At 46.1% G+C, this 144179-nt stretch overlaps 1 protein-coding gene across 1 annotated transcript; it reads right to left on the minus strand.

The window, feature by feature from the left end:
- Positions 1-24995: 24995 nt before the first annotated feature.
- On the minus strand, positions 24996-89186 carry LOC141273230 (WD repeat-containing protein 18-like). The gene is made up of 10 exons (XM_073684804.1): positions 88853-89186; positions 88665-88775; positions 82493-82626; positions 65978-66119; positions 58949-59092; positions 55655-55713; positions 42397-42521; positions 42135-42301; positions 37654-37722; positions 24996-27714 (listed from the first exon to the last, which is right to left on the minus strand). Exons 1-10 carry the CDS (start codon positions 89060-89062, stop codon positions 27589-27591), a joined length of 1287 nt encoding a protein of 428 aa, XP_073540905.1. The 5' UTR covers positions 89063-89186; the 3' UTR covers positions 24996-27588.
- Between the last annotated feature and the right edge of the window lie 54993 nt (positions 89187-144179).

Here is a 144179-nt window from a genome sequence, read left to right on the forward strand (position 1 = left end):
ACACCTCCTAGCAGAAATTGTAGCAGAGCAAAGACAAACAAACAAACAAACAGAAGTACTAGTGGTCAAAAGACCAAGCAAACTACAGAGAAAGGTACAAAGTACCTGGCTAGCTTAAGAGTAAATGTAACACTGAAGTCCAGCAAGGCCAGGAGGGCGGAGCTGGATTATATAGGCAAAAAGTCATGTGACCAGCAAAAATAGAAAAAAATAACAGGAGGGTTCTAACACTATGTGCACTGCAGTCTGCTATATACCCTGCCTGCCTGCCTATATACACTGCCTGCCTGATATCTCTGCAGATGGATTAGTTAGTCCTCAAAAGGACTGTTTGTTAAGATGGATATGTGTAATGTACGGTTTTTCTCCCTACACTACCTAATACACAAGCAAATCTTTCCCTAGCTCAGCAGCAGCTCTCCCTATACTGCCTGATTCTGGAGTGACTGTGGCGAGCATGGCGGCGCCAGGTCTGATATAGACCTGATGACGCTGTGTGGCCAGCCAATCACTGTAATGCCCACAACCAACATGGCTACGGCATTACAGTGAGTGGCAGGCAATCCCTGCATGTTCATTGGCTCTCTAAAGAGCGCCAAACATGCAGGGAGGGGGCCCGAGCTCCCGCCGAGCAACCCCGGAAATACTCGGCGAGCACCGAGCATCTCGAGCAGTGAGATGCTCGGGCGAGCACCGAGCAGTAACGAGCATACTCGCTGATCACTAGTGTTAAATAAGACGTGTATAGCACATCATGAAATCACGGAACTGAGAAAGTGCCAGAGTTGCCTAGGATGCCAGGCCGAGGATGATGGGATCAGAAGTGAAGACTGGCTGCCGCAAAAGACAAGACTGGCAACGGGTCAGCGGGAATTGAATTACTGAATTACCTGACTCATTTCCATTGATTTGTTCTTTTGTTAAATATTCAGATGTGTAGGAAAAATATTGTCCATTTTAAGAGATTAGGATGGATTACAAAGGAAAAGGTGAAGTTGGGGGTGAATTAAAAACTGATCAATAGTCATGTGAATGTGGCCTAAAGGTAATATTTATGTGTTCCGGTAGGGACTACAGCTGAAAGTCACAACTACTACACTACAACATATGCAAGAATGTAAATGTTGAACCTATGTCACACAATTTAAAGGGAAGATATCTCCTAGATTTTATTTGTATAACGTAAAACCTTTAATTTATTTCTAAGGAAACATTCTCTTTAAAGAAGTTGTTAGCAGTTCCCCTTTCTGGTGCAACAACGACACTGAGGGGTGTCACTCTATTGTGCATGGTAACTAAAGCAGGCAGGCACATCAATTGTTATTCTGGCTTCTTGCCCCCTAATAATATAATAATTCTGAGAGGAGAGGAATCAAAGTTATTAAACTAAAAGCTTCTCCCAAGGCTCTGCCAGCAGAATCTCTCCTAGAAATTCAATCATCCTCCTGAGAAAGATGGGGGTGGGGAGATGACTTGTTCTGTGAATGATGGCTTTTGGGGAAGTGGAGCAGATTAACGCATTAACTCTTTGTATAAATGCAGCAATTGTATCCTGATATTACGGTTTTATATTTGAAGATTTACAATGAATATGTTCACAAGAAGCAGCAGTCAAAATGCTGCACCATTATATCAAAAGAAATTCTAATATTAATATATACTGTACAGCTTTCACTGCACTTTAGATCTGAATGGTTTACTCAGATTGTCCCGGTGTTAAATTATATTTTGTTCAATAAAATGAAAGGAGTTGTATTAAAAAGAGCGCCATCCTTGTCCATGAGCAGTGCTGGTTCTACAGCTAAGTTGTCACGGCTTTACCGCAACAGTGAGGAGCCAGAACACTGCGCCGTCTGATTTCTCCTACTCCTTCATGGATTGGAAGAACTTCTCCTTCATATTAAATGGTGCAGGTTTTGTCTAGCAGTGCAGGGGTTAACCTGCTCCGTTGAGAGTGCCTGGAAGTTTACCTGCAGTATAGGGGTTGTCCCTCGAACAAAAGTTGATTTTAATAAATAATAATAAGTTCCACAATTGGATGTGTTTAACCCCTTAAGCCCCGCGGGTGGTTTGCACGTTAATGACCGAGCCAATTTTTACAATTCTGACCACTGTCATTTTATGAGGTAATTACTCTGGAACGCTTCAACGAATCCCCCTGATTCTGAGATTGTTTTTTCGTGACATATTGTACTTCATGATTGTGGAAAAATTTCTTCGATATCACTTGCGTTTATTTGTGAAAAAAATGGAAATTTGGCGAAAATTTTGAAAATTTTGCAATTTTCAAAATTTGAATTTTTAAGCCCTGAAATCAGAGAGATATGTTACACAAAAGAGTTAATAAATAACATTTCCCACATGTCTACTTTACATTAGCACAATTTTGGAACCAAAATTTTTTTTGTTAGGGAGCTATAAGGGTTAAAAGTTGACCAGCGATTTCTCATTTTTCCAACAAAATTTACAAAACCATTTTTTTAGGGACCACATCACATTTGAAGTCACTTTGAGAGGTCTTTATGACAGAAAATACCCAAAAGTGACACCATTCTAAAAACTGCACCCCTCAAGGTGCTCAAAACCACATTCAAGAACTTTATTAACCCTTCAGGTGCTTCACAGGAATTTTTTGAATGTGGAAGAAAAAAAATGAACATTTAACTTTTTTCACAAAAATGTTACTTTAGACCCAATTTTTTTTATTTTCACAGGGGTAACAAGAAAAAATGGACCCCAAAGTTTGTTGTGCAATTTCCCCTGGGCACGCAGATACCCAATATTTGGGGAAAAAACACTGTTTGGGCGCACGGCAGGGCTCGGAAGGGAAGGAGCGCCATTTGACTTTTTGATCGTAAAATTTGCTTGAATAATTAGCGGACGCCATGTTGCGTTTGGAGAGCCCCTGTGTGCCCAAACTTTGGAGCTCCCCCACAAGTGACCCCATTTTGGAAACTAGACCCCCCAAGGCACCTATCTAGATTCATAGTGAGCACTTGGAACCCCAGGTGCTTCACAAATTGATTCATAAAAATGAAAAAGTGTTTTTTTTTTCACTTTTTCATTTTTACGAATCAATTTGTGAAGCACCTGGGGGTTCCAAGTGCTCACTATGCATCTAGATAGGTGCCTTGGGGGGTCTAGTTTCCAAAATGGGGTCACTTGTGGGGGAGCTCCAAAGTTTGGGCACACAGGGGCTCTCCAAACGCAACATGGCGTCCGCTAACAATTAGAGCAGATTTTCCATTCAATTCGTTAGCGGACACCATGTCGCGTTTGGAGAGCCCGTGATGTGGGGGAGCTCCACTGTTTAGGCACAAGTGTCCCCATTTTGGAAACTATAACCCTCAAGGATTTTATTAAGGTGTATAGTGAACATTTTGAACCCAGAGGTACGGCACAGAATTTGTTTACATTAGGTCATCATATTGAATAAGTTGTCATTAGTCTTGAGCGCAAGTGCTCGCTACTTAAGTTTGCATCGGGTACTCAGGTATGCACCATGTACAGCGTGTACTTGAGTGACATGCTCGAGTCCCTGCTTCGCATGTTTCACGGTTATTAGACACCCAAAAAAAAACATGCGGGGATCGCTCGTGCATGGCAGGCAATCCCCGTAAAGTTTTTTTGGCCGCGAAGCATATGGGGCAGAGACTCGAGCATGTCACTCAAATACCCACGATACTCAATGCATACCAGAGCACCCGATGCAAACTCAAGTAGCGAGCACTTGCGCTCAACACTAGTCGCCATATAGTCATCTTTTTTTCTTACTTTTGAAAAAAATCCCAACCCCAGCCCTAACCCTAGCACAACCCTAACCCTAGCACAACCCTAACCATAGCACAACCCTAGCCCTAGCACAACCCTAGCCCCAGCACAACCCTAACCCTAGCCCAATCCTAACCCAAGAGTTTATTTTTGACGCCGTTCCTTGTGCGGTATAAGTGATTAGACGACTTTATTCTTCAGGTCGGTGTGATTACAGCAATGCCAGAATCATATGGGGTTTTTATGACTGACAGCTGTCACACACTAAAAGACGCATTTTTTGTAAAATCTAGTTTTTGCATCGCCATATTTTGAGAGCTATAATTTTTCCAGATTTTGGCAGACAGTCATGTGACGGCTCGTTTTTTGCGGGATGACTTGACGTTGTTATTGGTGCCATTTTCAGGCACGTGACATTTTTTGATCGCTTTCTATTCCGATTTTTGGGAGGCAGAATAAACAAAAACCAACAATTCAGGAATTGTTTTTTTTTTTTTTTTTTATTCTGTTCCGCGTGTGGTAAAATTGATGAGGTAGCTTTATTCTTCGGGTCAGTACGTTTACAGCGGTACCACATTTGTATCATTTTTCTATGTTTTGGCGCTTATACACAATAAAAGCTATATTATAGAAAAAAATATTTTTTAGCATCGCTTTATTCTGAGAGCTATAACTTTTTTATTTTTCGGCTGATGGAGCTGTATGGCGGCTTGTTTTTTTGCGGGACGAGATGACGTTTTCAGCGGTACCATTTTTATTTATATGCGTCTTTTTGATCGCGTGTTATTCCACTTTTTGTTTGGCGGTATGGTGATAAAGCATTGTTTTTTGCTTCGTTTTTTTTTTTTTTTTTTTTTTACCGTGTTCACTGAAGGGGTTAACTAGTGGGACAGTTTTATAGGTCAGGTTGTTCCGGACGCGGCGATACCAAATATGTGTACTTTTATTGTTTTTTTTTTTTATAATAATATTTATTGATGGGTACATTATATTTTTATTTTTGGTGGATTATTTTTTTTTTTTTTTTTTTTATATTTTTGCAATTTTTTTTTTTTTTTTTTTTCCACTTTCAGACAGTTTATACACTTTATTACTTTGTCCCACTCTGGGACTTTCACTTTTTTTTCTCTGATCGCCTGCATGGCATAGGAATGGAGCACCATCCCTATGCCATGCAGGCTGTCAGCGGTGCACAGTGTGAAGATTGTTTGGAGATGCACTGCGCATGTCCAAACAATCTTCCTGCTGTCTGGTGACCCGGATGTTGTCATGACGACATCGGGTCGTCATGGCAACACCCGGGAAGCCTTTGCAGACTGCGCTGGAAGCCGGAAGAGGAGGTTAGTATCGGCGATCACCTCCCCTTGCCCCCGCAATGCCGCGATCGACTTCGATCGCAGCATCGCAGGGGTTAATGTGCTGGGAGCGGTGCAGGACCGCTCCCTGCACATTGTCACAGCTGACACCCGGTACTATCAGCTGACACCCGGCGGCGATCGCGCCCGCACAGCCTGTGTGCGCGCGCGATCGCGATGACGTACTAATACGGGTCTGGCTCTTAAGTCCCAGGGCACAGACGCGTATTAGTACGTCAGATGTTGTTAAGGGGTTAAATAAAATGTTCTCCTGTGTAACGGCTGTTTATGACTGTGTACAGGAACATGGTCTGATCATACCACAGCTCCTGGGCAGGGGAGGAAGCAAAAGAGAGTATACAGACAGGACAGCAGGGGATCACAGCTGATTCTTTGTGTGAGGTAAAACATTTCCCTGCCTGTTTTTAAACAATGTTTTACTTCAAAGAAAGAATCAGCTGTGATCCCCTGCTGAAGTGTCTGTATTGTCTTTTGCTTCCTCCCCTGCCCAAGAGATGTGGTATGTTCCATACACGGTCAGACACAGCCATTGAATAAAATGAACTTTAGTTCATGGGAAAACCCTTTCAAGGCTCTCATCTGTTCACTGTTGGCCACTTCCCACTCTATATATATACCGGACTTTGGCTAGCAGGCATTGCCAGAGCTAGTTTCATGCCACATGGTTTCAGGAGTTGGTGGAGAGTTATTGTTTGAAAAGGCGTTTGGTGGATTCATCTAAGACTGTTGCTTGGTTTTGGTTGTGTGTTAATCCTCTCCTCCTACTTTGTTTTTCCCCATTCTCCACTCCCCAGTCTTTCCCTCTGTTGTTTGTGAGAGCATATTTGTATCATCTGTATTTTCCTTTATCCCTGTTCGTATTACCTTGTTAGTCTGGTTGGTGTATTGCCATACACTACTATACCCGTATTCCCAGGGTGGGGGGAGGGAACAGACTGAGGGTGGATTCAGTAGCTTCAGTAGCTCAGCAAGGGACGTGGCCCCGATGTCTTCACCTTCAGAAGTAATCCGGGCAACAGGGATAGCTAGGGCACAGGGCATTAGGGACAGGGAAGGAGCCCCTGGTCCCGGGATACCAGACAACAGAGTCATAACATAAGCTCTGTCTACTGCAATACCACCAAGCAGGCAACGTAGTAGAATGTTTACTCTGTTGCAGTTTGTTGCTATGGTCTGTCTACTCAGGCAAGGCCATCATCCTGGAATCCATAGAAGCAGAAGAGGTCAGCTGCCATCAAGTGACATGCAGCCTCAGACTAGAGCCTTTCTAAACACTGAAAAGGGCTCTTGTCTGGGCTGACAAACTGCTTTGAGTTTAATCCAAGTAAAGACAATTTGGATAGCATACAGACATATCCTTTTGTAGATGTCACATGAGGCTAGCCAAAGATACATGGAGGTCTGGAAACTGAGACAATTTATATTCAACAGTCTTTGGGGTTTTTCTTGGTCCTCTAAACCCAGTTACACCCCGATCTCAAACTGGAAATATTCAGAATACCTTTTATGTCTTTGGAAAAAATCTATAGAAGATGGTTAACTCTTATGAACTCAATGTTTTCTCTAGCCTTTTACTATGTGGTATTATTACGTGAGTAAAAGTCCAATCTATCAAAAGTCTCAAATTCATTAGTTCCACTATAGCTAGGCATTGTCTGGCAAATACTGCTCCCTTAATACAAGAGGTGGAGAGCTGTTGAATAACACTATTCTAATGGAAAAAGGGTTTATATCAAAAGGGGGACTACTGCTAAATTTGGGAAACAGTGGGGGGATTGCATTAAATGTGAAGTCGATCGCAGCATTGTGGGGCAAGGGGAGGTGAGTATTGCGATCTCCCGGCCTCCAGCACTGTCTGCCGCGACTTCCCGGATGTTGCCATGACGACCCAATGTCGTCATGACAACATCCGGGTCACCAGACAGCAGGAAGATATTTTGGTCATGCGCAGTGCATGACCAAAGTATCTTCTGTCCCTGCAGCGCTGACAGCCTGTATAGCACAGGGATGGATCCCTATGCTATACAGGCGATCAGAATAAAAAAAAGTGAAAGTCCCATAGTGGGACACAGAATAAAAGTCCAAAAAGTGTTAAAAAAATGAAAAAAAATTGTAAAAATATTAAAAAAAAAAAAAAAAAAATCCAACAAAAATGAAAAGATAATGTACCCATCAATAAATATTATTCTGAAAAAAACAAAAAAAAACAATAAACGTACACATATTTGGTATTGCCGCGTCCAGAACAACCTGACCTATAAAACTGTCCCACTGGTTAACCCCTTTACAGAACATGGTAAAAAATAAAAAAAGAAGCAAAAACAATGCTTTATCATCATACCGCCAAACAAAAAATGGAATAACATGCGATCAAAAAGATGAATATAAAAAAATGGTACCGCTGAAAACGTCATCTTGTCACGCCAAAAACAAGCCACCATACAGCTCCATCAGCCGAAAAATAAAAGTTATAGCTCTCAGAATAAAATAGCTTTTATTGTGTAAAAGCGCCAAAACATAGAAAAACGATATAAATGTGGTAAACGTACTGACCCAAAGAATAAAGCTGCCTTATCAATTTTACCACACGCGGAACAGCATAAAAAAAAACATAAAAACAATTCCAGAATTGCTGTTTTTTGTTTATTCTGCTTCCCAAAAATCAGAATAAAAAGCGATCAAAAAATGTCAAGTGCCTGAAAATGGTACCAATAAAAACGTCAACTCATTCCGCAAAAAGCAAGCGGTCACGTGACTCTGTCAGCCAAAATATGGAAAAATCATAGCTCTAAAAATATGGCGATGCAAAAACTAGATTTTACAAAAAAATGTGTCATTTGTGTGTGACAGCTGTCAATCATAAAAACCCGATATGATTCTGGTATCGCTGTAATCGCACTGACCTGAAGAATAAAGTCGTCTAATCACTTATACCGCACGATGAACGGCGTAAAAAATAAACTCTAGGGTTAGGGTTGGGCTAGGGTTGGGAAAGGGTTAGGGTTGGGGTTGTATTAGGGTTGGGATTTTTTTCAAAAGTAAAAAAAAAAAAAAAGATGACATGGCGACTCGAGCATGTCACTTGAGCACCCGCGATCCTTGGTGCATACCCGAGTACCCAATGCAAACTCAAATAGCGAGCACTTGCGCTCAAGACTAATGACAACTTATTCAATATGATGACCTAATGTTATCAAATTCGGTGTCGTACCTCTGGGTTCAAAATGTTCACTATACCCCTTGATAAAATCCTTGAGGGGTGCAGTTTCCAAAATGGGGTCACTTGTGGGGGGTTTCCACTATTTAGACACATCAGTGGCTCTCCAAACGCGACATGGCGTCCGCTCAAAATTCCAGCCAATTTTGCGTTCAAAAAGTCACACAGTGCTCCTTCCCTTCTGAACTCTGTCGTGTGCCCAAACACTGTATTTTCCCCACATATGGGGTATTGGCGTACTCAGGAGAAATTGCACAACAGTTTTTGGGGTCCATTTTCTCCTCTTAACCTTATGAAAATAAAAAAATTGGGGCTAAAACATCATTTTTGTGGAAGAAGTTTGATTTTTTTATTTTCATGGCTCCATGTTATAAACTTCTGTAAAGCACTTGGGGGTTCAGGGTGCTCAGTACACATCTAGACAAGTTCCCTGAGGGGTCTAGTTTCCAAAATGGTGTCACTTGTGGGGGTTTTCCACTGTTTAGGCACATCAGGGTCACATCCGCTAATTATTCAAGCAAATTTTACATTCAAAAAGTCAAATGGTGCTCCTTCCCTTCCAAACCCTGCCGTGCACCCAAACAGTGGTTTTCCCCCACATATGGGGTATCTGCGTGCTCAGGAGGAATTGCACAACAAATTGCATGGTGCAATTTCTCTTGTTATCCTCATGAAAATGCAAAATTGGAGGCTGAAAAACATTTTTGTTGCAAAAATGTGAAAATTTTATTTTTACGGCTCAATGTTCTAAACTTCTGTGAAGCACCTGGGGGTTCAAGGTGCTCACCACACATCTAGATAAGTTCCCTGAGGGATCTAGTTTCCAAAATAGTGTCACTTGTGGGGGGTTTCCACTGTTTAGGCACATCAGGGGCTCTCCAAACGCAACATGGCGTCCGCTAATTATTCAAGCAAATTTTACATTCAAAAAGTCAAATGGCATTCCTTGTCTTCCGAGCCCTGCCGTGCGCCCAAACAGTGGTTTTCCCCCACATATGGGGTATCTGCGTGCTCAGGAGGAATTGCACAACAAATTGCATGGTGCAATTTCTCTAGTTACCCTCATGAAAATGCAAAATTGGGGGCTAAAATACATTTTTGTTGCAAAAATGTGAAAATTTTATTTTTACGGCTCAGTGTTCTAAACTTCTGTGAAGCACCTGGGGGTTCAAGGTGCTCACCACACATCTAGATAGGTTCCCTGAGGGGTCTAGTTTCCAAAATGGTGTCACTTGTGGGGGGTTTCCACTGTTGAGGCACATCAGGGCCTCTCCAAACGCAACATGGCGTCCGCTAATTATTCAAGCAAATTTTACATTCAAAAAGTCAAATGGCATTCCTTGTCTTCCAAGCCCTGCCGTGCGCCCAAACAGTGTTTTTTCCCCACATATGGGGTATCTGCGTGCTCTGTGGAAATTGCACAACAAATTTTGGGGTCCATTTTTTCCTGTTACCCCAGCAAAAATCAAAAAAATTGGGTCTAAAGTAACATTTTTGTGAAAAAAGTTAAATGTTCATTTTTTTCTTCCACGTGCCAAAAATTCCTGTGAAGCACCTGAAGGGTTAATAAAGTTCTTGAATGTGGTTTTAAAGCACCTTGAGGGGTGCAGTTTTTAGAATTCTGTCACTTTTGGGTATTTTTTGTCACAAAGACCCCTGAAAGTGACTTCAAATGTGATGTGGTCCCTAAAAAAATGGTTTTGTAAATTTTGTTGGAAAAATGAGAAATCGCTGGTCAACTTTTTAACCCTTATAGCTCCCTAATAAAAAAAAAATTTGATTCCAAAATTGTGCTGATGTAAAGTAGTCATGTGGGAAATGTTATTTATTAACTCTTTTGTGTGACATATCTCTCTGATTTAAGGGCATAAAAATTCAAATTTTGAAAATTGCAAAATTTTCAAAATTTTCCATTTTTTTTCACAAATAAACGCAAGTGATATCGAAGAAATTTTACCACAATCATGAAGAACAATATGTCACGATAAAACAGTCTCAGAATCAGGGGGATCCATTGAAGCGTTCCAGAGTAATTACCTCATAAAGTGATAGTGGTCAGAATTGTAAAAATTGGCTCGGTCATTAACGTGCAAACCACCCTCGGGGGTAAAGGGGTTAATAGTAGTATACTATGTCATATGAAAGATATTTGACTGTTTCGCTGTTTTTGATATGTATGTGGTCCATGTACTATAGTAGTAACATAATTTTATGCAAAGTTAGATGGGCAAGGGAGGCGTGCTGGGAGTTGGGGTTAAAAAAAAAGGACATACGAAAATCCTGGAATCCTGTAATTGTTATTGTTAGACTTATTAATTTGTTGTAATTTCTGTATCAACTAATCTGTAAAAAAAAAAAAAAGTTTCTGTTCAATAAAAACGCTTTGATTAAAAATGATTAGCCCTATTGGTAAACGGCATGAGAAAAAAAGTCCGGTTTGCGTTTAGCTGGAGCATCATTTATTTTTCAACAGGACAATGACCCCAAACACACCTCCAGGCTGTGTAAGGGCTATTTGACCAAGGAGGAGAGTGATGGGGTGCTACGCCAGATGACCTGGCCACAGTCACCAGACCTGAACCCAATCGATATGGTTTGGGGTAAGCTGGAGCGCAGAGTGAAGGCAAAAGGGCCAACAAGTGCTAAGCATCTCTGGGAACTCCTTCAAGATTGTTGGAAGACCATTTCCGGTGATTACCTCTTGAAACTCATCAAGAGAATGCCAAGGGTGTGCAAAGCAGTCATCAAAGCAAAAGGTGGCTACTTTGAAGAACCTAGAATATAAGACATATTTTCAGTTGTTTCACACTTTTTTGTTAAGTATATAATTCCACATGTGTTAATTCATAGTTTTGATGCATTCAGTGTGAATGTACAATTTTCATAGTCAAGAAAATACAGAAAAATCTTTAAATGAGGTGAGTCCAAACTTTTGATCTGTACTGGGTATATATATAAAAAAATTAAAAAAAAAAACAATTCTTCAATTGCATTTTTTCCGCAATTTCACCACACTTGGAATTTTTTTTGCCATTTTATAGTACATCACATAATTACATGAATGGGGTCATTCAAAAGTACAACTCATCCTGCACAAAAAAAAAGCCCTCATATTGCTACACATGTGGTCAAAATTGTTGGTACCCCTTGTTTAATGAAAGAAAAACCCACAATGGTCACAAAAATAACTTGAATCTGACAAAGATAATAAATGAAAAATCTATGAAAATGAACAAATGAAAGTCAAACATTGCTTTTCTGCTTCCACAGAATTTAAAAAAAAAATCAAATTCATGAAATAGGCCTGGACAGAAATGATAGTACCCCTGAAAATGTTTTGACAAAAGGGACGTGGTAAATCAAGTTGTCTCCACTAATTAGCATCACACGTGTCTACAATCTTGCAATCAGTCTGTGGGCCTGTATATAGGGCTACAGATACTCACTGTGCTGTTCGGTAAAATAGTGTGTACCACACTCAACATGGACCAGAGGAAGTAAAGGAAAGAGTTGTCTCAGGAGATTAGAAAGAAAATTATAGGCAAGCATGTTAAAGGTAAAGGTTATAAGACCATCTCCAAGCAGCTTGATGTTCCTGTGACTACAGTTGCACATATTATTCAGAAATTTAAGATCTATGGGACTGTAGCCAACCTCCCTGGACGTGGCCGCAGGAGGAAAATTGATGACAAATCAAAGAGACGGATAATACGAATGGTAACAAAAGAGTCCATTTAAAAGGTGTACTTCAAGCTCAAGGAACATCAGTGTCAGATCGCACCATCCGTCGTTGTTTGATCCAAAATTGACTTCATGGGAGACGACCAAGGAGAACACCATTGTTGAAAAAAAATCATAAAAAAGCTAGACTGGAATTTGCCAAACTACATGCTGACAAGCCACAAAGCTTCTGTTAGAATGTCCTATGGACAGATGAGACAAAAATGGAAGTTTTTGGCAAGGCACATCAGCTCTATGTTCACAGATGGAAAAATGAAGCATATCAAGAAAAGAACACTGTCCCTACTGTGAAACATGGAATAGGCTCTGTTATGTTCTGGGGCTGCTTTGCTGCATCTGGCACCGGGTGTCTTGAATCTGTACTGGGTATAATTAAACCTCAAGACTATCAAGGGATTCTAGAGAGAAATGTGCTGCCCAGTGTCAGAAAGCTTGGTCTCAGTCGTCATGGGTCTTGCAGGATAATGACCCAAAACACACAGCTAAACACACCCAAGAATGGCTAAGAGGAAAACATTCTGAAGTGGCCTTCTATGAGCCAGACCTAAATCCTATTGAGCATCTTTGGAAAGAGCTGAAACATACCGTTTGGAAAAGGCAATCTTCAAACACGAGACAACTGGAGCAGTTTGCTCATGAGAAGTGGGCCAAAATACCTGTCGAGAGGTGCAGAAGTCTCATTGACAGTTACAGGAATAGTTTGATTGCACTGATTGCCTCAAAAGGTTGTTCAACAAAATATTAAGTTAAGAAGAACCATCATTTCTGTCCAGGCCTATTTCATGAGGTTAATTTTTTTAAAAATTTTGTGTAAGCAGGGTTGAAAAGCAATGTCTGACTTTCATTTGTTCATTTTCATAGATTTTTCATTTATTATTACTTTTGTCAGATTCAAGTTATTTCTGTGACCATTGTGGGTTTTCCTTTCATTAAACGAGGGGTACCAACAATTTTGACCACGTGTGTATGTTGACTGAGCAATTAAAAAAGTTATGGCTCTTGGATGAAGAGCAAAAAACAAAAATGCAAAAAAAAGCTTAAAATAGCCATGTCAGGAATAAGTTAATTCCCTATATCCCTATTTTTTGCGAATAATGTAAACAGTAATAACATGATTATTATAATAGTAATGTGAAAATAAAGATGTAAACTTTCAATATTGTTGTAACCTTGATCAGTTGTTCCATTCTCAGAGTAATCTCAGTGCAAAATAGAGGACCAATGGTCAGCCATCTTTAAAAGGAATGTGTAATAAGAAATTTAACTTTTGTTTAAATCAGGTTTTTGCTGTATATTTTTCAATTTTTTTGACAGTGTTTTTTTCATATCACCATCTTTAAAAAATAATAGACTTGCAGTTTTTCTCACTTGTCACTGGGGCTTTTTTAGAATAACTTCCTGATACATCAGGAAATCCACATGTACATTAGCAGTAAAAGAATTATTCAGGCCCTATCTTTTTTGTTGAAGCATTTAATGAGCGGGTACAAAGATCACTGTGATGGGAGGGGGAGCTATGACATCACTTATTGTAGATGGTAAATCTGTTTTATTAGCTGTGTATAGAAATGTTACCTTTCATTGTGATCTTGACTCTGATGATAAATAGCCTGCTGTAGACTCTTCTTGAATGTCAGCAAGTGTAAGTCTAAAATATCCCCTGTGGCCAAATTTTGTTTTGGTTTTTAACTGCTTCTGGCCTGCCCATTGATAAGAGTGGACTGCTGGGACTTTTAAAATCTATGTACTAAAGTTCTAAAACATCAAACATCTAAGTAGCTTTTACAAGATCATGAAAGTGTAGAGAGGGAAGCCGTTTGTCACACTCAGCCAGACTTCCGAGAGGAACATACTTTATTACCATGTTTACCTTTTCAATCTCTGTATACAACTAGCACTAAACTAGCACTATGCAGATTAGGAAACACTTACCCTGCTTCCCCCTCCAGACCCAGTGAACATGTGGTCACTGGGTGTACAGAGGGAAACTAGAGCTCCTGGGCCCTACAAAACCAAACCAGCTCTGCTATGCTCTCCCCAACCACCTCATATGTCTTTTAAAACCTTATGAGAGGCACAGTGTGTCAAATAAGTTAAAAAATATATAATTTCTCAAGAAAGGGGAACGCAATTTAAAATATTTTTAGCAGTTCTTTCGGATCATTAAAAAATAAAAGAAAAGTGAAAAATAGACATGTATTTCCTTATTTTTCTTTACATTTTTCCAGATATCAGCAAAAAAAAGGAATATAAAAATGACATCAAAATTAAAATGTGCTATTCAATTCAATTATTTGAATATCTGAATGAGAAAAAATTATAGAGATGTTAAAAGCGCATGTATGATAAAACCAGAAAATATCCCTGGTTAGGAATGGGGGTAAATGGCCAGTCATGAACTGGATAATAAAGATCGTGATATGAAATATAAAATTAAATAATAAATGTAACAGAAATTACATTTAAACAATAGGCAATTTTCCGGTGACATATTCCCTTTAAAGCCTTCTTTACTGGAATGTAAGATATATGACTCATGATATACTTCTATAGTTCCGTTGCAGGACCTCATGGGCCTCATTTATCAAAACTATCTTAAAGAAAAACTGTTATTGTTTCCAATAGCAACCAAGCACAGTGCAGCTTTTATTTTACCAGAACTATTTAAAAAATGAAAGCAGAGCGCTAACTGGTTACTATGGACAGAAGACTGGTTTTCTTTTAAACACTTAAAGGGGTGTTCCCATCTCCAAGATCCTATCCCAATATGTAGTAGGTGTAATAATAATAATAATAGCAAATAACGCCAATTAGAAATGTAAATACCCAAATAGTGACCAATAATCAATAGGGATGCTTCCAAAAGAATACAATATATCCAAGAAAAGGAAAGCAAAACAAACCCAAATAAAATCAATAAATCTTTATTATACTCAACAAAAAAAATTCATAAAACAATAGTAATAAAGTGGAACAAGAGCAGTGTAAAGCCTGGGCAGGTACAATACTCGTACTTATAAATGCATAATGTAAATCACAGGTAAGTATAAATGCTTAATACAGAGGACCTGTACGCTGATTCACTAACAAGATACGTATATATGTATAAAGATAGACACATTGGTGTCCAATGGCGCCATCTAGTGGGCAAGTCTTTGAATGTTCAATATAGTGATCAGAGTGACAAAGTAAAAGACAATACAAAACATTATTGCACAAATATCAAGAGAGATGTGGCCATATACTTGTAAAGGGTTATCACAATGGTCATTGAGTCAGTAAGTTATATGCTGTTTGCATGTAAACAATAATACCACTGCAACTAAAGTGCCAAAGTGCAATATAGTAAGCCTGCAAGGGCAGGGGCCTCTATCTACCCTCTGTACCAGTCTATCATTGTTTGTTTGTTACTGTAAGGCCCACGATGCGGATTTAATGAGTTTCCTTGGCGGCATTTCCACCGCGAAAATGCATTAAAAATGATTGTTAAGTTGACTGCCATGTTTCCGCAATGATAATCTGCATGTGCTGTGCACATGCTGCGAAAATTTCCACTGCGGATTATCATTGCGGAAAAATCTGCAACACAATCATTTATTGTGCGTAATCACGGCGAAATCTCCACCATTGACTTGCACTGAACCACATAACATGCAGAGGTTATGAGGTTCAATGCACGGATGGTACCCGAGTCTGGAAAAGAGGAGACTCACCTCCAGAGCCGGGTACCATTAGTTAAAAAAAAAAAAAAGAAAAAGAAAAAAGAATTAAAGTGTAAAAAATAAAAAAAAAATTATACTTACCTCTCCGGTGGCGTCCTTTGCCCTCGGCGTCCCGCGGTGTTCTGAAAGGACCTGCGGTGACGTCATTTAGTCATGTGATGGTCACGCGTCCGCTGACGTCAGCTGACTATGACATCACCACAGGTCCTTTCAGAACACCGCGGGACGCCGAGGGCAAAGGACGCCACCGGAGAGGCAAGTATAATTATTATTTTTTTTTATGTTTTAATTCTTTTTTTTTTTTTTTTAAACTCTCAGGAAAAATCCGTATCAATTCAGCATCGTGGGCACATAGACTAAGTGATATCTTTATTTTGTATGCAACCCCTTCTCATGTACACCACCATGGAATCAATGGTGCTATATAAATAAATAATAATAATATATGGCATGTGCAAAACAAGGTATGAAAAAACACAAAAATGTGTCTTGCTAAAGTGCAAATGCAGAAGAAAGGGAAACCAAAAATATGCAAATAATGTCAAGAGAAAGGTTAGAAAAAGGTAGAATGTACTCTGATGGCAGATGCTACTGCCTCAATCAAATGTATAGACATTCTATGAAAATGGAGAGTGAGATATTAGACCCTGATAACATCTTCACCCGCCCCCTAATTTATTATGATGCTATCAGGGGCTTATAGTGAATGGGGGGCACAGAACAGGGACTAAGGCTATGTGCACACTTTCAGGGTTTGCAGCAGAAAATTCTGTTGGCAGGAAAAAGCTGCCTAAAATGTGTTTTTGCCGTCTTTATCTACATGCGCTTTTGTTGCGTATTTTTGTCCTCATTATTATGCGTGAAAAACACTGCTAGGAAAAAATAAGCAATGTGTGCATGAGACTTCAGAAATCTCATTCACTTTGATTGTATTGTAAAACGCTGCATATTTTCCACAACAAATTTGTGCGGAAAAAAGGCAGCAAAAGCGCAACGTGTGTATATAGCCATAAAATTAAGAGAGTCACAGAGACTGATTAATTTATATTTATTGAGCAGCGGAGGGAAGACATATCTGTTACCTTCCAGCCAGCCGATAGTCAGCGTCTGGGACGTCTGATGATCGTTCTCGATTATCGGCCTGCAAAGAAGGATTCGGGATCTTCAAGACAGGTATCAAACAAGATCTTCCCAGGCTAATCCGTGGCAGTTAAGAAAGTAAAAAGACCTGTTTGCAGATTGGGAATTTCTCCTATCCCTTCCGCTACTTAGTTCCCCATCCTCCTTAACCAGCTGCAGCCTTTACGCTTCCCTGGTTCTCGTCGGTGGCCTTGCTTTTAAATTCATAAAGCCCCTGGCAGCTCGGCCAATTGCACACTTCGGCTCTGCCCCGTCCCTCCAACCACCGCTGTTAGCCTATCAGGGTGTGCCTCTCATTTAGATGCACGAGAACTCTGTGCACTTTCTGACACCGCCTCTTCCTCTTCTTCTTTGTGGCGCCATCTTATAGCTGTCAGCTCATCCATAACCGCTGCAGGATCTCCAGCTCCCATGAACCCAGCAGCTCACTGCTGGTCCACCATTTTCTCCAGATTCGCGAGGGCACAGGATCCAGGACCTGAGTAAGCTCTGCCACCGGGCAGCAGCCCTCTATCCCCAGCAACGCTCTCTGGCACATTTTTTTCACCTGTATCCCTAAACTCAGGGACCCCCCTTTCTGATGGGGTCTCACTGAAGGATCCTTCTGACTGGTACAACGAGGCTCTGGCAAAGTCTGGCCTCAAGGCCGTGGGTTCGGCCCTTTGCCCGTCCTTGGCCGCAACATGGGTATCCAAGTCGGTTTCAGCCTGGGAAAAAGTACTTTAGCAAGGTATTCTGTCGAGCAATCCCGCTACTGAATTAGTGGATCTAGTGCATGAGATTGGACATATAGTATTACCTCCTTTCAGCTTCTCTCGACACAGTAGCCTGTTCAGCCCTTGCAGCTGGCAACATGGAACATGGAACATGGACGCAGCCTCCAGGGTGGTGAAGAGTTGGACAAAATCATTTTGGATGGCACGGGGGAAAGAGTATTTTGCTTCTGCAACAGAACAAATGTCCACCTCCCAAGAGACGCATGATCCAGTTTCGTTCCTTTCGGAAATTTTCAGTCCATAACAGAAACGCCAAGTCAAATCTCTGGTCTGCCAGGAAAAGAGAGGACCCTACTTCAAGTCAGCCCCCTCCTGGCGTTTACAAACCCACCAGGGCCGGTCCTCCAGGCCCGGATCCAACAAATTCTCTTCAGCATGACGGGGTGCCCTCCACCTGGGGAGTCTCTCAGGGTGGACAGCCATCTTCTTCGGTTCTGGGACGGGTGGCTCTCAGTAGTCGATTATGCTTGGGTCTGGGACGTAGTCTTCTACTGCTATAAGACAGAATTTCCACCCTCCCACAATTTCATTTTTTAGAGTTCTACCCTCCAAAGAACCCCCTTCTCATTACCGGCTTCTTTAAGGCTATCGATTCGCTCTACAAGGCAGACGTTATCATTCCTGTTCACTCACAGGAACGTTTTTCGGGTTTTTATTCAAGCCTGTGTATGGTCCAAAAGAAGGATGGCTCTGTTTGCCCCAGCCTGAATCTAAAATTATTGTACACACACGTTCGTCTGCCTCACTTCAGGATGGAGTCCCTTTGGACGGTGAAAGCTTTAATGGAGCTTGAGGATTTCCTATGCTCGATAGACATTCAGGATGTCTATCTGCACATTCACATTTTCCCACCTCACCAGAGGTGCCTCCATTTCGCAGTCCAGGAAGCTCACTTTCAATTCACAGCACTGCGTTTTGGCCTAGCCACAGCACCCAGTGTTTTCTCGAAGGCGTTCTTGTCATCCCTTATTTGGACGACATTATGATCAAGGCTTTACCCCCCTCAGCATGTTGCAAGAGGCTGCAGATCACTCTGGACACCCTTTCTTGCCTCGGCTGGATCATCAACAGTTCGAAGTCATCTCTGATGCCGGCCCAATGCATAGTTTTCCTGGGAATGCTGTTTGACATCGCAAGGGCAGGTGTTTTTTTGCTCGAAGAAAAGTACTCGGCCCTACTACATGGAATTTGTTCTCTCAGATATCCCTCCCCATGCTCTCCAGATCTGCATGAGCATGCTGGGCAAGATGGTAGCATCAATTGAAACCGTTTCAGTCGCTCAGTTCCATACATGTCCTCTACAGCTCTTTCTTCTATCAAGATGGGACAAGTCCACTCACTTTTTGGACCTGCTTGTCACACTTCCTTCCTCCAGATTAAGAAGTCCCTGGAATGATGGAGACGCTCACCTCCTCATCCGTCATGGAAGATAGTTTCTGGCAATGTGTTGGAAGGTCGTAACAACGGATGCCAGTCTGCTCGGTTGGTGAGCAGTTTTTCATGACCTAACAGTCCAGGGCTGATAAAAAGTTCAGGAATCATCCCTTCCCATCAACATTTTGGAACTCAAAGCAATCCTCCTTGCTCTTCTTCTGGCAGAACATTATCACATGCCATTCTATACGAGTCCAATCCAACAAAGCCACGGAGGTGGCATACATCAACCACAAAGGAGGAAATCGAAGTCGAGCAGTGATGTCAGAGGTGGCTTAGATCCGGTCATGGGCTGAACAGAACGTACTGGTAATCTCAGCAATGCACACCCCAGGAGTGGACAACTGGGCCGCTGACTTTCTCAGCCAAGAGGGCCTCATCAGGCGAATGGTCCCCAAACCAGTCAGTTTTCGACGATCTGCCTCAGATGGGGAACTCACAAAGTCGATCTGTTGGTGTCCAGACTGAACCACAAGGTTCCCCAATTTGTATCCCCTAGTGGTCGCTGCCGATGCGCTGGCGATCTCCAGGTCCCAGTTCTTCCTCCCATATGTAACACTATGTCCGGCACCCCTGCACACACTCCCCTTCTCCCTCAGTGCTGGGACACCGGTTTACTCACCGAGCCGGCCCTTGGTGCAGCCCCCGGCACGTTCCATGCCCCAAACTCTCCAGCGTGCTTCCGGGTCCTCTGCTGTGCACGCAGCACTGTGTTGTACACATGGCAAAATGTTCCCAGCTGACAGAAATTTTGATAATGTGTTCACCTGCAAGGTGTCTCCCAGCCAATAGTTGTTGGGTGGTGCCTGAGCAACCACTATAGTTATGTAGGTGGGAGTGTGAGCAATGATATGTTGCCAGGTCCCCCGTCCCTAGCCTGCTATAGTTATCCTGTGTCCCTTATCCGGAGTCCCACGGTCCAGTCTAGTTGCCCGTCCCGTTGACATAGCCAGAACCTGTCCCTGAGGCCGTCCTGTCGACACTGCCTGAACCTGTCCCAATGGCCGTCCTGTCTGCACAGTGTAAACTTGTCCCAAGTGGCCTTCCTGCCCTATTGAAAATCTGAAGTGCATCTCCACCCTTTGGGGGCTGTTTATGGAACCATTCACATATCCTTGAAAATCACAGATATGAAAATTAGATCTGCGAGACTCAGAGCATGTCTATTTCTGATCCGATGAGGATTACAATAGGACATACTCAATGGGTCTGTGTGCTGTCCAAGAAAAAAATAATCAGGCAGCAAACCGACACTTCAAACGGATACCTGATTAAGTATATAGTGTACTTTCTTGTTATATATTGTGCCATCCTTAATTACATAGTTTTCTCTTACCATGCCTTATTACATATCATCATGGCGCCATCCTTATTATATAGCATCCTGTTATGTACAGTGCTGTCCCATTATTACACAGTATCATCTCTTGTTATGTAAAGCATCGTCCCTTCCCTTATAAAATAAATACATAAGTACTATGAATGTCAAAACGATGCCACTGAGAAATATAACTCATGCAAAAAAAAAAAAAAAAAAAAAAAAAAATGGGACTCCTGGAACGTGACAATAGAAAAGTGAAAAAAAAAAAAAAAAAAAGTGTCATAAAGGCCTATAAAGAGTTAAGATGGAGTCACAGTGTGCTCTATCATGCATTATTTTCGCCTGCCTGCCTCCAATAGGCATATACAGCCAAAAATGATACACAACCGAGCACACTGTGACTCCATCTTATCATTTTCGGCCGTATATGCCTATTGGAGGCAGCCAGCCAGATGTAGTTGATTGGAGTACGCTTTGAAAACCCGCCTCAGCTAAGCATATACAGCCGAAAATAATGCATGATAGAGCACACTGTGACTCCATCTTAACTCTTTATTGCCATTGCCAGTTTTGGTTTTTATGAAAGACTTTTTTTTTCTTTTTTTTTAAGGAGGAGTTATATTTCTCTGTGGCATCACTTTGACGTTCATAGTAGTGTTGAGCGAGTATGTTCTGTCCGAGTATGCTCGGGCCGAGCTCCAAGTATTTACAGCTGCTCGGTGATATGGTTGAATCGCGCCCGTGTGCATGATTTGCGACTGTTTGACAGCTTTATTACATGTGAGGAATGTCTATTTCTTACACATTGTGATCGCTGTGAACAACGTTGTCAGAGGATTACACCACTTTTATGGACAAACAATAAAACTTACAAAAACAAAGCCAAAATGGATTTTCCTGTAAAAAATGCATTACTCTACATTAAACCTCATCTGCCAAGTTTTGCTCATTCGGTCATTTAGTCCAAATCATTCTGCAATATTGTAATGTCAAGATCAGGTTTTAATATGGTAGTTTGGTGTCAACAAAGTGACACTTTACTCTCAATCCCATCCCCAAGGTGTGGGAAAGACTAAGTGCAACACAAAGGGAAGAGGGGAAGGAAGCCCAAACACCAGGGAAAGGGGGAGTGGATACTCCAAGGCAGACCTAATAAACACCCAGCCTACCCTACCATCCCTATATAGGTTCCACACCCATCGCCAACCTAAGCCCGGATGTGGCTTGGCCCTAGCTAGGGAGGGGTGAGTACTGGTCAGGCCCCACTACAAACTAAAGGCAACAAGGTAGACAAACAAAGGGGGGTAAACTTATCTTGAGCAAACACCAGAGGATTAACGCCAACTGTCCTCCAAGGGCACCAGAGAAGAAGCTAACCGACTGCTAGTGCTCCAAGCCTGCACAAAAGTACATAGAAGTATCACCGGCGATTCCCTGGAGCAAACTGAGTATTTTTAACTCTTAGGCTAGGGTGCGTCAATCAGCAGGAGGGAGGTCACCGCTGGGTCCTAAAGGAATAAGGATTAAGGCGTCTGTAATGCCTGGAGAAGAGAATCTCCAATCCTTGAAATCTGAAACTCCAAATTACCATCAACCATGATTGGGGGCGACAGTACGGAAGAGGACTCAAGAGGTTCTACATATTTCTTGAGCAGAGACCTGCGAAAGACATTGTGGATCTTAAGGGCCTGAGGTAGCTCAAGACGAAACGCTGCTGGGTTAATGACGGCGGTTATTTTATAGGGATCAATAAATCTAGGTTCCACCTTCCAGAAAGGAACCTTCAACTTGATATTCCTGGCAGACAACCACACAAAGTCATTCACACACAGGTCCGGACCTGGCAAGCGTTTCCTGTCGGCCATACTTTTGTATCTGTCACCCATGATCTTCAAATTACTCAAAACCCCCAGCCACACAGAGGAGAGCGCCGAAGCAAAACATTCCAGCTCCGGAACTCCCAAAGCCCCTCTCCCACTAAAAGTACCAAACTGTGGATGAAAACTGTATGCACCAAAGAACAGTGACATGCTGGTAGATTCTTGGCAATTACTAATAGACAGTTCTGCCAGCGGTAAGATGCCCAATCCTCCTGGTTTTCAGAGACAAAACACGAGGTAAGTCTCCAGCTTCTGCTTAATGTGCTCTGTCTGCCCATTCGACTGAGGCTGAAAGGCAGAGGAAAAGGACAGTTGCAGCCCCAGTTGAGAACAGAACGCTTTCCAGAACTTGATAACAAATTGGGTCTCCCGATCTGACACCACATCAGAGGGAACCCCGTGAAGCTTCACAATCTCATTTATAAACACCTGAACAAGAGTCTTGGCATGTGGAAGTGCCAGTAATGCGACAAAGTTGAATCATTTTACTTAACCAATCTACAACCACCAAAACCACAGTTTTGCCTGCTGATACCGGTAGTTATCTCTTGGGACGTACCCAGAAATGGTGAAATCCTTGGATGGATAATGTGGGTCGTAATACAATTCCCTGATTCCTAAAAAGTGGCAATAAAGGATTAGGAGGTAGGCAGTGCAGTGTATGATCTCTAAAATAGACACTGGTAATGTCAGAAAGAGATGGAACATGTATTGGCACCTTGGGATGAGAATTCCATGTTCTAAGATGGCGACCGCAATATCAATGTGCGGAGTATGGATGCGCGGCCGTGATGTCATTGGCAGCTCTCTAATCTAATTGTTTCTTTTAAGAAGACTGTTCCTGCGTCAGAGCGGACATGCACAGCGAGATGCATAGGATGCCGAGAACAGTGTGGTGCAGCATGTCTGTGTACTGTGGATATGATTGTTGCTGGGTGAGTCGCCCTCTCATGATTATGAAATGCACCTGGACTTGAATTTAATTATTTAGAATAAAGTGCTTAGTGCATTAAATTATGTTTGCACTATGATTTTGATTTTTGCACATGTATTCAATTAATGGAACTTGTCCATATGATGACTTACTTATATTTGTATTATGAAAATTTAGAATATGATTGCACTTAATGAAATGTGATTATGTTGATTGTACTCTAAGACTATATATACACACCTCACTAGTAGCACTTTTACTTTGCTTGAGAAAGGTTCTATGAACCCAAACATTGCCATGTGGGCGGAATAAAAATCCATTTTTTCAAAAGAAATTTTCCTATGGGAGTGCTGCCTTTTTTTTTTTTTTTTTTTTTTACCTATATTGTGGAACAACCTGGACATTTGTATGGAGGTGTAGCACCCATCGTAATTTAATGGTGCTGTTCTTTAAAGCCTTTTTGTATTGATATCTATCTACAGTGACGAGCAATATATCAATGTTAAGAACTTTTAACTACCAGGCTCCATATCTTACCATGCACTACTGCTTTGAACGTGAGGCTACCATCATTTTATACACAGTCATCTTGGCTATCTCATACATAAATTTGACTAGCAACTACTTAGCATATGATTAGTTATGCAGATTCTTGTCATCTCACTGCATTGTTACGGTTTTGCTACTAGTGGTAGAAAAATCTTTTTCTTCTTGTATACTACAAATTACAACCTGTTCTCATATTCCCTAATAGCTCAGTGTGAAATTGTGTTTATTTCAAAGCAAAAGGTTACTAGTTCGAATTGAAAAGCAGCCATGAAGACTTCCGAAGTAAAGAGAAACAGCATCATCCAGCTCATTGATTGCGGTCTTTGGCCAAGAAAATTGCCAAACTGCATCATGGGGGTGACATAACAATTGGAACAATATGAAATGAAGTCTGTCCATCCATTCAAAAGTCAAGAGGTGGATGTCCAGGCAAAATATCAGAGCCAACAAGTCAGCTCATCACAAGATCTATCAGTTCTGTCGCTACAAACATGGCTGTGGAGGTGGTTCGTATGCTTTATAATAGTGAGATCACAGATATCTGTGCAAATGCACATCACACAAGTCTGGAATGGTGGTTTGAAAAAAAAAAAAAAAAAAAGGTGAAGAAGCCTCAACTTCAATATCATCATAAGAAGCGTTGGCTCGAGTTTGCAAAAAAGTGGATCGTAGAAGATCGAAAACAGGTGATTTGGAGCAATGAGACAAGCCAATAGACTAGGCTCTGATGGGTGCAAATGGGTCTGGAAGAAACAAAGGAAAAGGGGCTAATTGATCAAGAAATCAAAGGAATTGTCAAGTTCGGTGGAGGAAGGATAATGATATGGGGTTGTTTCACAGCCAAAGGCATTGGATATTTGACCAGGATCGATTGTGGTCTCAATGCTGAGCTATATGTGAGTATCCTACAACATGAGTTACTTGGTACATTCGAGTACTATGGGTTTGAAAAGGACAACAGGGTTTCAGCAGGACAATGACCCGAAACATGCGTCAAGATTGGTGCAGAAATAGTTCAATCAAGTTTAAGTGCTGGATTTGTTGAGGGAGGGCACAAACGTCCCTTCACGGTTGACCAAGTGAGTGTCAAATTATGTTGATTGCAATCCAATAGAAAACCAGACGGAGGCAAAGTTCTGTATGGGGGGATTCAAGAATCTCTCTAACCCCGTTTATTTCTACTTAGCATTTTACATTGTTTTGATTTCATTAATGTCCAATCACCTTCAGCCATACTACAAGCTTGAACCAATGTTAGTACAATTATTTCGGAAATACACATATGGTCATATTATCGTTAGTTCGGTACATGGTGGAAAGTTACAAAGTCGTACATCCCGGCTGAGAGTAGCTAGATAACAGGAGCAGGGTGTCTCATAGAATGTTCCTGAGAGAAAAGGTTAGTGTGGGAAAGTTGCTTGTGAATCAAGAGGAAAGAAGGAAACAATGTATGTTATGCAAAGAGTATAATAACATGATTTTGAAGCAAGCAGACAAAATGGAGTTGCCATAGCATGAATATCAATATGTCCTTTACAGATTGACCCCTACAGTCCCTAGACCTCAACCCAATGGTGGCGAAAACGCAGCGCTTCCGCAAAATAATTGGTATAATAATTTTTTCGCAATGATAATCTGCATGTGCTGTGCACATGCTGCGGAAATTTCCGCTGCGGGTTATCATTGGGGAACATGGCAGACCTTCTACCAAGCGTTTAATCCGCAGCAGAAACGCTTAAAAAACGCAGCCTTATAGACAGAATACTATTTCAATTTATTTAGGAAATTATAAATATGTGATTGTGCTGGTTTATAAATTATAAACCAGCACATACACACTCACTTTGTTTGAAGAAGTACAAACTCCTCTCAAAGGAAAGAACCATAAAACACAATCACCATGGATTTCTGAGGTATTGGTCTTGATCAGGAGGCAAGGTCTAAAGTGGATCATCACTGCTTTGAATGTGTAGAACTAGATTTTCTTCAATTACATTTCACACCATACAAGCTCTGAGATTTCAGTCCTCAATGTGGTTGTCATGCCACCAAAAAAGGAGGAAAGTTTTGTGTAGTTTGAATTACAAAAGTAGGCTTATTGTATTGCTTCAGAAGTATAAATAAGTGTGTGGTCAGGAGTCCAGCTTGTGTAGAATTAGCTGAGCAGTAGTAGCTTTTGTAAAGTTCACATGTCTGACTATATTCCAATAGGATGCATCACAGTGAATCTTTAAGTTAGTAAATATTGGCACAATTCACTTAAAAAGTTTATTTGACAATAAGTAGAGAAAAAACAATTCATGTTGTGAAGTACATTTTTTGTATTTTATATTGTACCCAAAATGTTTCACACATCCCTACTTTTCCCATGAACTACCCTAATGAAAAAGATCATAAATAGGGAATTTATGAAAAAAAAAAAAGTTAAAGGAAGTATGCCATAGATTTTTGGTCACACTATGCTACATATTCTTTGGACATGTACTTAGACATTGTTTAAGTGGTGTCAAATGGTACATTTACACTGTTGTATTTTTAGACCATATATTTCTTGCCAAAATGGTGACGAATCTCAGAGGAAATCTATATTTTTTAACACCTGAGATTTTTATTTAACTATAGATCTATTACAGAAAATATAAAGCTGTGTGAGAGCATGTGTCCACTTTTTTTTAATCTGTAAGGCTGTGTGCCCACAATCAGGGGCTGTGTCCAAAATGCTGCGTTCTACAGTACAAGGACAGTGGATGGGATTTATAGAAATCCCATGCTCCTTGTGCTCGTTTTTTGACGGTGTTTAAAAACCCACCCGCAGCGCAGGTTTACGAGCTGTAGCATGTATATTTCTGTAGCAGAAACACCAGTCTCTGCTGCAGATTTCGACAAATTGAATGTCATTACACGTACTGACAAAACAAGTGCGACATTAGAAAGCAGCGAAAATCTGCTGCGTCCAAAGGGCTGCTGGTTCATGATTGTGGGGACATAGCCCAATATAAAAATGATTGATCTAGTGAATCTCAATTAGAATTTTTTTTTTATTAATATGAATGCCACTCACATAATTCATGGTTTTAAAATATGCCTGTAACTAGCCTGCTATCTTCACATCTGCATTACAAAATTTGTAATGGTCTGTCATAGGAACAAAAAAACGTTAGTCAAGTCAGGGATGGATCCATCACATGATGGACAAACTGCTTTTGAAGAATTCCATTTACTATAATGAGATTCTTCAGGTTTCATTATAAAAGATAACTCCTAGCATAACCGCTTTTATTTTAGCAAGTAAATGATCCAGCAACTGATCCCCTTCTTTGCAATTTATTCCATATATGACATGACAAAGGTTTTCATCCCTTTTGACATGGCTACAGTTGGCCATTTTATTTTTCATATTTGAGAAATTAGGTGTGATTGAATTAAATACTACAATATAAAAACCCACTAGCCCTGTGCCAATCTGCATTTGCAGGAGAAATTTAAAAAGTGGTACCACTGAGCAATATTCTGTGAACATCAGATACCATAGAGAAAGTTCAACATTAAGTCAACAAAATCCTTGAACTAATAGACAAAAACAACTAAAATACATAAGGACTTCAATACTACGATACTCCTAGAAGGCGAAGCGGGGAGGGGAGGGATATTAAAAACCAAAATTCATGAAGATATACTTGCTGGAAAGAAGCACAAAAAAGGTAATAATTACAACCCATTAAACACTTCAAGTTTTTGTAATGATGTTAGCCGAGAAGTCAAACAGATCTTTATTTATCTTGCGCACCATATTTAGCTCATCCTCGAGTTCTGAGGTCCTAGATCGAAGCTGTTCTACAATGCCAGAGAGGTTCTGGAGGGAAAAAATAAAAATAGTAGCATGACAATGGAATACAAATGACAAAATATCCATTTTATAGGGAATTAGTCATCAGAAAGTAACCTATTCTTTAAAATCAGGTTCTATTTTAAATGTAATTTTTTTTATCAATTTTCCATATACTGTATTTTACAGACTTTAAATGAAATGGTGGTGTGTCTTACAGTCCAATTTTACAGTAGCTTACGGGTGGTGGGGGTGGTTGAGGGGGAACGGGGTCACAATAGGCAGGGACGTTGCTGCGGGCAACATGCTGGGAGGCTGCAGGCCCTGGCCTCTCATTAAATGTTAGCTCTAAAATCTCAATCTGCGCATGCGTCGCCTCCGGCGGCTATTTTGCCCAAAGCCCACCACAGGGAAATCTACTCCACTCACCGGCCAGCTTTTTATGAAAGCTCATGGCCCGCAGCCTCACACTGCCTGGACACACCCACCTTCCAGCACAAGGCCACAGAATCCCCCCACTCCTGCCACCACCGCCGGCCTCCTATGACCCCTGCTCCACTGCAGTAGGTAAGCTACATTTGAATTATAAAACACACTCCCATTTTCCTCTCAAATTTGGGGGGAAAAAAGGGAGTCTTATAATCTGAAAAACATGGCATCTACAGTGGATATAAAAAACAACACACTCTTGCTAAACTGTCAAATTTACCATCATATAAAAAAAACATCAGGAAGAATCATTTCAGTACTTTTTTCCGCCTTTAACCCCTTAACGACCTTGGACGCTGTCATCGTCCTTTGTTCTCTAAAGAACAGAAAAGATGACGATTGAGACTGCTGGCAAGTGTTCTTTAGAGACAGTTTTTCCTGCAGTCGTTGTCGTCAGCCTTTCTGTTCCCTATAATTTCGTCGTTTCTGTGCTCTAAAGAACACTTCCCAGCAGTTGCCGTTGTCACAGTCGTCACCCTTTCTGAGTCTCATTTTGACTTGTTTTAAGGACATTACATCAAAGATGAATCAGCCTGTAGTGTGTTTTTCCACTTTAATTTTGGGGGTGACTCCAAATCCAGGCCTCCATTAGTTAATAAATTTGATTTCCATTGATGATTTTTGTGTGATTTTGTTGTCAGCACATTCAACTTTGTACAGAACAAAGTATTCAATGAGAATATTTCATTCATTCAGATCTAGGATGTGTTATTTGAGTGTGCCCTTTATTTTTTTGAGCAGTGTACATCATTCACATTAGTGATCCTACAACTCCAATCCCCTCATAACTGTCTTGGCTGATTGAGGAGGCCATGTACACATGTTGAGCATTTGGTGAGCTTTTTTACATCAGTATTTGTAAGTAAAAACCAAGAGTTAAACAGTCAGAAGTATAATAGAAAGATGTGCACCACTTCTGCATTTTTTACCCACTGCTGGTTTTGGCTTACAAATACTGTGGTAAAAAAAACTCACCAAATACTCAATGTGTGCACATGGCCTTAAAAGGGAACCTGTCACATGAAAAAATGCTATTAACCTGCAGATATGGGGGTTATAGTGCTCTGAACCTGCCCGGCACTTCCACTTAGAGCCCCAATGCCGAGAGGAAATGAACTTTATTCCTCCCGGCAGCATTCGGTGTTCAATCCTGGTTGGGTGGTGCAAATTCAGTCACAACTCTGTGTATGGAAACCGGTCAAAGTAATCACACCCCCTGCCAAGCTACTGTCAGTAAGTCCTGGGGGTGCGGTTACAGCAGCCACCCCCGTGCCTGAAAGTCGAATCCCTGTCCAGCCGCAAATATATACATTTAAAAAAGTCTGGTATATACACCAGTAAATTATAACTGTGGGTTTGCTGTTCCACGGTAAAAAATCTCTATTATCCTGCTTTTCGCTTTTTTGGCCTTAAAGAAAAACAGTAGCGTCTCCTGATTGTTCTGACACAAAAATATATCTGTTGAAAATAGTCTGTTGTAGGCCCGACAAATCCCAGTGTGGTTTTGCATTTCCACGGGTCAAATCTCTGTACTATCCAGTTGTGGGCCTTTTGTATCTAAAAAAAAACAGTTTGAGTGTGTCGCTCACTGTTTTTCCGCAAATATATATATTTAAAATTTTATGGTATACCCCAGTAAACAATAACTGTGGTTTTGCCATTCCACGGTAAAAAATCTCTATTATTCAGGTTTTGGTATTTTTTCCGTAAAGAAAAACAGTAATAGTTTATCCCTGATTGTTCTGATTGTTTAAAAGAGTCGGGTGTAGGCCAGAGAAATAGAACTGTGGTTTTCCTCTTCCACGGTTCTAATCTACTTTTTATTACCCTTTTTCCATTGATAGTGTGAGTGTAAGCTATTTTACTTCCTTTACAATGGGCAAGGCGCGTGGCAAGGGACGTGGAAGTGGACGTTCTGGTGATGGTGTGTGCAGAGGACGGGGCCGTGGCCAAGGTGAAAATGTGCCATAACCAACAGCCACATCTTCTCGCTCCCACTTCTTGATCGAATTACTAGGGAAGCACACAACAACAAGACCACTATTGCGAACTGATCAGTGTGAACAGGTTATTAATTGGATAGCAGATAATACTTCCAGTTACCTGGGCACCACCACCTCCGGTCTGACTTCCACACGGTCAACTCTTAGTAGCCGTGAGTCTCGACCGCATACTCCTCCTCACCCTGATGCTCCTTCCTCCCACCATGCCGAGTGTCGTCAGAAAGCAACTGATCCCACACTTGGACACTCTGAAGAGCTGTTCACTGGTCCATTTCCAGATTTGTGCCCCTCACCTGCTACGCTTGAAGTGGTGGAAGAGGAGATTCCATGTAGCGATGCCCAAATATTTGAACAGCCACAGCCACAGGAAGTAGACGCTGGCAATTTGTCACAAGAGGAGGACGATGACGAGACACAATTGCCAGGAAGTGAGGAGGAGGATCGTGGTGCGCAAGTGGAAGAGGAGGAGGTGGTGGATGATCTAGTAACTGACCCAACGTGGCAGGAGGACATGCAGAGTGAGGGCAGCAGCACACAGAGGGAGGGAGGCAGAGTACCCCAACAGGCAGGAAGAAGCAGTATGGTGGCCGCAGACAGAAAGCGGGCAACCGTTCCCCGTAACACCAACATGAGGGACGTTGCCAGTACAAGCGGTAGGTCTTCCAGAGTCTGGAATTTTTTAAAGACTCAGCTGATAACCCCAAAAAGGCCATTTGTACCACCTGCCATGCCAGCATCAGCAGGGGTGACAAAACTACTAGCCTGACCACCACCAGCATGATCAGGCACATGGCAGCAATGCACCCGACTTTGTGAGGCGAACCCCAGGGTCCAAAACCAGTGTCAGCGCGTGTCACCACTGCTTCTTCCGCTGTTGTGCGTGCAATAGAACCCCCTGTTGTGTGTGCAAGGCAATCCCCTGTCCATACTGCATGCAAAGATGCCCCATCCTCTCAGTTTTCATTTGTTATGGCAGTTTCTCAAGAAACAGCATCAACGTCCACGTCCCACCACAGCGTTCAATTGTCCATATCCCAGAGCTTTGAACGAAAGCGGAAATTCGCAGCCAACGCCCCACAGTCCTAAATTCGCACATTTCACGACTGCTTGCGCTGGAAATGCTGCCTTTTAGACTGGTGGAGATTGAATCCTTCTGCAACCTTATGGCGGTGGCCGTCCCTCGGTACTCGGTCCCCAGCCAACACTATTTTGCCCGGTGTGCCATCCCCGCACTACACAAGCACGTGTCCAATAACATTTGCCGTGCCCTCAACAACGCAGTTACTGGGAGAGTCCACCTGACAACAGACACGTGGACAAGTGCTTGTGGCCAGATACGGTACATCTCCTTGACGGCACACTGGGTAAACATAGTGGAAGCCGGGACCCAGTCGGACCTTGAGACGGAACACATCCTCCCCACACCGAGGATTGCGGGCCCTATGTCAGTCAGAGTTGCCCCCACAGTGTACAGCTCCTGCGCATCATCCTCCTCCTCCTCCTCCTCAGCCTCCATCTCAGATATCACCACATCAGTTACAAGCTGGAAGCACCGCAGTACTGCCTCCGCCAAGTGGCAACAGGCTGTGCTGAAACTCATAAGCTTAGGTGATAAACTTCACATTGCTTGTGAGTTGTGGACAGCTGTGAAAGAGCAGGCAGATCTGTGGCCGAGACCACTGAACCTCCATCCAGGCATGGTCGTGTGTGACAATGGCCGTAACCTGGTGGCGGCTCTGAGGCGAGATCACACACGTACCATGCCTGGCTCATGTGCTTAACCTCGTGGTTCAGCGGTTTCTTAAATCGTACCCAGAGTTGCCAGATCTGCTTGTGAAAGTACGCCGCCTGTCAGCTCATTTTTGCAAGTCGGCTACAGTTTCCGCCCTTGCTGTGTTGCAGCAGCGTTTGCAGCTTCCGGCACACCAACTGGTGTGTGATGTCCCCACACGTTGGAACTCTACCCTCCACATTTTGCAAAGGATTTGTGAGCAGAAGAGAGCAGTTGTGGAGTACCAGCTGCAACAAGGCCGTCGATATTCAGGTCAGACTCCACACAAGACCTCAGGAGTGGACCTGGATGTCTGACATATGTACCATCCTGACAAACTTTGAGGAGGCCACCAAGATGGTGAGTAGCGATGACGCCATCATTAGTGTCAGCATCCCAATTGTCTGTCTTTTGCAACGCTCTCTGCAGAGAATTAAAGAGGAGGCATTGCAGCCAGAGTATGAGGAGATGGATCAAGAAGCAGTAATGGGCGATTACACACAGCTCAGCCTCATCTCATCCCAACGTGCATTGAGGGACAATGAGGGAGAGGAGGAGGAAGAACAGGAGCTGGTATCATGCGCTGTAGACGGTAGTACCTCTACAACTGTCATACCGTCGGTTCAGTGTGGGTGGCCTGAGGCCGGGGGGGCGGGGAGGAGGAGGAGAGCATGGTCAGTCGTCATCTTGGTGAGGACACGGAAATCTCGCCCGTTACCTGTCTGGCACGCATGGTTGACTTTATGCTACGCTGCCTTAACCGTGACCCTCGCGTTGTCAAAATGTTGGGTGACAGTCATTACTGGTTGGTGACATTTGTAGACCCCCCGCTACAAGGAGAACTTTCACTCTCTTATTCCTGAGGTGGAGAGGTCTACAACAATGGGGCAGTACCAGAAGGCCCTTGCTGCATAACTGTTAAAAAAAAATTCCCATCTGAACACGCTAGCGGCAGAGGTCACAGTTCAAGGCGTACATGCGAGAGAGACGCAACTCCAATCCAGCAGAGGCAGGGGAACACTGTCAACGTTCTGGGACAGTTTTCTCAGACCCTCCCTTTGGACAGACCCTGAGGCGCGGCGTACTCTCACAAGGAGTGGAAAGTTTCAAAATATGGTGAGGGAGTACCTTGCCGACCGTACCAGGGTCCTCCGTGATTCCTCTGTGCCTTGTAATTATTGGGTATCCAAGCTGGACACTTGGAATGAACTCGCTCTGTAAGCCTTGGAGGTCCTGGCCTGCCCTGCCGCTAGCGTGTTATCGTAGAGTGTTGTTAGTGCGGCTGGGGGAATTATAACTGATAAGCGCACTCGCCTGTCAACTGACAATGCTGACCCTTATCAAAATGAACAAGGGCTGGATTGGGCCAGACTTCTCATCACCACCAAATGACAGCAGAGTAACAAAGTCAAATCCACTGTCATTTCGGGAGGTGTATTCACATGCACCGCTTCACACCTACACACGGATATACGCTTCCTCATTTTGGCTGTTTTATGTTCTTCTCCTTATCCTCAGCCTCCACCACCACTCTACCACCAGGGTGACCGTGGTCCGTGTTGCCATTATTGAATGTTCCTCCATCCTGATTTTTGTCAGCTTTTGCTTGGAAGGCATAAGCAAAGACTGTGGGAGACCCACTCCCCAATAATGGGAATAATATTCTTAAGATGCTTTACTGTATGGCTCTTCCAAGGGGCATTAAAAGCGTCTTGTTATAACACTCTGAGCTCCACGTCTCTTCCGAGGAGCATTAAAAGCGTCTTGTTATACCACTCTGACCTCCACGTCTCTTGTAAGGGGCATTAAAAGAGAGTCTTGTTAAGCTACTGGGACCTCCACGACTCTTCGAAGGGGCATTGCATTTCCTCAAAATTTTTGGAAGCTTTTGCTTGGAAGGCATAAGCAAATACTATGAGAGACCCACTCCCCAATAATGGGACTAATGTTTGTAATATGCTGTACTGCATGGCTCTTGTAAGAGGCATTGCAAGTTGCTCAGCCCTAATTTTTGGAAGCTTTTGCTTGGAACGCATTAGCAAATACTATGGGAGACTCACTCCCCAATAATGGGACTAATGTTTGTAATATGCTGTACTGCATGGCTCTTGTAAGGGGCATTAAAACAGTCTTGTTAAGCTACTGTGACCTCCACGACTCTTCCAACGGGCATTGCATTTCCTCCTAATTTTAGTCAGCTTTTGCTTTTCAACGCAAAGTTGAAAACTAAGGGAGACCCACTCCCCAATAATGGGTAGAAGGTTTTTAGTACGCTGTAATCCACTTCTGTTTCAGGGGCATTGCAGTTCCTCATAATTTTTTGGAAAGCCTTCCATTCACTGCTTAGGCCAACAGTGCACAGGAGACCCAGTTGCTATAAATGGAAAAAAAGGTTTAGTTAAGGCCCTCTGACCTCCATGTCATTTCCAAGGGGCATTGGAGTGCCTCAAAATTTTTGGTAGGCATTGCACTCACTGTATGCCCCATAACTGTGTAGCCGAACCGCTCCTTTTGTTACAGAAACATATCCTACAAGACATATGTGGTCGACTGGCCTGATATTGATGTGAATGGTCCCTGTTCCTCCTGCTCGTTCTCCTTTGCCACTACCTCATCCATCATTTATCACCTGAAGCTTTGTTTTAACGGGAGTCAGAACTTGGATAGTAGCAGGAAAACATCCAGCAATCCTCGGAGGAGGTAGGATATGCGCCAAAACGCTGACCACCTCAGGCCTAGCCGCTACTACATACATGCGCTTGCATTCCTTGAAAACAAAGCAGATGCTAACTTCTATCATCCTTATCATGCTCCTCACCTTGGCACTCAACTCCCCTGATGGAGAAGCCAGGGCCCACCGGAGGAGTCGGGTTCTCTGGTGGGCTCGTCCAATGCTGCCCTAAAGCAGGTCAGTCTAAGAAAAGTCTGTGTGGGGATGTTCCGCGGAGAAATCGGGGCGGCTGGAGACCGTTTATCGACACCCGGCCGCCCCCAGGTGGCTGGGGACCGTGTGTGGACACCCGGCCGCCGGGGACTGAGTATGGATACCTCGCTGCCGAAGCAGCCATTAGGTAGTGGCCAGCTTCGGCCTCCTCAAAACTAAAAGGCCCCATTTCAAGTGCAAGCTAGCAGTATGGTATTGCAGCCTGGGGGTGGGTGGGTGGCAGGTTGCACATTTACGCTTGCATTCCAAGAAAACAAAGCAGATGCTAACTTCTATCATCATCATCATGCTCCTCACCTTGGCCCAAACAACTCCCCTGATGGAGAAGCCAGGGCCCACCAGAAGTCGGGTTCTCTGGTGGGCTCGTCCAATGCTGCCCTAAAGCAGGCCAGTCTAAGAAATGTCTGTGGATGTTCTGCGGAGAAATCGGGGCGGCTGGGGACTGTTTATGGACACCCGGCCGCCCCCAGGGGGCTGGGGACCGTGTGTGGACACCAGGCCGCGGGGCGGCTGGGGACCGAGCGTGGACAGCCGGCCGCCGGGGACTGAGTATGGATACCTCACTGTCGAAGCAGCCATGAGGTAGTGGCCAGCTTCGGCCTCCTCAAAACTAAAAGGCCCCATTTCAAGTGCAAGCTAGCAGTATGGTATTGCAGCCTGGGGGTGGCTGCATATTTGCGCTTGCATTGCAAGGAATGGGGGAGGTACAATTGAACACTGCCCTGGGACAAGGACTTGCACGGGGATAGTTGCAAGTCTGCATCGTCTGATGCGGCAAGGATCACTTCTGATGGGCACACTTTTAGGCAGTGACCTGGGAGTCAGATGCTTCCAGGGGTCTTCCCCATGCTATTCCCATGTCTTTTCAGCACTGTATGCATGTGTCACACAGCACATGGCCAGATAAGGTTGTAAAATGTTAAAATTACATTTTCCCGGTGAATGCTTCCTGGGGTGATCCCCATGCTGTCCCCATGTCATTTGAGCACTGCCACTATGGTTTTGGGCACTTTTTAGGCTTTCTACAGACTGCCGGGGGTGCTGCTGCAAAAATGCTCGGGTCTCCCATAGACTATCATTGGGCGAGCTCGGGCCGAGCTTTGAGCACCTGAGCATTTTAGTGCTCGCTCAACACTAATAATGACAGATCAATTCTGGCAGAGAAAGAACCAGATTTCTCTGATAAGAAATTACAAAAGTTTCTTATTTTTACGTGTACTATTGATTTATGACATAAAAATTAAGATGATGGTTCCACTTAAGGTGCTCTTAAACAAAAATAAATGAAAATCAGTTTTAGTAATAAAAAAAAAAAATAAAAAAAAAAAACCCTCCCACTAAGTCATATTCGGTACCACTTTATTCATAATGATCCATATCAATTAATACCATATGGCGAATACTGAAAAAAAAAAAAAAAAAAAAATTCATAGGTATTCCAAAATGGTACCAATAAAAACTACAGCTTGTTACACAAAAAAATCCCTCATTTAGCTCTTTAAACAGAAAAATGCCAAAGTTAAGGATCTTCACAATTCAAGATTTAATGTGATGAAAAAGTTTATATACCAAAAACTGGTACCAGTAAAAAATACAGCTTGTCCTGTAAAAAAAAAAAAAGCCCTCATACAGTCATCTACAGAGAAATAAAAGTTATGAGTGTTAGAAGAGGATTAAAAACACTTTCTCAGGTAATTTTTTGTGTAAAAGTAGAAAAAAATACATTCAAATTTTGCTATTGGCGTGATTGTATCCAATGGCAGAATAATGATTAAATGTTCTTCATCTCCCTAAGAGTTAATAGAAAGTTACATGCACCACAACCCCCACCCCCCATATCCCTCAAGGTACTGGTTTATAGGCTGTGCCTCTAGTATACCCAGCAGATGCAAGCTGTGTTATACAGACATTATCAGCCACTCGCTCCGTTCGCTGTTTAACCCTTTAAATGCAGTTGACAAATTCTCAACGCCATTAAACCCCTTCACCAAGAAGCATGTTTTCAACTTCCTGAGGCCAATTTTTTTCAATTCTGACGAGTGACACTTTATGAGGTAATAACTCGAACTCTTCAATGGATCCCACCGATTTGGAGACTGTTTTTTCATGATAGTGGTAAAATTTCTTTGATATGATTTGCATTTATTTGTGGTAAAAAATGGGAAATTTAGCAAAAATTTTACAGATTTAGCAATTTAAAACTTAACATTTGGTTTAAGGGCATAAAGGGGGGGGGGCAACCCAGCCTACCGGGTGAGGGAGGGAGGGAGGGGGGCACGACCAGCCTACCGGGGGGAAGCTGCCAGGGTGGGGATCAAGGGGTGCCATGCATATCAGGATGGGGATGGGGGCCAAATATACCAGGATGGGCCATATTAACAGAGCTGGGGGACATTACCCCTGTAACAGTGTCAGCAGCAGACCGCCTCCCCCATAATAGTGCATCATGACCACATTTTTTGCTTACTATTTTTTTTTTTTTTACAATTTTCCTCCTCTAAAACTTAGGTGCTTCTTATGGTCCGGTGCGTCTTATAGTCCGAAAAATACAGTAACTCTCTGGTTTACGGGAATAAAAATGTAAAGTTTGAAAATTGCAAAATTTTAAAATTGTCAAATATTTGATATTTTCATAAATAAAAACAAGACATAGCAACCAAATTTACCACCATCATGAAGTACAATACGTCACGGGAAAATCTCAGAATCACTGGGATCCTTTAAGGTGAAAGAAAAAAAAAAAAAAAAAACTAGCTTACCTTGCCCTCAGTTTCACCTATTAAAAGGTGCAACTGTTCTCCACGCTGCAAATAAGTATCTTCCGAGCCCTACAAAAAAAAACAAAAAACACAGCACTAAAATAAAGTATTATGAATTGTGTAAAAATCCACTACAGATGCATCTCACTAAGCTAGAATATCATGAAAAAGTTATTTTATTTCAGTTCAATACAAAAAGTGAAACTCCTATATTATATAGAGTCATTACAGAGTGATCTATTTCAAGTGTTTATTTCTGTTAATGTTGATGATTATGGCTTACAGCCAATGAAAACACAAAAGTCATTATCTCAGTAAATTAGAATAATTAACAAAAAAACACCTGAAAAGGCTTCCAAAGCGTTTAAAAAGGTCCCTTAGTCTGTTTCAGTAGGCTCCGCAATCATAGGGAAGACTGCTGACTTGACAGATGTCCAGAAGGCAGTCATTGACACACTCCACAAGGTCATAGAATTCCAATTTTCATTTGGAAATCAAGGTCCCAGAGTCTGGAGGAAGAGTGGAGCGGCCACAATCCAAGCTGCTTGAGGTCTAGTGTGTAGTTTCCACAATCAGGGATGGTTTGGGGAGCCATGTCATCTGCTTGTGTAGGTCCACTGTGTTTTATCAAGACCAAAGTCAGCGCAGCCGTCTACCAGGAAATTTTGTAGCACTTCATGCTTCCCTCTGCCGACAAGCTTTTTGGAGATGGAAATGTCATTCTCCAGCAGGACTTGGCCCCTGTCCACACTGCCAAAAGTACCAATACCTGGTTTACACACAACAGTATCACTGTGCTTGCTTGACCAGCAAACTCACCTGACCTTAACCCCATAGAGAATCTATGGGGTATTGTCAGGAGGAAGAGGAGACACCAGACCCAACAATGCAGAAGAGCTGAAGGCTGCTATCAAAGCAACCTGGGCTTCCATAACACCTCAGCAGTGCCACAGGCTGATCGCCTCCATGCCACGCCGCATTGATGCAGTAATTGATGCAAAAGGAGCCCCGACCAAGTATTGAGTGCATTTACTGAACATACATTTCAGTAGGCCAACATTTCAGATTTTAAAAACATTTTTCAAGCTGTTATAAAGTATTCTAATTTACTGAGATAATGACTTTTGTGTTTTCATTGGCTGTAAGCCACAATCATCAACATTAACAGAAATAAACACTTGAAATAGATCACTCTGTTCGTAATGACTCTATATAATATATGAGTTTCACTTTTTGTATTGAAGAACTGAAATAAATTAACTTTTTGATATTCTAATTTTGCGAGATGCACCTGTACAGTGTGTACAGTTACCACATAATTCTTAGTGCTACTGGCTATTAAAGAAGTTGTCCACTACTTTATATGAACCCCCCCCCCCAATGTATTCCCCTGGGGCCCAGAAGTGTTTTTGTAAATACCTTGCAGTGCCTTTCCTGCCTCTGAGTGGCGCTATCGCTGGCCGCTCAGAGGCATCATGTGACCCGTCACTGATGTCACGCCTCACTTGACGTGACATCAGTGACGTGCTCCCCACGGTGGACCCTGGGCTGTGGGCGGGGTTACCCCGTGCGTGACACCCAGTATCTACCGTGCATTTTTCCAGTGAATGAGGAGAGGGAGAGCGCGCGGTGGATGCCGGGTGTGAGTAACCCCACACACAACCCAGCAGCCACCGGTGGAACACTGAAGAGGGACCCTTGGCTGCAGCCTGGACTTGTGACGTCAGCGGATGTCAGAGCCGGCTGCAGCCAGGGGTCAGGTGATGCCAGTGAGCGGCCAGTGATAGCGCCGCTCACAGGCAGAAAAGGCACCACAAGGTATTTAGAGAAACACATATGGGCCCTGGGGGGAATACATTGGGGGATCATATAAAGTAGTGGACAACCCCTTTAGGACAGGCTTACATTGAACTCTGTTATTCAAGTATGAAACTAACCCATTTTTGATCATATGACATATACCGTATTTTTTGAGACTAGAAGACGCACTAATTTTCTCCAAAAGTTTGGAGGAAAGCGGGGGTGGGGGTGCGTCTTATAGTCCGAATATATATATATATATACATATACATACTGCTCAAAAAAAATAAAGGGAACACTTAAACAATATAACTCCAAGTAAATTAAACTACTGCGAAACCAAACTGTCCAGTTAAGAAGCAACACTGATTGACAATCAATTTCACATGCTGTTGTGCAAATGGAATAGACAATAGATGGAAATTATTGGCAATTATAAGACACACTCAATAAAGGAGTGGTTCTGCTGGTGGGGACCACAGACCACATCTCAGTACCAATGCTTTCTGGCTGATGTTTTGGTCACTTTTGAATGTTGGTTGTGCTTTCACACTCGTGGTAGCATGAGACGGACTCTACAACCCACAGAAGTTGCTCAGGTAGCGCAGCTCATCTAGGATGGCACATCAATGCGAACTGTAACAAGAAGGTTTGCTGTGTCTGTCAGCGTAGTGTCCAGAGACTGGAGGCGCTACCAGGAGACAAGCCAGTACACCAGGAGATGTGGAGTGGGCCGTAGGAGGGCAACAACCCAGCAGCAGGACCGCTACCTCCACCTTTGTGCAAGGAGGAACAGAAGGAGCACTGCCAGAACTCTGCAAAATGACCTCCAGCAGGCCACAAAAGTGCATGTATCTGCACAAATGGTCAGAAACCGACTCCGTGAGGGTGGTATGAGGGCCCAACGTCCACAGATGGGGGTTGTGCTCACAACCCAACACTGTGCAGGACGCTTGGCATTTGCCACAGAACACCAGGATTGGCAAAGTCGCCACTGGCGCTCTGTGCTCTTCACAGAATAAAGCAGGTTCACATTGAGCACATGTGACAGACGTGACAGTCTGGAGATGCCGTGGAGAGCGATCTGCTGCCTGCAACATCCTTCAGCATGACCGGTTTGGCAGTGGGTCAGTAATGGTGTGGGGTGGCATTTCTTTGGAGGGCCGCACAGCCTCCAAGTGCTCGCCAGAGGTAGCCTGACTGCCATTAGGTACCGAGATGAGATCCTCAGACCCCTTGTGAGACCATATGCTGGTGCGGTTGGCCCTGGGTTCCTCCTAATGCAGGACAATGCCAGACCTCATGTGGCTGGAGTGTGTCAGCAGTTCCTGCAAGATGAAGGTATTGAAGCTATGGACTGGCCCGCCCGTTCCCCAGACCTGAATCCGATTGAGCACATCTAGGACATGTCTCGCTCCATCCACCAATGTCACGTTGCACCACAGACTTTCCAGGAGTTGGCGGATGCTTTAGTCCAGGTCTGGGAGGAGATCCCACAGGAGGCCATCCACAACCTCATCAGGAGCATGCCCAGGCGTTGTAGGGAGGTCATACAGGCACGTGGAGGCCACACACAATACTGAGCCTTATTTTAAGGACATTACATCAAAGTTGATTCAGCCTCTAGTGTGTTTTTCCACTTTAATTTTGGGGGCGACTCCAAATCCAGGCCTCCATTGGTTAATAAATTTGATTTCCATTGATGATTTTTGTGTGATTTTGTTGTCAGCACATTCAACTTTGTACAGAACAAAGTATTCAATGAGAATATTTCATTCATTCAGATATAGGATGTGTTATTTGAGTGTTTCCTTTATTTTTTTGAGGTATGTATGTATGTATGTATGTATGTATGTATGTATGTACATATACATATACATATACACACATGCACTGTGGCTGGTGGGGAGAGCGGCAGCAGAGCAGGGCACAGGAGGCAGTAGCCCGCTGCTGCATCCTACACGGTGCCCGCTGCTAAAGAAAATAAATATTCACCGCTCCCCACGCCCATGTGCGTGGGGAGCAGTGACTATTCATTTTCCTTAATAGCGCGCACACTGTACCTGCAGCGCGGCTCCTGGTATGTATGGCACCCTTCATCCCTTTTCCTGGTATTTTTAGCACCCCTCATTCCCATCATGCTGCACAAAAAAAACAAAAAAACAATTATACTCACTTCCTCTCTCCTCCAGCGCTGCGTCCTGCTCTGCTGCCAACAGGGATCTCACGGTGTGAGCCGTGCATGGTGTAACTGCCATGCACCCTCACACAGATGCTGTGCCGGAATTGTCACTGTTCCCAACGCCGGGACTATGGACTTGGAGACCAGTGACTATTCATTCTCCTTAATAGCATGCACACTGTGTGCAGCATGATGGGGATCAGGGGGTGCCACACATACCGGGATGAAGGGTGCCATACATACCGGGATGAGGATGAAGGGTGCCATACATACCAGGATGAGGATGAAGGGTGCCATACATACCAGGATGAGGATGAGGGCCATATATACCAAGATGGGGGATATTAACAGAATTGGGGGACATTACCCCTATAACAGTGTATCATGACCACATTCTTTGCTTTATTTTTTTTTCTATTTTCCTCCTCTAAAACCTAGGTGCGTCTTATTGTCCGGTGAGTCTTATAGTCCGAAAAATACGGTAATTAATAAAACTCACCTGCTGCCGTTTCCCAAGCCGCAATACAATGCCATCACTTTCGGGCCCCTCGCAGCCTTCAGCACCTTGAAAATGTTTATTAAAGCGAGGCAGCGGAAAGCTAGGTTTACTGTCTGCTCTTAACATGTTTCCGGGTGCAGGTATGATGATCGCATTGGTCACTGGACCTAGAAAGAAAGATGAAAATGCAGATAACATGTTATACTTTTGGATATGATAAAATATTATACTGTAAAAGAAAAATGAATAAGAAAGTTAGTACCTCTATGGTTTACAGTTCGAAGGCATTGCTTGCTTTGGATGTCCCAAACACATACAGTTTCATCATGGGAACCCGAAACCAGCATACTTCCATCTAATGATACGGAAAGACAAGTCACCTGGTCTCTAAAAAGTCAAAGAACAGTTAATACAATTAAATTACCTAATATTTTAGGACAATTAAAGCAGATCTGTTGTAAGATTTCACAAAAGAAAAATTATTAAATAGACCTTAGGGATGATTAAGCTAGTATACTTTGATAAGTGATGTCATAAAATGTTAGAAAATGTTTTTATACCAAGCCGGAAAACTTTTTTTTTTTTTTAAAACAAGATTATACAGCTATTTTAGCAATGATTTTTACAGTCTGTAATTGCAGCGCCACCTCTGAATCACAAGTAGACAAATCACCGGGTCTGAACAGCATACACCCTTTAAGTACTGCAAGATTTAAGTATCGTGATACACCATATTTTGAATATTCAAGGATCCAATATTAATGGTCTGTAATGGCGCATAGCAAACGTGGTACCAATTTTCAAAAAATGGGGTCAAACAGAGTCTGGAAGCTATAGGTCTGGAAGTGGCCTCTGTGATAGCAAAATCTTTTAGTTTTTTTTTTTGACAGATGTAATCCTGGAGTATCTCAATAAAAATATCCTCATGACCAAAACAGCAACATGGTTTAGAAGGGATCAGTCCTGTCAGACTAATCTTATCACCTTCTATGAGGAGGTAAGTTCCAGACTGGACCAGGGAAATGCAGTGGATGCTGTCTATATGGACTTTTTAGAGCAGTTTAATATAGTCTGACATAGATGGCTGGTACATGAAATGAGAACAAAAGGTGGTTATTAATGAACCACACTCTGATTTGGTCACAGTTAGCAAAAGGTTACCACAAAGGTTAGCATTGGGCCCTCTTTTAAACACATTTATGAAAGACCCAGTTGAGGGCATACAGAGTAAAATGTCAATATTATCTAAACTCTGCAAGGTAATCAACACAGAAAAGGATAGTTTAATCTTACTGATGGATTTAGTTAAGTGTGCTTTCACATTGCGTTGTGTCCCCGTCGTGGCATACGTCCAAAATTCCCTGCAAAAAGGGGTCAGGGCGCATACGCCGATGAGTCCGTAGACTGTAATGATGCCGACGGAGCAAACATGTGCTCTGAAATGTATCATTTTCTGGAGCGTACGTCTACTGGAGGCGGACACCCAGAAGTAGTACACTCCCGTAAACGATGTACGTTAGAGAGCACGTTCTCTCGGTCTGCAACATAACAGTCTATGGACCCGTCGGCGTATAAGTCCGGACCCAGTCTTGTGGGGGATTTCAGATGTATGCCCTGATGGGGACACAGAACACAATGTGAAACCACCCTAAGCCGGAGGCTTGGGCGGGTATGTGGCAACTGAGTTTTAATGTACATGAATTTAAGGCCATGCAGCTGGAAAAAAAAAAAAAAAAGTACAGTCATGTACAAAATGGTAAAATGGGTAAAACGGTCACTAGAAAAAAAAAAAAAAAAAAAGACTTCTTTTGCAGCAACTTCCCGAAATTGGACGTATCAGTACGTACTGGTGATCGTACAAGGAACAGGAGCGGTGCCCGTGCCATCGCCACCAGGAGCTTGGTTTAAGTGATAGCCGAGACCCGGATATTACAGCCATGAGTGGTTGGTGTGGTTTGTCCTACTCAGGATTATTTTAAAGTAATCAATAAATGAAGATCTAATTTTTTTTTTTTAATTTTATTTCATTTCATCGCTGGACATTTTCTCTTTTTTGCTGTACATTTGCCCGACCCGTGCGTCTCCGTGCGATATTCTCAACAAAGGACTGCTTTATTCACTGATGAGCGGACTTTCCTTTTTCCCTTTCCTATGCTTGGTATATTTCATGGTTTTTGTCGTGCTCCCATATGAATTTTGCTTAAAAGATATTTATTATCCTATCTGATAATGGACACCACGATACCTACCAGTTTCCTTGATCTGGTACTGAATACAAAAAGATTGGACAGATTTGCTTCTATCTTTAATGAAACATGTGTTTCTAAAACTAATGCCACTAACACAGCAGCTGAGGAGAATTTAAAATCCCTAATGAAACAACTAGATAATAAAAAGACGAAAGAATTGAAGCTATGGTGGGACTCTACTTCCTTGCAATCTTATATCTCAAAAGAGATGATCCCGAGGGGACTGAGATTGAGAAAAAGTGCAACCTCCACATATGCAGATTCCTTTCAATGTGAATGGAACCAATACTGTCTGCTTGCGCTCTTAAAGGGGTTGTCCACTACTATTCAAAATAGCCCAATGTGTTTTTCTGATGAAAAGAAGCTTCTTTCTAATTACCTCCCTTCTGCCTTTTCTGCCTGTGAGCGGCGCTATCACTGGCTGCTCACAAGCATCACGTGACCCCCGGCTGCAGCCAGCTCTGACATCCGCTCATGTCGCGTCATGATTCCGAATGCAGCCGGGGGTCTCCCTCATCTATGTTCCACGGTGGCTGCTGGGTTGTGGGCTGGGGTTACAGCCCGCGTCACACCCAGCTTCCACCGTGCGCTCTCCCTCTCCCCATTCATTGGGAAAGCGCGGTGGATGCTGGGTGTAACCCTGCCCACAACCCAACAGCCACAGTGGGGGCCCCAGCGCTGAGTCACGCCTCACTTGACGTGACGTCAACGGGGGTTGGGGGGGGGGGGTCACGTGATGCCTGTGAGCAGCCAGTGATAGCGCCGCTCACAGGCAGAAACCGCAGAGGGAGGTAATTAGAAAGAAGCTTCTTTTCATCAGAAAAACACATTGGGCTATTTTGAATAGTAGTGGACAACCCCTTTAAACTCATGGAGCTAATTGTGAGATTTGAGGTTCAAGAGATGACAGCTGTAAAAGAAGATATTAATAACTTACAAACCTCTTGGAAAACATTAACTCAGATTGAATATTAAAATGACAAAAAAAATCTTCAGAAATTAGAGGATATTATATCTGAAATAAAAGAAGGCAAAGTTTGAAAGGGATCCTATGGATTATAAAATGAACCAAGTTTATACTTGGAGTACATCCCGTTTCAATAAATCCATTTTGAAAAATGGGTCTTTTTTCAAATCCTCCAAATCCAAGCAGGGATCAGGTCAGTTTCTCTAACTTAAGCTTTAATTCTTCAGCAGAATCCTCTAGCCTTTGCTCCTCAGGCGATCAATCTGACATCTCTGCACCAACATCTAAAAGTAACTTTCAGCAGAAAAAGTCAACAAGTACCTTATCTACATCGTCAAAAACCGCAGCAGGAGGGCAGGACGGAAACACAGACGAAGGAAGATGTGCACTAAGGGGGATAACTAATAACCATGACATGTTAAAAAATAAAGCAGACAAAGGTGGAGGGGGATTGTTGTTTTAAATGCTTCACTATTTTTGAGAGAAAACGTGAAAGCCTTAAATGATGAGAACATTTGCATCAAGTTGAAAAGTGATCCTACATATCACTATCAAAAGATGTCCAAATTATTACAAGATTGAGTTCTCTTGGGAGCTTTAGATTCTAAATTAGCAGAATATCTTTATGTTGAGAACCCAATTATCCCAATTTATCATGCACTTCCCAAAGAAATCCCCCCCCTCCCTTCAGGCACATAATATCAGGAATTGGGTCCTTATCTGAGAAACTGGGTGAATGGGTTGACCACGATCTCCAGCCGCTTATCAGAGCAATTCCAGGTTACATCAGGGACACTAAAGCGATCACTAATGCTGTGGCAGGTCAGCTCTGGCAGTCAGACTATGTCTGGTTAAGCTGTGATATAGAGAGCTTATACCCCTCTATTCCACACGATATAGCATTCAAATGTTTAACAACTTCTCTAAAAAAAAATATATAGCACCTATTCTATAATGTTGCAAGAATTCCTCGCAACAGCAGTCTCATTTCTACTCAGTCATAACTTTTTTTCTTTTAATGATTTATTTTATTTACAGAGACAAGGTGTGAGCATGGGAGGTAAATTCTCCCCATCCCTTGCCAATATAGTGGTAGGAATGTGGGAAGAGCATATCTTTACAGATGGTAACCTTTCCTTAGAACTGATTACATTCTATGGCCGCTCTATTGATATGATACTTATTTCGAAGGGGGGTGAGAAATATACTCCATTTTATTTCCTATATCAATAACAAATCATTATGATCTGAAATTTTTTCTTCACCAGTATCCATAAATTTTCTTGATATAACTTTGGGAGGGAATATAGAAACAATCAGCTGCAAAACGTATAGAAAGTCGACAGTTTAATTCCATCCTACAGGCACATTCCTGTCATGCTGCACAGACTATCAGGAATGTTCCTGTGGGAGAACTAGTTAGAATGAAAAGGAATTCATCAACAATTGAAGCTTATAAAGCAGAATTAAAACTGGTTAAGGATAGATTGAGACAGAAGAAACGCAGAATGGGTGTTACAAAGGGCTGAGTCCATAGTGGACAATATTGACAGAAGAATTGTTACTCAAATCAAAAACAATATAGAAATAAACCAAAAGAACAATAATAGTTGTATTACCTTTTCGACCCAGTATAGTCCTGAATATAACAATTATATCCATCATCAAAAAACATCTCCCAATGTTACACCAGGATGCTAAACTAGTTAACATTTTACAAAACTCTACCATCGGATATGTGGCAAAAAAAAAGCCTGTACCTTAGGTAATCTTACTTCTCCCAGTCTTTTTCATGACAGAACCAACAATACAAGGACATTAACTGGCTGGCTTGTAAAGGTTTTTTCAAATGTGGACACAATGTATGTAAATCCTGCAAACATGCAAATGTTTCTGCTGGTTTCACCTCTATGGCAAACATTTTAATGTCAATACAGTCGGAGTCATCCATCGGGCCGTGGGGTACTCTCTGCCGGGCCGGTCGTTGCCAGGCGAGATATCACCGTGGCGGTGACCCGGTCTGTGACCCAGGGCGGTCAATCAAAAGGGGATTATTTATTTACAGGGGATTTATAGTTTTTATGTATATACAGTTTGTGACGCCACCTGTGGTATGCGGCTATGTGGAACCGCCGCTGCGGAGCAGATCCTCCGGAGCTGATGTAAATGCAGCAGGGTTGGTTTAGCTCTCCACAGGTAGAGCTTAGCTTCAGGGCAGTGTAGATGTTTTAGATGTTGCTGGGCGTTGTAGTGCAGTGTAGTGCAGGGAGTGATGGCGCAGCAGTAATTCACAGAGACAGTGGGGTGCAGTCTTCAGAGTTTACTCACAGTTAAGTTCCTCAGGTTGCACTGTACACATTACAGCCTCCCACGTCGCGCTGCGCTCACCAGGCAGGGGTTCAGCAATCCCTCAGGTAATTCAAGAGAGCCTGACAGGACTCCGTTCTGTGTGCCTTCTTCAGTAGTCTTCCTGCGCTGGCTCTCGCCCTCCTGCCCTGCGCCTCACAATCAGTGTCCCAATCCGGTAGCCTGGGGTCTTGTCGGGCGACCTGCAGTCCCCTGGACCCTCTGTGGCCACCTTTTCGGCGATATAATTGTGGTTGTGGCCACTGCACCTTGCAAGTACAGCAGCCTCCAGTTTCTAGCTGAGCCTTGTAGTTCTCCACTAGTTTAGGGGCCGGTCCCCTCCGCGGCTCGATCCCTCTACCGCCTGGCAGATTCGGGCGTAAGGGTGGCCTCCAGCACTTCCCGTACCCCTGGGATCCCTTCTGTTCCTGGAGCCTTTCTCCTGCTCCCTCTCCTCAGGCCCGCTCTGGAGCAGAGCTCCTACAGAGCCTCTGCTCTTTTCACTTCTCCTCCTCTGACAGTTCTGACTGAGCTCAATTCCCAAGATGGTTCCCCTTTTTATACAGCTTCCTTTCATGCTCCCCTAATCTTCTTCCTCCACCCACACCCACTACATGGTTCCCCTCCACTCCAGCCAGGGACTGTGCTCTCCCTTAGAAGCAATCTCGCTTGGCCCTACTGAAGTGGATGTGTTGGATGCAGGTGATCGGGTCCTGGGCAGCACACTATCCTTACCTGAGAGTGGGATACCACACCTCTGGGTGAGATGCAGTACCTCTGTGGCGACTGAACCCACAGGGGCGCCATACATACATACAGTACAGACCAAAAGTTTGGACACACCTTCTCATTTAAAGATTTTAAACCCCATTTATAAGGCAAGAAATCCCACTTATTAAACCTGACAGGGCACACCTGTGAAGTGAAAACCATTTCCGGTGACTACCTCTTGAAGCTGATCAAGAGTGCAAAGCAGTCATCAAAGCAAAAGGTGGCTACTTTGAAGAACCTAGAATACAAGACATATTTTCAGTTGTTTCACACTTTTTTGTTAAGTATATAATTCCACATGTGTTAATTCATAGTTTTGATGCCTTCAGTGTGAATGTACAATTTTCAGTCATGAAAATACAGAAAAATCTTAAAATGAGGTGTGTCCAAACTTTTGGTCTAATATGAATATATCTATCTCTATATACACACAAAAAATTGTTGTTTTAGCCCCAATTTTTTTTATTTTCACAAGGACAGAAGGAGAAAATGGACCCCAAAATTAATTGTGCAATGTCTCCTGAGAACGCAGATACCTAATATGTGGTCGAAAACTACTTTTAGGGCACAGTGCAAAGCTCAGAAGAGAAGGAGCGTCATTATTGGTGTTCAGATTTTGCTGGACTGGTTTGAGGATGCCATGTCCCATTGGCAGACCCCGAGGTGCTTGAACATCAGAACCCCCTATAAGAGACCCCATTTTTACCAACTACACCTCTCAATGAATTCATCTAGGGGTGCAGTGATCATATTGACACCACAGGTGGGTCACAGAATTTTATAGCATTATGCAGTGAAGAAAAAAAAAATTACCACTAAAATTTTGCTTTAGTCCCAAATTTTACATTTTAACAATGGGAAAGGAGTAAAAATTGCACCAAAATTTGTCCCCCAATTTCTGCTAAATGTAGAAATACCCCATATGTGGCTGTACAGTATTGCTTTACCATACAGTGAAACTCTGGAGGGACGGAGCGCTATTTGCCTCCTGGAGCACAGTTTTTTCTAGAATAATTTGCAGACTCCATATACAAAGCCCCTAAGTGCTAGAAGAGCCGAATCCCCCTCAAGTGACCTCACTTTGGAAATTATACCCATTTGGGAATTTATCTACAGATGTAGAAACAATTGACTCCATGGGTGTTTTCCAGAAACAAGCAGCAGTGGATGCTGCTGAGTGAAAATTGCAAACTGCCGTTGTAACAACCAGTACGTTGTAGTCCCCAGCTTGTGCTTCTGGAGACACGCGCCCGTAAATTAGGTGGGCACTTATCGCTACAGAAATGCCAAACATGCAGACGCTGACTGCGGTTTAGGCACACAAACTCATAAGGGAAGATTTTAAACCCCTGAAAGATCCATTCACTATAATGAGGCAGACGAGTTACTCTGCACTTCTGAAAAAGGCAACGCCGAACAGAGGCCAGACTGAGTGCACAAAACTCTAGCCAACGGCACGTTTATGCACGCCTAAAATGAATGGACACCGCCGGATCACAGGACAGACTGCGTCCACAGTGCCTCCATCTGTCTTATTATAGGGAATCTTCTGCCAGGGGTTGTGTCTGAATCACGTATTTCAGAGATTTACATGGAAACCCCTGTGTAAGCGCAGAGCGCAGGATAAATGTGAGCCAAGCCTTACTGTGATCTTTGGGAGGCAGAATGAAAAAAAGGAAAAAATAAATAAATAAATCAAACAGCAGGTGAAGAATTAGCTTTATTTATTTTTTATGCTGTTCCTCGTGCGGTTAGATTACAGCAATACCATATTTATAATGTTTTTTTCTGTTTGGCTGCTTTCACACACTAAAAGATGCAAAAACACGTTTTTCGCGTCGCTGTATATTGAGAGCTATAATCTTTCCATATTTCTGGTGACAAAGTCATGTGAGGGCTTGTTTTTTCGCAGGACGAGTTGATGTTTTTATCGGTACCATTTTCGGTCACAACCTTTTTTGAATGCTTTCTATTTCAACTTTTGGGAGGCAGAGTGAACAAAAACCAGCAATTCAGGAATTAGTTAAATCAGCAGAATGCATGGGGAGTTTGTCAACCACCCTAACCCACTTTTTGTTTTTGCCATAAATGAAGGATGGAAAATGGCCCAAAAGAACCCCATATACCTCTCCAGCCAAGTTTCAGGTTGTATTCTACCTTTCTGCTTCACTTCCTGTCTCCTGGTATCAGCTATGTGGTCAGAGCCATAGCTTACTTTTAGAATCCCTTGAATGTGCTGCAAGCTGGCAGTGACAACACCCCTAACTCCACCTAGACCCCTCCCATTATTCCCCAGCTTCACACACAGCCTCAACATAACATCCCGTTTAGTAAACAGCTGCAGGAAAGTCACCGATACAGTGCATAGGTGTAAAGCAAAGCACCAGGACACCAGCCCTGGCAATAAAGATTATCCCTTGCTCCCCCTCGGTGACTAAACATGTTCTACTGTAACGGGATAAATAGATGGGGAGAGATCCATCAATGTTTATTTCACCTAGTATTCCCTTTGTGGGTGAGCATTCACGTGACTGCGTGCATGCGATTTGCATTGTGGTGGTCACGTGCCGACCAGACTATTGCGCTTCTCTTAATTCTGTTCTAATAAGAGAAGCCAGATGAGACTAGTAAACACATCACGCACGGTCATAATTTGGCTGTCTACAGTCACAGTGCCTGCAGATTTTTCTCATGAGACTGGACAACGACTTTAATGACGCAGCCAATTTGGGGCATTAGAACATAGCTTCATTTTTAAAATATGGCAGATTTCAAATTTACATTGCAATAACTGATCTTGAGAATATATATTTTTATTATAGTGTACTTAACCTTTTCACTCCCAAGCCTGTTCCCACCTTCCTGACCAGCCCAAGTTTTTCAATTCTGACCAGTGTCACTTTATGTGGTAACTCTTAAACACTTCAATATATCCCAGTGATTCTGACATTGTACGTCATGATAGTAGTACATTTAGGTTGATATGATCTGCATTTATTTATGAAAATATCTTTAAAAAAAAAATTGAAAATTTTCGCAATTTTTACATTTTTATGCCCTTAAACCAGATAGTCATCTCACACAAAATAGTTAATGAATAACATATGCAATATATCTACTTTACATCAGCATCAATTTTGAAACAAATTTTCTTTGCTAGGAAGTTAGAAGGGTTAAAAGTGTCAGTGATTTTTTTCAACAAAATTTACAAAAGCTATATTTTTTTTTCTTAGGGACATCACCTTTGAAGTGACTGAGGGGCCTATATTACTGAAAATACCCAAAAGTGACAAAATTCTATGAACTGCACCCGTCAAAGTCCTCAAAACCACATTCAAGAAGTTTATTAACCCTTTAGGTGCTTCACAGGAATTAAAGCAATGTGGAAGGAGAAAATGGAAATTTTACTTTTTCCCCACAAAAATGTTTCCTTTTCACAAGGTTAACAGGAGGAAATGTAGCATACAATTTGTTGTGCAATTTCAACAATAAAGCATATGTGGTGGAAAACTACTGTTTGGGCGCACGGCAGGGCTCGGAAGAAAAGAAATACCATTTGACTTTTGAAGTGAAGAATTGGCTGGAATAGATAGTGGATGCCATGCCACATTTGCAGAACCCCTGATGTGCCTATACAATGGAAATGCCCCACATGACACCATTTTTTAAACTACTCCCCTCAAGGAATTTATCTAGAGATCTGGTGAGCACCTTAAAGCCACATATGCTTCACAGAATTTTATAACATTTAGTCGTGAAAATAAACTACATTTTTCCAAGAAAAATGTTGCTTTAGCCCCAAATTTTCAATGGTATTCGGAGAAAACAGACCTCCAAATTTGTTGTACAATTTCTCCTGAGTACATCGATACCCAATATGTGGTGGGAAACTACTGTTTGGGCACATGGCAGGGCTCAGAAGGGATATAGAGCTATTTGCATTTTAGAGGACCATTTGAAGAGCCCCTGACATGCTAAAACAGAAAACCACACACAAGTGACCCCATTTTGGAAACTACACCTCCTCTCAAGCAATTCCGCTAGGAGTGTAGTGGGCATTTTTAACCCTCAGGCTATTCATAGAATTGTTTAACACTGGTCTGAGTCAATAGAAAAAAATAAATCAACAATTTGACACTAAAATATTGCTTTGGCTCCAAGTTTTTAATTTTCAAAAGGGATAATAGGAGTAAAATAAATGGTAAAATGATACACAATTTCTTCCTAGTTTGCCAAAACTCCACGTGTGGTCAAAAACTACTTTTGATGCACAGTGCAAAGCTCAGAAGGGAAGAAGCGCCATACTGGATCGGAGATTTTGCCAGAATGGCTTGAGGGTGCCATGTCACATTGGCAGAGGCCCTGAAGTGCCAACAGACACCTCCCATAAGTGAACCCACTTTACAAACTACACCCCCCAATGAATTTATCTATGGGAAGAGTAAGCATGTTGACACCACATGTGCCTCACAGACTTTTATACCATTGAGTGGTTATGGACCTTTCAGTTTGTTGTGCATTTCCTGCTTAGTAGGCCAATACCCTACAAGTAAATTGGGAACTACTTTTCAGGCACAGTGAAAAGCTGAGAAGGGAAGGAGCGCCATATAGTGCAGATTTTGCGGTTATGATTTGTGTGAGCCATGTCACATTGGCAGAGCCCCTGAGGTGCCAGATCAGCAGAACATCCCATAAGTAACCCTATTTTACAAACTACACCTCTCAATGAATTCATCTAAGGGTGCAGTGATCATATTAAAAGCATAGTTGCCTCTCAGAATTTTATACCATTGGGAAGTGAAGAAAAAATAATTACATTTTTAACCACAAAAACTTTGCTTTGCTTTATCCCCAGATTTTACATCTTCACAGGTGAAAAAAATGGGTAAAAATGGTACCAAAATGTGTCACAATTTCTGCTTTTGTGGCAATACCCCATATGTGAGTGTACCGTACTCTTTATCCATAGAGCAAGACTTGGCAAGGAAGGAGCACTATTTGACTCTTGAGCGCACAAATTTTCGCAGAATAGTTTGCAGAGTCCATATAAAGAGCCTCTTAATGCCAGAAAGTCGAATCATCCCTAAAGTGACCCCATTTTGTAAATTACACCCATATGGGAATTTATCTATAGATTTAGTGACAATTTTGACTCCATTGGTGTTTTCCAGAAACAAACAGCAATGGATGTTGTTGAGTGAAAATTGCAAATCTGCCTGTGTGTCCGTACATTGCAGTACCCAATTCGTGTTTCTGGAGATACGCACCCTGTAAATTAAGTGGTCTCTCATTGCTACAGACATGCGAAACATGTGGACGCTAAATGTGGTTTAGGCACACTGTGGGGCTCAGAGGTGGGTTGTAGCATTTAGATTTAGGTAGCGTAGATTTTGCTGGATTACTTTTTTGCCCTCACATCTCATATGCCAAGAACTGAAAACATTACAGATCTCGAAAAATTGTGACAAGCTAATTTTTTTTTTAAATAAAAAAAATATGCATAATAGTTCTGACCTGGATAATCTTATTGCCAGGTCAGTTATACCGTATAGTGAACATGGAAAATAAAACTCAATTGTGTAATTGCACTTTTTTTTTGCAATTTCAACGCACTTGAGCTTTTTTTCTTGCTTTCCCAAACATCACTTGATAAAATGAAGGTTGTGTTGCAACAGTACATCTGGTCCTTCAAGAAACAAGCCCTCATATGGCTATGTGTAAGGAAAAATAATAAAAAGTTATGGCTCTTGGAAGACTGGGAGGCAAAAAAACAAAATGGCCTTGTCAGGAAAAAAAAAAAAAAAGTTACATTTTTGAGAATAGAGCTGGAAGTGAATTAAAAAAATATTACAGTAAGATCACTTGCAGAGCCCCTAAATATCAGGATAGATGAAAGTGACTCCATAATGTAAACTACAATCGCAACCCCCCCCCCCAAGGAATTCATCTAGGGTGTAGTGAGTATTGTAAATGCACAGGCGTTGTCCAGAAATTAGTGCGCAATCGATGCAGTGAAAATCTGTAATCTTTCCACAAATAAAACTTCAGCGCCCAGTTTTCACTACAGTGATAGGACAGTTCTCCATTATGCCTTACTTCTTGGTTTTTATAAACACCCTACGTGTGGCCTTCATCTTTTGGCAGGATATATGACTGACTTTTCAAAGTGTTCTTTTTGCAACTTTTCTGGCAAAAACACTGGTGTAAACTGGAACAAACATTCCCTTTATTACTTTTGTGAAATAAAAACACAGTTTTAAAAAAAATAGTTTGTATAGCAATATTCTAAGAGTTATAAAAAATTTCTATCTACAGGGATGTGGAATTGCATCTTTCAGGCCGAGATGTAAATTTATTGGTACAATTTTTGGACGCTTGTCAGTTTTTGATCGCTTTTTAATCACACCAAAACTGGCTTTTTACTTTTAGTGTTCACTGTTTGGAGAGAGGTGAAGGGACCTTAAATTTTACTTCGATTTTAGATTACTTTTTTTTTTTACAATAAAATATGCATATCCATTTTGTGACATCACTTTATCTTCAATTTTTCACAGCCTTCACTTGTGTGATAAATGACACTCTAGTACAAGTCGTGACGAACAAGGCAAAATTACATTTATTTTTTATAATAAATATGAGAGGAAAATCACAATTTTGCACATTTTGTTTTACTTTGTTCCATTGTGGACTGTTTATGCGGGACTTGAGCATCTAAGTTTCTGATTGCTGGTATATTACACTACCATACTTCAGTATCACAGAGCATTTATTAAACATGTCCATTTTCCAATGACAAAGCACATTAGACCCAACGGCTGGCAAGGCCCACCTGACTCCTGTATATGTCAAGTGGTGAGGCCATTTTTAGCCATCTACACCCAGCGACTACATAGCATTGAGTGGAGGATGGGGTACAAAGGAAGCCCCATCCCTCTGTCAACCCACTAAATGCCATGGAATCACAGAGCCCAGTCATTGAGGAAAAGTGATCTCTATGCAACATGTCACAGGTGGACCCAAATGCACCATAATAGCAGGTCATTGACTGCAAAAACATTAATATCAGCAGCATATAGAGTACAAACAGGAAGGAAGGTTAAGATTTTAAGATTAAGACAGATTATGTCAAATCGTCAGTACAAAGGAAGAACTTAAATTGAATCAGAATATTCTAAACTCATTTTTACCTGTGCCCTTTAAACACCTTCTCATGTTCAGTATTAAATGTTCTATCTCGCTGCACAGGCTAAAAAGAGAAGAGAAAATGGCTTTTAGGGATTTAGGAGACCTTAAAAGGGAACTTGTCATTTTAATTTTTTAAATATTTTTTCTAAATTTGCAATGTTGCAATTTTTACACTTTACATAATTACTAGACTCACATTTCTTGCTCTGTAGAGAAGACTATTCACTATAGGTGAGGTTACACCTCCCCTTTCACAATCACCTTTGTCCATACAGAGCATGGCTAGTTATAGTTCTATACAAATAAGGTCTGAGTCAGTCTATTACAGCTAATGTATATGTGAAAACAGGGAATAAGCGTTAAATATTAGTCCTAATGGCTAAGTGTTAAAATTGCAAACATATTTAATACACATACACACAGTCATGGCCGAAAGTCTGGGCACCCATGAAATTGTTACAGAAAATGAACCATTTCTCCCAGAAACTTATTGCAATTAGGCTGAGTTCACACGATGCGTATTTCATGCGTTTCCGCGGCGTTTTTGCAGTTGCGTAAACACCGCGGAAACGCATGAAAAACGCATGGTAGAAGGGAAGCAATGTTCCCCAATGAAAATCCGCATGGGCTGTGCCCATGATGCGGATTTTTCCGCAGCGTAAACGCTGCGCTCAAAAATCTGCAGCATGTCAATTAATTTTGCGGAAACGCGGCGATTTCGCCGCCATTGACTTGCATTAGAACGCGCCAATTCCGCAAGACTGCATCTGTACTTGCGTTATTGGTGCGTTCTAATGTGCGGATGGTACCCGGGTGTAGAGGAGAGGAGAGTCTCATCCACACCCAGGTACCATTAAAAAAGCTGTAAAAAAAGAATAAAATAAAAAATAAATGTATTCTTACCTTCTGTCGGCCCGCGCAGCGCTCCCGCTTGGTTCCCGGCACTTGCAGTGAGTTGTAGGACCTGATCTGACGTCAGAGTCATGTGACGGGTCACGTGACGCTGACGTCGGCAGGTCTTTCAATTCAAAGTTGCCGGCGAGGGAGAACAGATTGAGCAGGACAGCGCGGGCCATCGGAGGTAAGTATATACACTCTCTCGGGTCACACTATATAAATCATTGCTGTTTGCATGGATTTATATAGTGTGACCTAGTTGTCAAGCACTTTCCAGGTGATGCTAACATCGCCTGGAAAGCGCTTGTCAATCTGCATGCGGAAACGCATGTGAATCTGCATGTGGATCCGCATGTATTCTGCAGGAAAAACGCATGCACAATCTGCATGCGTTTTTTCTGCCAGGGAGATGCAGAAATGATGCAGAAATTTTCTGCTTCATTTCTGCATCGTGTGCACATACCCTTACACTTGTTTTTTATATACATGTTTATTTCCTTCGTGGTGTATTAAAGCACCACAAAAGAAAGAAAATAAAAGCAAAACTTGACAATTTCACACTAAGGCTGTGTGCCCACGATGCGTTTCTGGCGCGTATTTTGGTGCGTATTTGCAGCAAGTAAACGCTCCAGAAACGCATTGCATACCTTATCCCATGACTTCCTATGACATTTTGCAAGTTCTGTGCACATGGTCCGTATTTTTTCTGCACAGATTTTACTTGCAGAAAAAATAAGGACATGACCAATTCTTGTGCGTTTCCGCATGTGTATTTGCCTATACAATGCATTGGAAAAACGCATGGCAAATACGCGTCAAATACGCATGTAAAAACCGAATGCGTTTTTCTGCCAAGGAGATGCAGAAATGCTCAGGAAAATTTCTGCTTCATTTCTGCATCGTGGGCACTAAGCCTTAACCCCAAAAATGGGCCTTTTCAAATATGTTGGTAAACAACTTTGTTTCAAGCATGTGATGCTCATTTAAACTCACCTGTGGCAAGTAACAGGTGTATGCAATATGAAAATCACACCTAAAACCAGATAAAAAGGGGGAAAAGTTGAGTCAATCTTTGAATTGTGTGTCAGTATGTGCCACACAAAGCATGGATAACTGAAAGAGAAGAGAACTGTCTGAGAACTTAAGAACCAAAATTGTTGAGAGAAAAAAAAACAAAAAAAAAACAACAATCTCCAGAGATCTTGATGTTCCTTTGTCTAACGTGCGCAACATAATCAAGAAGTTTACCACCCATGGCACTGTAGCTAATGACCCTGAATGTGGACGGCAGAGAAAAATAAATGAAAGGTTGCAACACAGGATAGTTCGGATGGTGGATAAGCAGCCCCAATCAAGTTCCAAAGAAATTCAAGCTGTCCTGCAGGCTCAGGGTGCATCAGTGTCAGCGTGAACTCTGTCGACATTTGAATGAACCGCTATGACAGGAGACCCGGGAGGAAAACACAGCTAACAGACATAAAAAAGCTAGACTGCAGTTAGCCAAAATGTACGCGAGTACGCAAAAATCCTTCTAGGAAAGTATCTTGTGGACAGATGAGATTAAGATAGAGCCCTTTGGTAAAGCAGATCATTCTAATGTTTACCAAAACAGAATGAGGCCTACAAAGAAAAGAAACCAGTACCTACAGTCAAATCTGGTGGAGATTCAAAGCTGTTTTGGGGTTGTTCTGCCGCATCTGCCACTGGTTGCCTTGACTGTGCGAAAGGAGTCAAGAAATTTGAAGATTGCTAAAGGATTTTGGGTCGCAATGTAGTGCCCAGTGTCAGAAAGCTGGGTTTGTGTCCTAGGTCATGATTCTTTCAGAAGGACAAGGACCCCAAACATACTTCAAGAAGCACCCAGAAATGTATGGAAACAAAGCGTTAGAGAGTTCTGAAGTGGCCAGCAATGAGTCTGGATCTAAATTCCATTGAACACCTGTGGAGAGGTCATAAAATTGCTGTTGGGAGAAGGTACCCTTCAAATCTGAGAGACCTGGAGCAGTTTTCAAAAGAAGAGTGGTCCAAAATTACAGTTGAGAGGTGTAAGAAGTTTGTTGATGGTTACAGGAAGTGATTGATTGCAGTTATTTATTCTAGAGGGTGTGCAACCAAATAAGTTGAGGGTGGCAACAATTTTGTCCAGACCATTTTTTGGGGTGGTGTGTTAAATTATGTCCAATTTGCCTTTTATTCAGTTTTTTTGTGTTATTCCAATACACACAAAGTAAAACGTGTGTATAGCAAAACATGTGTAACTGCACTCATTTTCTGGAAGACATCATTTTCTGAAACAATTTCAATGGTTCGAACACTTTCGGCCATGACATACATATCAAAAACACATTGCCATTAAGTTCACAAGCAGACATGTCCTGTTTTGAGCCAATGAATCTTACCCATTCACAAAGATCCACCTGAAATATTGTTCCATCACTTCCCCCACAGAATAAATGATATTCCGCAGGGTCAAAGGTTACTGACATGATTCGAACATCAAAGAGGATAGACACAAGAAGCTCCCCAGATGCAATATCCCAAAGCTATAGGAGAAAAAAAAAAATGATAATCAACTACCAGATTGTTGAAAGGGTTGCCACAACTTTTACATTGATGACCTATCCTTAAGGAATCTGACAGTGGATACATGCTGCCCAAACCTCAAGCAGCATGTATCTAGCTGTATGATTTCAGCCAGCAATTCCAAGAAAATTAAAAAAAAAACAAAAAAAACAAACAACATACTTTAAAGGGCGGCCGGGTGACCATGTTAAAAAGGCTGGTCCTAGGCGCTTCCTCTCGGTAAGGGACGGAGGTCTCCCTGCGTGTGTGTACAGGATGAGACCTGTCAGTCATTGGGAGTGGGAGGATAGAGGCCATTGAGGACCAGCCTTTTTCAACTAGTTGCCCATGCAGTTCGGTCCCCGTTGGCTTTTAAATAGTTTTTCTCTGAAACTCTGCAATGTTCAAAGAAGACATACATGACTGAAATCATACAGCCAGTGCCTGATACATGCTGCTTGAACCATGGGCAGCATGTATCTGCTGTCAGGTCACCTTTAAATTGTGGTGACCACTACTATCTGTTATAGGCTGATGAATGTTCCTATCCAGGACTGAAAACACGTTTGCTACGAAACATATGAATAGTTTTACCAAATAAACTATTGGAGAAGCATACAGTGGGGAAAGTATTTGATACACTGCCTATTCTGCAGGTTTTCCCAGTGAAAGAATGGAGAGGTCTGTAATTTTTATCATAGGTACACTTCACCTATGAGAGACAATCAAAAAATAAAAAAATCATATACAATGTGATTTTCTGTTTAAATAATTACATTGCATGAAGTATTTGATCACCTACCAACCAGAAAGATTTTGTCTCTCTCAGATGAAGTGTACCCAAGATAAAAATTAGACCTTTCCATTATTTGTAGGTGGAAAAACTTGCGCGTGTGAGTATATGATTACACTAATATTCTCATAGGAACATTCAGTGAAGGACAAATGCATAGCTCATAAAATGAGCAAGTGCAATCCAGTCAAGAATAACCAAAAATACTTCATTAAGGTTACGCATCTTCTTTTCTTGGCATGAAATAGCTAAACTTCGGCTAAGTCATCAGTATAAGATCAGTGGGAGTGGGGGGAGTGGGGTCAAAAACCAGCACTCCCACAGATCAGCAGTTATCACTTCATATTAATTTACTTTTACTTTATATAGTGTACATGGTACGGATTAATACGTTTTGCAGTTTAAGTAGATCAAGATATGCTCGATTTTTCTGACTCAGGCCAAGTCCCCACTATCAAAATTTGGTCAGTATTTTTTCTCAGGAGTGGGAGCCAAAACCAGGAATGGGTGATAGAGACAAGTGCACCAATTCTGCTTTTATTATACCTTTTCTCTGATTGTTCCTCACCTGGTTTTGGCTCCCACGCCTGAGAAAAAATACTGACCAAATACTGATAGTGCTACTCTGAAGCTTATGCCACAGCCCCACTAAGATGGGGACAAATGCCTGCAGTAGGAACAGGCTGCCAATGTAAGTCTAAACAATGCAGTTATTAGATTAAAAGCAATATCTAAATGGTCAAACAGCAGTGATCAGAGCTAGCTCCAGTGGCTGCTGTTAGAAGCAGGTGACAAATATATGACACTTCCAGCACCTGCTACTGAGCTCATTCCATATACCCGACCTGTGACCTACACAGAAAATATTTATGTGTAATACATGTGTGTAATTTATGCATTTCTCTCCCTCTGAAGACAGACACACACAGACACACAATATCGTGAACGTTTTAGGCAGCTGTGAGAAAAATGCGTTTTAATAGTTTACTTTCAGCAGTTAAGATGCAAAATTAATAAAAAACAGAAATCTAAATTAGATCAATATTTGGTGTGACCACCCTTTGCCTTCAAAACAGCATCAACTCCTCTCGGTACACTTGCGTAAAGTTTTTTGAAGTTACTTGGCAGGGAGATTGAGCCCAACATCTTAGAGAATTAACCACAAATCTTCTATGGATGAAGGCTTCTGCAAATACTTCTGTGTCTTCATATAATCCCACAGAGAATATAGGACATTAAGATCAGGGTTCTGTGGTGGCCATATCCTCACTTCCAAGACTCCTTGTTCATCAAAGATAAGATATACAGTACAGACCAAAAGTTTGGACACACCTTCTCATTTAAAGATTTTTCTGTATTTTCATGACTATGAAAATAGTACATTCACACTGAAGGCATCAAAACTATGAATTAACACATGTGAAATTATATACTTAACAAAAAAGTGTGAAACAACTGAAAATATGTCTTATATTCTAGGTTCTTCAAAGTAGCCACCTTTTGCTTTGATGACTGCTTTGCACACTCTTGGCATTCTCATGATGAGCTTTAAGAGATAGTCACCGGAAATGGTCTTCCAACAATCTTGAAGGAGTTCCCATAGATGCTTAGCACTTGTTGGCCCTTTTGCCTTCACTCTGCGGTCCAGCTCACCCCAAACCATCTCGATTGGGTTCAGGTCTGGTGACTGTGGAGGCCAGGTCATCTGGTGTAGCACCCCATCACTCTCCTTCTTGGTCAAATAGCCCTTACACAGCCTGGAGGTGTGTTTGGGGTCATTGTCCTGTTGAAAAATAAATGATGGTCCAACTAAACGCAAACCGGATGGAATAGCATGCCGCTTCAAGATGCTGTGGTAGCCATGCTGGTTCAGTATGCCTTCAATTTTGAATAAATCCCCAACAGTGTCACCAGCAATGCACCCCCACACCATCACACCTCCTCCTCCATGCTTCACAGTGGGAACCAGGCATGTAGAGTCCATCCGTTCCCCTTTTCTGCGTCGCACAAAGACACGGTGGTTGGAACCAAAGATCACAAATTTGGACTCATCAGACCAAATCACAGATTTCCACTGGTCTAACGTCCATTCCTTGTGTTCTTTAGCCCAAACAAGTCTCTTCTGCTTGTTGCCTGTCCTTAACAATGGTTTCCTAGCAGCTATTTTACCATGAAGGCCTGCTGTACAAAGTCTCCTCTTAACAGTTGTTGAAGAGATGTGTCTGCTGCTAGAACTCTGTGTGGCATTGACCTGGTCTCTAATCTGAGCTGTGGTTAACCTGCGATTTCTGAGGCTGGTGACTCGGATAAACTTATCCTCAGAAGCAGAGGTAACTCTTGGTCTTCCTTTCCTGGGGCGGTCCTCATGTGAGCCAGTTTCTTTGTAGCGCTTGATGATTTTTGCAACTGCACTTGGGGACACTTTCAAAGTTTGCCCAATTTTTCAGACTGACTGACCTTAATTTCTTAAAGTAATGATGGGCACTCGTTTTTCTTTACTTAGCTGCTTTTTTCTTGCATTAATACAAATTCTAACAGTCTATTCAGTAGGACTATCAGCTGTGTATCCACCAGACTTCTGCACAACACAACTGATGGTCCCAACCCAATTTATAAGGCAAGAAATCCCACTTATTAGACCGGACAGGGCACACCTGTGAAGTGAAAACCATTTCCAGTGACTACCTCTTGATGCTCATCAAGAGAATGCCAAGAGTGTGCAAAGCAGTCATCAAAGCAAAAGGTGGCTACTTTGAAGAACCTAGAATATAAGACATATTTTCAGTTGTTTCACAGTTTTTTGTTAAGTATATAATTCCACATGTGTTAATTCATAGCTTTGATGCCTTCAGTGTGTATGTACAATTTTCATAGTCATGAAAATACAGAAAAATCTTTAAATGAGAAGGTGTGTCCAAACTTTTCGTCTGTACTGTATATTAATGGCATTGGTTATATGTTCAGGGTTGTGCTGCTGCAGAATAAATTTGAACGATATCAATGTCTTTCTGATGGTGTAACATGATTGATCAGCATTGAGGACAGAAAGAAAAGGGCAATTTTGTGGACTTTAGACAGTGGTTGGCCAAGGAAACTTAATGCAGCAGATAATAGACATATCAAGTTTAATTCTCTTCTAAATCGGAAGATATCCAGCAGTGTAATCAGCTTAAAACTAACAAGCTGTGGGACCCAGATGCACCCATCAACTGTTCAGAGAAGTCTATCCAGTCTTTTTAGAAGAATTGCAGCCAAAAAAAAACCAAAAACAGACCGTCCACATGTGCTCTGGACAGATTAGTCAAGATTAGTGATCGGGCGAGCACCAAGTATTTACAGCTGCTCGGTGATATGGTTAAATCGCTCACGTGTGGTTGATTTGCAACTGTTTGACAACTTTAATACATGTGAGGAATGTGTATGAAATTGACAGCTTTAGTACATGTAAGGAATGTCTAACAGTCGCAAATCATGCACACGGGAGTGATTCAAACATAACACCGAGCAGCTGTAACTACTTGGTGCTCGCCCGAGCATACTCACTGAAAGGGTTAACAGAATGTACTCGCTCAACACTAGTCAAGATGTGAAATATCTAGCAGTAACAGAAGTAGTTTGCTCACCGAAGGGCGGCAGTACAGTACAATAATGAGTCTGCAGGGAACAGTGAAGCATGCTGAAGGTTCCTTGTAAGAGTGGGGCTACATTTCAGAAAATGAAGTTGAGGATTTAGGTTGTGTGCCCACTATGCGTTTAATCTTTTCCGCAGCGGCAATTCCGCAGCGAAACAGCTTGGTAGAAGGTCGGCAATGTTCCCCAATGATAATCCACATGTGCTGTGCACATGCTGTGGAAAATTCCGCTGCAGATCATTGCGGAAAAATACGCAGCATGTCCATTCATTTTGCGGACACGCAGCGTAATCGCCACCATTGACTTGCATTGAATCACTTAATATCCGCATGACTACATGTGCACAAGCGGATATTAAGCGATTAAATGTGTGGATGGTACCCGGGTCTGGAGAAGAGGAGACTCTCATCCAGACCCGGGTACCATAGTACCTGTAAAAAAAAAAAATTAAAATAAAAAAAAAAAAAACTCACCCTCTGATGACAGTGCCGTCCAGGCTCGCGATGGTGTAAAAGGACCTTCAATGACGTCATTTAGTCATGTGACAGGTCATGCGACCGCTGACGTCGCCAAATGACGTCATGGAAGGTCCTTTTAAACCACCGCGAGCCACTGGGGAGATCGGAGGAGACCGAGGGCCATCGGAAGGCGAGTATAATGTTTTTGTTTTACCATTTTATACTTTTTTTTTAAACTATTACTGGGTCACACTATATAAATCCATACCGGTTGCATGGATTTATATAGTGTGACCAAGTTGTCAAGCACTTTCCAAGTGATGCTAAAATTGCTTGGAAAGCGCTTGTAAGCCCGCATGCGAAATCGCATGTGCAAAACGCGTGACAAACGCTTGTCCCTGGCTGAAAAAATGCATGTACAATCCGCATGCGTTTTTTTCTGCCAGGGAGATGCAGAAACGCTCAGGAAAAATCCGGAGCATTTCTGCATCGTCGGCAAATAGCCTTAGTCTGGATTAATGGTGTTCTCAATGCTGAGAAAAACAAGAAGATACTTAGCCATCATGTAATACCATCAGGGAGGCGTCGGATTGGCTCCAAATTTATTCTGAATCAGGATAATGACATTCCATTTCATTAACAATTATTTTAGGAATTGTGCAACCCTACAGCCACAGACAATCTGCGGTTAGTTTTCCAAGCTGTCCGAAACCATCTCCGTGCCGATTTCCTTCAAATACCTGTGTGCTTAGAAAAATTGATGCTTTGATATCAATAGGTCATCACACCAAATTTTGATTTAATTTAGATTTCACATTTGTTCACTTTGAATGTTGATCTTTAAAAAAAAAAAAAAAAATGAATAACTATATTAGCATTTCTATTTTTGAAAGCATTCTTAGGCTATGTGCCCACGATGCAGAAATGCTCCGGATTTTTCCTGAGCGTTTCTGCATCTGCCTGTCAGAAAAAACGCATGCGGACTGCGCATGCGTTTTTCCTGCCAGGGACAAGCGGAACTGAAGCGTTCTTCCCATGCATTTCTGCATGCGGGTTATCAAGCGATTTTAGCATCACTTGGAAAGTGCTTGACAACTTGGTCACACTATATAAATCCATGCAACCGGTATGGATTTATATAGTGTGACTGTAAAGAATGGTAAAAATTAAAAAAATAAATATTATACTTACCTTCTGATGGCCCCCCAATGTCCTCGTCTCGGCTTGCCGGCAGCTCGCGGTAGATTTAAGGACCTGCCGACGTCAGCGGTCACGTGACCCGTCACATGACTAAATGACATAAGGGCAGGTTCTTTAGTCTACAGCGAGCTGCCGGCAAGCAGAGACGAGGACATTGGGGGGCCATCAGAAGTTAAGTATAATGTATATTTTTTATTTTATTTATTTATTTTTTTTACAGGTACTATGGTACCCGGGTCCGGAGGAGAGTCTCCTCTTCTCCAAACCTGGGTACCATCTGTACATTGAAATGCATGGAATCCTTATCTGTAGTTGCAGTGATGCGGAATCCAAGCGTTCCAATGCAGGTCAATGGCGGCGAAAACACCACGTTTACGCAAAATTGGTAGTGCTGCGTATTTTTCCGCAATGAGAATGCGCAGCAGAAATTTCCGCAGCATGTGCACAGCACATGAGGATTATCATTGGGGAACATGGCAGACCTTCTACCAAGTGTTTCAGCAGCGGAATTGCCATGCAGAAATGCCTAAAAAACGCATAGTGGGCACACAGCCATACTTGGCAGTAATTTTTCCCTACCTGCCTTAAACTTATGCACAGAACTGTAAATACAGGCACCCTTACGAGTCTTAAAATCCATATACAGACAGTAGTGACTTCTCAATCTGTATGTAGAATTTTGGGCCAAAGTTGCCATAGAGAACTATATTAATAGTTATTATATAACAAAGAAAACTGCAAGCTACAGAAACAATTAAACTTAATTTACAGGGTTTAATTACCTTAACTGTCTGGTCCAAAGACGAAGTAATTGCTCGGGATTGGGGCCCTCCAGTGCCACACTGCACATCAGTGATCGGAAGCGAATGTTGGGTCCACATGTGACGAGGTTCAGAACCTCGAGAACCTTCAGTCTGCAAAACACTGATACTAGAGACTGTTAGACATTTGTTACACCTTACAGTACTGACCTTTTAAAGAAGCAACAAAAATGTACTTTATTGAAAAAATAATGGTACTAAAATGAACATCAGCAAAATGTCATTAAAGGGGTGTTCCCATCTCCAAGATCCTATCCCAATATGTAGTAGGTGTAATAATAATAATAGCAAATAACGCCAATTAGAAATGTAGTATAGTTTTCTGATTCACTACGTCTCTTTCCTTATATGCAGGGCCTCAGGTATCCATGGATACGACCACTAGCAACTAGCTGACTGTCATTATATCAGTGGCTGTAACCATGGATACCCAAGGTCCTGCGATGACTGCACATGAGGAAAGAACTAGCAAATCAAAAAAACTATACTACATTTCTAATTGGAGGTATTTGCTAATGTTATTACACCTACTATATATTGGGATAGGATCTTGGAGATAAGAATACCCCTTTAAGTTTTGCATGCTGTTTGCTTTCTCACATTTTCCCTCTGAAGAGCATGCCAACATAAGAAAGATTGGATGTACATCAGCTCACGACTCGGATAAGCTTATTTCTGTTGAAAGATATACTAGCTCTTCCACTACCTTCTCAGTTTCTAGAACTTAAAGCTAACAATACTGAAAGGTGTTACACTATTCAGAAGTAGATCCCATTTTATATAAATGATGTAGTGTCATGTTCGGCTTTATCGAATAGTGTAAAATGCGACGCCATAGGACAATTGTCACCTTGTCTTTTCAGATTCACAGAAAAATATATCCACTTTGCTGACATATACAGAGAGTTATAATTGCAACCATAATAGCAGTAATTGTATGGACAGTGACTCAGTTCTTTGAATCTTACAAAATAAAACAGTATAAAATCTGCAGTAATCAATCTGGATCCAAGTTATTAATTCTTTACTGAACAAAAAATAAATAAATAAATCGCACAAACAAGAAAAAAAAACACTAAAAGTGGACCTACGCAGATGACAAAAAAAATGGGCAAGCCATACTTCTACAATGATTTCAAGTGTAGAAAAGTCTCAAAAATATACAAAAAAAGGAGTTACTAATATGTAGAACATAAAAAATGCATGTATATTAACCCCTTTACACCCGAAGGTGGTTTGCACGTTAATGACCAGGCCCATTTTTACAATTCTGACCACTGTCACTTTATGAGGTAATTACTCTGGAACGCTTCAACGAATCCACCTGATTCTGAGATTGGTTTTTTGTGACATATTGTTCTTCATGATGGTAGTAAAATTTCTTCAATATCACTTGCGTTTGTGGGGGGAAAAAAAAAAAAAAAAAAAAATATATATATATATATATATATACATACATATACATATATATACATATACACATATATATACACATATATATATATATATATATATATATATATATATATATATATATATATATATATATATATATATATATATATCATTGCAATTTTCCATATATATATTTTTTGTTAGGGAGCTATAAAGGGTTAAAAGTTGACCAGCGATTTCTAATTTTTCCAACAAAATTTACAAAACCATATTTTTTAGGGACCTTATCACATTTGAAGTGACTTTGAGGGGCCTTTATGACAGAAAATACCCAAAAGTGACACCATTATAAAAACTGCACCCCTCAAGGTGCTCAAAACCACATTCAAGAACTTTATTCACCCCCTCAGGTGCTTCACAGGAATTTTTGGAACATGGAAGAATAAAAAAAATGAACATTTAGCTTTTTCACAAAAATGTTACTTTAGACCCAATCATAAAGGAAGAGGAGAAAATGGACCCCAAAAACTTGTGCAATTTCTCCTGAGTACCCCGATACCCCATAAGTGGGAAAATACAGTGTTTGGGCGCACGGCAGAGTTCAGAAAGGAAGGAGCACGGTGTGACTTTTTGAATGCAAAATTGGCTGGAACTGAGAGCTGACGCCATGTCGCGTTTGGAGAGCCCCTGATGTGCCTAAATAGTGGAAACCCCCCACAAGTGACCCCATTTTGAAAACTAGACCCCTCAAGGTTTTTATCAAGGGGTATAGTGAACATTTTGAACTCAGAAGTACAACACAGGATTTGATAACATTAGGTCATCATATTGAATAAGTTGTCATTAGTCTTGAGCGCAAGTGCTCGCTACTTGAGTTTGCATCGGGTACTCAGGTATGCACCATGTATTGCGGCTGCTCAAGTGACCTGCTCAAGTCCCCACCCCGCATGTTTCACGATTATTAGATACAAAAAAAAACATGCAGGGATTGCTCGTGCATGGCAGGCAATACACGAAAGTTTTTTTTTTGGCTGTATAACAGCCGCGAAATATGCGGGGCCTCGAGCATGTTACTCGAGCACTTGAGTTTAACCAATAGTCGCCATATAAGTTGTAACGGGTCTGGGAGGCGGAACCTCTGAGCAACTTATACAAGGGGGCGGTCCTGGTAAGGAAGCGGGTGGCGACCAGGGAAGACAGGCAGGTAGTCACAGCAGGTGACCGGGACAGTCTCTGGGTGAACGGGCAGGAGGTCACAGCAAGTGACCGGGACAGTCTCTGGGTGAACGGGCAGGAGGTCACGGCAAGTGACCGGGACAGTCTCTGGGTAAAGGGTAGGTACGACCTGTGACGGGTGAGCCTCCAGGTAGGCTAGCAGGCAGATGGCAGATGTGTGCTCCCAGGTGAGCAGGCGAGAGTCTCTGGATAAGCAGGTGGTCACAGCATGTGACGGCGGAGCCTCCAGGTAGGCTAACAGGCAGGTAGCAGATGAGCGCTCCCAGGTGAGCGGGCAAGAGTCTCTGGACTGGCAGGTGGTCACAGCACGTGACGGTGGAGCCTCCAAGTAGGCTAGCAGACAGGTAGCAGATGAGCGCTCCCAGGTGAGCGGGCAAGAGTCTCTGGACTGGCAGGTGGTCACAGCACATGACGGCGGAGCCTCCAGGTAGGCTAGCAGACAGGTAGCAGATGAGCGCTCCCCGGTGAGCGGGCAAGAGTCTCTGGACTGGCAGGTGGTCACAGCACGTGACGGCGGAACCTCCAGGTAGGCTAGCAGGCGGGTAGCAGGTGGGCGCTCGCAGGTGAGCGGGCAAGCTGGTCCATAGACAGACTGACAGGTGTCGGAAGGCAGACCGTCGGACCTCAGGCTAGCAAGCAGGTAACTGGCAGGTAACTGGCAGGTAACTGGCAGGTAACTGGCAGGTAACTGGCAGGTAACTGGCAGGTAACTGGCAGGTAACTGGCAGGTAACTGGCAGGTAACTGGCAGGTAACTGGCAGGTAACTGGAAACGGGACCTGAGGGCTGAAGCAGAGTAGTGAACAGTGCAACAACATTGCTCGGGCACCTCCATTTTGGAGGAGGTGCCTATATATGGTGAAGTCCTCCGGCCATTGGCCGGGGACTCCTTAGGACGACGCGCGCGGCCCCTTTAAGAGGGGGGGATCGCGCGCGCCCTAAGCACCGTGGCCGGGAAGGAGCGCGCGCTGCCAGCAGAGCGGGAGGAGGACGCCGGGCTCGGAGCGGAGAGGTGAGGGGAACAGCATCCCTGCCTAGCAGAGGGCAGGGACGCCGACGCTACAGTACCCCCCCCTTTAGGCCCCCCCTTTTTTAGGCCAGACAGAAATTTAGCAAGGATGAGAGGGGCATGGATGTTCTCCCGGGGCTCCCACGTTCTCTCTTCAGGACCAAACCCCTTCCAATCTACTAGAAAAAAGGTCTTTCCTCTTACCCTTTTTGTGGCCAGAATGTTCTCTACCTCAAACTCATTTTCAGTGGAAACCGGAGCAGGAGGCGTACCTGTAGACTTGGAAAAAGAGTTAAGTACCACGGGTTTGAGGAGAGATACATGGAAGGAGTTAGGGATCCGCAAGTTGGCCGGGAGTTTCAATTTATAGGCCACCGGGTTGATCTGACTGATGACCTCCAGAGGACCGATGAACCGAGGCCCTAACTTATAGGAAGGAATCTTGAGCCGGACATACTTGGACGAGAGCCAGACCTTATCCCCTGGACGGAATTGAGGAGAATCCAGACGTTTTTTGTCAGCATGTCTTTTCATACGCTCGGACGACTGAGGGAGTGCGGACCGGGTACTCAACCACAAGGAGGAAAATTTGTTAACAAGAGATTCCGCAGCCGGATTATCCACCGAGGTGGAGACGGGAAATGGGATCCGAGGATGCTGACCGAAGACTACAAAAAAACGGGGATTTGGAGGAAGATTCGCTCTCGTGATTGTTGTAAGAGAATTCGGCCCATGGCAGGAGATCCACCCAGTCAGAATGGTGGGCATTAACGAAGTGCCGGAGGTAACTGGTCAGGATCTGATTGATCCGCTCCACTTGACCATTAGACTGTGGGTGGTAAGCGGAGGAGAAGTCCAGGGTGACGTCTAGCAATTTACAAGTGGCTCTCCAGAAACGTGAGGTGAACTGTACCCCACGATCCGACACGATGTGGAGGGGCAGGCCATGAAGACGGAAGATGTGGCGGATAAAGTCTTTAGCCAGCTCGGGTGCAGACGGGAGGCCTGGCAGGGGAATAAAGTGAGCCATCTTGGAAAAGCGGTCAGCGACCACCCAAATGACCGTACAACCAGCAGAGACGGGGAGATCAGTTATGAAGTCCATAGCAATATGCTGCCAGGGGGCAGCAGGCACAGGAAGCGGAAGGAGGCGACCGGCTGGCAGGTGTCTCGGGACTTTGTTGCGGGCGCAGGACACACAGGCAGAAACAAAGTCTATTACGTCCTTGTGCAGGGTAGGCCACCAGTAGTGCCGGGTAATAAGCTGGAGGGTCTTTTTCTGACCGGCGTGGCCAGCTAGTTTAGACGAATGGCCCCAGTGTAGGATCTTCTCCCGATCAGGTACTGAAATGAACGTCTTACCGGGAGGGAGACTATTTAGACTCACGGGAGCCACTTGCATTACTCTGGCGGGATCGATGATATGTTTGGGTTCTTCCTCGAGATCGGACACCAGAAAGGATCGGGACAAGGCGTCTGCTTTGATTTGGTCAGCCGGGCGAAAATGAAGAACAAAATCAAAGCGAGCAAAAAACAAGGCCGGTCTGAGAAATAATGTAGCCCAAAAACGGAAGAGGTCTGCTCAAAGAGGCACTTCTCATATTTAGCGAAGAGGTGATTCTGCCTGAGCAGGACCTGACGAACATCCCTCCGGTGAGTCTGGAGATCCGGAGAGAAGACCAAGATGTCGTCCAGGTACACCACTACGCAGGAGTAGAGAAGGTCCCGGAAGATGTCATTGACCAACTCTTGAAAGACGGCAGGAGCATTACAGAGACCGAAGGGCATTACCAGATATTCATAGTGGCCGTCCCGGGTGTTGAATGCAGTCTTCCATTCATCCCCCTGACTGATACGGACCAGGTTGTACGCCCCACGGAGGTCCAGTTTGGTGAAGATTCTAGCCCCCCTCAGACGATCAAATAACTCCGGAATGAGCGGAAGGGGGTACTTATTCTTCACTGTGATCTGGTTAAGGCCTCTATAGTCTATACAGGGACGGAGAGAGCCGTCCTTTTTAACGAAAAAGAAGCCTGCTCCCGCCGGGGAGGTAGATTTCCGGATGAATCCCCGGGCCAGATTCTCCTCAATATATTCGGACATTGACCGGGTCTCAGCAGCGGACAATGGGTAAATACGCCCACGGGGAGGCGTAGTACCGGGTAACAGGTCGATAGGACAGTCGTATGGTCTATGAGGGGGTAATGTCTCTGCCTCCTTTTTATTAAAGACATCAGCAAATGACCAATAAGGAATCGGAAGTCCAGGTAGATTAGTTGGGGTAGGAGAAGGACGGACGGGATGAACGGGAACCAAACAAGTCTTATTGCAGTCCTGTCCCCAACGAAGGACTTCTCCGGTCTTCCAGTCAAGCACGGGTGCATGTCACTGGAGCCAAGGTAGGCCTAGTAAGAGGGCGTGAGAGAGTCCAGGCAGAACATGAAAAGAGATGCTCTCAGAATGCAGCATTCCGACCTGCAGAGTAATGGATTCGGTGATGAGTTGGATGGGACGTGGTAAGAGGCCCCCATCCACGGCAGCGACAGATAAGGGTACAGCCAGAGGTTTGGTGGGAATGCGGTGTTTTTCTACCAGGGACTGTGAAATAAGATTCCCGGCTGCTCCAGAGTCAAGTCGGGCTAGTTCGAATAAACGGTTCTCCCCGCAGATAATGGAGACTGACAGCAGCAGAGATGGAGAGGATTTATTCTTGTCTAGGTCGACCTCTCTGAGCGAACCTAGACACAGGCGTTTCCCGACCTCTCCGGGCAGGTACGGATCCGGTGCTCCTTGCTGCCACAGTAGAAGCAGCTCCCCTCGGCACGGCGTAAGTCCTGACGGGTTTTGACCATCTTGGTCTGGTCGACCTGCATAGGCTCAGGAGAGTGTACCTGGGGAGAAACGGAGGGAGTGACGGGTTTCTGGAAGGTAGGAGCTAGACGTGGAAACCTCCTCTCACGGGTGACCTCTTTGGCACGCTCCTGGAACCGTAGGTCAATCCGGGTGGCAAGAGTTATTAAGTCATCGAGAGTGGTAGGAATGTCCCGACCGGCGAGTTCATCTTTAATACGGCCGGACAGACCCTCCCAGAAGACAGACACCAGAGCGTCGTTATCCCAGGCCAGCTCCGAGGCAAGGGTACGGAACCGTATGGCATATTGGCCCACGGTGAGACTTCCCTGACGGAGGCGTAGCAGAGACGATGCGGATGAGGTCTTCCGTCCGGGTTCGTCGAAGACTTTCCGGAAAGCCGTGAGAAAGGCAGGCAAGTCGGACACCAGGGGGTCTCCTCTCTCCCATAGAGGATTTAGCCAAGCCAGTGCCTCCCCCGTGAGATGGGACATGATGAAGGCTACTTTGGCCCGGTCGGAGTTAAACTGGTGGGACAGGAGTTCAAAGTGCAGGGTGCACTGGTTTATGAAGCCCCGAGCCAGAGCGGAGTCGCCTCCGAAGCGAGGAGGTGCAGAAAGCCGGGGTCCGGAGCAGGATACCATGGTATTGGTGGGCAGCGGAGCTGCCGGGTTGCGAGTCAAGACACTAGCGGTGGTTGCTGGTGGAGCAGTCAGAGCGTCCAGGCGAGAATTGACATTCCGCAGGTGACTCAGGATGGACTCCTGTTGGGACCTCTGACGGGACAGTTCATGACAAAGGTCCGAGAGCGAGGGAGCTTGGGTGCCACCGGGTTCCATGGCCCGAGCAAACTGTAACGGGTCTGGGAGGCGGAACCTCTGAGCAACTTATACAAGGGGGCGGTCCTTGTAAGGAAGCGGGTGGCGACCAGGGAAGACAGGCAGGTAGTCACAGCAGGTGACCGGGACAGTCTCTGGGTAAACGGGCAGGAGGTCACGGCAAGTGACCGGGGCAGTCTCTGGGTGAACGGGCAGGAGGTCACGGCAAGTGACCGGGACAGTCTCTGGGTGAACGGGCAGGAGGTCACGGCAAGTGACGGCTGAGCCTCCAGGTAGGCTAGCAGGCAGATGGCAGATGTGTGCTCCCAGGTGAGCAGGCGAGAGTCTCTGGATAAGCAGGTGGTCACGGCAAGTGACGGCTGAGCCTCCAGGTAGGCTAGCAGGCAGATGGCAGATGTGTGCTCCCAGGTGAGCGGGCAAGAGTCTCTGGACTGGCAGGTGGTCACAGCACGTGACGGCGGAACCTCCAGGTAGGCTAGCAGGTGGGCGCTCCCAGGTGAGCGGGCAAGCTGGTCCATAGACAGACTGACAGGTGTCGGAAGGCAGACCGTCAGACCTCAGGCTAGCTGGCAGGAAACTGGCAGGAAACTGGCAGGAAACTGGCAGGAAACTGGACCTGAGGGCTGAAGCAGAGTAGTGAACAGTGCAACAACATTGCTCGGGCACCTCCATTTTGGAGGAGGTGCCTATATATGGTGAAGTCCTCCGGCCATTGGCCGAGGACTCCTTAGGACGACGTGCGCGGCCCCTTTAAGAGGGGGGGAGCGCGCGGCCCCTTTAAGAGGGGGGGAGCGCGCGGCCCCTTTAAGAGGGGGGGAGCGCGCGGCCCCTTTAAGAGGGGGGGAGCGCGCGGCCCCTTTAAGAGGGGGGGAGCGCGCGGCCCCTTTAAGAGGGGGGGAGCGCGCGGCCCCTTTAAGAGGGGGGGAGCGCGCGGCCCCTTTAAGAGGGGGGGAGCGCGCGCGCGCCCTAAGCACCGTGGAAGGGAAGGAGCGCGCGCTGCCAGCAGAGCGGGAGGAGGACGCCGGGCTCGGAGCGGAGAGGTGAGGGGGAACAGCGTCCCTGCCTAGCAGAGGGCAGGGACGCCGACGCTACATAAGTCATCATTTTTTTTTTTCTTTACTTTTGAAATAATCCCGACCCCTGCACGACTACCAACCCCAGAGTTTATTTTTTTTCACGCCATTCCTCGTGCGGTATAAGTGATTAGACAACTTTATTCTTTGGGTCGGTGTAATTACAGCGATACCAGATTCATATCAGGGGTTTATGTTTGGCAGCTGTCGCGCACTAAAAGACTCTTTTTTTTTTTTCCTTGCTAAGACTAGTTACTGCAATTATTTTTCCATATTTCGGTCGACAGTCATGTGAGGGCTTGTTTTTTGTAGGACAAGTTGACGTTTTATTTGTACCATTTTGGAGCAAATGCCATTTTTGATCGCTTTCTATTCCGATTTTTGGGAGGCAGAATAAACAAAAACCAACAATTCAGGAAATGTTTTATTGGTTTTTTTTTTATGCCATTCTGCATGTGGTAAAATTGATAACTTAGCTTTATTCTTCGGGTCAGTACGTTTACAGCGATACTATATTTATATAGTTTTTTTTATGTTTTGGCGCTTTTACACAAAAAATATTTTTTTGTATTGCTTTACTCAGAGCTATAACTTATTTTTCGGCTGATGGAGCTGTATGGTGGCTTGTTTTTTGCGGGACAAGATGACATTTTCAGCGGTACCATGTTAATTTACATTCGTCTTTTTGATCGTGTTTTGTTCCATTCTTTGTTTGGCAATATGATAAAGCATCGCTTTTTGATTCGTTTTTTTATTTTTTTTTTACCGTGTTCACTAAAGGGGTTAACTAGTGGGACAGATTTATAGGTCATTTTGTTCCGGATGCGGCGATACCAAAATGTGTACTTTTATTTTTTTTCATAATGCTATTTATTGGTACACTATATTTTTTATTTTTTTTGATTTTCACTATTTTATTTTTTTTTTATATTTTAACATTTTTTTCCTCACTTTGACACTTTTTACTTTTATACTTTGTTCCACTATGGAACTCATTTTTTTGCTGGCTTATTGCTCGCACATTTTGGGACAGAGTCCAGCTTTGATCACTCACACCATTATTATGCCTTTATGTTGTGTATTTATTGTTTCTGGACCATGTTAGGTTTATATATATTTGCTTCAACTGTTGCTATTCTTTTCTTCTGTTTTAATTACAATATTTCAGAGTGACTTGCCGGCACGTGTCCACAAGATGCCTGCTCTACAATGACGCATAGACGGCAGGAAGAAGTGTGCTTTGCGTAAAAGGTGAAGTGCGCAGGCGCGGCATGTGGCTGCGGCGACTGCATGTCACAGGGCACTGTGACATGCAGGAGAGGGGGGAAATATTGTATTTAGAAACAGGCAGGATTTCTTGCAGCCCCGGGACAGGAACACTTCACAAACCAGAATGAATAAAGAGACATTTCACACCAACAAGACCTCTACTATGGGCCATACAGTTAAGTATAGATTTACATTTCTATCACCTGTATGCCCATAGTAGAGGTCTGATAAGTGCCAGGGGGTGACAGATTCCCTTCTGAATGCCATTTACAGAAGTAGTCAACAGTAAGGTCACTATAAAAAACAAACACTAACAGATTAAAATAAATCACTAGTAATACCTTGATTTAAGAGTTTAATTTGTTTTGTGATCGAGCTCAGAACTCAATTTGCTCTAAAATCAAATCAAATTTCCCTATTAAAATGAATTGAAATGAAATTAATCTGTTCCAGCCCCCCAAACACCACAACATTTTTTGTTGTGTTTTTAAATAAGAAAAATTAATTTTATTAATACAGTAATGTACAGTATGGAAAACTATTAAACGTGTAATAAACCATTGTACTATACTTTATTAACTTCACTTAATCATCTTCACATATAAATATAGCAAATATTGAATCCTAAAGCCAACACTCCAAAGAATAATAGTGCAGTATACTATACCTTGCTACACATGAAATAACAGTACTGCCATAGAAAAAATAGCAGAAGCAAAAAAAAAATAATAAAATTAGACTTACCAGTAATTTGGTTTCTAATAAGCCACCACGACAGCACACAGGAGGAGGTCACCCCACCGTAATAGGGACAGGAAACACAAAGATTAAATAGTCCCTCCCACTGCCTCCTTCCAGTGTTCTTATAAAGGACAAGTGTATGAATGCTTCAAATCATATTTTATCATCACTGATAGGATAATGCAAGAAATAAAGCAAAGGGAGGAAATTACCCGTGCTGTCGCCGTGGGCTATTATAAACCAAATTACCGGTAAGTCTAATTCTATTTTCTATAATAACCCCCCCACAACAACACATTGGAAGAATACGCAAGAATAATTTTAGGGAGGGACAATAGCCTGGAGGACTTTACTCCCAAAGGCGAAATCTTTAACAGACATTAGGTCTAGTCTGTAATGTTTGGAGAACGTATGGACCAAGGACCAGGAAAGCAGCTCTGCAAATCTGCTCAATGGAAGCACTGACTTTCTCAGCCCAGGAGACCGATACTGCTCTAGTGGAGTGAGCGTCTCCGGAGGTGGAAGGCTCTGGATCTGGTATGCTTCAGCAATTGCTCTCTTTATCCAGTTGATGATCGTAGATTTGGAAGTTGTCTTCCCTTTATTATGGCCTTGAAGCAGGAAAAATAGATTTTGGTCTTTTCGCCACTCCTGGATTTTCCAGGAGATAATGCAGGACCACTCTTCAAACGTCCAGAGTGTGGAATGCTTCTTTCTCATTTGTCGGATTCTGATAGGAGGGAAAAAATCTCTTGATATCTGTGGAATTAAGAGACCACTTTAGGTAGAAACGAAGGGTCTAGATGAGGAATGAGTCGGTCCTCTAGTATTCTCAAGTAAGGTTCGTTATCTGAGAGAGCCTGTAGTTCGCCCACCCTTCTGGCCATGTTTATATCTACAAGGAAGGCGGTCTTCCAGGAAAGTCTGTCCGGTCTTCTAGATAAGGGCTAAAAAGGTTGAAGTGTCAGTCCTTTAAAAGGACAATGCTAAAGGTCCCAAAAGGGAACCAGGTTTGCCACTCTAGGGTGAATGCGAGAAGATGAAGTTATAAATCTCTTCACCCAGTGATGCTCGGCCAGGCTCTGGTCAAAATAAGAATTCAATGCTGCTACTTGGATCTTAAGGGTACTGGGTTTGAGACCTTTTTCTAGGCCTTTCTGCAGAAAATCCAAGATCTGGGCAATGTTCGGTTGATGTTCAGGCACACTCCATGATATAAAGGTTTTCCATATCTTATAATATATGGCGTTCGTTACCAGTTTCCTACTTTTTTGAAGAGTTCTAATGACCATCTCAAAATTGAGAATTCAGCAGCCAAGCAGCCAGGTGTAGCCTCTCAAGGTCTGGGTGGTGAATCGGCCCCTGGTGAAGATCTCTGAAGGGAGACAGGACTAGGGGACCGTCTATACTTGCGCTGGTTAGAGTGCTGAACCAGCTTTTTTTCAGCCAGAAAGGTGCTACTAGGATCACTTTGGTCCTTTCAGATCTCATGTTCTGCAGGGTTCTTGGTAAAATTGGAACCAGAGGTAAGGCGTATGGCAGATTGGATTTCCATTGGTGGGGGAATGGGTCAACACCTAGGCAGGCATAGTCTGGATTTAGGTTATATAAAAAAAAAAAAAAAAAGTAAAAAAAAAAAAAAAAAACCAACAAACACACACCACCACAGCCACTTTCGCGTTCTGATATCCCGCAAAAAGATCTACCTCTGGATGACCCAATTTTTTGGTTAGCATTTGGAAGTCTTTGGGATTTAGACTATTCTCCTGGGTGAATCTCTGTCCTGCTGAGGAAATTGGCCTGGACATTGCCTTCCACATAAAAGGTTTCTTTCAGATAGGGAGAAAAGGTGTACTTCGGCCCAGGAGAATATTCTTGTTGAGATTGAGTAAGTCCTCATGTCTCATGCTTCCCTGGTGACGGAGGTGGGCTACTGTAGTCATGTTGTCTGAGTAGATCTTTACATGGAAATCGTGGATCAGAGATATCGCCAGATATTACAGTTTTAGGGGCTCCCTAAAAACACCTGTTTAGGGCGGCCCATCACGTTCCCTAATCAAAGTCCTTATATATTCTTATAGCCCATCCCTTATTTCTCCAAACATAAGTCTCCACCGAACCCAAAAGCACTACAGATACTGGCTGGTGATTAGCTCATGCAGCCTTTATCTATCCCTCATCCCCTCAAGATGCTCTTACAAGCAGGGCCGTCATTTGCTTTAACTTTAGCTATGTTACTTATGACTGTTGAATATGAACCTCTGAATTGTAAAGCGCTGCGGAATATGTTGGCGCTATATAAAGATTATTATTGCCGATCTGAGCACTTCCTCTACAGCTTTCAGTTCTCTGAAGTTGAAGGATTGTTGACTAACCTTTCTTGTCCCTAGAAAAATTCTTCTTAGGAGACCATGGCTGCCAATCCCCTACTGCTGGCATCTACTTTTATGGAGCCCACAGGGTGCTGGATCCAGGGGACTCCTCTGTTCAGGTTCCTTGGCTGAGCCACCAGGATAGAGAGGCTTTTAGTCGCGGTGGTATAGGCATTTTCTTGTTTAGGGATTCCAGAGATCCATCCCAATTTGCCAGAATGTGAGAATGTAATGTTCCGGTATGTGCCTGGGCCCAAACCACTATCTGGATGTAGGATGTCATGTAGACGAGGAATGACATGGCACACCTTACTGACACCAATTTTCTGCTTCGCAGTATGTTTACCCTTGATTTTAACAGGATCTGTTTCTGTTTGGATAAGAAAGATGTCTGGTTGTGGGAATCCAACAGAACCCCCAGGAACGTCTGTTGTGGAGGGAACCATATCCGATTCTTTGTGGTTCACTAACCAACCAAGTGATGTCAGGATCTGGGTTGTTAACTGCAGATGTTTCTTGAGTAACAGTATTGAGGGGGGCACAAGCAGGAAGTCGAGGTATGGAATTATGCAAACATCCTGACCTCTGATGTACGCCATTACCTCTGCCATGATTTTCGTGGAGATCTGTAGTGCCGATGATCTTCCAAAACAGGAGAACATTTAACTGGTAGCGTACTGTTCGTTCTCCTTGGGCAACTGCGAACCTCAGGAACTTCCAATAGGTTGGGTGAAAAGGGACGTGATGATATGCGTCCTGAAGAGCGATTGTAGCCATGAAGTTGTGGCCTATCAGAGGAACTGCTGACCTGACTGATGTCATCTTGAATCTCCTGTACACTATATGCACATTCAAGGGTTTCAAGTTGATTATGATCTGATGAGATCCGCTTGGTTTTCTTACCAGAAAGAGCCTGGAATAGTGTCCCCTGTTTCTTTCCCTTTCTGGAGCTAGGGAGATTACCCCTGAGGAGAATAGGCTTTCCAGACCGGCTATTAATGTGGATTGCATTTCCGGAGAGGAGAGTTACGTTATTCTTACTCTCTGTGGAGGATAGGAAGAAAATTCTATTTTTACTCCCGCTTTGAGCGATTTTAGAGTCTGTGCATATTTCGCTCCATTGGGGAAGGAAACTCGAGATGCGACCCCCTACTGTCTTGGCTTGTTGTGAGAGGTCTTGGGAGAGAAAAAGATTTCTGCCCCGTCCACCTTTAGAGTAGCTCCACCAGCCCAACTTCCCTTTTTCCTCTGTACTTTGGAGTCTGCTCCTGGGAAGGTTAAAAGGGTCTTTCCCTAGAACTTCTAGGTTTATGTAGGGCTTTCTTTTTATTTGAGGTCTTCTCCAGTAGGTGGTCAAGGGCAAGCCCGAACATGTACTTCTCTTTAAAGGGAATAGAGTACAACTTCATTTTTAAAGTCACGTCCCCACTCCAAGATTTCAAATCAGAGTGAATGTCTCACAGAGTTCGATAGGCCAGATGACCTTGCGGCTACCTTTATTGATTCCGCAGATGTGTCTGCTAGAAATCCGGATGCTTTTTGGAGCAGAGGTAAAGATGTCAGAATGTCTTCTCTGGGAGTACCCGTAGACAGATGTTCTTCCAGCAGACTTAGCCAACGGGACATCAATCGTGCAAAACACTTGGAGACGGCATTTGTGTTCAGCAGTGCGGCTGAAGTTTCCCAGGACTTCCTTAAGAGTCCTTCCATTTTGCGTTCCAAGGGATCTTTCAGCAGGGGGGAATCCTCAAATGGCAAGATCATTTTTTTGGCCACCCATACAATTTGGATGTCTATTTTTGGTACTTCTGACCAGCATTCTGCAGTTTCATCGTCCACCGGGAACAGGTTTCTAAGCTCGGCGGGAGAGTTCAGCCTCTACATAAGGGTTTCTTATGGGAAGAAGCCAGTTTCTTTGCACAGAATGAACATTTGTGTAAGGTTTTAGTTCTGCTTCCAGGTGCAGGTTCCTTGTCCCCCCTGAGAGAGAGGGGAGAAGGAATAAAAGGCTATAATACAGGTGCATCTCACTAAATTAGAATCAGGGCTGTGGAGTCGGTAATCCAAACCTCAGACTCCTCAATTTCCATGACACTGACTCCACCTCCCTCATACATGGTTCATGTTTAAGTGATAAATTTACTGCAGCACAGATTCATCTCAGCTAAAAGTCTAGACCATGAGATCAGGAATAGGACAGACATTTCATAACTTGCCCAAATTTTTATGAAAAAATATTCCCCACAAACTGCATTGAACTACTGTACCCAATTTATTATATATTTTAGGAGTCGGAGTTGGTCCATTTTATACCAAATCCACCAAAATGGGCTCTGACTCAACAGCCCTGATTAGAATATCACCAAAAAGTTAAATTTCAGTTCTTCAATACAAAAAGTGAAAGTCATATTATATAGAGTCATTACAAACAGAGTGATCTATTTCAAGTGTTTATTTCTGTTAATGTTGATGATTGTGGCTTACAGCCAATGAAAACACAGAAGTCATTATCTCAGTATATTTGAATAATTAACAAATAAAATACCTGCAAAGGCTTCCAAAGCGTTTAAAAAGGTCCCTTAGTCTGTTTCAGTAGGCTCCACAATCATGGGGAAGACTGCTGACTTGACAGATGTCTAGAAGGCAGTCATTGACAGACTGCACAAGGTCCCAGAGTTCCAATTTTCATTTGGAAATCAAGGTCCCCGGGTCTAGAGGAAGAGTGGAGAGGCACACAATCCAAGCTGCTTGAGGTCTAGTGTGTAGTTTCCACAATCAGTGATGGTTTGGGGAGCTATGTCATCTGCCGGTGTAGGTCCACTGTGCTTTATCAAGACAAAAGTCAGCGCTGCCGTCTACCAGGAAGTTTTAGAACACTGGTAGACGGCTTTTTGGAGATGGAAATTTCATTCTCCAGCAGGACTTGGCACCTGTCCACACTGCCAAAAGTACCAATACCTGGTTTAAAAACATCACCGTGCTTGATTGGCCTGCAAACTCGCCTGACCTTAACCCTATAGAGAATCTATGGGGTATTGTCAAGAGGAAAATGAGAGACATGCATGGAACGCGTGGGCACCCTTCAAACCCCCCCCCCCTCCGATCCCGGATGCATGGGCACCCCTCACCCCCCCCCCCCCCCAATCCCGGTATGCGTGAGCACCCCTCATCCCCCCCCCCCCCAATCCCGGTATGCGTGGCCCCCTCACATCCCTATCTTGGCATGTATCGCACCCCTCATCCCTTTCACGCTGCACACATGGATGGAGTTGCGTCTACATTTCTTGGGAGTGGCTTCCACTAGAAAATCTCGTCAATTTGACTTGCCTTGAAAAACATGGCATGTGAACATACCCTAAGGATCTCAAAGGCTCCATATCACACAATACACTTCCAAATTGGCCAAGGGAAATGGTATCAATAGGATTTGAACCCATAAAAAAATATATATGCACAAGATGAAAAATGGCAACCATGACTTCAGACTAAATCCACAGAAACGTCTCACTGGATAATATAGGAAGCATTATTTAACTCCATCGTGAAAAGTTGATAATCATTCTGTATAGTGGGGCACGTTCTGCCCCTGAATGCATACCACAATAATCCTATTGTTAGCCCCGGGTGTCAACATTTATTGTAAAAATCCTACAGCACCAGAAAGCCGAGCTTCATTTTAAGAACAGCTCTTACCTGAAAAGGTTCCACACAAGAGCAAGACTATCCTTGGCTCCAGTCAGAAAATGACTACTGTCATCTGTGAAGGTGAGGCAGGTGACATCCTGGTAGTGACTATTGAGAATGGTAAGTAGATGTCCTGTGCAAACCTGAGAAGAGAGATAGGAAAACAGAGACAGATAAGAAAAATATAAATATTTCCCAAATAGATCATAAAGATGGAGATGGGAGAACTGCTATAACAAAGCACATTTACATCAGCTGTCAATCTTCTATTCAGGAAACTAAAGAAATAAAATCAGTATAGACATATGTAATATGTATGACAGTCTATTATTTCCTCTCATGTCTTAACAGTGATGGATTTCAATAGACTGTGGACCCGATTCATCATTTGCGAATTATTAAAGTCACTATTCTTTTTGTCTTGTAGTATTCGCTCATTTTTTGCACCAAAATCTTTCAAATGGTACATGCAATTTATGAATTTGGCGCAAAAATCAAAAATGCTGTATTGCAATTCTTTTAAAAAGTCGCAAAAATGCACCTTTTGCAAAACTCAAACCCGACTCCAGAGTGAGAAGCACCAAAAAAATGAGACATTTGGTAAAGGTCACAGTTCATGAATCTGTCTAAAACATGTGGATAAGCAAAGTTTTAGAGAAGAAAAAAAATAAATAAAGGCTCAGGCTGCGTGCCCACGATCATTAATACTAGCGTTCTGGGCGCAGCATATTTTCACTGCGTTACACAGTGCATAAGATTAATAGAAATCTCATGCCCACTGTGTTTTTTACACTTTGTAAATATCACCTGCGTTGCGGGTTTCCAAGCCGCAGCATGTCAATTTCTCTTGTGAGAATGCTCAGTGTTCTGTGTGGAAAATACAATTTTGAAAAAATAAAAAAGCACACGAGTTGCAAATGCATTTACGCTGGTGTTTTTAGCCTGGTTTTTAAAATAAAAAAAAATAAAAAAAGATGGGTGTGGCCCCCCCTATTTTTGATAACCAGCGAAGGAAAAGCAGACAGCTGGGGCCCAATATTATCAGGCTGGGAAGGTCCATGGTTATTGAGCCCTTCCCAGGCTAAAAATACTAGCCTGCAGTCACTCCAGAATTGGAGCATCAAATGAGATGCGCCAATTCTGGCGCTTTGCCCAGCTCTTCCCGATTGCCCTGCTGCGGTGGCAAACAGGGTAATGGTAGTTGGGTTAATGACAGCAGTGATTTGTTAAAAACCACAGCTGGCGTCAAGCCTTGGGATAAGTAATGGAGAGGCGTCTAGACACCTCCATTACTAACCAAGTCATAAAAAATAAAAATCACACAGAAAAAAAATTGAGACTCCCACACACTACCACTTGCTCACCAATTTATTAAAAAAAAAAAAAACCCCACACACCACATAGGTTCGCAGTAATTCACCGAATCGGATGTAGTCCAGAAATGAATACCTGAAAAACATAAAAAGACAGAAAAACAAGAGAGTCCCTCGTTCACCAAATTCATTTGTAAAAATGTTCATAAGAAGCTCCGACGTAGTCTACGTTCCAAGAATGTTGCTCCGGTGACTAAACAGCAGTAAAAGTGATCGCCATTTACAGTGTCTGCGGGAACTGACTACAACTCTGATCAGAGCTGCCATGTCTTGCTACTCTTAGCGAGACCCGGCGATGATGAGCATTGACGTCACTACCCAGCGCTTATGAATTGCAGGAACTTTATTCACAGATGCTGGAGCCACAGGAGAGGAATATGGACATCGGAGCTTTGTGGGAACAGGTTTACAAATAAATTGGTGAATGAGGCCTGTCTCGTGTTTAATTCTGTCTTTTTGTTTTTCAGGTAACCTTTCCTGGACTACATCAGATTTGACGGATTACGGCAGACCTGCATGGGATTTTCCTTTTTTCAGTAAATTGGTGAATGAGGGACAATGTGGGGGAGGAGTCTTTCTTGAAATAATAAAAATACTGTGTGTTTTGTTTTTGTTTTTTATTACCGGGTTAGTATTAGGCGTGTGATATACACCTTTCCATTACTAACCCCAGGGGTTGATGGTAGCTGTGATTTTTGACAAATCACAGCTGTAATCAGCTCCAAATACCATTACCCCGATTGCTACCACACCTGGACAATTGGGAAGAACTGGGCAAAGAGCCAGAATTGGTGAATTTAATGGATGTGCCAATTCTGGTGCAACTACAGGCTTGTATTTTAGACTGGGAAGGGTCCAATAACAATGGACCTTCCCAAACTGATAATAAGTCCACAGCTGTATGCTTTACCTTGGCTGGTTAACAAAAAACGGTGGGACACTACGTTGTTTTTTTAACGTTTATTTGGTTAACACATGGACAGTCCACTACATGCACAGCACTAATATCTATCTCATGAATATCTATCTATATCTTGGCACACCTAATCTAACATATCAAAGAGACAAAAACGCATACAAAAACGCAAGTGAGCTGACGTGCGTGATTCATGGGGAAATTCAGCTGCATGAAAGCCTGAACAAACACTGATCATGGGAATGTTCCTTTAAAGAAAGACAACTTTAAAGTGGCCCCAAACAAATAAAGAATAAGGTAGAAATACTAAAGTCATTAAAAAGGTAACAAATTACTCCAGGAAAGTGGAGAAATTGGGCCTATATAACTGTGATTAATCTTGGGTACCCTGGCAAACAGGTAGAAGAAAAAGTGTGGCAGAAATGAAAAGTACTGAAAGAGCAGCTAAAACGTACAATTGAGAAAACAAAAATCACAAACATTCCACAAAGAAAATGAATTTTTCAGTTTACTCTCAGTGTGTGTGTTTATTTAGTTCTTTACTTTGGTTTAGTAATGAGAGGGTCTGATTGACACCTTGTCATCAATAAACAAAAAAGGGCTAGGTGTCAGCTAATCCCATACATGTTAATCTCATTAATGGGAATGTCTGGGGCAGCTGGCTTTTCCCTGGCTATTAATAAAAGCTCACAGCGTGTTTGTTTAGCCGCTACGTCCCCACGATCAGCAACCAGCAGCGCTTTGGACGCAGCGTATTTTAGCTGCGTCCAAAACGCTGGGTTCTAATGCCACACTTTTGTTGTCAATACATGTGGACCCACTGCATATAATGACATTTCAATCCGTCAAAATCTGCAGCAGAGACTAGCGCCTCCTTGACTTGCTGCACGTGAATTTGGGTATGAGGCCACGCTCACGAGCTGCTGCAGGTTTGAAGCTGCCTGTTTATGCAGAGTCAAACCCGCAGCGTCCAGATGTTACAGCATAGTGGATGGGATTTCTAAAAATTCCATGTCTACTATGCATGCATCTGAGGCTGCAGATCACATGTGGACACAGACATTCGGCGCGTCTTTCAGGACCGCAGCATGTCAAATTCTCTTGCGGAGTCACTAGTCTCCACAAAATAAATTTGACCACTAGAATGTATTGAATGCAGTAAATCCGCATGGTTCAGTGAAGACATGTGGATTTACCTGTGCTCAATAGAACACAGCAAAAATATGCTCCACCCTAATGCTTCCTTTAACGCCCCGTCACACTAAGCGAGATCGCTGCTGAGTCACAAGTTTTGTGACGCAGCAGCGGCCTCATTAGCGATCTCGCTACGTTTGACACTTAGCAGCGACCAGGCCCCTGCTGTGAGATCGCTGGTCGTGTCGGAATGGTCTGGACATTTCTTTGATCGCTGAGGCCCCGCTGGGTAGCATGCATCGGTGTGTTTGACACCTTACCAACGACCTTGTTGACGACTCAGACACAGAAACACATAGGAATGCATTGTTATACAGATCGTTACGGGTTGCTGCATCATTGCTGCGTCGTTAGGAAGATCTGACTGTTTGACATCTCACCAGCGACCACATAGCGACGCAGCAACGATCCCTGACAGGTCGTATCGTTATCGGGATCGCTGTAGCGTCGCTTAGTGAGACGGGGCCTTAAGCGCTGCTCTGTCCAGATCGTGGGCAAATAGCCTAATAAAAAAAATGGCGTGGGCTCCGGCGTCGTTTTCATAACCAGCAGAGGGAAAGCCGACCGCTGGGAGCTGATATTAGTAGCCGAGGAAGGGGCCATTAGCCAAAAATGTTACCCAGCTATTAATAACAGCCCACAACTGTTTGCTAAGCCTTTACTGGCTAGATTACAAGTGAACCCCAGAAAAAAATTGACATAGGGTCCCCCTATAATATCTAAACAGACAGCTGTGAGCTGATAATTGCCAGGGAAAGGGGCATGAATCCTAGCCCCATACGAGGCTAATAATATCAGCTCTCAGAGGCCCCAGAACTGGTGCATCCATAAGATGCACCAAATCTGGCGCTTAGCCTCCACTCTTCCCACTGCCATGTAGCGGTGGTGAGTGGGGTAATAGGGTGGGGTTCATGTCAGCCTTGTATTGTTGGCTGACATGAAGCCAAGGTTAGTAATAGAGAGGTGTCTATAAGACGCCCCCATTACTAACCCTGTAGTAAGGTTTTAGACGTTTTTTCAAAAAAGACACGGCCAGAATAAAGTCTTTAATTTAAATAAAAGTACACAAGTTTTTAATCTTTTATTTAAAAATAAAAAATAACACCATATACTCACCTAACGCCCAGTCCCCTGTAAGAAACCAAAAATAAGCTATATTCCTCACCTGTCCACTATCCTGAAGTAATCCCAGTGTCCCAAGGCGATTTGTGTCACTTTTACAGCATCCACATCAGCCATCACTGATGTGACTGCTGTAGAAGATGCCACTGTATACACCGACAGGAGTGTAGTCACTCCTGTCAGTGTACTTTGCTGTGCTGCTGCTGGGGCCAAGTTCACCAGCTGAAGATCAACTGATAAGCCCCGATGCCCTCATTTACTGCATCGATGTTTCATTGGAAAATCCCCAGGTAGCACCGATGCTGTAAGTCGTACGTCCCGGAGCTCGTCAGCTAATTTTCAGCTGGTGAACTCAGTCCCGGCATTACAACGATGTACACTGCTGCGAAAACCGCATCAAAAAGGCAGTGTGTACATAGACTAAGACATCAATAGTACAAAATGAAAAAAAAATAAAAAAATTTTACACGGGCCATAAAAATATTATGTATAAAAGTAGCAATTTTCTAAAAAAAAAATGCGGAGTAAAGTCAAAAGGGGTTTTCCCATCTCCAAGATCCTATCCCAATATGCAGTAGGTGTAATAATAATAATAATAATAATATCAGCAAATATCTCCAATTACAAATGTAGCAAAGCTGTTCTGATTCGCTATGTCTCTTTGCTCATGTGCAGGGCATTGCAGGACCATTGGCACACATGGTTACGACCACTGATATAATGACAGTCAGCTAGTTGTTAGTGGTCGTAACCATGGATGCCTAAGGTCCTGCAATGCCCTGCACATGAGGAAAGAGACATAGCGAATAAGAAGAGCTATACTAAATTTCTAATTGGAGGGATTTGCTAATATTATTACACCTAATACATATTGGAAGAGGATCTTGGAAATAGGAATACCCCTTTAAGCCAATTTTTAAATCCACAACAATCTCACGGCTATAGAGGTAAAGTTATACTGACCATACTAAAGATTTTACATAAGCAATCCAAGTAATTCTCGTGGATACAAGCGGTGGCAGAGGCATTTATGTAATGACTTAAGTCAACCATTTACTAAATAAACCCCTTGGCAATGTCCAGTGTGCACTGCAGGTGTGCAGTGGCTTCAGGAGCTCAGTCCATGCAGTGTGGGTGCCAGTTGTGTTATACAGCCAGCACTGGAGTTTAACTGATTTAATCAGAGCTAGCTCAGATTGTGACAATGTAACCCTTTAGACCTCACTGTAAATTGTGAAAGCAGCATGAAATGGGGGCTGCTTCTGATGCTCATTGACCACTCTGCAAAGCAATGGACATCATGGCAGAAAGGTAATTTTAGAATAGTTGGCAATTACAGTATTGCAGCGTATTTTCCAAGAGATCAGGTAATCGCAGATACAGTTTTCCTAGGGGACACTGACAAATTCTGGTTTTCACAAAGTTACTTCATTCAGTTTTTATATTGGCAATTTGCATTAATTATAGATTATTATAAAGAGCGATGAGAAATTTTAAAAAATTGCAGTCATTCCAGCGGGGCGGGTGCAGCCCCCACAACCCCAATGCCCCCACACACGGAGCCCCAGCACCTTACCTCCCACAGGTAAACACTTTCCGCAATGCCGGCTGCTAGGTACAGACCATTAGGGGATGCAGACAAGCAAGTCACTGGCGCCGAGCACACGATCTTCTGCTGCAGCTGATCCTGGAGGACAACGACAACCACGGGTTAATGTCAGAAAGCAGGCGCCAGGACGCCATCATGGATCTCGGCTCTCCCACCTTTCTTTGTAGCTCCCATACATTGATGTAGTTCTTCCCCAGCTGTCCTCCGAGGAGATACTGCCCGCCGAGCATCACCAGGCCTCGGGTGGAGGTGTTTCCTCCACGATAGGTGAGTAGAACCGCTCCCGTCTGTGGATCCCATGCCGAGCAATTAGCAACTTGTCCCGCAGCATCCGTACTCAAAACCAGCTCTAAGGGCGCCGCCATGTCTGCCGCCCGGGCAAACAGTCACGTGCTCGCCACACAAGCACGCGGCGCTGTGGGTGTCATGTGACTGCGCTGCTGCCGTTCATTTGCCTGCTACATTCCGCATACTGACGTGGATCGTCACCGGGGGAGGGGCGTCGTGAATGTACTGAGGAGGCTCGTCACCGGGGGAGGGGCGTCGTGAATGTACTGAGGAGGCTCGTCACCGGGGGAGGGGCGTCGTGAATGTACTGAGGAGGCTCGTCACCGGGGGAGGGGCGTCGTGAATGTACTGAGGAGGCTCGTCACCGGGGGAGGGGCGTCGTGAATGTACTGAGGAGGCTCGTCACCGGGGGAGGGGCGTCGTGAATGTACTGAGGTGGATCGTCATCGGGGGAGGGGCGTCGTGAATGTACTGAGGTGGATCGTCATCGGGGGAGGGGCGTCGTGAATGTACTGAGGTGGATCGTCACCGGGGGAGGGGCGTCGTGAATGTGCTGAGGAGGCTCGTCATCGGGGGAGGGGCGTCGTGAATGTACTGAGGAGGCTCGTCATCGGGGGAGGGGCGTCATGAATGTACTGAGGTGGATCGTCACCGGGGGAGGGGCGTCATGAATGTACTGAGGAGGCTCGTCACCGGGGGAGGGGCGTCATGAATGTACTGAGGTGGATCGTCATCGGGGGAGGGGCGTCATGAATGTACTGAGGTGGATCGTCATCGGGGGAGGGGCGTCGTGAATGTACTGAGGTGGATCGTCACCGGGGGAGGGGCGTCGTGAATGTACTGAGGTGGATCGTCACCGGGGGAGGGGCGTCGTGAATGTACTGAGGAGGCTCGTCATCGGGGGAGGGGCGTCGTGAATGTACTGAGGAGGCTCGTCACCGGGGGAGGGGCATCGTGAATGTACTGAGGTGGATCGTCACCGGGGGAGGGGCGTCATGAATGTACTGAGGTGGATCGTCACCGGGGGAGGGGCGTCATGAATGTACTGAGGTGGATCGTCATCGGGGGAGGGGCGTCATGAATGTACTGAGGTGGATCGTCATCGGGGGAGGGGCGTCGTGAATGTACTGAGGTAGATCGTCATCGGGGGAGGGGCTTCATGAATGTACTGAGGTGGATCGTCATCGGGGGAGGGGCGTCGTGAATGTACTGAGGTGGATCGTCATCGGGGGAGGGGCGTCGTGAATGTACTGAGGTGGATCGTCATCGGGGAAGGGGCGTCATGAATGTACTGAGGTGGATCGTCACCGGGGGAGGGGCGTCATGAATGTACTGAGGAGGCTCGTCACCGGGGGAGGGGCGTCATGAATGTACTGAGGTGGATCGTCATCGGGGGAGGGGCGTCATGAATGTACTGAGGTGGATCGTCATCGGGGGAGGGGCGTCATGAATGTACTGAGGTGGATCGTCATCGGGGGAGGGGCGTCATGAATGTACTGAGGTGGATCGTCACCGGGGGAGGGGCGTCATGAATGTACTGAGGTGGATCGTCATCGGGGGAGGGGCGTCATGAATGTACTGAGGAGGCTCATCACCGGGGGAGGGGCGTCGTGAATGTACTGAGGTGGATCGTCACCGGGGGAGGGGCGTCGTGAATGTACTGAGGTGGATCGTCATCGGGGGAGGGGCGTCATGAATGTACTGAGGTGGATCGTCATCGGGGGAGGGGCGTCATGAATGTACTGAGGTGGATCGTCATCGGGGGAGGGGCGTCATGAATGTACTGAGGTGGATCGTCATCGGGGGAGGGGCGTCATGAATGTACTGGGGCGGCTCGTCACCTGGGGAGGGGCGTCGTGAATGTACTGGGGCGGCTCGTCACCTGGGGAGGGGCGTCGTGAATGTGCTGGGGCGGCTCGTCACCGGGGGAGGGGCGTCATGAATGTACTGGGGCGACTCGTCACCGGGAGAGGGGCGTCGTGAATGTACTCAGGAGGCTCGTCACCTGGGGAGGGGCGTCATGAATGTACTGGGGCGGCTCGTCACCTGGGGAGGGGCGTCGTGAATGTACTGAGGTGGATCGTCACCGGGGGAGGGGCGTCGTGAATGTACTGAGGTGGATCGTCACCGGGGGAGGGGCGTCGTGAATGTACTGAGGAGGCTCGTCACCGGGGGAGGGGCGTCGTGAATGTACTGGGGCGGCTCGTCAGCGGGGGAGGGGCGTCGTGAATGTACTGAGGAGGCTCGTCACCGGGGGAGGGGCGTCGTGAATGTACTGGGGCGGCTCGTCACCGGGGGAGGGGCGTCATGAATGTACTGGGGCGGCTCGTCACCGGGGGAGGGGCGTCGTGAATGTACTGGGGCTGCTCGTCACCGGGGGAAGGGCGTCGTGAATGTACTGAGGTGGATCGTCATCGGGGGAGGGGCGTCATGAATGTACTGAGGTGGATCGTCACCGGGGGAGGGGCGTCATGAATGTACTGAGGTGGATCGTCATCGGGGGAGGGGCGTCATGAATGTACTGAGGTGGATCGTCACCGGGGGAGGGGCGTCATGAATGTACTGAGGAGGCTCGTCATCGGGGGAGGGGCGTCATGAATGTACTAAGGTGGATCGTCACCGGGGGAGGGGCGTCGTGAATGTACTGAGGTGGATCGTCACCGGGGGAGGGGCGTCATGAATGTACTGAGGAGGCTCGTCACCGGGGGAGGGGCGTCGTGAATGTACTGAGGTGGATCGTCATCGGGGGAGGGGCGTCGTGAATGTACTGAGGTGGATCGTCATCGGGGGAGGGGCGTCATGAATGTACTGAGGTGGATCGTCACCGGGGGAGGGGCGTCGTGAATGTACTGAGGTGGATCGTCACCGGTGGAGGGGCGTCGTGAATGTGCTGAGGTGGATCGTCACCGGGGGAGGGGCGTCGTGAATGTGCTGAGGAGGCTCGTCATCGGGGGAGGGGCGTCGTGAATGTACTGAGGAGGCTCGTCATCGGGGGAGGGGCGTCGTGAATGTACTGAGGAGGCTCGTCATCGGGGGAGGGGCGTCGTGAATGTACTGAGGTGGATCGTCATCGGGGGAGGGGCGTCGTGAATGTACTGAGGTGGATCGTCATCGGGGGAGGGGCGTCATGAATGTACTGAGGAGGCTCGTCATCGGGGGAGGGGCGTCATGAATGTACTGAGGAGGCTCGTCATCGGGGGAGGGGCGTCATGAATGTACTGAGGAGGCTCGTCATCGGGAGAGGGGCGTCGTGAATGTACTGAGGTGGATCGTCACCGGGGGAGGGGCGTCGTGAATGTACTGAGGTGGATCGTCACCGGGGGAGGGGCGTCGTGAATGTACTGAGGAGGCTCGTCACCGGGGGAGGGGCGTCGTGAATGTACTGAGGTGGATCGTCATCGGGGGAGGGGCGTCATGAATGTACTGAGGTGGATCGTCATCGGGGGAGGGGCGTCATGAATGTACTGAGGTGGATCGTCACCTGGGGAGGGGCGTCGTGAATGTACTGAGGAGGCTCGTCATCGGGGGAGGGGCGTCGTGAATGTGCTGAGGAGGCTCGTCACCGGGGGAGGGGCGTCGTGAATGTACTGAGGTGGATCGTCATCGGGGGAGGGGCGTCATGAATGTACTGAGGTGGATCGTCATCGGGGGAGGGGCGTCATGAATGTACTGAGGTGGATCGTCATCGGGGAAGGGGCGTCATGAATGTACTGAGGTGGATCGTCACCGGGGGAGGGGCGTCATGAATGTACTGAGCAGGCTCGTCACCGGGGGAGGGGCGTCATGAATGTACTGAGGTGGATCGTCATCGGGGGAGGGGCGTCATGAATGTACTGAGGTGGATCGTCATCGGGGGAGGGGCGTCATGAATGTACTGAGGAAGATCGTCATCGGGGGAGGGGCGTCATGAATATACTGAGGTGGATCGTCACCGGGGGAGGGGCGTCATGAATGTACTGAGGTGGATCGTCATCGGGGGAGGGGCGTCATGAATGTACTGAGGAGGCTCATCACCGGGGGAGGGGCGTCGTGAATGTACTGAGGTGGATCGTCACCGGGGGAGGGGCGTCGTGAATGTACTGAGGTGGATCGTCATCGGGGGAGGGGCGTCATGAATGTACTGAGGTGGATCGTCATCGGGGGAGGGGCGTCATGAATGTACTGAGGTGGATCGTCATCGGGGGAGGGGCGTCATGAATGTACTGAGGTGGATCGTCATCGGGGGAGGGGCGTCATGAATGTACTGGGGCGGCTCGTCACCTGGGGAGGGGCGTCGTGAATGTACTGGGGCGGCTCGTCACCTGGGGAGGGGCGTCGTGAATGTGCTTGGGCGGCTCGTCACCGGGGGAGGGGCGTCATGAATGTACTGGGGCGACTCGTCACCGGGAGAGGGGCGTCGTGAATGTACTGAGGAGGCTCGTCACCTGGGGAGGGGCGTCATGAATGTACTGGGGCGGCTCGTCACCTGGGGAGGGGCGTCGTGAATGTACTGAGGTGGATCGTCACCGGGGGAGGGGCGTCGTGAATGTACTGAGGTGGATCGTCACCGGGGGAGGGGCGTCGTGAATGTACTGAGGAGGCTCGTCACCGGGGGAGGGGCGTCGTGAATGTACTGGGGCGGCTCGTCAGCGGGAGAGGGGCGTCGTGAATGTACTGAGGAGGCTCGTCACCGGGGGAGGGGCGTCGTGAATGTACTGGGGCGGCTCGTCACCGGGGGAGGGGCGTCATGAATGTACTGGGGCGGCTCGTCACCGGGGGAGGGGCGTCGTGAATGTACTGGGGCTGCTCGTCACCGGGGGAGGGGCGTCGTGAATGTACTGAGGAGGCTCGTCACCGGGGGAGGGGCGTCGTTAATGTACTGGGGCGGCTCGTCACCGGGAGAGGGGCGTCGTGAATGTACTGAGGAGGCTCGTCACCGGGGGAGGGGCGTCGTGAATGTACTGGGGCGGCTCGTCACCGGGAGAGGGGCGTCGTGAATGTACTGAGGAGGCTCGTCACCGGGGGAGGGGCGTCGTGAATGTACTGGGGCGGCTCGTCACCTGGGGAGGGGCGTCGTGAATGTACTGAGGAGGCTCGTCACCGGGGGAGGGGCGTCGTTAATGTACTGGGTCGGCTCGTCACCGGGGGAGGGGCGTCGTGAATGTACTGAGGAGGCTCGTCACCGGGGGAGGGGCGTCGTGAATGTACTGAGGAGGCTCGTCACCGGGGGAGGGGCGTCGTTAATGTACTGGGGCGGCTCGTCACCGGGAGAGGGGCGTCGTGAATGTACTGAGGAGGCTCGTCACCAGGGGAGGGGCGTCGTGAATGTACTGGGGCGGCTCGTCACCGGGAGAGGGGCGTCGTGAATGTACTGAGGAGGCTCGTCACCGGGGGAGGGGCGTCGTGAATGTACTGGGGCGGCTCGTCACCGGGGGAGGGGCGTCGTTAATGTACTGGGGCGGCTCGTCACCGGGAGAGGGGCGTCGTGAATGTACTGAGGAGGCTCGTTACCGGGGGAGGGGCGTCGTGAATGTACTGAGGAGGCTCGTCACCGGGGGGAGGGGCGTCGTGAATGTACTGAGGAGGCTCGTCAGCGGGGGAGGGGCGTCGTGAATGTACTGGGGCGGCTCGTCAGCGGGGGCGGGGCGTCGTAAATGTACTGAGGAGGCTCGTCACCGGGGGAGGGGCGTCGTGAATGTACTGAGGATGCTCGTCAGCGGGGGAGGGGCGTCGTGAATGTACTGGGGCGGCTCGTCAGCGGGGGAGGGGCGTCGTAAATGTACTGAGGAGGCTCGTCACCTGGGGAGGGGCGTCGTGAATGTACTGAGGAGGCTCGTCACCGGGGGAGGGGCGTCGTGAATGTACTGGGGCGGCTCGTCAGCGGGGGAGGGGCGTCGTTAATGTACTGGGGCGGCTCGTCAGCGGGGGAGGGGCGTCGTGAATGTACTGGGGCGGCTCGTCACTGGGGGAGGGGCGTCGTGAATGTACTGAGGAGGCTCGTCACCTGGGGAGGGGCGTCGTGAATGTACTGAGGAGGCTCGTCACCTGGGGAGGGGCGTCGTGAATGTACTGAGGAGGCTCGTCACCGGGGGAGGGGCGTCGTGAATGTACTGAGGAGGCTCGTCAGCGGGGGAGGGGCGTCGTTAATGTACTGGGGCTGCTCGTCACCGGGGGAGGGGCGTCGTGAATGTACTGGAGCGGCTCGTCACCGGGGGAGGGGCGTCGTGAATGTACTGAGGAGGCTCGTCACTGGGGGAGGGGCGTCGTTATTGTACTGGGGCGGCTCGTCACCGGGGGAGGGGCGTCGTGAATGTACTGTAGCGGCTCGTCACCGGGAGAGGGGCGTCGTGAATGTACTGAGGAGGCTCGTCACCGGGGGAGGGGCGTCGTGAATGTACTGGGGCGGCTCGTCACCGGGAGATCGGCGTCGTGAATGTACTGAGGTGGATCGTCATCGGGGGAGGGGCGTCATGAATGTACTGAGGTGGATCGTCATCGGGGGAGGGGCGTCATGAATGTACTGGGGCGGCTCTTCACCTGGGGAGGGGCGTCGTGAATGTACTGGGGCGGCTCGTCACCTGGGGAGGGGCGTCGTGAATGTACTGGGGCGGCTCGTCACCTGGGGAGGGGCGTCGTGAATGTGCTGGGTTGGCTCGTCACCTGGGGAGGGGCGTCGTGAATGTACTGAGGAGGCTCGTCACCGGGGGAGGGGCGTCGTGAATGTACTGGGGCGGCTCGTCACCGGGGGAGGGGCGTCGTGAATGTACTGGGGCGGCTCGTCACCGGGGGAGGGGCGTCGTGAATGTACTGAGGAGGCTCGTCACCGGGGGAGGGGCGTCGTTAATGTACTGGGTCGGCTCGTCACCGGGGGAGGGGCGTCGTGAATGTACTGAGGAGGCTCGTCACCGGGGGAGGGGCGTCGTGAATGTACTGAGGAGGCTCGTCACCGGGGGAGGGGCGTCGTTAATGTACTGGGGCGGCTCGTCACCGGGAGAGGGGCGTCGTGAATGTACTGAGGAGGCTCGTCACCGGGGGAGGGGCGTCATGAATGTACTGGGGCGGCTCGTCACCGGGAGAGGGGCGTCGTGAATGTACTGAGGAGGCTCGTCTCCGGGGGAGGGGCGTCGTGAATGTACTGGGGCGGCTCGTCACCGGGGGAGGGGCGTCGTTAATGTACTGGGGCGGCTCGTCACCGGGAGAGGGGCGTCGTGAATGTACTGAGGAGGCTCGTCACCGGGGGAGGGGCGTCGTGAATGTACTGAGGAGGCTCGTCACCGGGGGAGGGGCGTCGTGAATGTACTGAGGAGGCTCGTCACCGGGGGAGGGGCGTCGTGAATGTACTGGGGCGGCTCGTCAGGGGGGGAGGGGCGTCGTAAATGTACTGAGGAGGCTCGTCACCGGGGGAGGGGCGTCGTGAATGTACTGAGGAGGCTCGTCAGCGGGGGAGGGGCGTCGTGAATGTACTGGGGCGGCTCGTCAGCGGGGGAGGGGCGTCGTAAATGTACTGAGGAGGCTCGTCACCTGGGGAGGGGCGTCGTGAATGTACTGAGGAGGCTCATCACCGGGGGAGGGGCGTCGTGAATGTACTGGGGCGGCTCGTCAGCGGGGGAGGGGCGTCGTTAATGTACTGGGGCGGCTCGTCAGCGGGGGAGGGGCGTCGTGAATGTACTGGGGCGGCTCGTCACCGGGGGAGGGGCGTCGTGAATGTACTGAGGAGGCTCGTCACCTGGGGAGGGGCGTCGTGAATGTACTGAGGAGGCTCGTCACCTGGGGAGGGGCGTCGTGAATGTACTGAGGAGGCTCGTCACCGGGGGAGGGGCGTCGTGAATGTACTGAGGAGGCTCGTCAGCGGGGGAGGGGCGTCGTTAATGTACTGGGGCTGCTCGTCACCGGGGGAGGGGTGTCGTGAATGTACTGGAGCGGCTCGTCACCGGGGGAGGGGCGTCGTGAATGTACTGAGGAGGCTCGTCACCGGGGGAGGGGGTCGTTATTGTACTGGGGCGGCTCGTCACCGGGGGAGGGGCGTCGTGAATGTACTGGAGCGGCTCGTCACCGGGAGATCGGCGTCGTGAATGTACTGAGGTGGATCGTCATCGGGGGAGGGGCGTCATGAATGTACTGAGGTGGATCGTCATCGGGGGAGGGGCGTCATGAATGTACTGCGGCGGCTCGTCACCTGGGGAGGGGCGTCGTGAATGTACTGGGGCGGCTCGTCACCTGGGGAGGGGCGTCGTGAATGTACTGGGGCGGCTCGTCACCTGGGGAGGGGCGTCGTGAATGTGCTGGGTTGGCTCGTCACCGGGGGAGGGGCGTCATGAATGTACTGGGGCGACTCGTCACCGGGAGAGGGGCGTCGTGAATGTACTGAGGAGGCTCGTCACCTGGGGAGGGGCGTTGTGAATGTACTGAGGAAGCTCGTCACCGGGGGAGGGACGTCGTGAATGTACTGGGGCGGCTCGTCAGCGGGGGAGGGGCGTCGTGAATGTACTGAGGAGGCTCGTCAGCGGGGGAGGGGCGTCGTTAATGTACTGGGGCGGCTCGTCACCGGGGGAGGGGCGTCGTGAATGTAGTGGAGCGGCTCGTCACCGGGGGAGGGGCGTCGTGAATGTATTGGGGCGGATCGTCACCGGGGCGAGGGGCGTCGTGAATGCACTGGGGCGGCTTTTCACCAGGAGAGGGGCGTCGTGAATGTACTGGGGCGGATCGTCACCGGGGGAGGGGCGTCGTGAATGTACTGAGGAGGCTCGTCAGCGGGGGAGGGGCGTCGTTAATGTACTGGGGCGGCTCGTCACCGGGGGAGGGGCGTCGTGAATGTACTGGAGCTGCTCGTCACCGGGGGAGGGGCGTCGTGAATGTACTGGGGCGGATCGTCACCGGGGGGAGGGGCGTCGTGAATGTACTGGGGCGGCTTGTCACCAGGAGAGGGGCGTCGTGAATGTACTGGGGCGGATCGTCACCGGGAGAGGGGCGTCGTGAATGTACTGAGGAGGCTCGTCACCGGGGGAGGGGCGTCGTGAATGTACTGGGGCGGCTCGTCACCGGGAGAGGGGCGTCGTGAATGTACTGAGGAGGCTCGTCACCGGGGGAGGGGCGTCGTGAATGTACTGGGCGGCTCGTCACCGGGGGAGGGGCGTCGTTAATGTACTGGGGCGGCTCGTCACCGGGAGAGGGGCGTCGTGAATGTACTGAGGAGGCTCGTCACCGGGGGAGGGGCGTCGTGAATGTACTGAGGAGGCTCGTCACCGGGGGAGGGGCGTTGTGAATGTACTGAGGAAGCTCGTCACCGGGGGAGGGGCGTCGTGAATGTACTGGGGCGGCTCGTCAGCGGGGGAGGGGCGTCGTGAATGTACTGAGGAGGCTCGTCAGCGGGGGAGGGGCGTCCTTAATATACTGGGGCGGCTCGTCACGGGGGGAGGGGCGTCGTGAATGTACTGGAGCGGCTCGTCACCGGGGGAGGGGCGTCGTGAATGTACTGGGGCGGATCGTCACCGGGGGGAGGGGCGTCGTGAATGTACTGGGGCGGCTTGTCACCAGGAGAGGGGCGTCGTGAATGTACTGGGGCGGATCGTCACCGGGGGAGGGACGTCGTGAATGTACTGAGGAGGCTCGTCAGCGGGGGAGGGGCGTCATTAATGTACTGGGGCGGCTGGTCACCGGGGGAGGGCGTCGTGAATGTACTGGAGTGGCTCGTCACCGGGGGAGGGGCGTCGTGAATGTACTGGGGCGGATCGTCACCGGGGGAGGGGCGTCGTGAATGTACTGGGGCGGCTTGTCACCAGGAGAGGGGCGTCGTGAATGTACTGGGGCGGATCGTCACCGGGGGAGGGGCGTCGTGAATGTACTGAGGAGGCTCGTCAGCGGGGGAGGGGCGTCGTTAATGTACTGGGGCGGCTCGTCACCGGGGGAGGGGCGTCGTGAATGTACTGGAGCGGCTCGTCACCGGGGGAGGGGCGTCGTGAATGTACTGGGGCGGATAGTCACCGGGGGGAGGGGCGTCGTGAATGTACTGGGGCGGCTTGTCACCAGGAGAGGGGCGTCGTGAATGTACTGGGGCGGATCGTCACCGGGGAGAGGGGCGTCGTGAATGTACTGGGGCGGCTCGCTGGATATTCAGAATTAATATATTTTGTGAACAAAAAATTAGTATTCGGTCAGTAGTTTACTTCAGTAGTTGTTAAAGGGAACCTGTCACATCCTAGCAAAGGCAAAGACCTTTCTACTGATCTTTTTACTCTGAGGCCTGAGACGGGGACAAGGGGGCATCTTCTACGTCTGGAGGAAAGAAGGTTTAATCATAATCACAGACGGGGATTCTTTACTGTAAGAGCAGTGAGACTATGGAACTCTCTGCCGCATGATGTTGTAATGAGTGATTCACTATTAAAATTTAAGAAGGGCATGGATGCCTTTCTTGAAAAGTATAATATTACAGGTTATTTATACTAGATTCCTTGATAGGGCGTTGATCCAGGGAACTAGTCTGATTGTCGTATGGAGTCGGGAAGGAATTTTTTTCCCCAATGTGGAGCTTAGTGTTTGCCACATGGTTTTTTTTTGCCTTCCTCTGGATCAACATGTTAGGCTATGGGTCGAACTAGATGGACTTAGTCTTCCTTCAACTTTAAAAACTATGTTACTAGCTGCCCTCTAGACGGCCCCCATAGCGTTGTTAGTGATGCAATGTGCATCACTAACATGCTGTTTTCATGAAAATTGGTGCAGCGATAATGATTTTATAACGTTTAATATACTTAGATCCTACCTGCCTTTTCAGTCATAGGGGCGTGCTTGTCATATTCAGTCATGGGCGGGTGCAGCATTTAGTCACTGCTGGTGCTGCCCATGTATTTGAATCCTGCTCCCGGCAAGCGCTGATATTGTGGGGCACAGGCGCAGTTGTAGATGTCCGGTCGCCTCTGCAGTGAGGCTGTGTGATTACTAGCTTCACTGCGCATGCGCTATGACGCGCTATGTTCCCGGCGCATGCGCAGTGAATCTGGTAATCACACAGCCTCACTGCGCAGGCGGCCGGACATCTACAACTGGGCCTGCGCCCTGTATAACAGTCGGATCACGGGTGGTAGCACTGCTCGAGTGAGGGAGAGTGTAAAATAAATCATTTAAAAAAAATTATGCTGGGTCCTCCCTATTTTTAATAACCAGTCAAGGAAAAGCATACAGCTGTGATCTGGTCTTATTATGCTGGGAAGGGGCTAATATACATTGACCTTCCCAGCCTATTACTATCAGCCCCAAGCTGTCTGCTTTGCCTTTGCTGGTTATTAAAAATGGGGAGACCCCCAAAATATGATGTGGGTTCCCCCCCTATTTTTAATAACCAGCTAAGGCAAAGCAGACAGCTGGGGGCTAATATTAATAGGCTGGGAAGGTCCATTGATATTTTCCCCTTCCCTGTCTAGTAAGAACAGCCCTCAGCAGCCCCAGAAATGGGCATCCATTAGATACGCCAATTCTGGAGCTTAACCTCAGTTCTTCCCGATTGCCCTATTGCCGTGGCAATTGGGGTAATAGTTTTTGGGGTTGATGTCAGCCATGTAGTGTCCACTGGCATCAAACCCAACTGGTTAGTAATGGAGAGGTGTGTATCAGACCACCCTATAACAATGTCACGCAAGTTGTGGGAAAGACTTAGTGCAGCACAGAGGGAAGAGTGAACGGAGTCCCAGACACTAGGGAAAGGGGGAAATGGAGACCTCCTAGTCTGGTCTAGTGTCAACCTGTCTCAACGACCATCCCTATATTGGCTCTTCACCAATTACCGCACGCATGCCTCGCCCTGACTTTCCCTAGCGTAAGGCTAAGGCTAGGGAAGGGAGGAGATGAGCACTAGTCGATCTCCACTAAACTCTATAGACAACAAGAGTAGACAAACAAGGGGGAATTGCTTAGCTTTAGACGACTCCAAACAAATGTGCACACGGCCTCAAGCTCCAGCGAGGACAAAGTACTGCTCTTGCTAAAGCCTCACAAGTAGTAATGAATCACAGGGCGGTAGTTATGGCCGAGGGGCTTCTTTCCTATGCCCTGGCACCATACAAATAAATTGTGTCCCAGTCCCAGTGTGCTATCTTGTGTAAGGTGCATCACATTTACTTTCAGGCCGGAAGCCTCCGCTGTTTCACAGTTACAGAAACAGACGCACAATCATCAGGAGATACCCAGTTCGGTTTAACAAGTTCAACTTTCCTGGACAATTCAAGTACATCAGTGTTTAACACGCAGTATCGGGCACAGCAGCCTCCAGTTCTTGTTCCCTCAACACAGTACATTTCAAGCAATTGCTTACATTCAGCTCGGACTATCCCCAGCTTAATCCTCCTGTCAGCCGTAGGGATTTCCCATCCAGCACCCCGTCCTGCTTCCTTTGTATGGAAGGGATTAAAGCTCACTCCTCAGTGCCTAGTTCGTGCTGTGGACCCCAGACATTACAGGAATGTCCACAGGAAATTTGGTACGTCCTCATGCTGCCAGAACGATATGTACTCCATGTGCCGTACAGCCCACGGCAGCTTGAACTTGATCCTGACATGAACCTAACACTTACATCTAACTCACTAAACCAGGAAATTATTCCCCTTTTTATTTGCCCTTGACCCCTCCCTTCCTGGGCTGGTCCCAAACATCTAACGGTATCCTACACTAATCCTATCTTCTCTAATGTTCCTATCTATCACTACCTAAGTACTAGCTTATATTCTATATTTTCCCTACCCCTAAGTTGAGTGTACCAGAGTTACCTTAGGCATTACCTTGCAGTACCCACACATCAGCATCAGTACTATGTGTAGCATCGGCGTCTCTGCCCCTTACTAGGCAGAGACGCCGTCCCTCTCACCTCCCCGCTCCTGGCGCGGCGTCCTCCAGCGCTTCTCTCCTCGCTGCTGCCAGCGCGCGCTCCTTCCCCGGCAGTGTGCTTAGGGCGCGTGCTCCCCCTCTCTTAAAGGGACCGCGCGCGCCGTCCTAAGGAGTCCCCGGCCAATTGCCGGAGGACCTCCCATATATAAGGCACCTCCTCCAAAATAGAGGTGCCCGAGCAATGTTGTTTGCACTGTGTTTGATCTGTGCTTCAGCCCTCAGGTCCTGCTGCTAGCCTGACTTCTCGTCCTGCCTGCCAGCCTGTTATCTGTCCGTTCCCTGCCGAGCCTGCCAGCCTGCTCACCTGGAGCGCTCACCTGTTACCTGCCTGTTATCTGCCTTGGCTATCTGTCCGCTCACCTGGGAGCACCCGCCTGTTACTTGCTGTGTCCGTCAGCCCGCTCACCTGGGAGCGCCCACCAGTTACCTGCCAGTTACCTGCCTCGTCTGTCTGCCCGCTCACCTGGGAGCGCCCACCAGTTACCTGCCAGTTACCTGCCTCGTCTGTCTGCCCGCTCACCTGGGAGCACCCGCCTGTCACCTGCTGTGTCCGTCAGCCCGCTCACCTGGGAGCGCCCACCAGTTACCTGCCAGTTACCCGCCTCGTCTGACTGCCCGCTCACCTGGGAGCACCTGCCTGTTTCCTGCCAGCCTGCCTGGAGACCCTGCCGTCACTTGCTGTGACCTCCTTCCTGGTAAACCTAAAGACTGCTACTTGCCCAGCTTTCTCGAACTGTGACCACCTGTCAGCTACCAGAGACTTCCGCCGGCTTGCCGTGTCCATCCGCCATACTGGTCAGTCCCAGCCATCTGACCCGTGGGAGCCACCTGCTCTCTTACAAGGTCGTCCCCAGAGTAGCACCTGGATCCTCCCTGGTCACGGTGTCGTTAGCTGCCGTACGACCAGGGTCGGTTTGGGTGGATACTTAGTCACGCCCCTGTGGGTTCCTCCTTGCACCTCGGCTCAGAGGTTCCACCACCCGGACCCGTAACAGTTTGCTCGGGCCATGGAACCCGGTGGCCCCCAGATCTCCGATCTGCACCAGGAAGTCTTACGTCAGAAAACTCAGCAGGAAGTGGTACTGTCCTATCTACGGTCCGTTAACTCTCGTCTAGGCGCATTGTGTGACTCGTCTATGTCTACTTTTGGTCCAGCCGTGCCTATTCCTGCGGTACCGCAATCCAGTCCCTTCATGGCACCCGGCTATGGACCTCGGCTTCTGGCACCTCCACGCTTTGCCGGCGAACCTGCTTTAGCTCGGGGTTTCATAAACCAGTGCACCCTGTACTTTGAGCTATTGGCATACCAGTTCATCTCCGACCGGGCTAAGGTGGCCTTCATCATGTCCCATCTCACTGGGGAGGCACTGGCATGGCTAAATCCCCTGTGGGAGAGAGGGGACCCCCTGGTGTCCGACCTGCTGTCTTTCCTTGCTGCTTTACGGAAAGTCTTCGATGAACCTGGACGGAAAACCTCTTCTGCCTCCTCTCTGCTACGTCTCCGCCAAGAGAGTCTCACCGTGGGCCAATATGCCATACGGTTCCGCACCCTCGATTCTGAGCTTGCCTGGGAAAATGAGGCCCTGGTGTCCGTCTTCTGGGAGGGTCTTTCCGGCCGGATTAAGGACGAGTTGGCTGGTCGGGACATTCCTACCACTCTGGATGACCTGGTGTCACTAGCTACCCGGATTGACATCCGGTTCCAAGAACGTGCCAAAGAGACTGCCTGGGAGAAAGACTTTTCTCGCTTTGCTCCTACTTCCCTGAGACCTGCCTCTCAACCAGTCACTCCCCGGGCGCACTCGCCTGAACCTATGCAGATCGACCAGAGATGGTCAAATCTCGCCAAGAATCTCGCCGAGCCGAGGGAAGCTGTTTCTATTGTGGCAGTAAGGAGCACTTCATCCGTTCCTGCCCAGAAAAGCCGGGAAATGCCAGTGTCTAGGACCGCTCGGAGAGGTCGTCCTAGACAAAAGTAAGCCCTCTCCGTCTCTGACTTTGTCGGTCTCTATTGCTTGGGGAGAAAACCGTCACTTTGAACTCGCCCACCTGGATTCTGGAGCTGCTGGAAACCTCATCTCCCAGTCTTTGGTAGAGAGATACCGTATTCCCACCAAGCCCCTGGCTGAACCATTGTCAGTCGCCTCCGTGGATGGAAGACTTCTCCCGGTGACCATCCTGCTTGTCACTGAACCTATAACCCTGCAGGTGGGAATGCTACACTCTGAGGAAATCTCATTCCATGTGCTGTCCGGACTCTCTCACTCCCTGTTGCTAGGTCTACCTTGGCTCCAGACACACGAACCCGTATTGAACTGGCGATCCGGTGAAGTACTCCGGTGGGGTCCAGACTGCCATAAGACCTGCCTGGTTCCGGTCCGCCCAGCTCGCCCTCCGCCTACTCCAGCTAATCTACCAGGTCTCCCGGCTCCTTACTGGCCCTATGCGGACGTCTTCGGTAAAAAGGAAGCAGAGACGTTGCCACCCCATAGGCCATATGATTGCCCGATCGACCTGGTACCTGGCCCCACTCCTCCCCGTGGGCGTATCTACCCGTTGTCTGCAGCCGAAACCCGGGCCATGTCTGAATACATTGAAGAAAATCTGGCTAGGGGATTTATCCGAAAATCTACCTCCCCGGCTGGAGCCGGATTCTTCTTTGTCAAAAAGAAAGACAGCTCGCTACGTCCCTGTATTGACTACAGAGGACTCAATCTAATCACTGTAAAAAACAAATATCCCCTGCCGCTCATCTCCGAATTGTTTGACCGTCTCAAGGGCGCCAGGATCTTCTCCAAGCTGGATCTACGAGGAGCATATAACCTGGTCCGTATCCGTCAGGGAGACGAGTGGAAGACAGCATTCAATACCCGGGACTGTCTCTGTAACGCCCCTGCTGTCTTTCAAGAGCTGGTCAACGACATCTTCCGTGACCTCCTGTACTCCTGCGTAGTGGTATACCTGGACTATACCTTGGTCTTCTCTCCGGATCTCCCCACACACCGAAGGGATGTTCGTCAGGTCCTGCTTAGGCTTCGGCAGAACCACCTCTATGCCAAATACGAGAAGTGCCTCTTCGACCAGACCTCCCTACCATTCTTGGGCTATGTTATCTCCCAGACAGGTCTGCAAATGGATCCCGAGAAGCTCTCTTCCGTTCTAAAATGGCCCCATCCAGAAGGTTTGAAGGCGATACAGCGATTCCTGGGCTTCGCCAATTACTATCGTCTTTTCATCCCACACTTCTCGTCCCGGACTGCTCCCATATCTGCTCTTACCCGTAAGGGGGCAGATCCCAAGGTATGGTCGCCTGAAGCCGAGGAGGCCTTCCTTTCCTTAAAGAAAGCCTTCGCCTCTGCTCCCGTCCTGCACCGTCCGGACTGTAATAAACAATTCTACCTGGAGGTTGATGCCTCCTCCTCCGGAGCCGGAGCGGTACTCACCCAAAAATCTTCTACCGGGAGAATGGTAACCTGCGGCTTCTTCTCCAAAATCTTCTCCTCGTCTGAGCGCAACTACTCCATAGGAGACCGTGAATTGCTAGCCGTCAAATTGGCACTGGGGGAGTGGCGCTATCTGCTTGAAGGGGCTCTTTATCTGGTAATTATCTACACGGATCACAAAAACCTGGCATATCTCCAAAATGCCCAGAGACTCAATTCTCGCCAGGCCCGGTGGTCGTTGTTTTTTGCCCGCTTCGACTTCATTCTTCATTTCCGCCCGGCGGACAAGAACGTCAAAGCTGATGCCTTGTCCCGGTCCTTCCTGTCCTCCGATCAAGAGGAGGAGCCTACGCACATCATTGACTCCTCCAAGGTGATGAATGTGGCCCCCTTGGATCTGACTCGTCTTCCACCCGGTAAGATGTTTGTAGCTGTACCAGATCGGGAGAGGGTTCTTCGCTGGGGACATTCTTCTAAACTAGCTGGCCATGCTGGCCAAAAGAAGACCTTCCAACTCATTACCCTGCATTACTGGTGGCCTACCCTGCGTAAGGACGTTGTAGACTTCGTCGCGGCCTGTTCATCCTGTGCCCGTAACAAAGTTCCCAGACATCTACCAGACGGCCATCTCCTGCCCCTTCCCGTACCTGCTGCTCCATGGCAGCACATTGCTATGGACTTTATCACCGATATTCCTGTTTCTGCCAGTTGTACAGTCATTTGGGTGGTCGCTGACCGCTTTTCTAAAATGGCCCACTTCATTCCCCTGCCTGGTCTCCCATCTGCACCCTAGCTGGCTAAAGACTTTATCCGCCACATCTTCCGTCTCCATGGCCTGCCCCTCCACATCGTGTCGGATCGTGGGGTTCAGTTCACCTCACGCTTCTGGAGAGCCACATGTAATCTGCTAGACGTCACCCTGGACTTCTCCGCTTACCAACCACAGTCCAATGGTCAAGTGGAGCGGATCAATCAGATCCTGACCAGCTACCTCCGGCACTTCGTTAATGCCCACCATTCGGACTGGGTGGATCTCCTACCATGGGCCGAATTCTCTTATAATAACCATGAGAGCGAATCCTCTTCCAAATCCCCGTTCTTTATAGTCTGTGGTCAACATCCCCGGATTCCAGTTCCTGGCTCCGTTTCTGTGGACAACCCTGCCGCGGAGTCTCTTGTCAGCGAATTTTCTACTATTTGGGAGAGTACCAGGTCCACTCTTCTTCTGTCCTCCGAGCGGATGAAGAGATATTCTGATAAGAGACGTCTGGATCCGCCTCAATTCCGTCCGGGAGACAAGGTTTGGCTCTCTTCCAAACATGTGCGGCTCAAAGTACCCTCCTACAAGTTGGACCCTCGATTCATCGGACCCTTCGAAGTCCTCAGGCAAATTAACCCTGTGGCCTACAAATTAAAACTCCCAGCCACCCTACGGATTCCCAACTCCTTCCACATATCTCTCCTCAAACCCGTTGTCTTTAACTCTTTTTCCAACAATCCAGGTGCTCCCCCTGCTCTTGTTTCCGCTGAAGACGTCTTTGAGGTAGAGAGTATTCTGGCCTCCAAGAGGGTAAGAGGAAAGACCTTTTTTCTGGTAGATTGGAAGGGGTTTGGTCCTCAGGAGAGAACTTGGGAACCCAGGGAGAACATCAACGCCCCGCTTCTCCTTGAAAAATTTCTGGCCAAAAAAAGAGGAGGACTAAAGGGGGGGGGTACTCCCTCTCTTAAAGGGACCGCGCGCGCCGTCTTAAGGAGTCCCCGGCCAATTGCCGGAGGACCTCCCATATATAAGGCACCTCCTCCAAAATGGAAGTGCCCGAGCAATGTTGTTTGCACTGTGTCTAATCTGCTTCAGCCCTCAGGTCCCGCTGCTAGCCTGACTTCTCGTCCTGCCTGCCAGCCTGTTATCTGTCCGTTCCCTGCCAGCCTGCTCACCTGGAGCGCTCACCTGTTACCTGCCTGTTATCTGCCTTGGCTATCTGTCTGCTCACCTGGGAGCATCCGCCTGTTACTTGCTGTGTCCGTCAGCCCGCTCACCTGGGAGCGCCCACCAGTTACCTGCCAGTTACCTGCCTCGTCTGTCTGTTCGCTCACCTGGGAGCGCTCACCAGTTACCTGCCAGTTACCTGCCTCGTCTGTCTGCCCGCTCACCTGGGAGCACCCGCCTGTTACCTGCTGTGTCCATCAGCCCGCTCACCTGGGAGCACCTGCCTGTTTCCTGCCAGCCTGCCTGGAGACCCTGCCGTCACTTGCTGTGACCTCCTTCCTGGTAAACCTAAAGACTGCTACTTGCCCAGCTTTCTCGAACTGTGACCACCTGTCAGCTACCAGAGACTTCCGCCGGCTTGCCGTGTCCATCCGCCATACCGGTCAGTCCCAGCCATCTGACTCGTGGGAGCCACCTCTCTTACAAGGTCGTCCCCAGAGTAGCACCTGGTCCCTCAGCCTGGATCCTCCCTGGTCACGGTGTCGTTAGCTGCCGTACGACCAGGGTCGGTTTGGGTGGATACTTAGTCACGCCCCTCTGGGTCCCTCCTTGCACCTCGGCTCAGAGGTTCCACCACCCGGACCCGTAACACTATAACAATGTACATCAATTACATTCAATATTCGATTCGGATTACGATCGCCGAATTTGCAATATTCGCCAATTTATTAGTCGAATGTTCATCAAACATTACCGAATGCCATAGCATTCAATGGGGGGCTAAAAAAACCACATACACAACACCTTAAAATGGGCCCAAAAGCTGCCAAAACACATCAAATTAGGGTAGACACCTGGAAAGCGCCATCAATTGACTCAGAGTACAAGTACTATAATTATTATTACTATTACAGTGACATTTATTCCATGGCGCTTTACATGTCAAAGGGGTCACCGACTGGTACAAGAGGAGAGACGACAATGTCCGCGAGGGCGCACAAACAATCTACAAGGGATGGGTGAGGATACAGTAGGTCAGAGTACAACTTGTCGTGCAGTGGTATGCCGGAGCGAGGGTTACCGCAGTTGTACGCTTGTCACAAGAAGTGGGTCTTCAGCTTCTTTTTCAAGGTGTGCACGGTAGGCGAGAGTCTGATGTGTTGAGGTTCAGAGTTACACAGTAGCGAGATGCACGGGACAAATCTTGCATGCGATCGTGACAAGAAGAGATAAGAGGGAAGTAGAGAAGGAGATCTTGGGAGCATGGGAAGTTGCGTTCAGATAATTAGTACAGGGAGACTAGGTCACACATGTATGGATGAGAGAGGTTTTCATTGGTTTGGTATGCCAAAGTTAGGCTTTTCAACTGGAGTCTCTGGGCAACAGGGAGCCAGCGTGGGGATTGACAGAGGGGAGAAGCCTGGGAATAGCGGGGTGACAGGTGGATTAATCGGCCAGCACAGTTTAGGATAGATTGGAGGGGTGCGAGAGTGGTAGAAGGGAGGCCACAGAGCAGGAGCTTGTAGTCAAGGCAGGAGATGATGAGGGCGTGCACTGGTGTTTTTCTACATTCATGGTTGAGTAATGTGCGGATCCCCAAGATATTTTGGAGTTGGAGTCAGCAACAAGTGGAAAGGGCTTGGATCTGACGTTTGAAGGACAGTTCAGAGTCAAGCCTGCAGGACTGGGAAGAGTGGGCAGCCATTCACTTTAATGGATAGGTCAGTTGGGGGTTGGGGTTATTGAGATGGTGGAAAGATGATGCATTCTGTTTTATCCATGTTAATTTTTACAAATCTAGCAGAGAAGAAAGATGAAATACAGGACACACATTGTGGGATTCTGGTTAGTAAGGAGGCGATATCAGGTCCAGAGAGGTAGATCTGTGTGCCATCAGCATAGAGGTGATACTGAAAGCTGTGAGACCATGAGCTGTCCCAGGCTAAAGGTGTAGATGGAGAAAAACCTGGGTCCTACAACTGAACCTTAGGGGACACCGACACATAGGGGGTGAGATGAGGAGGTGGTGTGTGAGTGGGAAACACTGAATGTTCTGTCGGTTAGGTATGAAAAACTCCAAGACAGGCCAAGTCTGTGATGCCGAGAGATGAGAGTCTGTAGTAAGAGGGTATGGTCTACTGTGTCGAGGGCAGATGACAGGTCTAGGAGGAGGAAGACAGAGTAGTCTGGCTTGGATTTGGCAGTTAGTAGGTTGTTGGTGACTTTAGTCAGGGCAGTTTCATTGGAATAGTGAGTTCGGAAGCCTGATTGTAAGCAGTCAAAGAGGGATCAGGAGGAGAGGTGGGAGGACAGTTCAAAATAGATGTGTTGATCCAGTAGTTTGGAGGAATAGGGGAGAAGTGAGATGGGGTGATAGCTAAACATAGGATGGGTCAAGGGAGGGCTTTTGGAGGATGCTTGTGATCGAGGTATGTTTGAATCATGAGGGGAATACGCCAGTTGTTAGTGACAGGAAGAAGAGGAGGGTTAGGCTTGGGATGAAGACTGTGGTACGGTTTGGAATAAGGTGGGATGGTATTACGTCAAGTTCACAGGTGGTGAGATGTGATTTGGAGATGATCTTCCGTGATGTCAGAGAAGCTGGTTTTGGAGGAGGAGAGTTGAGTCGTTATTAGTGTTGAGCGAGCACTAAAATGCTCGGGTGCTCGAAGCTCGGGCCGAGCTCACCGTGATACTCGGGTGCTCGACCCGAGCAACGAGCCCAATGTTAGCCTATGGGAGACCCGAGCATTTTTGCGGCGGCACCACCGGCAGTCTGTAGAAAGCCTAAAAAGTGCCCAAAACGATAGTGACAGTGCTCACATGACATGGGGACATCATGGGGATCGCTTCAGGAAGCATTTCTGACCCCCAGGTCACTGCTGTCAACAACGTGGTCAGAGGTATTAAGCTACTTTTACGGGCTCACAATAAAACGTTCAAAAACGAAACTGAAACGGTTTTCCTGTGAAATATGTTAACCGGTTCCCGACCGCCCACTGTACATAAACGTCGGCGCTGCCTGGGCTCTGTGCAGTGCTGACGTTTAAAAATGGTGGGTGGTCCCGCAGCGCTCAGGACCCCCAGGGTCCTGGTAGCGCTGCGGTACCGGTTCAGAGCAATAGCTCTGACATGTGGCATCATGGGGACCTGATTGGATCAGGTCCCCATGATGTTAACCTGTTCCTATCTTCTAGATGCCGCGATCCATAGCGATCGCGGCATTTAAAAGATAGTGACAGCCGGTGGTCGGCGATTGGGACCCCCCACATACCTTACCAGCGGCGGGGATCCCGGTGCTGTGACCTCTGACATCATCGAGACCTGATTGGCTCAGGTCTCGATGATGTCAGCGTCACACCAGCCAATCAGAGAGATCACCAGGGAAGTTTGTTTTAGCAACAAACTTTCCCGGGCGATCTGCCTGATATAAATACATTGTTTCTCCTCCGATCTCAGTGAGAGAGCATAGGAGAAACACTGTGACAAGAGCTGTCAGCCTTGCCACTCTGAAAGTGAAAAATAAAAATCAAAAAAGAAAGTAAGGTTAGGGTTAGTCAGTCTGTCAGATCAGTCCTGTCAGTCAGTCAGTCCTGTCAGGTCAGTCCTGTCAGATCAGTCAGTCAGTCCTGTCAGATCAGTCAGTCCTGCAGTCAGTCAGTCCTGTCAGGTCAGTCCTGTCAGATCAGTCAGTCCAGTCCGCTCAGTCCAGTCCGGTCCCGTCCGTTCAGTCCGGTCCGTTAAGTCCGGTCCGTTCAGTCCACTCAAAAAATATAAAAATAAAATGGCCCGTCAGACTTATACCGCAGAGGAGGTGTATGCCCTGCTGTGTTCTGATAGTGATGACAGTGCAATCTCAGATGGAGATGTGGATTTTGAGGGCTTTAGTAGCGGAGACACTGAGAGCTCAGAAATGAGCAGTGATTCTGGTCCATCCTCAAGCCCAAGGACCAGTACAACAATAGGGGCAAATAGCGCTACTGGAGAAACGTCTCCAAATCAGGGAACACTGCCCAGTACAAGCACTGTCCGTGCTACTAGTGAATTGGCGCACGCCAGTGTACAAGGGGCTTTACCACATGATCTAGCATTTCCCAGATGGGAGGCTTCGGATTCGGCTGCTCCATTCAGCCCTGATTTCAACACCATTCCTGGTATAAATGTGGAGGTGGAAGATTTTGGACCAATTCATTTTTTAAATTAGTTTTTTTACAGACAGCTTGCTAGAGCATATTGTCGTGCAAGCAAATTTATATGCTTCCCAATTCATAAGCCAGAATCCCCGATCTTACTATGCTAGGACAAATTTATGGACACCAACTAATGTCCCAGAAATAAAAAATTTTTTAGGACTTACATTTGCCATGGGGCTTGTTAAAAAAAACGAGCATTCGATCCTACTGGTCTAACCACCCTGTTCAATCCACCCCTATGTTTTCAGTCGTTCTGCCTAGGACCCGTTATGAAATGCTCATGCGGTTTTGGCATTTTAGCGACAATAGTCAATGCCTGCCCAGAAATGCCCCAGAACATGACAGATTATATAAAATTAGACCCATCATTGAAAATTTGTCAGAAAAATTCTTAAGGCTCTACACCCCAACACAAAATATTTCTATAGATGAGTCCCTTGTAAAATTCAAAGGAAGACTGCACCTCAAGCAATTTATCCCATCTAAAAGGGCAAGGTTTGGAATAAAGATCTATAAATTGTGCGAAAGTTCAACCGGATACACATCCGCTTTTCGCATATATGAGGGGAAAGATAGCAAACTAAACTCACCAGGATGCCCTACTTATCTGGGGACATCTGGAAAAATTGTTTGGGAGCTGATAAGTCCATTTTTTCAAAAAGGCTACAATCTATATGTGGACAATTATTACACCAGCATACCCCTATTTAAAACTCTGGTTGAACACAACATCGGGGCTTGTGGAACCATCCGTAAAAACCGTCAGGGGTTTCCACAACCATTGGTCAACCAAAAGTTTCAAAAGGGGCAGTCAGGGGCTGTACGCAACGGAGAGCTGCTTGCCCTGAAATATAGGGATAAGAGGGATATTTTTGTCCTCAGCTCGATCCACACAGATGCCACAAGGGCCACTGTAGAACTAGGATCCACCACTCCGAAGCAAAAACCTGTGTCAGTCATTGACTACAACAAACACATGGGGGGTGTGGACCTTGCAGACCAGGTTCTACAGCCATACCAGGTATCAAGAAAGTCCTATACCTGGTATAAAAAGTTGGTTATTTATTTGTTTCAGGTGGCCACATACAATTCTTTTGTGTTGTACAAAAAAGCAGGAAATTCAGATCCTTTTCTTGATTATCAAGAAAAGGTAATTGAAAATGTTGTCTTTCAAAGTGTTAGCCCCGCTCATCCATTAGAATCTGAGGATGTGAAAAGACTCACTGAGCGACATTTTATTGCACTTATTCCAGCAACGGAAACAAGAAGGAACCCCCAGAAAAGATGTCGTGTATGTACTAAGAGAGGAATGAGGCGTGATACCCTCTACTATTGCCCACAATGCCCATCATTGCCAGCCTTATGCGTCACTGACTGCTTTAAAATCTTCCACACAGAACCACGTTTTTAAACTGTAAAAATGTATCCCAATTTGTCATTCAAACATTTGGTTCATTTAGTGAATGACACATTCGAGTAGAGCTCACTTAATTTCCAGGGGGGGTTCTCCAGAATCTAAACCTTCCATTGCGTGCTTGTTTCTGGAAATCATCCATTGAGTTAAAATGGTCACTAAACCCATAGATGAATTCCCAGAGGGGTGTCATTTCCAAAATGGGGTCACTTCAGGGGGGATTCTTTAGTTCTGGTACTTAGCGCCTCTGAAAAGTGCCAGAACAGCAGAATCCCCCCTGAAGTGACCCCATTTTGGAAATGACACCTCTCTGGGAATTCATCTATGGGTTTAGTGACCATTTACCTATCTACTTATTTTCCCACCACTAGATTAATTTATACAGAGGAGTAGATTGTAAAATTCGGTCACTTGTTGGGGGTTTCCTCTGTTTAGGCACCTCAGGGGCTCTTCAAATGCAACATGGCGTCCGCTATCGATTCCAGTGAAATTTCCATTTCAAAAGTCAAATGGCGCTCCTTACCTTCCGAGCCATGCCGTGCGCCCAAACAGTGGCTTTGCACCACATATGGGGTATCAGCGTGCTCAGGAGAAATTGCACAACACATTTTGGGGTCCATTTTTTCTGGCTGCCCTTGTGAAAATTAAAAATTTGAGGCTAAAGTAGCAGTTTTGTGTTAAAAATTTGTTTTTTTATTTTCACACTTCAACATTATAAAATTCTGTGAAGCCCCTGGGGGTTCAAGGTGCTCAACACACATCTAGATAAGTTCCTTGAGGGGTCTAGTTTCCAAAATGGGGTCACTTGTTGGGGGTTTCCTCTGTTTAGGCACCTCAGCGGCTCTCCAAATGCAACATGGCGTCCGCTATCCATTCCAGTCAAATTTCCATTCCAAAAGTCAAATGGCGCTCCTTACCTTCCGAGCCATGCCGTGCGCCCAAACAGTGGCTTTGCACCAAATATGGGGTATCAGCGTGCTCAGGAGAAATTGCACAACACATTTTGGGGTCCATTTTTTCTGGCTGCCCTTGTGAAAATTAAAAATTTGAGGTTAAAGTAGCAGTTTTGTGAAAAAAAGTTAAATGTTCATTGTTTTCTTCCACATTCCAAAAATTCTTGTGAAGCACCTGAAGGGTTAATAATGTGGTTTGAATGTGGTTTTGAGCACCTTGAGGGGTGCAGTTTTTAGAATGGTATCACTTTTGGGTATTTTCTGTCATAAAGGCCCCTCAAAGTCACTTCAAATAAGATGTGGTCCCTAAAAAAATGTTTTTGTAAATTTTGTTGTAAAAATGAGAAATCGCTGGTCAACTTTTAACCCTTATAGCTTCCTAACAAAAAAAATTTTGGTTCCAAAATTGTGCTGATGTGAAGTAGACATGTGGGAAATATTATTTATTAACTATTTTGTGTGACATATCTCTCTGATTTAAGGGCATGAAAATACAAAGTTTGAAAATAGCAAAATTTTCAAAATTTTTGCCAAATTTCCGATTTTTTCACAAATAAACCCAAGTGATATCGAAGAAATTTTACCACTATCATGAAGTACAATATGTCACGAAAAAAACAATCTGAGAATCAGGGGAATCGGTTGAAGCGTTCCAGAGTAATTACCTCATAAAGTGACAGTGGTCAGAATTGAAAAAATTGGCCCGTCACGAAGGCAAAAACAGGCTCTGGTGCGAAGTGGTTAAGAAACTTCCTTTCCAGGGTAAAGACTTGTGTATAAGGTAAAATAAATAACCAAAAGCAAAAATACTCCTCCACACCTTGGGCTATGTTCACAAGTAGCATTTTTTTATGCGTTTTTGCACTTTTGTATTGTTTTCAACCGTGACAAATGCATTCACCGGGAAATGTCATTTTAACATTTTACAACCTTATCTGGCCATGTGCTGTGTGACACATGCATACAGTGCTGAAAAGACATGGGAATAGCATGGGGAAGACCCCTGGAAGCATCTCTGACACCCAGGTCACTGCCTAAAAGTGGGCCCATCAGAAGTGATCCTTGCTGCATCAGAAGATGCAGACTTGCAACTATCCCCGTGCAAGTCATTGTCCCAGGGCAGTGTTCAGTTGTACCTCCCCTATTCCTTGCAATGCAAGCGCAAGTATGCAGCCTGCCACCCACCCACCCCCAGGCTGCAATACCATGCTGCTTGCTTGCACTTGAAATTGGGCCTTTTGTTATGTTCTGCTACCAAAGCTAAGGAAAGAGAGGAGATCTGTCCCTACGATAGAACTCAGCTTAATCCCTACGATGTAACAGGGGACCTGATCCTGCGATCAGACCTGCTAAAGTCCTAATCTAGTCTGTACGGAGACCTATAGATGTGGGGAGGGAATCCCTACAAGTACTAAGGACTGGGAGGAATATGGGACACCTCCTAACAGAAATAGTAGCAGACAGACGAACAAACAAAATAGAAAGAACATAGAGGTCCGTAGACCAAGCAAACTAACAGAGTTAGATACAGAGCACAGGCTAGCTAGAAAGTAGATATACAATGAAGTCCAGCAAAGCCAGAAGGGCGGAGCAGGATTAAATAGGCCAACAAGGTCATGTGACCAGCAAAGGAAAAAAAGACCTAAGAGCAAGGTTCTAACACCTTTTATGCATGTGGAGGCAGAATCTGGCCACCACGTCATGGCTGCGTCGGCGGCCTGGTATCCATACTCAATCCCCAGCCGCCCGGTGACCAGGTGTCCACGCTTGGTCCCCAGCCACCAGGGGGCGGCCGGGTGTCCATAAACGGTCCCCAGCCGCCCCTATTTGAAGTACTGCCTAACCACAAACACGTGGACAATTGAATGTGGCCAGGTATGGTCCATCTGACTGACGCCTTCACATTAGGTTAATATTGTGGAAGCCGGGACACAGTTGGACACTGGGATGCAACACGTCCTCCAGACATAGAGGATTGCGGGTCCTGGGTCAATCAGGCTTCAACACAAAGTTCAGAAGGTAGACATCAGCAGTGCTCGGCCTCCTACACAACGAGTAAATTATTCATGATCATGAGGCCATCCATCTCCTTAGCTTTCTGCTCCTTGGAATGCAAGCGCATGTATGTAGTATCGGCTAGGCCTGAGGTGGTCAGCGTTTTGGCGCATATCCTACCTCCTCCGAGGATTTCTGGATGTTTTCCTGCTACTTTCCCAGTTCTATGACTCCCGTTAAAACAAAGCTTCAGGTGATGAATGATGGATGAGGTGGTGGCAAAGGAGAAAGAGCAGGAGGAACAAGGACCATTCACATCAATATCAGGCCAGTCAACCACACATGTCTTGTAGGATATGTTTCTGTACCAAAAGGAGCGGTTCGGCTACACAGTTATAGGGCATGCCGTGAGTGCAATGCCTACCAAAAATTTCGAGGCACTCCAATGCCCCGTGGAAGTGACATGGAGGTCAGAGGGCCTTAACTAAACCGTTTTTTCCATTTATAGCAACTGGGTCTCCTGTACACTGTTGGCCTAAGCAGTGAATGGAAGGCTTTCCAAAAATTATGAGGAACTGCAATGCCCCTTGAAACAGACCTGGATTACAGCGTACTAAAAACCTTCTACCCATTATTGGGGTGTGGGTCTCCCTTAGAGTTCGCCTATGCATTGAAAAGTAAAAGCTGACTAAAATTAGGAGGAAATGCAATGCCCGTTGGAAGAGTTGTGGAGGTTAGAGGTAATTAAAAACAACATTTCAATGCCCCTTGGAAGAGCTGTGGAGTTCAGAGTGGTTTAACAAGATGGTTTTAATGCCCCTTGGAAGAGTGGTGGACGTCGCAATGGAATAAAAAGACAATATCAATGCCCCTTGGAAGAGTGGTGGAGGTCACAGTAGCTTAACAAGACAGTTTTAATGCCCCTTGGAAGAGATGTGGAGGTCACAGTACCTTAACAAGACAGTTTTAATGCCCCTTGGAAGAGATGTGGAGGTCACAGTACCTTAACAAGACGGTTTTAATGCCCCTTGGAAGAGTGGTGGAGGTCATAGTAGCTTAACAAGACGGTTTTAATGCCCCTTGGAGGAGTGGTGGAGGTCACAGTAGCTTAACAAGATGGTTTTAATGCCCCTTGGAAGAGACGTGTAGGTCACAGTAGCTTAACAAGACAGTTTTAATGCCCCTTAGAAGAGTGGTGGAGGTCGCAGTGGAATAAAAATACAATATCAATGCCCCTTGAAAGAGTGGTGGAGGTCACAGTAGCTTAACAAGACAGCTTTAATGCCCCTTGGAAGAGATGTGGAGGTCACAGTACCTTAACAAGACAGTTTTAATGCCCCTTGGAAGAGTGGTGGAGGTCACAGTAGCTTAACAAGATGGTTTTAATGCCCCTTAGGTCACGGTACCTTAACAAGACAGTTTTAATGCCCCTTGGAAGAGTGGTGGAGGTCGCAGTAGAATAAAAAGACAATATCAATGCCCCTTGGAAGAGTGGTGGAGGTCAAAGTAGCTTAACAAGACGGTTTTAATGCCCCTTGGAAGAGACGTGGAGGTCACAGTAGCTTAACAAGACAGTTTTAATGCCCCTTGGAAGAGTGGTGGAGGTCGCAGTGGAATAAAAAGACAATATCAATGCCCCTTGGAAGAGTGGTGGAGGTCAAAGTAGCTTAACAAGACGGTTTTAATGCCCCTTGGAAGAGACGTGGAGGTCACAGTAGCTTGACAAAACAGTTTTAATGCCCCTTGGAAGAGACGTGGAGGTCACAGTAGCTTAACAAGACAGTTGTAATAGTAACATAGTAACATAGTTTGTAAAGCCGAATAAAGACTTACGTCCATCAAGTTCGACTTGTTAGTTCTGTAATTGCTAAAGTTGATCCAGAGGAGGGCAAAAACCCCAAATGATTTAGCCAATCTTCATCTGAGGAAAAATTCCCTCCCGACTCTGAAACCAGCAGTCAGAATAAATCCCTGTATCAACCTACTATTTTATTTTATTTTTAAGTATATGCTGAAATCTGCCTGGTATCTAGAAATGCATCTAGTCCCCGCTTGAACTGGTGTAGTGAATCTGACATTACCGTCTCCTCACTCAGTGAATTCCATATTCTCACTGCTCTTACCATAAAGAACCCCTTCCTATGCTGGTGCTGAAACCTTTTCTCTTCCAGTCTTAGTGAATGCCCTCTTGTTACCGTAATATCCCTCCTTTTGAACAAATCCCGGGCAAGATCTCTATACTGTCCCCTAACATATTTGTACACATTTATTATGTCCCCCCTCAACCTTCTCTTTTCCAGGCTGAATAGTCCTAGTTTTGCCAACCTCTCTGGGTATTGCAGTCCCTCCATTCCCTTTATTAATTTTGTTGCCCTCCTTTGTACCTTTCAAGCTCATTTATATCCTTTCTATATATTGGGGCCCATAACTGAGCACAGTATTCCAAGTGTGGTCTGACCAGTGCTTTGTACAGTGGAAGAACAATGTTCTCATCCTTTGCAGCTATACCTCTTCTGATACATCCCATTACCCTGTTTGCCCTTACAGCAGCGGCCTGACTTTGGGCACTCCAATTTAGTTTGCTATCAATCAAGATGCCCAAGTCCTTCTCCATCTCTGAATTCCCCAATGATTTCCCATTCAGTGAGTACTGGTGACTTCCATTTTCCCTTCCCATATGTATGACCTTACATTTCTCCTCGTTAAACCTCATTTGCCATTTAATGCTCCACCTACCCAGCTTACCCAAATCCCTCTGTAGGTCTGCACTGTCCTCTTTTGTATTTGTATTAATTGTTTTACATAACTTTGTGTCATCTGCAAATATTGATATTTTACTATTTATCCCGTTGACTATGTCGTTAATAAAGATATTAAATAACATTGGGCCTAGTACAGACCCCTGTGGTACCCCACTAGTGACGCTTACCCAATCTGAGTATATTCCATTTATAACCACCCTCTGCCTTCTATCCCTTAGCCAGTTTGCTACCCACTTGCAAACATTTTCCCCCAGCCCCATCATTCTCATTTTGTATACCAACCTATTATGTGGCACGCTATCGAACGCTTTTGAGAAGTTGAGATACACGACATCCACTGGTTCCCCCTGATCTACTCGAGAGCTAACCTCCTCGTAGAAGTCAATCAGGTTTGTTTGGCAGGAGCGATTCCTCATGAATCCATGTTGGTTCGGGATTAAAAGATTATTAGCATCAAGATGCTCCGTAATTGCCTCTTTAATGAAGCTTTCAAAAATTTTGCCCACAACGGACGTCAGACTCACCGGCCGATAGTTTCCGGCGTCACATTTTGCTCCCTTTTTGAATATTGGCACTACATTCGCCTGTCGCCAATCAAGTGGTACAGACCCAGTCTCAACAGAGTCCTTAAATATAAGATATAACGGTCTGTCTATCACATTACTTAGTTCCCTTAGTACCCGTGGGTGTATGCCATCAGGTCCTGGTGATTTGTTTATTTTAATGTTACTGAGGCGTTTCTGTACCTCAACTTGGGTTAGATTAGTCATACTTAGTGGAGGATTAAGCTTGTCACTTCTCATTTCTCCTGTTAGTTCTATTTCCTTTGTGAAAGTTGTCGAAAAAAAATTATTTAATAGATTAGCTTTATCCTCATCTTTCTCTATGATTTTGCCTTCCTCACTTTTTATCGGTCCAATATTATCCGATTTAATCCTTTTACTATTTATATACGTAAAGAACAGTTTGGGATTTGATCTACTTTCCCTAGCAATACGTTTCTCTGTTTCCTCCTTCGCTATTTTTATTTGTTTTTTACAGGTTCTCGTTTTTTCCTTGTAACACATTAGTTCCTCCTTACTGTTTTCCTGTTTTAATCTCTTGAATGCCTCTTTTTTGCTATTTAACGCCCCTTTTACGTTCTTGTTCAACCATATTGGTTTCCTCTTATTTCTGGCCCTTTTATTCCCATACGGTATATACCTCTCGCACTGAGTATTCAGAATTCTTTTGAAGGTTTCCCATTTACTATTCGTATTCCTTTGATTAAGTACTTTGTCCCCGTCAATAAGTTGAAGGTTTTCTATCAGCTGATCAAACTTTGCCCTCCTAAAGTTTAATGTTTTTGTTGTTCCCTTATTGATAACCCTACTGAAGGGCATTTTGAAGTCGATAATATTATGATCGCTATTACCTAGGTGCCCCCCTATCTGTACCTCAGTTATTCTATCAGGCCTATTAGTCAATATTAATGCCCCTTGGAAGAGTGGTGGAGGTCGCAGTGGAATAAAAAGACAATATCAATGCCCCTAGGAAGAGTGTTGGAGGTCACAGTAGCTAAACAAGACAGTTTTAATGCCCCTTGGAAGAGTGGTGGAGGTCACAGTGGAATAAAAAGACAATATCAATGCCCCTTAGAAGAGTGGTGGAGGTCACAGTAGCTTAACAAGATGGTTTTAATGCGCCTTGAAACAGTTGTGGAGGTCACAGTAGCTTAACAAGACGGTTTTAATGCCCCTAGGAAGAGTGGTGGAGGTCACAGTAGCTTAACAAGACGGTTTTAATGCCCCTTGGAAGAGTGGTGGAGGTCACAGTAGCTTAACAAGCCAGTTTTAATGCCCCTTGGAAGAGTGGTGGAGGTCACAGTGGAATAAAAAGACAATATCAATGCCCCTTAGAAGAGTGGTGGAGGTCACAGTAGCTTAACAAGATGGTTTTAATGCCCCTTGAAACAGTTGTGGAGGTCACAGTAGCTTAACAAGACGGTTTTAATGCCCCTAGGAAGAGTGGTGGAGGTCACAGTAGCTTAACAAGACGGTTTTAATGCCCCTTGGAAGAGTGGTGGAGGTCACAGTAGCTTAACAAGCCAGTTTTAATGCCCCTTGGAAGAGTGGTGGAGGTCGCAGTGGAATAAAAAGACAATATCAATTCCCCTTGGAAGAGTGGTGAAGGTCACAGTAGCTTAACAAAATGGTTTTAATGCCCCTTGGAAGAGCTGTGGAGTTCAGAGTGGTTTAACAAGATGGTTTTAATGCCCTTTGGAAGAGTGGTGGAGGTCGCAGTGGAATAAAAAGACAATATCAATGCCCCTTGGAAGAGTGGTGGGGGTCACAGTAGCTTAACAAGACGGTTTTAATGCCCCTTGGAAGAGCTGTGGAGGTCAGAGTGGTTTAACAAGACGGTTTTCATGCCCCTTACAAGAGCCATGCAGTACAGCATATTAAAAACATTATTCCCATTATTGGGGAGTGGGTCTCCCATAGTCTTTGCCTATGCCTTCCAAGCAAAAGCTGCCAAAAATTAGGATGGAGGAACTAGCAATGCTGGCAAACAGCCATGCAGTACAGCATATTAAAAACATTATTGCCATTATTGGGGAGTGGGTCTCCCATAGTCTGTGCCTATGCCTTCCAAGCAAAAGCTGCCAAAAATTAAGACAGAGGAACTTGCAATGCTGGCAAACAAGAGCCTGAGGATAAGGAGAAGAGCAAAATACAGCCGAAATGAGGAAGCTTATACCCATGTGTGGGTGTGAAGCTGTGCATGGGAATACACCTCCCGAAATAACACAGTGGATTTGACTTTGTTACTCTACTGTCATTGGGTGGTGATGAGAAGTCTGGCCCAATCCAGCCCTTGTTCATTTTGATAAGGGTCAGCTTGTCAGCATTGTCAGTTGACAGTCGAGTGCGCTTATCAGTTATAATTCCCCCAGCGGCACTAAAAACACGCTCCGATAACACGCTAGCGGCAGGGCAGGCCAGGACCTCCATGGCGTACAGAGCGAGTTCATTCCAAGTGTCCAGCTTGGATACCCAATAATTACAAGGCACAGAGGAATCACGGAGGACGCTGGTACGGTCGGCAAGGTACTCCCTCACCATCTTTTGAAACTTTTCACTCCTTGTGAGAGTACCCCGCGCCTCAGGACCTGTAAGCTGGGCGGGTCTCAGAAAACTGTCCCAGAACGTTGACAGTGTTCCCCTGCCTCTGCTGGATTGGAGTTGCGTCTCTCTAGCCTGTACGCTTTGGTTGGGCAACGAACTGTGACCTGTGCCGCTAGAGTGTTCAGATGGGAATTTTTTTAACAGTTCTGCAGCAAGGGCCTTCTGGTACTGCCCCATTTTTGTAGACCTCTCCACCTCAGGAATAAGAGAGTGAAAGTTCTCCTTATAGCAGGGGTCTAAAAGTGTCACCAACCAGTAATGACTGTCACCCAACATTTTGACAACTCGAGCGTCACGGTTAAGGCAGCGTAACATAAAGTCAGCCATGTGTGCCAGACTGGTAATGGGCAAGACTTCCGTGTCCTCACCAAGATGACGACAGACCATGCTCTCCTCCTCCTCCTCCTTTTCCCCCCTGTCCTCAGGCCACCCACGCTGAACCGACGGTATGACAGTTGTACAGGTACTACCATCTACAGCGCATGATACCAGCTCCTGTTCTTCCTCCTCCTCCTCCTCTCCCTTATTGTCCCCAAATGCACGTTGGGATGAGATGAGGCTGGACTGTGTGTAATCGCCCGCTACGGCTTCTTGATCCATCTTATCATACTCTGGCTGCAATGCCTCCTCTTTAATTCTCTGCAGAGAGCGTTGCAAAAGACAGACAAGTGGGATGCTGACACTATTGATGGCGTCATCGCCACTCACCATCTTGGTGGCCTCCTCAAAGTTTTTCAGGATGGTACATATGTCAGACATCCAGGTCCACGCCTGAGGTTTTATGTGTGGAGTCTGACCTGAATATCGACGGCCTTGTTGCAGCTGGTACTCCACAACTGCTCTCTTCTGCTCACAAATCCTTTGCAACATGTGGAGGGTAGAGTTCCAACGTGTGGGGACATCACACACCAATCGGTGTGCCGGAAGCTGCAAACGCTGCTGCAACACAGCAAGGGCGGCGGAAGCTGTAGTCGACTTCCGAAAATGAGCTGACAGGCGGCGTACTTTGACGAGCAGATCTGGCAACTTGGGGTACGATTTAAGAAACTGCTGAACCACGAGGTTAAGCACATGAGCATGGTACGTGTGTGATCTCGCCTCGCCTCAGAGCCGCCACCAGGTTACGGCCATTGTCACACACGACCATGCCTGGATGAAGGTTCAGCGGTCTCAGCCACAGATCTGCCTGCTCTTTCACAGCTGTCCACAACTCACAAGCAGTGTGAGGTTTATCACCTAAGCTTGTGAGTTTCAGCACAGCCTGTTGCCGCTTGGCGGAGGCAGTACTGCAGTGCTTTCAGCTTGTAACTGATGTGGTGGTATCTGAGATGGAGGCTGAACATGAGGATGAGGAGGAGGATGATGCACAGGAGCTGTACACTGTGGGGGCAACTCTGACTGACATAGGGCCCGCAATCCTCGGTATGGGGAGGATGTGTTCCGTCCCAAGGTCCGACTGGGTCCCGGCTTCCACTATGTTTATCCAGTGTGCCGTCAGGGAGATGTACCGTCCCTGGCCACAAGCACTTGTCTACGTGTCCTTTGTCAGGTGGACTCTTCCAGTAACTGTGTTGTTGAGGGCACGGCAGTTGTTTTGGGACACGTGCTTGTGTAGTGCGGGGATGGCACACCGGGCAAAATAGTGTCGGCTGGGGACCGAGTACTGAGGGACAGCCACCGCCATAAGGTTGTGGAAGGATTCCGTCTCCACCAGCCTAAAAGGCAGCATTTACAACGCAAGCAGTCATGAAATGTGCGAATTTAAGACTGTGGCCTGTGGGGCATTGGCTGCGAATTTGCGCTTTCGTTCAAAGGTCTGGGATATGGACAATTGAACGCTGCGGTGGGACGTGGATGTGGACGTTGATGCTGTTTCTTGAGAAACTGCCATAACAAGTGAGAGGAGGGGGCATCTTTGCATGCAGTATGGACAGGGGATTGCCTTGCATGCACAACAGGGGGTTCTCTTACACGCACAACAGCGGAAGAAGCAGTGGTGACACTCGCTGACACTGGTCGTGGACCCTGGGTTTCACCCCACAAAGTCGGGTGCTTTGCTGCCATGTGCCTGATCATGCTGGTTGTGGTCAGGCTGGTAGTTTTGTCACCCCTGCTGATGCTGGCATGGCAGGTGGTACAAATGGCCTTTTTGGGGTTATCAGCAGAGTCTTTAAAAAAATTCCAGACTCTGGAAGACCTACCGGTTGTACTGGCAACGTCCCTCGTGTTGGTGTTACGGGGAACTGCTGCCCGCCTTCTGTGTGCGGCCACCACACTGCTTTTTCCTGCCTGTTGGGGTACTCTGCCTCCCTCCCCCTGTGTGCTGCTGGCCTCGCTCTGCGTGTCCTCCTGCCACATTGGGTCAGTTACTAGATCATCCACCACCTCCTCCTCTTCCACTTGCGCACCACGATCATCCTCCTCACTTCGTGGCAATTGTATCTCGTCATCGTCCACCTCTTGTGACAAATTGCCAGCGTCGACTTCCTGTGTCCATGGCTGTTCAAATATTTGGGCATCGCTACATGGGATCTCCTCTTCCACCACTTCAAGCGTAGCAGGCGAGGGTTACAAATATGGAAATGGACCAGTGAACAGCTCTTCAGTGTGTCCAACTGTGGGATAAGTTGCTGTATGACGACACCCGGCATGGTGGGAGGAAGGAGCATCAGGGTGAGGAGGAGTATGCGGTTGAGACTCACGGCTACTAAGAGTTGACCGTGTGGAAGACAGACCGGAGGTGGTGGTGCCCAGGTAACTGGAAGTATTATCTGCTATCCAATAAATAACCTGTTCACACTGATCAGTTCGCAATACTGGTGTTGTAGTGTGCTTCCCTAGTAATTCGGTCAAGAAGTGGGAGCGAAAAGATGTGGCTGTTGGTTGTGGCACATTTTCACCTTGGCCACGACCCCGTCCACTACACGCACCATCTCCAGAACGTCCAGTTCCAGGTCCCTTGCCCATTGTAAATGAAGTAAAATAGCTTACACTCGCATTAACAATGGCAAAAAGGTAATAAAAAGGAGATTAGAACTGTGGAAGAGGAAAACCACAGTTCTATTTCTCTGGCCTACACCAGAATCTTTTAAACCGATATATTTGTGTCTGAACAGTCAGCGAGACACTATTACTGGGTTTTTTTTTACGGAAAAAAGGCCAAGAGCTGGATAATACTGAGATTTGACCCGTGGAACTGCAAAACCACAGTTCTAGTTTTCTGGCCTACACCAGAATCTTTTAAGCAGATATATTTGTGTCTGAACAGTCAGGGAGACACTATTGCTGTTTTTTTTACGAAAAAAAGGCCAAAAGCTGGATAATACAGAGATTTGAACCGTGGAACTGCAAAACCACAGTTCTAGTTATCTGGCCTACACCAGAATCTTTTAAGCAGATATATTTGTGTCTGAACAGTCAGGGAGACACTGTTACTGTTTTTTTTTACGGAAAAAAGGCCAAAAGCTGGATAATACTGAGATTTGAACTGTGGAACTGCAAAACCACAGTTCTAGTTATCTGGCCTACACCAGAATCTTTTAAGCAGATATATTTGTGTCTGAACAGTCAGGGAGACACTATTGCTGTTTTTTTTACGAAAAAAAGGCCAAAAGCTGGATAATACAGAGATTTGAACCGTGGAACTGCAAAACCACAGTTCTAGTTATCTGGCCTACACCAGAATCTTTTAAACAGATATATTTGTGTCTGAACAGTCAGCGAGACACTATTACTGTTTTTTTTTTACGGAAAAAAGGCCAAAAGCTGGATAATACTGAGATTTGAACCGTGGAACTGCAAAACCATATTTCTAGTTATCTGGCCTACACCAGAATCTTTTAAACAGATATATTTGTGTCTGAACAGTCAGCGAGACACTATTACTGTTTTTTTTTACGGAAAAAAGGCCAAAAGCTGGATAATACTGAGATTTGAACCGTGGAACTGCAAAACCACAGTTCTAGTTATCTGGCCTACACCAGAATCTTTTAAGCAGATATATTTGTGTCTGAACAGTCAGGGAGACACTATTACTGTTTTTTTTTACAGAAAAAAGGCCAAAAGCTGGATAATACTGAGATTTGAACCGTGGAACTGCAAAACCACATTTCTAGTTATCTGGCCTACACCAGAATCTTTTAAACAGATATATTTGTGTCTGAACAGTCAGCGAGACACTATTACTGTTTTTTGTTACGGAAAAAAGGCCAAAAGCTGGATAATACTGAGATTTTAACCGTGGAACTTCAAAACCACAGTTCTAGTTATCTGGCCTACACCAGAATCTTTTATGCAGATATATTTGTGTCTGAACAGTCAGGGAGACACTATTGCTGTTTTTTTTACGAAAAAAAGGCCAAAAGCTGGATAATACAGAGATTTGAACCGTGGAACTGCAAAACCACAGTTCTAGTTATCTGGCCTACACCAGAATCTTTTAAACAGATATATTTGTGTCTGAACAGTCAGCGAGACACTATTACTGTTTTTTTTTACGGAAAAAAGGCGAAAAGCTGGATAATACTGAGATTTGAACCGTGGAACTGCAAAACCATATTTCTAGTTATCTGGCCTACACCAGAATCTTTTAAACAGATATATTTGTGTCTGAACAGTCAGCGAGACACTATTACTGTTTTTTTTTACGGAAAAAAGGCCAAAAGCTGGATAATACTGAGATTTGAACCGTGGAACTGCAAAACCACAGTTCTAGTTATCTGGCCTACACCAGAATCTTTTAAGCAGATATATTTGTGTCTGAACAGTCAGGGAGACACTATTACTGTTTTTTTTTACAGAAAAAAGGCCAAAAGCTGGATAATACTGAGATTTGAACCGTGGAACTGCAAAACCACATTTCTAGTTATCTGGCCTACACCAGAATCTTTTAAACAGATATATTTGTGTCTGAACAGTCAGCGAGACACTATTACTGTTTTTTGTTACGGAAAAAAGGCCAAAAGCTGGATAATACTGAGATTTGAACCGTGGAACTGCAAAACCACAGTTCTAGTTATCTGGCCTACACCAGAATCTTTTAAGCAGATATATTTGTGTCTGAACAGTCAGGGAGACACTATTACTGTTTTTTTTAGGGAAAAAAGGCCAAAAGCTGGATAATACTGAGATTGCCAGAATCTTTTAAACAGATATATTGGTGTCTGAACAGTCACAGACACACTCAAATTTATTTTTTTTTGGGGGGGGGGGGGGATACCAAAAGGTTAATAAGACGCGTATTTGTACAGTCTGACTGAGGGAAAAAAAAAATTCAGGATTTAGATGAAAAAAAAAGGATTTTTCCTGGCCCCTGAGACCGGGGAATAAGTCTAGCAATTTGACCAGCAGGAGCACACAGGACTGTAATGCAGTGTTTGTTGGTATAACCACTGCGTCTCCTATACAGCCTGCCTGCCTGATATCTGGGATGGATATTAGTCCTGAGAAGGACTGTTTGTTTGATTTGGCAGGCTTTAGAGACCCTACACTACCTATTTCGCACTATATATCTCTCCCTAACTCAGCAGCACTGACCCTACACTGTCTGATCCCGGGCGACTGTGTCCAAGATGGCGGCGCCCGGTTTTAAATACTCGAGGTGACGCTGTGCGGCCAGCCAATCACTGTAATGCCCACAAACAACATGGCTGCGGCATTACAGTGACTGGCTGGCAATCCCTGCATGTTCATTGGCTCTGTAAAGAGAACCAAACGTGCATGGCGGAGACCTGAGCTCCCGCCCCAGTAACCCGGAAATGCTGGGTGCTCGCCGAACATCCCGAGTAGTGAGATGCTCGGGCGAGTACCGAGCAGTGTCGAGCATGCTCGCTCAACACTAGTCGTTATGAGAAGGGGCTGTTGGGACTTTTAGGAAAAGCTTTGCCCTATGTTGTCAATCTTCTGCTTGAAGAATGAGGCTAAGGCTGCGTGCCCACGTTGCGGATTACAAGCGTTTTTGATGCGGAATTTCTGCAGCGTAAATGCTTGTAAAACGCTTGTAAATCCGCACCCCATGGTCCCCAATGAGAATCCGCAAGTCCTATGCCCATGCTGCGGATTTTTCCTCAGCGTTTATGCTGCGTTCAAAAATCCGCAGCATGTTCATTAATTTTGCATTTCCGCATGCGGAATTGCCTTGTGCAATGCATTAAAAACGCAAGGCAATTCCGCATGCGTTTTTCCGGGAGAGGACTTGCCGAAATGAAGCAGAAATTTTCTGCTTCATTTCCGCAATGTGGGCACATAGCCTTAGTCTTCAGCAGAGAGGAGAGGTAGGGGGAGCTGGTGGACAAAGGAGGGACTGAAAGTACTGAATAGCTGTTTAAGGTTGTGAGACAGCTGAGAGGTAGGTTTGTTTTGCTGCAGTGAGCAATTGTGCAGCATTCTGAAAACTTCTGTTACTGGACTCCACTCCCTTTCTTTGGCAGTCGCACAGTGGTACGCCTTGTAGATGAGGGGCAAGAAGATAATGTGCTCGAGTAGATGACAAGCGCTGCATCAAGTGGCTTCTGCTCCTCTTCCTCCACCTTAACATAACACTCAGTAAAGTCCTCAGAGGTGGCACCCCAATTACCCTTGTTTTCACCCACGTCACAACTCTCCAACCGGCCAACTGACTATGGGGAAGCACAGATGGGCGAGTCTGCAGAGCTGTTCACACATTCTATTCCTGGGCATCAGAGGTCTGATCCAAAGCTTCACAGATTCAAGAGGGGGAAAGCGTGTGTATCGATGCCCAAAATTTTTTTCAGTTGATCTGGACCCGGACAAAGTAGGGTCCGAGAAGAATCCAAACCCTCGTCACCAGACGTTAACCACTGGGGGTGGGCATGGATGGGATGGAGAAAGGAATAAATACACACCAGAACATGGAGAACTAAACTAATATACAACAAGGGTTGAAGAACTAAACTACTAAACAGCTAAGGTTGGAGAATGAAACAAATACACACCAGAACATGGAGAACTAAACTAACAGAAAACAAGGGTTGGAGAACTAAACTAATAAGACAACAGGGGTTGGAGAACTAAACTACTAAACAGCTAAGGTTGGAGAATGAATAGTGATGAGCGAGTACCGTAATATTCATAATCGCTATACTTGTAATGAGTACTTTGTAATAATCGCGTATTCGTTCCGAATAGCGAGTACAATATAAGTCAATGGGAAATACGAGTAATTTTCTGCTGGATCCTATAAAGAGGTCTGGGGGCCTGAGGTAAAGGCTGAAATGGATGGGAAAGTGATGAAACAGATTGGGAAGAGCCTGGAGAATATGCCTGCATGCATTTCTGACTCACATATGGTTTCTGGGAATAAGTTTGTCACAGTATGACGCCACTTTTACAGACACACAAGAACAACTACCAAACCTAACCTAAAGCTGTTACTTAGGCATTTGGACGATCCCTCCATCATTGACACTCAGATAGTGGAATAAATATTCCATAGCAGTTTACAATGTGCCCATTGTAGCGTTGGGCTTGAACCTCCCTCTCCTCCTCTTCTACCACCATGTGATACTGCGGCCTTAAATTCAAATGTTCAGAGGGCCTGCAGTAGGCAGGAAAGCTGAGTTTTGTGAGAGCCCTCGTGTGGCCCTGTGACATACATTTTGAAGTGCCCTCCTCTAGAAATTTTGGAGGTCCCTCTTGTGTACATTTGAGAGTGCCCTCATTTATTCATATTGAAGGGTCCTCATTCTATTATTTAACTCATTTAAGGGCAGAGACTACAGAGAAAAAGGCCAAGAGACATGGAGTACTAGAAGGTAGCAGTGAGTGCTGCTTGCGATCCTCAGGTATGGCTGAACTCTGTCAACCGGAAAAATAAAGCTGCACTAGTCAACTGGTTGACGAGCTCAAATATATCACTTGTGCAAGTCAATAGACAAAGGATATATGGTGCCCCCCCTCCTGGATGGGTTGGAGAAGCTTATTCAAATGGCTCAGAGATTTTGATTGTCAATATTCCCCAGATTATATAGGAAGAGAAGACTTCTTGATACTGTACTATTGGTCCAGTGCAGAATGTGCATCGCATTTCCAAAGATTACTCCTGGGGGCTGTCATAGGTGCATTAAGATTCCATGACAAGGGCCTCCCTTGACAAACATTATCTGCGATGGAGTGCTGTAGTAGTTGTGACACTCAGTTCAAGTTTTCAGAGGGCCATCAGTCGGTCATCAACAGTCAGTGTAAATTTCTATTGAATATGTATCCCCTATCTCAGTCACAATGTGGCACAAGCCTGGCATGTTTTTTTGCCAAATAGGGTGACTGACAGTACATTTCTATTGAATATGTATCCCTTATCTCAGCCACAATGTGGCACAACCTGTGAGAAGGGCCTCCAATGACAAATATTAGTTTGGTAGGACCACTGCACATTCCAGATTGGTCCACTGCACAATGTGCATAGGGTTTGTAAAAATTAGCCCTATGGGCTGAGTCATGGTTGACACAGAGAGCCACCATCCCAAGGGCCTGCAATCACAAATAGTAGTTATGCTGGAGTAGGAATACTATCCTAGTTTGTCCACTGCACAATGTGCATAGGGTTTGTAAAAATTAGCCCTATGGGCTGAGTCATGGTTGACAAAGGAAGGAAACGGCTTTTTATGGGAGGGGGGTGACGTTAACAGCAGTAGCATGAATCTGCATTTTTTGGTGAATTTAGGTTGGCTTGCTGTCATCTGGAGGGATTACAAACTGTGGAGATATCCAGTCCTTGTTGAATTTAATCAGAGTAAGTCTGTCTGCATTTTCCATGGAGAGGCGTGTGCGCCTATCAGTGATGATTGCCATGTGGGCCAAGCTGCAAAAAGGCAAATGTTCTGTGTCCCCAACAGTAGAAACACTACCCATCCTCTCCTCATGCTGACTCGCCTTTTCCTCCTCCTCCACCTCCTCCTCTCCAGTCCATCCAGGCTATCCAGACATGAAGCTTGGGATTGGGTGTCCCCTCTGTAGCATTTCGAGTCCCCTGGGTAGAACAGAAAAACAAGTCCTCTCCCTCCTCATCCTCCTCATCTTCCTCCTCATCACCCAGTTTTGCCTCAGAATATTGGCTGGGCTGGGTAGTAACACCCATTGGGAAATCTGGCTCCATGCCAACATGCGGGGCACTCAAAGCTTCCTCTTTGAGATTATTCAGTGATTGTTTCAAGAGACACAGCAGCGGGATGGTTACGCTGATAATAGCCTGATCACAGCTCACGAGGTTGATGCTGTACTCAAAGTTCTCAAGAACCTCACAAATGTCAGCGATCCACACCCACTTGACTATGTGTGGTGGCTGACTCTCAGTCTGACGTGCATGTTGTTGCTGATATTCAGCTACTGCCCTCTGCTGTTCACTAATCCTCGCCATCATATGATGGGTTGAGTGGGCAGGTCGCAAATGAGTTGGTGACTTGGCAAATTCAAACGCTTTTGCAGCGCTGTAAGAGCAGCAAAAGCAGTAGAGGAATAGCGGAAATGGGCGCTAATACGGCGCACCTTCTCAAGTAGGTACGGCAAGTCATGGCAAGTTTTCAGAAATTTCTGAACAACTAGGTTCAGCACGTGAGCCATGCATGGCACGTGGACCAGCTGGTCGACCTTTAAAGCCACCACAAGGTTACGCCCATTATCGCAGACGACCAGACCGGGTTGGAGGACCAGCGGGGAGAGCCACTGATCGGTCTGTTGTTTTAAAGCTTGCCACAGCTCTGCTGCAGTGTGTGCTTTCTGACCTAAACAGATCAGCTTTAGCAGAGCGTGTTGCCGCTTTACCGATGCGCTGCTGCACAGCTCCCAGCTTGGCAGTGATGGGGAGGGTAATTCAGCAGAGGATGAGGAGCAGGAGGAGGGGAGAGAGGAAGTGGAATATAAAGAGGCGGAAACCCTGACAGAAGTTGGGCCCAGTATTCTTGACCTGGGTAGGATATGTGATGTTCCAGTTTGCGCCTTTCTCCCACCCTCCACCAGGTTCACCCAGTGTGCCGTGACAGAAATGTATCATCCCTGTCCACAACAACTTGTCCAGATGTCTGTTGTTAGGTGGACCTTTCCGTTTACGGCTTTGGTAAGAGCACGGTTCAGATTGTTTAACACATGCTTGTGAAACGCAGGGACGGCACACTGGGCAAAATAGTGGCGCCTGGGAACTTTGTATCATGGGGCAGCCACAGCCAAGAGATCACGGAAAGACTGTGTTCCCACAAGCCTAAAAGGAAACATCTCCACAGCTAGCAATTTGGCAATGTGCGAGTTTAGTATTTGTGCCTGTGGGTGTGTGGCTGGGTATTTACGCTTTCTTTCCAAGCTCTCAGGCACTAGAAGCTTCGCTGGGACAAGGAAGTGGATGTGGTTTATGTTTGCTGTATGTGAGCAACCGCACCTTGTGGGCAGGAGGTATGAGCGCCTGCTTCCTGAACAGCAGATTCTGAAGGACATAGCCCAGGTGACATGGCATTGGTTTGACCCGCAGATGCAAATTTGGTACCCTTGTGTTCCGCACACCTACTGGGGTGCTTGGCTGCCATGTGGTTTTGCATACTGGTGGTGCTCAGGTTGCCTTTGCCCTGGCCTCTTCTCAACTTGGTATGGCAGATGCTACTGTCACGCCAGGTGTGAGTGCAACACAGAGAGTCACGCCAGGTGTGAGTGTAACACAGAGGGGAAAGGGAGCCCAGACACTAGGGAAAGGGGGAAGAGGTGACCTCCTAATCTGGACTAGCGTCACCCTGTCTCTAATAACTTAGCTTTAGAAGAACTCCAACAGGGCACACAGCCTCAAGACTCCAGAGAGGACTTTATGCTACTTCAGCCAAGTTCCAAGTAGAAATGAGTATAACCAACAACGCCCACCTAGACACACCAGGTATATATACACTCAAACTAAAGGAAGCTAGTCGCTGGGTCCTAAACACAGCCTCCTATCTAGGCAACTGTCTGCATTGCCAAACGTTGAGACCTCCTGCAAACCACTGCAGGGTGACCGTCTGTCACCTCCGACACACCCGTGACAGCTACAGACTACAATGGTTTTCTCTGAAGGACTTTCAGAAAAAAAATTCCACACAGCAGCTGAACGCCCCCTTGCGCTGACTTGGCGCACAGCGTGGGTGCTCTTGGGAACATTTAACCCAGTTCTCACTCTGGGCAAACCATGACCCCTTGGTGCTTCTGTTGGTGTTACATTTCCATCTTCCGCTGTGTTGCTGTCATGGCTATCCATGCCAACGATCCAGGTCGGTTCAGTGGACTCATCATCATCGACCACCTCGTCTTCCATCTCATCCTCCTTCCCAGTTGACATTGTAGGCTGACCTGATGGCAACTGTGTCCCATCATCATCAGCCTCAACCTCTGGAGACAGTAAACGACGTTCCTCCAAGTGGCTCTCTTCTGGCCGTAGGTCCTCATATACTTGAGCATCAATGCATGCCACCTCCTCTTGTCCCTCTTTAATGCTGCACGGTGATAGGCCAGAGCCAACCAAAGGATACATACCAAACAGATGCTCTGAGTGGCCAAGCTTGGGGTCATATATCTCCTGTGACTGATAATGGCGAGAGGAAGGAGAACCAGCTTCAGGATTGGATGGGCCAGCCTTCTGTGTATCGACAGTAGACTGTGTGGCCGTGGAAGATTTGTTGCTGCTTGGCAAATGCGTAAAGGCCTTGTCTGCTATCCAAGACAGAATCTGCTCTCGCTCTTCTGGCTTCCACACTCGTTTATGTTCCAGACCGGGAAATTTTTCCAGGAACATAGTGGATGCATCAAGCTTCTTCTGACCTGACACAGACTGAGTGCCTTCTCGCTCACCACTGACAACACCACGTCCACATCCCTTAACAACAGGCTTTTTTGGCATTTGGGGTTTTGTTAACAGATTTTCATATGTTGATGGCACAAGCCAAGCTAGCTGTCACAGCCAAAATAGTGGGTAAAATGGCGTGGTGTGTGCTTGGTAGCAGGCAGTAGGAAATGTTTGGACTACTGCTTTGCGTAGTGCACTAAACCCCATTTTAAGTGGGCTAATGTGGACAGAAGTCAGGCTGTCACACCAAAAGTTGCAGGGAAAATGGCCTGGTGCGTGCTTGGTAGCAGGCAGTAGGATATGTTTGGACTACTGCTTTGCGTAGGGCACTAAATGCCTTTTTAAGTGGACTAATGTGAACAGAAGGCAGGCTGTCACCCCCAAAACAACGGGGAAAATGGCCTGGCGCGTGCTTAGTAGCAGGCAGTAGGAAATGTTTGGACTACTGCTTTGGTAGGGCACTAAACACCTTTTTAAGTAGACTAATGTGTCCAAACAGCAGGCTGTCACCCCAAAAACAGTGGGGAAAATGGGCTGGTGCATGCTTTGTAGCAGGCAGTAGGAAATGTTTGGACTACTGCTTTGCGTAGGGCACTAAACGCCTTTTTAAGTGGACTAATGTGGACAGAAGGCAGGCTGTCACCCCAAAAACAGTGGGGAAAATGGGCTGGTGCATGCTTTGTAGCAGGCAGTAGGAAATGTTTGGACTACTGCTTTGTGTAGGGCACTAAACGCCTTTTTAAGTGGACTAATGTGGACAGAAGGCAGGCTGTCACCCCAAAAACAGTGGGGAAATTGGCCTGGTGCGTGCTTGGTAGCAGGCAGTAGGAAATGTTTGGACTACTGCTTTCGGTAGGGCACTAAATGCCTTTTTAAGTGGACTAACGTGGACAGAAGGCAGGCTGTCACCCCAAAAATAGCGGGGAAAATAGACCGGTGCTTTAAAAAAAAAAAGGCAGCACAAAATGCTACTACTCTATGTGCTGGAAAAATATTGCTTTGCCTCTGACAAGAGCTGTTTTAAGATGGACACTGGAGGAACACTTTAACCTCTCCCTACCTAATACACAATCTCTCCTTCCCTGTCCTCTGACTTTGTTGTGTGTCTTCAGCTATGAAAATAACTATTTTTTGGTGGTATTATGGAGCTAGTGAGTGGCTCCTTTAAACTGTCCCTGCTCGAGTATCTCTCTCTCCCTACTATACACTTAACTAGTATACACTGCTGGTAGCCCTTAAAAGGGCTTTTGTTTTATCAAGAAGCCTAAACACTCTCCCTAGCAGCTCAGCGATCTCTCCCTATGCTTGTAGAACGCAAGCTCCGGACACAATGTGCACAAAATGGCGGCTGGGCTAAAATAAACCCTATGACGCTGGGCGGCAAGCCAATCACAGTAATGCCAGAACCAAGATGTCTGCAACATTACTGTGATTAGTTAAGAAGCCCAGCATGTTTAGTGGCTGCAAAGGAGGCGCCAAAACTGCAGGGCGCGATATCCGAATATAGCGAGGCGAGTATACAAATACTCGCAATATAACGAGTAACCCGAATACCGTACTGTCCGGGCGAATAGTAACTAATACACTCGCTCATCATTAAGAATGAAACTAATACACACCAGAACATGGAGAACTAAACTAATAGAAAACAGGGGTTGGAGATCTAAACTAAGAAGACAACAGGGGTTGGAAAACTAACCTACTAAACAGCTAGGGTTGGAGAACTAAACGAGTACACACCAGGGGATGGAGAACTAAACCACTAGACACCAAGGTGTCACTAGACAGCAAGTGTTGGAATCCCCAAAGCTTGTGGGACAAACCTCTGTATCTAACACTTCCTCCAGTGCTTTAGCATCCTCCACCTCCTTTAGGGCCTCCACCTGCACCTCAACCTTTGCCATACTGAGACATATGTTCCAACAGTGCAGAGAGAATCACCCCCACCTCCTTACTGCGCGGCCAGGTCTCACCGCAATCAGACAGTGTTACAATTAATATGCCTTGGAGATCTCAGCCATACAGCTGAAGAGTTGTGGAAAGCTCTCCAGGCCGAGTTTGAGAAATGGCTGTCTCCAATGAACCAGGAGCAAAGGAAGGCCGTGTGCGATAACGGTGCAAACCCGGGGGCTGCCCTACGGCGGGGCAACCTCAGACACATGCCTTGCATGTCTCTCATCCTCATCCTGATGGTACAGCAATTTCTCCGCCACTATGCCAGCCTGGATGCGCTGCTGCAGAAACCATGGTCTGTGCGTGCTCACTTAAAACTATAAAAATGAGCAGGATCTTTAGTATAAAAGCCAGACTACTAGACAACGAGCAAACTCCTTCATGATGATAGAGGCCACCATCTCCTTAGCTTGCTGGTACTTTTCTGTGGGAATGAGCTTGTCTCCAACCAGCCAGGAATATCCAGTGAATGGCACACCACGGTTTGGTATTAGCACCCAGTACCAGAAGCAAAGCCATCCACAATTTCCGTACCTCAGGAATTTTTTTGGGTAGACTGACTGAGCAAACATTAGTTTCTCACAAAGGAGCTGAAGACACTGAGTGGCAGGAGGTGCAAGTTTCTCCAGCATGACCTGTTTCTTATTGTTAGATATCAGAGGGAGAACATAACTGGGCTTTGCCAAGGTGCCATATTGCATCTTAAGTAGTGTTGATAGTGTTGATCGAGCACTAAAATGCTCGGGTGCTTGAAGCTCGGGCAATGAGCCCAATGTTAGTCTATGGGAGACCCGAGCATTTTTGTGGCGGCACCCCCGCCAGAATTTTAAAAGCCTAACAAGTGCCCAAAACGATAGTGACAGTGCTCAAATGACATGGGGACAGCATGGGGATCGCCCCAGGAAGCATTTCTGACCCCCAAGTCACTGCTGTCAAAAACGTGGTCAGAGGTATTAAGCCACTTTTAAGGGCTCACAATATAACGTTCAAAAACGAAACTGAAACTGCTTTCCTGTGAAATATGTTAAGGAACTTCCTTTCCAGGGTAAAGAAGACTTGTGTATAAGGTAAAATAAATAACCCCCCCAAAAAAATACTCCTCCACAACTTGGGCTATGTTCACAAGTAGCATTTTTTATGCCTTTTTGCACTTTTGTATTGCTTTCAACCGTGACAAATGCATTCACCGGGAAATGTCATTTTAACATTTTACAACCTTATCTGGCCATGTGCTGTGTGACACATGCATACAGTGCTGAAAAGACATGGGAACAGCATGGGGAAGACCCCTGGAAGCATCTCTTACACCCAGGTCACTGCCTAAAAGTGTGCCCATCAGAAGTCATCCTTGCCGCATCAGAAGATGCAGACTTGCAACTATCCCCGTGCAAGTTCTTGTCCCAGGGCAGTGTTCAATTGTACCTCCCCCATTCCTTGCAATGCAAGCGCAAATATGCAGCCAACCACCCACCCACCCCCAGGCTGCAATACCATACTGCTTGCTTGCACTTGAAATTGGGCCTTTTAGGCATGTGGAGGCGGAATCTGGCCACCATGTCATGGCTGCGTCGGCGGCCTGGAATCCATACTCAGTCCCCAGCCGCCCGGCGGCCGGGTGTCCACACTCGGTCCTCAGCCACCAGGGGGCGGCCGGGTGTCCATACTCGGTCCCCAGCCGCCCCGCTCCCGGGTGTCCACACACGGTCCCCAGCCACCTTGGGGCAGCCGGGTGTCCATAAACGGTCCCCAGCCACCCCTAGTTCCCCTGTCACACACTTTTCTTAGCCCGGCCTACTTTAGGGCAGCATTGGACGAGACCACCAGAGAACCAGACTCCTCTGGTGGGCCCTGGCTTCTCCATCAGGGGAGTTGAGAGTGCCAAGGTGAGGAGCATGATGATGATGATAGAAGTTAGCATCTGCTTTGTTTTCTTTTAATGCAAGCATAAGTGTGCAGCCTGCCACCCACCCACCCCCAGGTTGCAATGCCATACTGCTAGCTTGCACTTGAAATGGGGCCTTTTAGTTTGGAGGAGGCCGAAGCTGGCCACTACCTCATGGCTGCTTCGGCAGCGAGGTATCCATACTCAGTCCCCAGCCGCCCCTATTTGTCCCAGTGTGCCTTATACATAAGATTAAGCACATATACCAAAATATTACCTGTGCCCTCCCCAGTGCATTTAGTGGGAAGGACAGCCTATTCCGCTGTAGTGTGTGCATGCCAAACCCCTGTTCATGGTACATGCGAAGATGCCTCCCACCCTGCACCTGTCGTTGCAGACTTGCAACTATCCCAGTTCAAGTCCTTGTCCCAGGGCAGTGTTCAATTGTACCTCTCCCATTCCTTGCAATGCAAGCGCAAGTATGCAGCCTGCCACCCACCCCCAGGCTGCAATACCTTACTGCTTGCTTGCTTGCACTTGAAATTGGGCCTTTTAGGCATGTGGAGGCGGAATCTGGCCACCACGTCATGGCTGCGTTGGCGGCCTGGAATCCATACTCAGTCCCCAGCCGCCCGCCGGCCGGGTGTCCACACTCGGTCCCCAGCCGCCAGGGGGCGGCCGTGTGTCCATACTCAGTCCCCAGCCGCCCCTCGGCCGGGTGTCCACGCACGATCCCCAGCCGCCTGGGGGAAGCAGGGTGTCAATAAACGGTCCCCAGCCGCCCCTATTTCTCCTTGGAACATCCCCCAACACACTTTTCTTAGCCCGGCCTGCTTTAGGGCAGCATTGGACGAGCCCACCAGAGAGCCAGACTCCTCCGGTGGGCCCTGGCATCTCCATCAGGGGAGTTGAGAGTACCAAGGTGAGGACCATGATGATGATGATACAAGTTAGCATCTGCTTTGTTTTCTTGGAATGCAAGCGCATGTATGTAGTAGCGGCTAGGCCTGAGGTGGTCAGCGTTTTGGCGCATATCCTACCTCCTCCGAGGATTGCTGGATGTTTTCCTGCTACTATTCCAGTTCTATGACTCCTGTTAAAACAAAGCTTCAGGTGATAAATGATGGATGAGGTAGTGGCAAAGGAGAAAGAGCAGGAGGAACAGGGACCATTCACATCAATATCAGGCCAGTCAACCACATATGTCTTGTAGGATATGTTTCTGTAACAAAAGGAGCGGTTCGGCTACACAGTTATAGGGCATACAGTGAGTGCAATGCCTACCAAAAATGTTGAGGCACTCCAATGCCCCTTGGAAATGACATGGAGGTCAGAGGGCCTTAACTAAACCGTTTTTTCCATTTATAGCAACTGGGTCTCTTGTACACTGTTAGCCTAAGCAGTGAATGGAAGGCTTTCCAAAAATTATGAGGAACTGCAATGCCCCTTGAAACATACGTGGATTACAGCGTACTAAAAACCTTCTACCCATTATTGGGGAGTGGGTCTCCCTTAGTTTTCGCCTTTGTATTGAAAAGCAAAAGCTGACTAAAATTAGGAGGAAATGCAATGCCCGTTGGAAGAGTCGTGGAGGTTAGAGGTAATTAAAAACAACATTTCAATGCCCCTTGGAAGAGCTGTGGAGTTCAGAGTGGCTTAAGAAGACGCTTTTAATGCCCCTTTGAAGAGACTTGGAGGTCACAATAGCTTAACAAGACGGTTTTAATGCCCCTCGGAAAAGACGTGGAGGTCCCAGTAGCTTAACAAGACGGTTTGAATGCCCCTTGGAAGAGACGTGGAGGTCACAGTAGCTTAACAAGACGGTTTTAATGCCCCTTGGAAGAGACGTGGAGGTCGCAGTAGCTAAACAAGACGGTTTTAATGCCCCTCGGAAAACTGGTGGAGGTCGCAGTAGCTTAACAAGACTGCTTTAATGCCCCTCGGAAAAGTGATGGAGGTCGCAGTAACTTAACAAGACGGTTTTAATGCCCCTCGGAAAAGACGTGGAGGTCCCAGTAGTTTAACAAGATGGTTTGAATGCCCCTTGTAACAGACGTGGAGGTCAGAGTGGTATGACAAGACGGTTTTAATGCCCCTTACAAGAGCCATACAGTACAGCATCTTAAAAATATTATTCCCATTATTGGGGAGTGGGTCTCCCATAGTATTTGCTTATGCCTTCCAAGCAAAAGCTTCCAAAAAGTAGGATGGAGCAACTTGCAATGCCCCTTACAAGAGCCATGCAGTACAGCATATTACAAACATAAGTCCCATTATTGGGGAGTGGGTCTCCCATAGTATTTGCTTATGCCTTCCAAGCAAAAGCTTCCCAAAATTAAGACGGAGCAACCTGCAATGCCCCTTACAAGAGCCATGCAGTACAGCATATTACAAACATTATTCCCATTATTGGGGAGTGGGTCTCCCATAGTATTTGCTTATTCCTTCCAATCAAAAGCTTCCAAAAATTAGGACAGAGCAACTTGCAATGCCCCTTACAAGAGCCATGCAGTACAGCATATTACAAACATAAGTCCCATTATTGGGGAGTGGGTCTCCCATAGTATTTGCTTATGCCTTCCAAGCAAAAGCTTCCAAAAATCAGGAGGAAATGCAATGCCCGTTCGAAGACTCGTGGAGGTCCCAGTAGCTTAACAAGATGCTTTTAATGCCCCTCAGAAGAGACGTGGAGGTCAGAGTAGTATAACAAGACGCTTTTAATGCCCCTTACAAGAGACGAGGAGGTCAGAGTGGTATAACAAGACGCTTTTAATGCCACTTACAAGAGACGTGGAGGTCAGAGTGGTATAACAACACGCTTTTATTGCCCCTTACTAGAGACGTGGAGGTCAGAGTGGTATAACAAGACGCTTTTAATGCCCCTTACAAGAGACGTGGAGGTCAGAGTGGTATAACAAGACGCTTTTAATGCCCCTTACAAGAGATGTGGAGGTAAGAGTGGTATAACAAGACGGTTTTAATGCCCCTCAGAAGAGACGTGGAGGTCAGAGTGGTATAATAAGACGCTTTTAATGCCCCTTACAAGAGACGTGGAGGTCAGAGTGGTATAACAAGACGCTTTTAATGCCCCTTACAAGAGATGTGGAGGTCAGAGTGGTATAACAAGATGCTTTTAATGCCCCTTACAAGAGATGTGGAGGTCAGAGTGGTAAAACAAGACGCTTTTAATGCCCCTTACAAGAGATGTGGAGGTGAGAGTGGTATAACAAGACGCTTTTAATGCCCGTCAGAAGAGACGTGGAGGTCAGAATGGTATAACAAGACGGTTTTAATGCCCCTCAGAAGAGACGTGGAGGTCAGAGTGGTATAGCAAGACGTTTTTAATGCCCCTTACAAGAGACGTGGAGGTCAGAGTGGTATAGCAAGATGCTTTTAATGCCCCTTACAAGAGCCATACAGTACAGCATCTTAAAAATATTATTCCCAGTATTGGGGAGTGGGTCTCCCACAGTCTTTGCTTATGCCTTCCAAGCAAAATCTGACAAAAATAAGGACGGAGGAACTTTCAATAATGGCAACACGGACCACGGTCACCCTGGTGGTATAGTGGTGGTGGAGGCTGAGGATAAGGAGAAGAACATAAAACAGCCGAAATGAGGAAGCGTATACCCATGTGTGGGTGTGAAGCGGTGCATGTGAATACACCTCCCGAAATAACACAGTGGATTTGACTTTATGTTACTCTGCTGTCATTTGGTGGTGATGAGAAGTCTGGCCCAATTCAGCCCTTGTTCATTTTGATAAGGGTCAGCTTGTCAGCATTGTCAGTTGACAGGCGAGTGTGCTTATCAGTTATAATTCCCCCAGCGGCACTAAAAACACGCTCCAATAACACGCTAGTGGCAGGGCAGGCCAGGATCTCCAAGGCGTACACGGCGAGTTCATTCCAAGTGTCCAGCTTGGATACCCAATAATTAAAAGGCACAGAGGAATCACAGAGGACGCTAGTACGGTCGGCAAGGTACTCCCTCACCATCTTTTGAAACTTTTCACTCCTTGTGAGAGTACCCCGCGCCTCAGGGTCTGTCCGAAGGGAGGGTCTGAGAAAACTGTCCCAGAACGTTGACAGTGTTCCCCTGCCTCTGCTGGATTGGAGTTGCCTCTCTCTCGCTTGTACGCTTTGGTTGGTCAACGAACTGTGACCTCTGCCGCTAGCATGTTCAGATGGGAATTTTTTTAACAGTTCTGCAGCAAGGGCCTTCTGATACTGGCCCACTTTTGTAGACCTCTCCACCTCAGGAATAAGAGAGTGAAAGTTCTCCTTGTAGCGGGGGTCTACAAGTGTCACCAACCAGTAATGACTTTAAGGCAGCGTAACATAAAGTCAGCCATGCGTGCCAGACTGGTAACGGGCAAGATTTCCTTGTCCTCACCAAGATGACGACTGACCATGATCTCCTCCTCCTCCTCCCCCTGTCCTCAGGCCACCCACGCTGAACCGACGGTATGACACTTGTACATGTACTACCGTCTACAGCGCATGATAACAGCTCCTGTTCTTCCTCCTCCTCCTCCTCCTCCTCTCCCTTATTGTCCCCCAATGCACGTTGGGATGAGATGAGGATGGGCTTCTTGATCCATCTCATCATACTCTGGCTGCAATGCCTCCTCTTTAATTCTCTGCAGAGAGCGTTGCAAAAGACAGACAAGTGGGATGCTGACACTAATGATGGCATCATCGCCACTCACCATCTTGGTGGCCTCCTCAAAGTTTGTCAGGATGGTACATATGTCAGACATCCAGGTCCACTCATGAGGTCTTATGTGTGGAGTCTGACCTGAATATCGACAGCCTTGTTGCAGCTGGTACTCCACAACTGCTCTCTTCTGCTCACAAATCCTTTGCAACATGTGGAGAGTAGAGTTCCAACGTGTGGGGACATCACACACCAGTCGGTGTGCCGGAAGCTGCAAACGCTGCTGCAACACAGCAAGGGCGGCGGAAGCTGTAGCCGACTTGCGAAAATGAGCTGACAAGCGGCGTACTTTGACGAGCAGATCTGGCAACTCGGGGTACGATTTAAGAAACCACGAGGTTAAGCACATGAGCCAGGCATGGTACGTGTGTGATCTCGCCTCGCCTCAGAGCCGCCACCAGGTTACGGCCATTGTCACACACGACCATGCCTGGATGTAGGTTCAGCGGTCTCGGCCACAGATCTGCCTGCTCTTTCACAGCTGTCCACAACTCACAAGCAGTGTGAGGTTTATCACCTAAGCTTATGAGTTTCAGCACAGCCTGTTGCCGCTTGGCGGAGGCAGTACTGCAGTGCTTCCAGATTGTAACTGATGTGGTGATATCTGAGATGAAGGCTGAACATGAGGAGGAAGATGATGCGCAGGAGCTGTACACTGTGGGGGCAACTCTGACTGACATAGGGCCCGCAATCCTCGGTGTGGGGAGGATGTGTTCCGTCCCATGGTCCAACTGGGTCCCGGCTTCCACTATGTTTACCCAGTGTGCCGTCAGGGAGATGTACCCTCCCTGGCCACAAGCACTTGTCCACGTGTCCGTTGTCAGGTGGACTCTCCCAGTAACTGTGTTGTTGAGGGCACGGCAGATGTTTTGGGACACGTGCTTGTGTAGTGCGGGGATGGCACACCGGGCAAAATAGTGTCGGCTGGAGACCGAGTACCGAGGGATGGCCACCGTCATAAGGTTGCGGAAGGATTCCGCCTCCACCAGCCTAAAAGGCAGCATTTCCAATGCAAGCAGTCGTGAAATGTGCGAATTTAGGACTGTGGCCTGTGGAGCGTTAGCTGCGAATTTCCGCTTTCGTTCAAAGGTCTAGGATATGGACAATTGAACGCTGCGGTGGGACGTGGATGTGGACGTTGATGCTGTTTCTTGAGAAACTGCCATAACAAGTGAAGACATAGAGGAGAGGGCATCTTTACATGCAGTATGGACAGGGGATTGCGTTGCACACACAACAGGGGGTTCTATTGCACGCACAACAGCGGAAGAAGCAGTGGTGACACCCGCTGACACTGGTCGTGGACCCTGGGGTTCACACCACAAAGTCGAATGCTTTGCTGCCATGTGCCTGACCATTCTGGTGGTGGTCAGGCTGGTAGGTTTGTCACCCCTGCTGATGCTGGTATGGCAGGTGGTACAAATGGCCTTTTTGGGGTTATCAGCAGAGTCTTTAAAAAAATTCCAGACTCTGGAAGACCTACCACTTGTACTGGCAACGTCCTTCGTGTAGTTGTTACGGGGAACGGTTGCCCGCCTTCTGTTTGCGGCCACCACGCTGCTTCTTCCTGCCTGTTGGGGTACTCTGCCTCCCTCCCCCTGTGTGCTGCTGGCCTCACTCTGCATGTCCTCCTGCCACGTTGGGTCAGTTACTATATCATCCACCACCTCCTCCTCTTCCACTTGTGCACCACGATGCTCCTCCTCACTTCGTGGCAATTGTGTCTCGTCATCGTCCACCTCTTGTGACAAATTGCCAGCGTCGACTTCCTGTGGCCGTGGCTGTTCAAATATTTGGGCATCGCTACATGGGATCTCCTCTTCCACCACTTCAAGCGTAGCAGGCGAGGGGCACAAATATGGAAATGGACCAGTGAACAGCTCTTCAGAGTGTTCAAGTGTGGGATTAATTGCTGTCTGACGACACTCGGCATGGTGGGAGGAAGGAGCATCAGGGTGAGGAGGAGTATGCGGTCGAGACTCACGGCTACTAAGAGTTGACCGTGTGGAAGACAGACTGGAGGTGGTGGTGCCCAGGTAACTGGAAGTATTATCTGCTATCCAATTAATAACCTGTTCACACTGATCAGTTCGCAATACTGGTGTTGTTCTGTGGTTCCCTAG

This window comes from Phyllobates terribilis, unplaced genomic scaffold (genome assembly GCF_046119375.1).
Source record: "Phyllobates terribilis strain yellow unplaced genomic scaffold, ASM4611937v1 Scaffold_1__5_contigs__length_1240528914, whole genome shotgun sequence".
NCBI lineage: Eukaryota > Metazoa > Chordata > Amphibia > Anura > Dendrobatidae > Phyllobates > Phyllobates terribilis.

What these genes read in the sequence shown, in the direction of transcription:
- LOC141273230 (XM_073684804.1), bottom strand. Translation starts at nt 89,062, where the DNA reads ATGGCGGCGCCCTTAGAGCTGGTTTTGAGTACGGATGCTGCGGGACAA. An exon ending in AAGGTGTTTAAAGGGCACAG is followed by an intron (nt 42,522 to 55,654) that starts GTAAAAATGAGT and finishes TTGACTTTTTAG; the next exon opens with AGACCAGGTGACTTGTCTTT. An exon ending in TAGGTGAAACTGAGGGCAAG is followed by an intron (nt 27,715 to 37,653) that starts GTAAGCTAGTTT and finishes TTTTCCCTCCAG; the next exon opens with AACCTCTCTGGCATTGTAGA.